The sequence below is a fragment of the Canis lupus genome, chromosome 32, assembly GCF_048164855.1.
Source record: "Canis lupus baileyi chromosome 32, mCanLup2.hap1, whole genome shotgun sequence".
NCBI lineage: Eukaryota > Metazoa > Chordata > Mammalia > Carnivora > Canidae > Canis > Canis lupus.
This window is the reverse complement of record NC_132869.1, coordinates 32,903,642-33,038,245: the sequence shown is the minus strand read 5'-3', so window position 1 is coordinate 33,038,245 and position 134,604 is coordinate 32,903,642. Positions and strand designations below refer to the sequence as shown.

Below are 134,604 nucleotides of genomic sequence, written 5' to 3'. Positions count from 1 at the left end.
AGTGTAACCACTAAACACAGCAAAAAAGGTATAATTTGCAAATTAGTTAAAGAGAAAAGTGGAATAAAGAAAAATAAGAAAACAAGAAAGAATAGAAAAAGAAACGTAGAAAATAAAAAATAACAGGTTAGAAATACATACATGCGTACCTATAAATAAATACATAAATGTATGTGTGTATGTATCAGTGTTTTAATAAATATAAATGGAATTTAAGCTTCAATTAAAAGAAAGAATTGCCAAACTAGACAAGGTAATGAATCTAGTCATAAGCTTATATTCACAAGAGGCATATTTAAAACATAAGAGCACAGAAAGTTTGAAAGTAAAAATTTGTCAAACATTAATCAATGGAAGCTATACATCTATGTTAATTTTAGTCAAAGTAGACTTTCTTTAAGACAAAAGGCATTATGAGAAACACAAGGGTCACTTCATAATGATAAAAGGTTCAATTCATCAAAAAGAATAGTCTTAATTTTTTTTAAGGATTTTATTTATTTATTCATGAGACACAGAGAGAGAGGCATCGAGACACAGGCAGAGGGAGAAGCAGGCTCCATGCAGGGAGCCTGATGCGGGACTCGATCCTGGGACCCCAGGATCAGGCCCTGGGCTAAAGGTGGCACTAAACCACTGAGCCACTTGGGCTGCCCGAATAATCTTAAATTTATACACATCTAGGGGCACCTGGCCTGGCAGCCTCAGTCGGAAGAGCATGTGACTCTTGATCTTGGGGCTGTGAATTTAAGCTCCACACTGGGTGTAGTGATTACTCGAATAAATAAACAAACTTTTAAAAACACATATACATGTAATAACTTCAAAATAGATAAAGCAAAAGGAAAAAGCAATGAAAGCAATATAAAAATGGACAAATTTCATAATACAGTCAGAGATGTTATCTTCTCTCTGTAACTGACAGATTAAGTCAACAATGAGCAAGGCTTAGGAAATTTAGGTCCATAAAGGAGAAGTAATAAACTTTCCTTTATCCTTCTGGTCATGGAGTACCTACCATGTCCCAGAAACTACACTTACCTCTTTCCAATAATCCAGAGAGAGAAAAAATGTTTCTACTTTTATTAGGAATTTTAGTCCCATTTCATAAATTAGGAGGCTGAGGCTTAGAGGGGTTAAATAATTTGGATAAGGTACTCTTCCTTAGAAACCTTAAATGTCAAATCCTGCACCCAACATAGCCTTCCTACTAGTGGACAACCTTAATCCCTCGACACTTCCTCCTTGGCTTCTTTAATTTCCCAGAGACCTCTGGTCCCACTCTTTTTGTCCCCTCCCATCACACTTCCCTCTTCCCCGTCCTGGATCCCTGGAGGGTGATTTGAATCTCTCCCTACCTAGTACTGCTACCCCTGATTCCCTTGCATCCCTATCCTCTTTCAGTTCCCCTGAAGATTTAGAGAGAGAGGGAGTACAACTGGGGGGAGGGGTAGAGGGAGAGGGAAAGAGGGAATCCCAAGCAGACTCCCACTTAGTCAGAGTGGGGACGCAGGGCTTGATCCCATGAGCCATGAGATCATGACCTGAGCCAAAATCACAAGTCAGACCTCAACCAACAGAGCCACCCAAGCACCCCTACCCTTGTCCTCTTGAACTCATCACCGTATCACACTTAGAGCCTACCTTTTCAGCTCCTGATATTGACTGGCTGGCTTGCTGAGCCTTGCAGGAGAAAGCTGCCATCTCTACAGCTTCTCCCAGTTCCTGGCTCCCATTCCTTCCATTCATTCTGGGATCTTGCTCTCTTATCTCTGCTCACCCCATATCTATAATCCCTCGCTCTCTTGGCTCCATCTCTTCAGCCCAACAACTTGTGCAAGCTTCTTCCACTCTAAAAAGGATCTTCTCTCCCATTTTCTGGTCTCACTTTGCTCCTCTCTCCATCCAAATTTCTCCAAAAAGTAACATTGTCTCTACTTCCTCATTTCCCATTCTTTCTTCCTTATCTTTTGCAGGCTGACTTCAGCCCCCATCACCCCACTGAAACTTCTCTTCCTAAAACCACCAAGAACCTATGAATTACCAAGTCTGACATATATTTTTCTGTCTTTTTATAATCTGGATTCCTCCATTTATAATCTGGGGCCTCAATATAAGTGGAGCTAAAATAATATGAATAAAATGTAACAATAAGCATCCAAATTCCATCTGTTCTTTGCAGTCTCCTGCTGAGGTGAGGTGGATAAAGAGTCACTGGGATCTCTGAAAAATCTGCCCACATATTTCTGAGAGTCCTTAGACCATAGCTCCTATGAGCTCACAAATAGCCTATTCCAGTAGGACATCAACCTCTCTTTTCCTGCCTCGATTGAGGCAAAGAGCTCTTGAGAGGCCAAAGCTGTGAGGACTACCACTGTGGAGGGTAAATGTTTCTCACTGCTTTAAAAGTTCCCAAAGCAGAACTACTTGCTGCTTGAAATCCTTATTCTGGGGTGCCTGGGTGGCTCAGTTGGTCAAGTGTCTGACTCTTGATTTAGGCTCAAGTCATGATCTCAGAGTTATGAGATTAAGCCCCACTGCAGGCTCCATGTTCAGCATGGAATCTGCTTGAGATTCTCTCTCCCTCTTCCTCTGCCCCTCCCACTGCTCATGCTCTCTCTCTCTCAAATAAATAAAAATCTTTTTTTTTTTTAAGATTTTATTTACTTATTTGAGAGCGAGAGAGAGAGCATAAGCAGGGGAGGGGCAGAGGAAGAAGCAGATACTCTGCTGAGCAGGGAGCCTGACCTGGGGCTTAATCCCAGAATCCTGGGATCACGACCTGAGCCGAAAGCAGACACTTAACTGACTGAGCTACCAAGGTGCCCTTAAATAAATAAAATCCTAAAAAAAAAAAAAAAAAAAAAAAAAAAGGAAGAAAGAAAGAGAAATCCTTACTCCATGAAAGGGAGCTAGAGGGATCCCTGGGTGGTGCAGTGGTTTGGTGCCTGCCTTTGGCCCAGGGCGCGATCCTGGAGACCCAGGATCGAGTCCCACGTCGGGCTCCCGCTGCATGGAGCCTGCTTCTCCCTCTGCCTGTGTCTCTGCCTCTCTCTCTCTCTCTCTCTCTCTCTCTCTCTCTGTGACTATCATAAATAAATAAAAATTAAAAAAATAAAGGGAAGGTATCTATTTAAAAAAAAAAAAGAAAAGAAAGGGAGCTAGATATATGCAAAACAACCTCCAAAGGCCACAGGAACCATAAGATTGAAGAAAAAGGCTGACATGTCCAGTTTGATAAGAAATATTTTATTAAGGGGACCTATGGACAGAAATGTGTCTTGGGAAACCAAAAGACAAGTATATATCCTCAACTTCACCTCTCATACGACCTGCTTTTATATGCTAGGAGCTGGGGAGTGCATGCTCTGGGACCACTAGGAGGAGAATGTTTGAAAGTAGGGCCTGTTTAGTCATGTCTCCAGAGTATATTAAGGACATGAGGGTACAGTTCAGGGTTTGGATAAACAAAAAGAAAGGATATGTTTGTGGGCTTCAAGTCATGGAGTGGCCATCATGGTGGATTTGTCCAAGATGGCATCAGTCTGGGTTGCACATCCTACATTGTTTTCATTACACTTTCCCCCTCCAAAGGACTCAGACATGAATGTAGACTTAGAAGTGAACTCAGATTCTTTATCCTCTTACTCCCCCTGCCTGCCCCAAGCTCTAAGGTGATTCCCTACCCCCCCGGGATGGGGGGTCATGTTCATAATACCTTCAGTTTTTTCCTCAGTGAAGCAGACCCTGCCTTTTGGCTCCCCAGTGGCCATTCCCCCTTGTACGGCCCTAATCACCTCTGACCTTGTTCAGATATCCACACTCCTCTGAGAACTACTTTCCATAAAGAGCCTGGCCCCATAAGGAAGGTCACCATTTGTTTCATCAGAGGAGTCCCAGTGCCCCCTGTTAGTGATTGTTTCAAGCACAGACTTCATCTCCTCCTCCTCCTCCTCCTCCTCCTCCTCCTTCTTCTTTTCTTTTTTAAGATTTTATTTATTTATTCATGAGAGACACACAGAGAGAGAGGCAGAGGGAGAAGCAGGCTCCATGCAGGGAGCCCGATATGGGCCTCGATCCCCGGTCTCCAGGATCACGCCCTGGGCTGAAGGCGGCACTAAACCGCTGAGCGACCCAGGCTGCCCAAGCACAGACTTCTTATTAAGTTTTGTCCCATTTCTGTGAGGCTGAAACACTCAAGCTCAAGTTCATGAAGTGCACTGTCTTCAAGGTAAAAGCTGATTTCATTGCTTTGAATTCATTGCCCTCTGAATTCAAGCTTCTGTTTCTCTCTGGCCTGAGTGTTCCTTATTTCACTGCCAGCTCATTAGTGCACTTAAGAGGATTTTTTTTTCTTTTATCTAGAATTTGGTGTTGTTTTCAGAAGGAAGGTTAGTTAGGGTATCTCAGGCTGGGTACTATCAGAAGTGCTCCCAGTTTCTTAGTTTATAAAATAATGTTGTACTAGATCAGTGATACCTGACTTTTTGGGAACATGCACTGTGCATGCCCAAATCTCCTCAGATTCCCTTTACCATTCTTGCGCACCCAACCCTTCACTGAACTTTGTTCAGGGATCACCCTTGGTAAGTGGAAGCCTTTTCCCCCTTAGGAGAGCTGCAAGTGCCTGGCAGTTTAGGACCTACAGAGAGCTGCAGGGCACCTGGCCCATGGCCAATAACTGACAGGAGAGTACAAAAGCCCAGCTACTTTGTCTTGAGCAGGGAAAAGCCTAGAGATATAAAGAATGCTCTTGAGTTCTCCAAGGGTCAGACTGAGTATGGGGTTTCACACAAAATTACTCTCTTCCCTGGCTTCTTCCCTTTCCCCCACCATCCTGCTTCTCCTGCTCCCTTATTGGTTTCCCCTGGGAGCATTTCTTTCTTTCCTTTTTTTTTTTTAGATTTTATTTTCTTATTCATCAGAGACACACACACACACACACAGAGAGAGAGAGAGAGAGGCAGAGACACTGGCAGAGGGAGAAGCAGGCTCCATGCAGGAAGCCTGATGCAGGACTCGATCCTGGGTCTCCAGGATCATACCCCTGGCCAAAGGCAGGCACTAAACCACTGAGCCACCCAGGGATTCCCTCAGGAATGGGAACATTTCTTTCTCTCTTTTCTTTTCTTTTCTTTTCTTTTCTTTTCTTTTCTTTTCTTTTCTTTTCTTTTCTTTTCTTTTTTTCTTTTCTTTCTTTTCTTTTCTTTCTTTCTTTCTTTCTTTCTTTCTTTCTTTCTTTCTTTCTTTCTTTTTCTTTCTTTTTTAACATTTCTTTACTAAATCACATACATATGAATTTTCATTTCAGGATTGGCTTCTGGGAGAACCTGACCTAGAGTGTGGATTCCTTTGAGAATCTGATAAGTCATGTACACTGTCCCCAGAAAAATACACTCACACACATTCAAAGTGTTGTATATACCTTTTTGTTCCCATGGACTCAAGATGAAGAACTATAGACAAAATGATCTCTGGGGTCCCTCCAGAGCTAACTTTGCCATGTCTCCCACCCCATGTGTGTTTGAGGAGTTTAGCTTTGAGTTTCTAAATTGGGGTTTCAGGGCGCCTGGCTGGCTTGGTTGGAAGAACATGCAGCTCTTGATCTTGGGGACTGTAAATCTGAACCCCACACTGGGTGTAGAGATTAGTTAAATAAATAAGTAAATAAACTTTAGTAAATAAATTGGGGCTTCCAGGAGTGTGGGACCCAATATTCTTTTTATAAATTCCTTATCAGTTTAAACTAGTTAGCACTGGGGGCTCCTGGGTGACTCAGTCAGTTAAGCCTCTGCCTTAGGCTCAGGTCACCATCCAGAGTTCAGGGATCAAGTGGAGTCCCACATCTGGCTCCCTGCTCTGAGGGGATGGCCTCTTCTCCCTCAGCCCCCCCCCCCCCCCATTCATGCTTTTTCTTTCTCTCCTTCTCTCTCAAATAAATAAATCTTAAAAAAATAAAAATAAAAAAAAATAAATAAATCTTAAAACACACACACACAACTAGCTAGCATTGGTTTCTGTTGCTCTTGACCATGAATCTTGTCAGGGACCCTGACTGCCACATGCTTCAGCAGCAGCTCCTGACGCATCATGCTGGTTTTGCTCATGCCCTCTTCTCTGCCTGGAGTACCCTTCCTCTTCCTTTTCATCCAACTGCTATATATATTTAATGTTACCTCTGACAACACCTCTTCCAGGAAGCCTTCCCTGAGATCTGTTTATGGGTCTATCTCTCCCTCTGTGGGTACATTCCTCAAAGGTAAGGACTGTGCTTCGTTCTTTTTAGTAACCTCAGCATCTAGCTCAGGACCTGCTACAAAACATTTGTAGGACACATTCGTGACTACAGGTTATCTGTGGTGGAGACAGGGCTTGATCCAGTTTTTCTGGCTTCAAAGCCTGTGTGTTTTCTACCTTAGATCCCAGGAGGCAGGGTGGGGGCAGTTTTTAAGAGTTTTTAAGTTTTTAAGAGTTCCCTTTTGCCTCAGACGTTGCTGAGGCTGTAGATGCTTCTCTGGAGGCCATAGCACAGCCTGGGGGGCCTGGTGCCTCCCTGTGCCCACACTTTATGTGCCCTCGGTTGGAAAACAGAAGTGGGCAGGATGCAACCACCTCCCTGAGGAGCCCCCTGAGGGAAGTGGTTGCATCTGCTTCTGTTCCCCAACTCCCCGGTGTGGGGCCCAGTCCGGCAGCCCTGCCGACCGTCCCTCCAACCTGCCTGGGAGCTGCGCGGTGCCCCTCCATACTTCCCCCATCTCCCCCCATCTCCCTCCCCCCCCCCCCCAGGCCGGAGCCGGGCACACCGGGCCGCGAGTGCCCCCCAGAAGTACCGCTCCTCGGGGCGGGGGTGCCTGAGGCGAGGCCGCCGCTGCTCCCCGGGGACTCGGGGTCCCCCCCCGCCCCCCCCCGCCAGGCCCGGCGCAGAGCCTCCGGCCTGGGGCGCTCAGGGCTCTGGCCTCCGCGGGGGGCCTGGCGGGGCTGCGCTGCGGGCTGGAGGGAACCGGTCGGTCCTCCGATGGGGCCTGGGCGGCGGGGGAGCCCGGGGGCGCGGCGAGGGGGCGCCCTGCCCAGCGCCCGGCTCTCGGGGCGCCCTCCCCGGGCCGCGGGGCCTTGCGCGGACGCTGCGCCCTCGGGAGGGAAGCAGGGGCGCCCTCCGCCCCGGGCCACCGGCCCTGCCCGACACGCGGAGGGGGGCTCCGGCTCGCTGCCCGCCCTCGGGGCCGGGGTCGGGGCCGGGGTCGGTCGGGGAGGCCGCCGATGCGCCGCCGGGGGGCCCCCGGGAGGACCGAGGGCGGGGCGGGGCGGGCCGGGGCGCACCTGCCTTCTCAGCGCGCGGCCCCGCACCCGGCGGCCTGGCGGGGAGCAGGTGCAGCGGCGCCGGGAGCCGCCCCCGGAGCTCGGAAAGGCGGACCCCGCGCGCCCGGTCCCGGCGGCGTCTGGGACCCCCGCGGGCGCACCCAGGCCCCGCAGCGCCCCGGCAGCCGGCGGCGTCCTCCCCAGCCCGAGGGCCGCGCCCGTGGGAGGTCACGGCAGGGGCCCCGCTCGGCGGAGGCCGGTCCCCGTGGCCGGGAGCTCGCTCCTCCCGCCTCGCTCTCGGAGCCCCGTCCCCTCCCTGCAAAGGCGCGCCCTTCGGGAGGGCAGGATGCATTTTTGAGGTGAAACTTGTAGGACGGCCAGGAGTGGAAAATATTAAAAGCCCACTGGCGCCAACAAGGTTCACTCGAGGGCCAGAAAGTCCAGAAAAGAGGAAGAACGCTCCCCGTGGTGAGGGCCCTAAGACTGGCGGGATCCACCGGGCTCCCACATCCTATATCCCAGCTGTCTCCATTTTCAGGGTTAGAGCAAGCCTCTCCGGGGCCAGAGGAAGGTCCTGGAGTGTGACCCCAAGGGGAAAGCCCCATGGGTGTATTAAGTTTGGTTTACCTCACACTCCAGAGGAGGGTGGTAGGCACAGGGTCATTAGGGCCATTGAGGGTGGAATGTCTTACTGGGAGCACATGAGGCAAGGTCCACCCAGTCCACACACAGGTTCTGAACATTCCAGATGCTGGGATGCCAAAAGAGCAGGATGTGGTCTCTTGTCCTCTAGAGACTTCACCATGGAGATGGGGCAGGCAAGAAAGCAGTGTCAGTAGAATGTGATAATCTTTCTTCTGGAAAAGTGCTCAGGGTACAGGGCTTGTAGAAGACAACAGAAGGGCAGTTAGCCCAGTGTGGGGCTATGAAGAGGGGTTCCTGGAGGAGGTGGCACCTGGCCAAGTCTTGCTATAAATAGATACTATGAGAATGTGCACAAAGCTGGTGAGGGGGGTACATGCCCTTGGGAGTCTATCTCTGGGGGGGGGGGCGGTTGGAAAAAAAGACACTTGCTGAGACATAAGCAAATGAACTCGTTCTCCCCCTACCCTCTCTCCTTTTCCATTGCCCATCACAAACACACTTGTAGTAACAATTTACACACAAACACACACACACATGCACAAGGTAGTGGAGAATGTTCTAGAATTCTTCTCATTGAGAGAGTTGTTCCTGTAAAATAGTGACTTCAGGAGGAACTTAGGGAAGAAGATGAGGCCCCTGGTGGCTGGGGATCTACAGGGATGGGGCTTCAGAGGCTGGGAGAGCCGCTCTGTTGAAAACAGAGAGAAGAGTCTGGAGGGATTGGTTTAAGGAGAATTGATGGGAGAGGAAGAGGAGGGAGCTTTAGAGTCAGCCAAATCCTCTCTGAGGTCTGGAGAGGGAAAGTGAAATGCGTAGAATTATACTGCGCTTGGGGATCAGAGCTAAGTGTGGGCATATATACACATCACAACACACCTGGTCAGGTTTGCATGCTCCCGCATGGCCACTTGCATTATAGGCACAGGGAGTTATGCACACAGCCATTCCACCGACACAGGCACTGTCCCCTGGGTTGCTGTCATTTACATTTCAAGCTGCCCTGATCCCTCATTAAGCTGAAGCAGTTGGGTCAGGCCTGCCTGCCCACTTTCCCCACCCACTCTAGCCCTCATGCATCACGAAGCCCATAGTGGGAAGTAGAGCATTCAGGAACCTGGGATCACACTGCCTGTGGGGCTGCTCTAAGTATTCCCTGGAGAGTCCATCAAGCAGACAGGAGGTTCACCCCAGAACTGCCTCGGGGCTGCCCAGGCATCAGGAGTCACAGTTGGGAAGGATGTCCCAGTGTCTCAGGACAGAGCCAGAGGCCTCACTTGACCCAGAAGTGGGACAGCAGTCCCCTAGTTTCACATCTCAGAGAGATGCTAGGGAGCCTACTGAATGTAGAGAGGGGCCGACATTTGGAACAGGAGATCTGGGTTCCACCTAGTTCTGACTCTGCCTCCATGAAAGGTCTTGGGTAAGGCCTCTCTCCTCTTTGAGATCTATGAATTTATGTTGTTGAGCCAGGTACTAGGGACACAGAGAAAAGGAAGACGCAGCCCTTACCCTTTAGGAGCTCAAGTGAGGGAAGACACAGCATTCCCAGGTGGAACAAAGAGCTTTCAACTCATGGTGGAGCTAAGCGAGGCTGAGCAGACTCAGAGGGAGAAGAGAAATGTGACGGAGTGCTTAGGGCATGTGTGTGCATGCTTCAGAAATGAGGACAAACCCTCATACTGCACTGGTAACCCTCATGGTACCACCACACCTCAAATCCCCTTTTATTTATTTTTTATTTTTTTTATAATTTTAACCTGTTTAACACTCAGTCATTTTTTTTTATTTTTTTATTTATGATAGTCACACAGAGAGAGAGAGAGAGAGGCAGAGACACAGGCAGAGGGAGAAGCAGGCTCCATGCAGCGGGAGCCCGACGTGGGATCCGAGCCCTGGGCCAAAGGCAGGCACCAAACCGCTGCGCCACCCAGGGATCCCTCAAATCCCCTTTTAGCTGTAACTACCCATCCACAGTTTCCTCCTTGAGGAAGCAGTACCATCATGGGGTTTGGCTAGGAGAGACCACTGATAGACTCAGGGTGAGCATCTGACTTAGGTACAGCCCATCCATAGGCTAGCTGGTGACTGGTGAAGGCCTTCATGGGAAAGGCTTCACCCTATAGGGGTGAGGATAGGAACTAGCTGCGTTCAGCAGCATGGTTCTGCTGAGATTTGACCTATGAAAATGCAGATGAACCCATCTGGAGTAAGAGGCAAGTGGATCTGCCACAAGGAGAGAAGCAGACACATCCAGGAGGAACACCAGGCAGCCTGAGAGGGGCCCAGCCCCAGCTCCTGACTTTGGCTATTTCTTTAAGCTTGCTTTCCTGCTTGCTTGCTTGCTTTTTTTTCTTTTCTTTCTTTCTTTTTTTTTTTTTCTTTTCTCAGAATGGTCTGTTCCCAGAAGTGCATATCAGTTAAGGAGCCCTCTCATTCCCCTGGCATCCCAGAAAGCAACTAACATAACGCTCTCCATCAACTTGTATGAGAGGCCATTGTGGAAAAATGGAAAGATCAGAAGACTGGAAATTAGGAGACCCAGCCTGGGTTCAAATTTATAAGCTTCCCCAAGATCCAGGTCTTGGCAGAAGTCTTTTTCCTTTCTTAAAGTAATCTCTATGCCCAACATGGGGCTCAAACTGACAACCCCAAGATCAAGAGTCACATGCTCAACCAAGTGAGCCGGCCAGGCACCCCAGCAGAAGTCATATACCTTGCACAATGTGCTTTTTCCTTCACCAATTATGATCAGGCTAAAATGAAAATCAATAGCAACTTTGACAGGTGAAAGCAGCAGAAAGGTAAAGGTGGCTGACACTTTCTCAGGGTTTTCTCTCTCTGTTTGATGGAGACTGATTAGTTGAGTGTAGAGGACTCAAACTCTTTGACCAAGGAGCCTCCAGGGATATATGAGAGTCATTAGAGAAGAGAGACAGTTCTGGACCTAGATTGTGGTTGACAGTCATTGCATCCTGGTGCGGTTCTCAGCAGACTCGTGTCTCAGTCCTGGGAGAGCAGAGGGGCTATAAGTAAAACCTAAAAGAGCTGTTCCATTGAAAAGTCTGTGTCTTATTCAGGCATAAATAGTCCCTGTTTTGGGATCAGATAAAAGAAGCATTCATTCCTACTATGCTACTGACTTTTGTGTAAGAAAGCCCAGGGTGCTGGCCTCAATGACTCAAAGAGCCGTACTGTTAAATATATATATATAGATAAGCGTTGTTCAAGAGAAAGGAGTCTTTTCAACAAATAGTGCTGGAACAATTAGACATTCACATACAACAAAATAATCATCATCATCATCATCATCTTGGCCTACACTTTGTACTATATACCAAAATTAAATAGAACCATAGGTAAAACCAAAAACTAAAAAACTCCTGGAGAAAACATAGGAGGAAATTTTTGTGGCTGTGGATTAGGCAAAAATTTCTTATATCTAACACCAAAAGCACAGTCCACAAAATGAAAAATTGATAAATTGGACTTTATCAAAATTAAGAACTTCAGCTCATCGAACGACACTGTTAAGAAAATGAAAAGCAAGCTACAGATCGGGCAAAAAAATTTTTCAAAATACATATCTGATAAAAGACTTCTATCCAGAGTATATATATTCAATACAGGTTTCCCCCATTATCTGAAGGTAGAGGGATCCCATAAAAATTTTCATAAGTCAAAATGGTGTAAAATGAAGAATCAATTACCATTAATTCATATGGAAAAAAGTTTGAGCCTTCCCAAACCAAAAAGTAATCTCTTTTAGGATTTTCTGGTATCTTAGGAAGCCAGGGCGGTTTGCTGCTGAGATGCTGAGTGTAGTTCCTGGGGAAGCAGCAGGGCGGCGCCAACTCTCACTGCTCCGGTGAACCCCTACAAAACAGAGCATTATTTTTGCTTTTTTGTCACTTTTTGTGAAATTGACTATTGTCTTTGGATTTCATTCGGTTAGCAAAAACAGGTACTAATGTAGGTCCTTTTGTAAAAGTGAACTGGCGTAAGGTGAACTTTTGAAAAGGGAGGGATACTATAATAAGAGAACAATTCAATTACAAAATAGGAAAATATTTGGACAGACTCTTCACCCAAGAAGATATATGCACAACAAATAAGTTTAAAAAGGATGCTCAACATCACTGGTCACCATAGAAATGCAAATTAAAACTGCAATGAAAAACAAACCTGAAACTGTGGACAAGAATGCTGAGCAACTGAGTCTCTCATATATTGCTGGTGGGAATGGAAATGATCTACTACTCACTCTGGAAAACAGTTGGGCAGTTTTTTTTGTTTTTTTTTTTTTTAAGATTAAACATATGCTTAACATTTAACCCAGCAATCTCACTCCTTAGGTATTTACCCCAAAGAAATAAGAAACATGTTTACACAAAATCTGTACACAAATATTTATAACTAAAATGTAACTGCTAACAAGTGGAAACAACCCACGTGTTCTTCAAGTGGTGAATGGATAGATTAAGCTATATATGGCCACACAATGGAACACTACTTGGCAATAAAAAGGAATGAGCGGTTGGCACATTCAACAACACGGATGATTATACTCAATGAAAGAAAGCAAGCTTAAAAAGCTCATACTAAAGGATTCCATTCATATGACATTCTCAAAAAGGCAAAACTACAGGGAAAGAGAGGGGTTGACTACAAAGGGAACCTCTGAGGTGCTTGGAAGTATTTCAAGTCTTGACAGGATGGTGGATTCCTGGTTGCTTGCATTCATCAAAACTCACAGAATTATGCATTCAAAATGGCAAATTTTACCATATGAAAATTATGCTTCAATTTTTTAAAATGCAGAGAGGGATTCAAATGTCTTCTTCCCTTTCTTTGCCTTTTTTTTTTTTTTTTTTTTTTTTGCCTTTCCGGTCACTGACCAACATTCTGTCCTCAAAGCTCTTATTCTTCTGCTGGAGAGGGAAATGCCCCAATCCAGCCTCCCTGAGTGCTTCTTGGCTTCTGGGAACAAAAGGTCAGCCCACTAAGAATGGGGTCAGGGCCCACATGTCTGTCTCTCTCCCTCTTTCCCACCCGATCTGGCTAAGCCTACTCACTACAGCCTTCCTAACCTCCATTCCCCTTGCACCCTCCTGCTCACCCTGGCTGTTGGGAGTCACAAATCTTTATGGCCCAGGTGCTGTGTGGGTGAGAAAGAGTCTGCTTGGAAAGAGGGAGGATCCTCACAGTCAACTTTCCATAGCTCTAGCCCATAAAACAGCTGCGTGTCCTGGGAACTGAAGGCCAGAGAGGACTTCTACCCAGCATCCACCTCACCTCATCCCTGAGCAAGGCCGCCCCCATCACTGCCGCAGGCTCTTTCAGACTGCCAACATCGTGGTCAGAGCTGAGGCCATACCACACACAGAGCGACCTGGGCCTTCTTGAGGGAGTCATGAAAAGAGGCCTCGGGTCACAGGAAACAAGCAACAGAGTCTGGTAGATACTCGGGTCTAGTTTTATGAACAACCAGGGCAAACACGTCATGGTGAGTGTGACAAGTCAGAGGAGGGGTATGTGAACACTCTTGAGAGATCACCCTAGTAGGATCACCCTAATCCTACACGAAGACTGTGACTCAAGATGTTTCTGAGAAATACTGGGGGCACCATGATGTCCATGTATAGAATATGAACTCACAGGTTCATTCAATAAACACCACAATGTCACTGGGTACGAGCAAACTGTAGAGGTGTGGTGAAGATGCTGTGGTGACTGTGAGCACACCATGGCAAGCTTGGTGAACATCAGGAGACATAGTGGGAATCTCCTAGTCAGTGGTGCAAATAGTGGGACATGAACATATTGTGGTAAATATGGTGAACTCTAGAGACGCTGCCTGTGAACATGAGTCTGTGACAGTGGTGAATACACCATGGGGATAGAGGGGTGACCCTGTTTTAAGCTGGGGGAGCATTCTGTGGTGACTACAGTAGGCACATTAGGTAAGGTGGAGTGCTCTACTGGACATGTTTTGGGGTATCTGCTGGATTCATAGTCCATTCTGAGGGAATCTGCTCCCACCCAAGAGCTGCGCAAAATAAGACAAGGTGCTGACAGGTTTGTTTCTCTTTCTTCCATGCCCTAAACTGGAGTTATTATGGTTGTTCGGTTTTGCTCAGCTCTTCTGGGGTGTGTTACAAGGAGGGGAGGTGTCATACATGGGTAGGTTTGTAATGGAACTAATGGAGGGTAAAGTCTCTGGGTTGATAGCTGTGAAAGTGGTCTCTTGGTATCAAGACTCAACTCCTGATATCAAAGTTAGTGGTTAGACATTTTGGGTCAACTCCTCCTGGGATAGAGTGCTTGTGTTTGTGCTTGTGTTTTCAGTAGATACACGTCATTTTTTCCCTCCCCACATCCATTCTTCCTACTTCCAATGACAGCACCACAATTTTCTTTTGGGAAAAATCAGTCCATGTGACTCCAGTGGGGCTGATCTACCCCTGGCTCCAGAAAGGAGCTTATCAGAACTTTCCATCCCATAGTTATAGGGACTGGGTCAGGAATGGGTCAAGGAGGACCTCTCCTAGAACTTTTGCTGGAACAATTGGGGAAGAGACATTTTCCTTCTGCTGGAGATTTGAGATGTGCTAAGAGGGAGCCTGGAGCTTCTGGAAGATACTACATGGAAATAGCTTCTACTTTAGGTACTACTGCTGTGTAACATACTACCCCAAATCTCAATGGCTTAAATGACCTATAGGTCAGGATTTCATGTAGGACTTTAGTGGATAATTCTGCTTTTTGTGAGTTTATTTGAGGCCATTCAGTGGTACTCATCTGGTAGAAGGGCTGGTCTGGTCTGTCTCAGGTAGCTTCACTCACATGTTTGGTGCCTTGGTGGTGAGGGATGGAAGTCTGGGCTCAGCTGGGACTACTGACCAGAACTACACCAGGCCCCTCCAGGATGGTGGTCTCAGGGTAGTTGGACTTCTCATATGGCAGCTGGCTTTCCCCAGAGCAAATGTTCCAAGAGATCCAAGAGGAAACGATGTGACCTTTTGTGACTGGCCTTAGAAGTCCACCTCATTCCTGGTTGCAAGCAAGTCATAGGCCAGCTCAGACTCAAGGGGGTGGGGGGAATTAGATTCTATCTCTTGATAGTGGAATAGCACAGTCACATTGTACATGAACATGTGCAATGGAAGCTATTTTTGTAGCCGTCTTTGGAAAATACAGACTGCTACACCATCCTTGAGAATAAAACCATCTCAGAGGAAGCTGTTGAGATATGAGAACAGCCCTAATGCTGTCTGAGTGCCTGGATCCAATTTTCCCCAGGACTACAGTTATGAGAGCCATTGGATTCCTTTTCTGCTTAAACCAATCTGAGTTTGTGCTTTTGCTGCTTGCAATGGAAACAGCTTTTGCTCTTACTGTGCCAGTTATCTATTGCATTATGACAAACTACCCCCAAACTCAGTAGTTCATTTAATAATAGTTTATTATTTCTCATGATTCTGTGGGTTGGCTGGGCCACTCCTCGGCTGATCTTATTTGAACTCATTCATGCAACTGCTGGAGTGGAAAGTTCAAGAAGGCCTCATTCACATATCTGGCTGCTGGCTGGGAGCCTCAAGTTCTCCTCCATGTAGTCTCTCATCCTCCAGTAGTATAGATTGACTTGCTTACAGGGTGGTCTCAGGACAATGTTCCAAGAGAGTGAAGGTAGCCAGGTCTCTTAAGGCCTGAATTCCAGAATTTGTACAGCATCACTTCTGTTGTATACCTTTGCTCAAAGCAAGTGACAAAGCCAGCCCAGTTCAAAGGAGTGAGTAAATAGACTCCATCTCATACTGGGAGAATTGCAGAGAATTTGTGGCCACGGTATGATAGATGGATCATGTTAGATGGGAATATCTTTAGAGTAGAGGAAGCAGGGTATGTGTGCAAAGAAGGCAGAGCCAGGGTATTCTAGGCATGTTCTCACTGAGGAGCATATAGTTGGAATTTGATTTCGATGGTGGCTCCTCTGAGCTGAAGGCCCATGACAAGATCTACACTAGATCTCTGGTTTCTAGAGGCAACTTTGAGTTAAAACCTACAGTGTCTGAGTGACTTCACCTCTCGGAGCCTCAGATTCTCCTCTATAAAATGGGTGTGTGGGATCCCTGGGTGGCGCAGCGGTTTGGCGCCTGCCTTTGGCCCAGGGCGCGATCCTGGAGACCCGGGATCGAATCCCACATCGGGCTCCCGGTGCATGGAGCCTGCTTCTCCCTCTGCCTGTGTCTCTGTGCCTCTCTCTCTCTCTGTGACTATCATAAATAAATAAAAATTAAAAAAAATAAAATAAAATAAAATAAAATAAAATGGGTGTGGTCATCCCTGCCTCACAGATCTGCTGTGAGGCTGAAGATGATGACTGTGAATGTGCTTTGTAAATTAGAGTACCAACCACATGTGACTGAACATTGTTCTAGAAGGAATAATCAGGGATGGGCCTGGGTGGTCAGAGAGGGAAAGAGGGAGGAAACTGAGATAGGGCTCTGAAAGATGGAGACATTCACACCAATGGGGAGGAAGGGCTATATTTCAAGATGGAAACCCGAGGAGTAAAACTATAAAGGCGCAGAGACGGAACAGTGACAGACTGTACACAGGACAAGGAGAACAAGGTCAGAGAGTGAGCTCCCCCACTGCCCTGGACTCTGGGCTTCTGGGCTTCCGTGTACTGGGTCAGCAACCCCTGATGGGCACTCAGAGCTGTAGTCAAGTCCTCCTGTGCCCAGGAATCATCAGTAGCCTGTCGCTACCCAGGCCTGCAAAGCCTCCTCAGGCCACAGGGGGGTGATAAGGGGACTATGGGGGGGGGGGGTCAGAGAGCATGCTAGAGGCAGAGCACCTTCTTCTGGAACCACTAGGATCATATCAGACCCTCCTCTCACCCCCACCCCCAACCCCCAGTGTTCCCAAGCTCCTTTCTCCTCAGCAGGGTGGGGACTGTGGCCATAGCCTCAGGACACAGGTGGCCTGGCTAAACTGGGCTCCAAGGCCCTTGATCCTCTGGACAGGGGTGGGAGTGATTGATGGGTTTCCAGTGTGTTCCAGGCAGGGGCTTGGAGCTGCTGCAGATTAGCCTGGCCTGCAGAAGCCCCAGATGACCACTTGTGGCTGGGGCTGACCTCTCCAAGCCAGGCCCTGACAGTCCAGATCTGTGGCCACCTCCCAAGCCCTGTCTATCCTAGGGTCCTGACTGAGGACAGCAGGCCTCTTCTTCCTCAAAAGAATTCCAGGAGGGAAAGTGGGGAAAGACTCAGATTCCCTCCAGTCTAGCCCTGCCCAGCTCATAGTTCTATCTCAATTGGGACAGGACAGGGTCCTTTGATTGGGGGCCGGGGGTACAGGAGGTGGTGAGGCAGGGAGGGAGGACATGAGCTGGAGGAACACAAATGGCAGGGTTGGAACTGAAACCAAGGGACTCTAGCTCACAGTCCCTCAGCCCTGTACCAACCATGACAACACCCACTGGCCATTTGGGGCTAGGGAAGTGGGGTCCTCAGTGTGAAGTCTGGGCTAAGCAAGGAGACCCAGGCAGGATTCATGGCCTAAAGGGTTCCACTCTCCCCAACTCTCACCACACAGGGTACTCTGGCTCCCATTACAGACAGAGAAGAGAGGGGTGCAGAAGAGAGGGAGGCTGGGGAGGCCTCTTTCATGTACCCTTGGGTTCCATAGAGCAGAGGATGTGGAAAGCAGCTAATTACCCTAACATTGACCTCAGTCCTCTGATTTACTTCCCCACCATCCTCTCCTGTATACCTTGCTCTCTTTATCTGGCCTCAGTGGTCACATCGCTTCTTTGGCCTCCCTCCTGATCTGTGGCCTGACTTCTTGCAGCTGTCAGGCCTTCCTTTCTCTCCTCTCTACAATGTTTGTTGTTAGCATCTTATCGACCTTGCCAGCAGTACTGGGGGCCTCAGAACTCGCTCTGTCCAAATTTTTGTTGCACGGTTGGGGATCCTGAAGCCCAGGGTCACTTGGATCATTGCTTGTCCAATGTCACACATCAGAATCAGCAAAAAAGCCAGCACTAGGCTTTTGTCTCCCAACTTCCTATTTTTCTCCTGTCCTTTGATCTGGCTGTTGCAGTCTAGTCTTTGTCCTCAGACTAGTAGAGCTCTTTTTAAAGAATTATTTATTTATGTGTGTGGGGGGGAGGGGGGAGCAGAAGGAGAGAGAGAGAATCTTAAGCAGAATCCATGCTGAGCATAGAGCTCTATGCAAGGCTTGATCTGACCACCCTGAGATTATGCCCTGGGCCGAACCAAGAGTCAGATGCTTAACCAACTGTGCCACCAACTGCACCAACCAGGTACCCCAGACTAGTAGAGCTCTTATGGTTTTCACTCAGTTCAGACTTTGCCTTCAAAGCCACGGCTGTAGCTACTTCACAGTTTGGCTCCAACAACAAATTGGACGAGACTGGGTCTGGCTACAGAATCTATGGGCCAAGGGGTAGGGACTAGGAGGGAGACTAGCCTCCAGGAGACAAAGCAAACCAGATCTGTGTTTTAGGCCGCTTGCGAGCTGTTGCTGATCAACATCCTTCCTCCGTACCCACTCTTTCCCTCCAGCAGCCCATGTTTAGGGTGATGCTCAGAAAAACAAAGTTTCCTAAACTCCTGCCTACACACACACACACACTCAGAGACAAAGACACAGACACACACAAGCACATATACACAGCTCTCTGGATGAGGATCACAGTCACTGCTCACTGTGAGATCCTTACCATGTGAGGCTCCTTTCTCTGAGAGCAAGAACGTGTCTCCTCCCTTGTGGCCTCCCAGCGCTCAGCCTAAAGCCTGCCATGGAATAGGAGCTTGATGAGGGTGTATGGAAAGAGTGAGCCGACATTTGGTATTGATGCTGTTGGGACCAGGCCTCCATCTCCCCATCCTGGCATGAGGCAGGAAGCCCGGCCCAGGCCTGAGGAGCCTGGCCCATGAGGTGGGTCCTAGAAGCTCTTGCTCTGGGTTCCTAGTACACCCCTTTCCATCTGCCTCCAGCTGGGACTCTAATGTAGTCCATGAAGCATCAATATCACCTGGCAGTTGTTAGAAATACAGCCTCAGGCCTCACCTCAGACATACTGAATCAGAAGCTCCGTGTGGGGCCCAGCAATCAACCCTCCAGGGGATTCTAATGCATGTGAAAGCTGTAGAACGGCTGCGAAGGCCAGCCGGCAGATTCCTGCTGGCAGGGAGGCTGCTCAAGTCTAGAAGCACACGCAGCTGCTTACGCCACCTATGGGTAAGGCTGTGCATATGCCAGTGGGCCCCACACCTGAAGTCGGACACATATACACACCTATGACGGTCCAGCAAGGTCTCAGAGAGTCTAGGTGCAGGGGCTCTGGGGTCCAGTGGCCGTAGACAGACCCCCAGATGGAAGTAGGTAGGAGCAGGGAAGAACTGTTCTCACCAGGTGATATCCTGTGTCCTCTAATTCCTTTGTTCCTTTCCCTAAGTTTCTTTGTCTGCTCCCTCAGGGGCCAGAGAAGCTGAGTAGTCATCCAGCTCAGACCAGGCCCTACCCTCAGTTGGGAGACCAGGTGACTTGTGTGCCTAAGAGAGTTTGGAGTATGTGCTAACACCAGCAAAGTTCTCTCTCTGCATGGGCAGGCCAGGGCCAGGGGAATGTAGGGATCAGCGCAAAGCTTAGGCAAGAGCACGCTACCCCCTGAGCCATGAAATGCTGCCCAGCTGTAGAATAGCCCCTGGCCCCTTCCCAAGGCTGCTCCCCGTGCCCATCCTACCTCCCCAAATGTCTCTCTGCTCTGGCCTGGGGAGCCCCAGGCAGCTGCCCACCTGGCCTTTCCCTAGGTCCTGCGGCATCTCCCCCTAAGGATCTGGAAGTGAAATCGGGGCCTCTGGGAGCTCCAGGGGATGTGGGGAGGGGATGGGGAGGCTGAGCTTCCCCATGCTCAGATCTGGTTTCGCAGCGCTTCCCCTGGCGCACTGCCACAGGCTGAGCCACCAGCCGCGCTATATAAGGCCCTGCGGCTGGACCGGAGAGCTGGAGACCTGAACCCCCAGCTGAGGAGTCCCGCTCAGGACACCGGTGAGCTCCCCTCCCATTTCCCTCAACCCCTGCCTGCATTTCACTGCCCTGTTCAGCTACTCCTGTCCTCCCCTGCATCTCCTCTCCCCCCTGCCTTTCTACTTTGAAGTTCTCTCTTTTCCCCCATTGGTCCAAAGTCCTCCCCCTCCTTCACCTGAGGTCAGGGACTCTCAGATGGTCCCAGTAGGGTCTGTACCTCTGGGTGCCTCCTTTTCTCTTGCGGTCAGCCAGTCTGCTTTGTCCGAGAGTTCTGAGGAGCGTGGGACGGGGAGCCTAACAGAGCATATGCTGAGGAAACTTCTGTGGGCTGCCAGATGGGAAATGGTTTTTCCACAAGGTGCCTCAGGCCACCTTGGCCTCCCAGACAGTTCTAGAGCCGCCTCAGACTGAATGCTGTGTAGCACTCAGCTCCCTGCTCAGAGCCCAGGAGCCTGGGGTAAGACACACAATGGGGACCCCCATGCCTCTGTTCCCTTGGCTGAGAAAAAGGTGGCGGCAGAGCAGGAAAGGGGGGCGGTAAGTTAGTATGCTTAGAGCTAGAAGATCTGCGATGTGGGATTGGTTTGTTCTTCTCTCTGGACAGCTAAGTGCTTTGGATCTTTTTTTCCCCCGGAAAGGAGGAATCTCCTCTTTCCCACCACACCCTGGACTTTGGACGTTGAGGGGAGCCACTTTTGAATCTCCAGGAACTGGTCAGATTCTGGGTTGGCCAGAGCTCTGGGGAGAGATAAAAATGAGCAGGAGCCTGGGCCACACCCCACAGATCTTTGCCCTTATCACCAAACCCACTCTCCTCTCCAGGCTCTATAGCCCCTAACCAGTTATTGGGGAGCCCTGGCTTTGCACGAGGTATCCCCTCTGCTCTCCTTCAGGGAGCTCCTGGCTGTGTAACTCCTAGCCAGGCCCCAACAAACAGGCCAGAAATGTGTTCCAGCTGCAGCCTGTGCGCATCTGGGAATGTGTTCACGGAGGCTGTGTGTCTGAAGCATCTGTGCCCTCCAGCTTGCCTGTCCTGTGAGGGGCCACTGTAGTCAGGGCTGGGCTGCACGGTGTTAATGTGTAGCCCTATTGTGCAAGAGTGTGAGCCTCACCAAAGGGTAGCAAAACATGCCCCCAAGCCCAGGTCTTGGAAGTGATAAATGAGTCACTCAGAGGCTGCTGGGAGTAAGCCCCGGCCCCTCCTCATTGGCAAGGCACCTCCTTACCCCTTGTCTCCCTTGTGCCCCATCCATCTTGAGATGGGGTCCTGGAGCCTGGATCTGAATCCATCTCTGCCTTATTTGAACTCAAATCCTGAGCCTCTGCACCTCGCAAGCTGCCCAGATTCACAACTTGGGCAGGTGTTATCTCCCACAAGACTTTATCCTTCTACCTTTGATAGGTCAAGAAATAGTTCTGTTCACGCCATGAGAGATGACACAGGAATGTGGAAGCTGATAAGCTTTGTTTCTTTGCAGGTTATTGGATCCGAGAAACTTCCTAGGGGACTGCATTCCGAGGAGAACCCAACTCTGAAGCATCCTCAGCCATCTCCTGCCATGTTTCCGAGAGGGCCTGGGGGAAAGATGGTGGGGACCAAGGCCTGGCTGTTCTTCTTCCTGGTCCTGGAAGTCACCTCTGTGTTGGGTATGGGCTAAGTATCTGCTCTCTTCCAAACCTCTACTTGCCATATTGAAGTCAGATGCGGTCTGGGACCCAACTATGGGCCTCAGCAATGTCCTTAAAACCTCAGGCTGGTTTATAGACTTATTAATCATTTATCTTTGTTTTCCCAAAGAATTTCTTATTTTTTAAAAAGATTTATTTATTTATTTATTCATGATAGTCACAGAGGAGAGAGAGGCAGAGACACAGGCAGAGGGAGAAGCAGGCTCCATGCCGGGAGCCTGACGCGGGACTCGATTCCAGGACTCCGGGATTGCGCCCTGGGCCAAAGGGAGGCGCTAAACTGCTGAGCCACCCAGGGATCCCCTGTTTTCCCAAAGAATTTGAGATAGCTCCCAATATTAACACTCACAGAATGGAATCTTTTTTTTCTTTTAAAGATTTTATTTATTTACTCATGAGAGAGAGGCAGAGACACAGGCAGAGGGAGAACCAGGCTCCCCACAGGGGGCTCGATGCAAGATTCAGTCCCAGGACTCCAGGATCATGCCCTGAGCCAAAGGCAGATGCTCAACCACTGAGCCACCCAGGGGCCCCAGAACAGAATTCTTCCTATCTTAATTTCTTTCTTTTCTTTCTTTCTTTCTTTCTTTCTTTCTTTCTTTCTTTCTTTCTTTCTTTCTTTCTTTCTTTCTTTCTTTCTTTCTTTTCTTCTTTCTTTCTTTTCTTCTTTCTTTTTCTTTCTTTTCTTCTTTCTTCTTTCTTTCTCCCTTTCCTTTCCTCTTTCCTTTCCCCTTTCCTTTCCTTTCCTTTCCTTTCCTTTCCTTTCCTTTCCTTTCCTTTCCTTTCCTTTCCTTTCCTTTCCCTCTTGGATTCTATTTATTTATTCATGAGAATACACAGAGAGGAGAGAGAGAGACACACACAGGCAGAAGGAGAAGCAGGCTCCATGCAGGGAGCCTGACCTGGGACTGATCCCAGGTCTCCAGGATCACGCCCTGGGCTGAAAGCAGTGCTAAACCGCTGAGCCACCCAGGCTGCCCCCCCCCCCCCTTTTTTAAAGATTTATTTATTTATTCATGAGATTACACAGAGAGGAGAGAAAATCTTTTAAATGAGGAGAGGGATTAGCTGTCACCCAAAGGGAGGAAAAAAGATAAGAGGGTTATCACTGCTGGGTGCTAAATTTAGCTCTGAGATTCCTGGCAGTCAAAGCAAAAGGGAATCACAAGGGATCACTGGGTTCTCAAAAGCAGGTTTGAGGTTTGGTCTGGCTTTAGTTTCATAAAAATTCTTCTAGCTTAAAGCTCAGTTTCATTTAGACCATGCAGCCAAACTTCACAGATACCAGAACCCATTCTGGTTTCCCTGTCCTCTGACCATGTCCTCTGGTGACACTGAGTTCTTGAAGGGATAGGTGGAGACCAGATGCCTGAGCATCAGTACTCCCAGCACTGCCCCATATGCTCTCTCCCATCTGCCCTTCCTCTCCTGACTTCTAACTACATACTCAAGTATGTACTCAAGCTCAAAGCCCTCTTGTAAAGCTGCATGCACTGCGGTCTTTGTGAGTGCCCATGGGGGAACAAAGGCTGTCTCACCATCTTGCCAAATCCTGTGTGCGCCCACCTCCCACCTTGCTCTTTCCACCCCGACAGCTGCTGTTTATGAAGATGATTAACATTCAGTCATCTGAGGGGAAATCAGATTAGTTTGATTAAAAGAGCTCCTATCACCCCAATTAAGCAGCATAGAGAATTCTGATTTGCCTCCTTGCAGGAGAGTTAATTGCCTTTTAAAGCTTGTCTGTTCTCTACTCTTCTCCTTCCCCTCCTGGAGCCACCAATCCAGCCTCAGATGGGGTGGGGCTGGAAGTTGCTTATGGCCCAAGGATCCTGTACCCATCTTTAGGAGTTGCTGACACTAGAGGATCCCTGGGTGGCTCAGTGGTTTAGCGCCTGGCTTCAGCTTAGGGCGTGATCCTGGAGTCCTGGGATCAAGTCCCATGCATGGAGCCTGCTTCTCCCTCTGCCTGTGTGTGTGTGTGTGTGTGTGTGTGTGTGAGATAAATAAATAAAAATCTTAAAAAAAAAAAAAGGAGTTGCTGACACTTATTCAGCAAACACCATGTGAGGCATTGTTCTAAGTGGATTTCATGAATGAGCTTATTTAATCGCCACAATCCTTTGAGGCAAGAACTATTATTATTCTTATCACTTCTTGCCCTCAGGGAGGCAGATGATGCTCACCCAGTCGGTAAGAAGAGTCCAGCCTGGGAGGAGGACCTCCAACATCTTTGCCAAGCTTGTCAACTCTCTGGAAAGTGAGTTGTGGCTGGAGCAGGGAGGGTCAGGAGAGGGGCGTCTTTATTGAGCTTGGTGTGAGAATCTTTGAAGCCAGGGCATGATGTCACGGTTTCCATGGAAACCCACTTTTACAGGGCATTTAACCTACATCTTTATCCAGGCAGATAGACCTGGGAAATAGGACAGCTTAGAATGTGAAGCTCCCTGATATGCTCAGGAATGCTATGGAGCTTGCTGGAGCCAGAGCTCGGGCTGGTGAAGACAGAGGGAGATGAGGATAGAGAGACAGCAGGGGCCAGCTCACCGCCGGCTCACCTCGAATGCCTGGCTAAGGGATTTGAAGCTGGGGAGCAGTGGGATCCAAGCCACCCAGAAAAAGCCCACCCTGTTTGCAGTGTCCAGGAGGCAGAAGGGTGGGTGGAGGGGGAACTTGGAAGTAGAGAGATGAGGCATGGAGTTACATGACCTGGTACAGCCAGGCTGCTGAGAGCTGTAATGGAGTGGCAGGAACAGAAGGTGGAAAGGCTGGAGAGATGCTGGAGAGACAGATGTGATAGGGCTGGGACCAATGGGTGTGGGTGAGAGGTATCAGGAGTGAGTCCCAGGAGTAAGGGAGGTAAGAGGGATGGAGCTTCCCTGAGGCTCCAGTGCCCCCCTGACCTGCCTCTACCTCTCAGGTCCTGGCGAGTGGACAACATGGTTCAACATCGACCACCCGGGTGGACAGGGTGACTATGAGCGGCTGGATGCCATTCACTTCTACTATGGGGACCGTGTGTGTGCTCGGCCCCTGTGGCTAGAGGCTCGGACCACCGATTGGACGCCTGCAGGCAGCACTGGCCAGGTGGTCCATGGCAGTCCCCATGAGGGCTTCTGGTGCCTCAACAGGGAGCAGCGGCCCGGCCAGAACTGCTCCAATTATACCGTGCGCTTCCTCTGCCCACCAGGTGAGCTGGACAGTCCCCAACCCCCTACCTCCCACCAGCCTCGACACAAGGAGAGGCCAGGATTGGCATCTGGCCACGGGGACTCTGGATATCACACACATACACAGGCTTCGACTCCCTCAGAATAACACTATTAGTGTCATGAGAGCATAATCTTCCCAAGAGTACTCAGTCAACTCACTTACTGAGAGTGCATGGCAAGATGGTGAAGACCACAGGCCCTGGAGTTGGGCTGCTTGCATTTGAATCCTGGGTCTACCGTCTGAACTGTGTTCCTTAGGCAAATTTCCTGAATCTCTCTGAGCCTCGGGCTTCTCGCCAATAGAACAGGGTAATATTAGTAATATTAGTAAATATTTGTAAATATGATGTCAGTTTTTATGAGGATTAAACAAGCTAATCTCCATTCATAGCATCTGGGTGCCAGACACTGTGCTAGTTATGTACACCACTCAGTCTTTATAACCCCCCTGCGAGGGATCCCTGGGTGGTGCAGCGGTTTAGCGCCTGCCTTTGGCCCAGGGCGTGATCCTGGAGACCCAGGATCGAGTCCCACGTCCGGCACCCGGTGCATGGAGCCTGCTTCTCCCTCTGCCTGTGTCTCTGCCTCTCTCTCTCTGTGTGTGTGTGACTATCATAAATAAATAAAAATTAAAAAAAAATCTATAACCCCCCTGCGAGGATTCTCCATTCTGATAAGTTACTCTAGGTTTGGAGAGGTTAGGGTACTTCTTACGATTATGCAGCTGACACCTGGAGAGCTAGGATTTGAATGCATGTCGGGGTCTGCAGAGTCCAAGAGTTCATGCTCGACATCCTTTCTCTTCATGTACAGAGCCAGCTGCAGGGTTGCCCACTTCTCAGATGGTCACCCTCCCTTCCTGTGACTCTGCCAGTTGCCACAGCCTGACCCTGCAGGCCCAGGTGGTAGTGGTGGTCATTCAGAGTGGGAACTCAGGCTGGGCCAGGTCCAAGGTCCCCATTCCTGCACACAGGCCTCAGAGCAGAGGTGAGGGGGGAGCTTGAGGTCTGAGTCACTGAGGTCCTGGACCCTGACTGGGAGAGAGCCTTTCCACAGGGACATTACGACTGTTTCCACCTGAATGCGGAGGGAAGATGGTGCTACCCCTGCACATCCCAGGACAGCATATCCAAGTCCCAGTGCTTGGCCAACAAGTCCCTCTCAGAGCCACTCCTGGCCCATATAGTACCTTTGTGCAAATAAGAGATGTAATCAGAGTCCCCATCTCTCTGAGATAAAACAGCCTCGGGGGCAGATTTTCTGACAGAGTCCGTTTGGGATACAAGTTAGACCATCTACTGATCCTGCTTTGCAGGGTCTCTGCGCCGAGACACAGAACGCATCTGGAGCCCCTGGTCTCCCTGGAGCAAGTGTTCTGCTGCTTGTGGTCACACTGGAGTCCAGACCCGAACACGCACCTGCTTGGCGGAGACAGTGTCACTGTGCAATGAGGCCTCTGAGGAGGGCCGACTGTGCATGGACCAGGCCTGTACAGGTACTACAACTCTTGTTCCTGGTACTGGGAAGGCATGCAACTGAGCTGAAGCAGCCCAGGAGTGGTCAGAGGGTCAGACTGATTCATTTATTCATGCATTCACCAACTATTAAATGAGCATCTGTTATGTGCTCTGATGGGGGATGTAGAGGATAATATGGGAGCACAGAGCAGGGTCATTTATAGCTTAGGAGAATCAAAGAAGGCTTCCTGGAGGAAGTGTCCTGGGCTAAGTCTCAAAGGAGGAGTGGGAATTAGTTATGCAGGCTGTTAAGGAAAGGTAACAAAGGCCTAAAGAGGAGAAGCATATGTGAGTCCGCAGGCTGAGATGTGCCTGAAGAAGAGCCAGAGTCCATATAAGCCCTCCTGATGTGGCCCCTTTTTCCACAGCCTGTGACCTGACCTGCCCCATGGGCCAGGTGAATGCAGACTGTGATGCCTGCATGTGCCAGGACTTCATGCTACATGGAGCTGTTTCCCTCCCCGGGGGCGCCCCAGCCTCAGGGGCCACTGTCTACCTGCTGACCAAGACGCCTAAGCCACTGACCAAGACAGACAGCAGTGGGAGGTTCCGAGTCCCTGGCTTGTGCCCTGATGGCAAAAGCATTCTGAAGATCACAAAGGCCAAGTTTGCCCCCATCATGCTCACAATGCCCAAGACTGGGCTAAAGGCAGCCACTGTCAATGCAGAGTTCATGAGGGCAGGTACGGTTCTCCAGGATAGGGCTGGACAGGAATGCTGGAGTTTTTTTTTTTTTTTTTTTTGAATGCTGGAATTTTAATTAAAGGGATCATAGTGCTAAGTGCTGGCTTCCCAGCTTCCAAATCCTTACCATGACCCACAAGGCTCTATATCACCTGGCTCCTCCATTACTTCCCTGTTCTCTTCTTCTATTACTCTCCCTTTCACCCTCACTGAGTCATTCTACTCGAGCCAGAATAGCCTCCTAGCTGTTCCTCAAACATACAAGCACCCTCCTGCCCCAGGGCCTTTGCACTTGCTATATATGCTGCTTGGAGTATTCTTCCCACAGAGTTGACATGGCTTGCTCCCTCAAATGTGTGAATTCGTCCCTGGCCACCTTTTCTAAAATAGTCAATTATAATATATTGTGAGATTTGGAGGGTATAGAGAGAAAGAGGCTGGGGGAATCCAGAAGTGGTGCAGAATGGCCAGCATATTCTGCTGAAGGCAGCAGAATGGGAGTATTGCACTATTCAAAACAGCCAGCTCTGTCCCAGTGGCAGTGCTTGGGAATCTTAGCTTGCATGAGGTCCCCTTGGCTCTCTACTGCCCCACCCAAATGCTGCTTGAGAGGCCACAGAAGCTGATTCTAGGCCTAGGGTGTGGAGTGGGTGGACTCCATTCTGGACCATTTCCCTTAGAGAGGAGCTAGGGGTGGGAGTAGGGGTAAAGTCATACAATTTTAACACATGACAAAAGAACTCATGGGAGCAAGGCTCTAGACAATCTGCACAAAGAGAAAAACCGAATCATTGTTTCTTGTGTTCTGTCCCAGAAACTCCATACATTGTGATGAACCCAGAGACAAAAGCACGGAGAGCTGGACAGAGTGTGTCCCTATGCTGTAAGGCCACAGGGAAGCCCGGTCCAGACAAGTATTTCTGGTGAGTGTCCTGCCAGTTACCTTGCCAAGTCTTTTCTTGGAAATCAGCCCTTTCTTGCATTGGGTCTGGACTTATTAATCATGACAATAACCAACAGAATAAAGTTATTAGTAAGGCCCTGGCACAGAGCCCTTAAGTTGGCATTTACAAGTGGGAGCCAGTGGGGTCGAGGCTACCCAGACAACCAGCCAGCCCTGTCATTATCCTCTTGAAGCTGGGGCCCCACAGAGCAGCTCAGGTCTCAGGGTCCTGATTTGGATATCCTTGGGACACAGAACAAGGTGCCCGGCCCTGCTTCCCCTGACATAAAGTCAGAGTCCTCGAGCACTGTGAGTCCTTTATCCTTCACAGTTATTTTATAGCCATTATCTTGTCTGATGCTCCCAACAATTCTGTGAAATCAGCTAGGGAACAACCGTCCTCATTTTATAGAGCAGGAGACAAAAGCTCAGAGAGGTGAGATGATTTGTCCAAGGATCCATAGGCAGTTAATAGTGAGGCTGGGACTCAGAGTGAAGTCCCTTGACTCCCAGGGCAGTCAGTACTCTTGGGTGAGCTGAGTCAGAGGTGGTGTTGACATCTGCAAGGCCTCATCCATCATCTGCCTCCCTGGCTACTTGCTCCTGGCACTCTCCCTGGGAATACCTGCCCTCCCACCATCCCCTCAGGCTCTGCCTCTGTATTCCTTCAGGTACCACAATGGCACACTGCTGGATCCCTCCCTGTACAAGCATGAGAGCAAGCTGGTGCTGAGGAACCTGCAACAGGACCAGGCTGGCGAGTACTTCTGCAAGGCCCAGAGTGACGCTGGGGCTGTGAAGTCCCAGGTGGCCCAGCTGACTGTAATAGGTAAGCAGCCAGCATCTTGAGTCGCCACAGGGCAGGTAAGCACCCCAGTGGACATATCTGGGCAGTGAAGCTTGGGCTTTTCTGTGCTGAGCACAGCACTATGCCCTCTAGGACACAAAGATCTCACGGTCCTGAATCCTACCCTCACAGAGCTGCCAGTCCAGAAGGAGTGAAGAGATATAAATAAGAGACAAATAAGTAAAGATAGAAAAATGCACTGAACCAGGAAATAAGATGAGACAAAGAGACCGCTCAGTGTGAGTGACCATGGGTGATTGCTTGAGGGGGCAGCTTTTCAGCTGAAGCTTAAATAGTGGGTCACAGCCTTGGCTACTCTTGGGATCACCTGCTGAATTTTTTTTTTTTTTAAGATTTCTTATTTATTTGTTCATGAGAGACAGAGAGAGAGAGAGAGAGAGAGAGGCAGAGACACAGGCAGAGGGGGAAGCAGGCTCCACGCACGGAGCCCGATGTAGGACTTGATCCCGGGACTCCAGGATCATGCTCTGGGCCGAAGGCAGGCTCTAAACCGCTGAGCCACCCAGGCGTCCCACACCTGATGAATTTTAAAAAATACTGATGACTGGGTCCTACCTCCAGAGAGTCTGATGTCATGGGTTTGGGATACGGTCTAGGTATGCACAGATTAAAATCTCTCCCAGTGGATTCTAATTTGCAGCCAGTGTTGAAAACCCCTCCTCTTGAATACCAGCCAGGGACTGTGTATATGGAAGTGAGGCATTCTAGATCGAGAGGCCAACATGAGCTAAGGTTTACGATTAGAGTTGGCTTTAAGAAGTAATCTGGAGGAGGAGAGACTCAAGGCCAAGATCAATCAGGAACCTGTACCTGCAAAGTGGGCAGGGAAGAAGGATATCTTAATAATTGGCATAGGGGCACCTGGGTAGCTCAGGTGGATGGGCCTCTGCCTTTGGCTCAGGTCATGATCCCAGAGTCCTGGGATCTAGCCCCACATCGGGCTCCCTGCTCAGCGGGGGGTTTGCTTCTCCCTCTCCCTCTGCCCCTTCCTCTTACTCATTTTCTATGTCTCTCTCCAATTAAAAAAAAATTGGCCTAAACAAAGGAGGGAGAGAGGAAAGTTTATTGGAAGAATTCTGAAATATTTCACAGACTCCAAGAACCTCAGAGCAAATAGGACACGGGGCACTGGGGCCGCTGCAGAGGAAATGTGGAGCCCCCTGTAGAGTGGTTCCCAATCCATATTCCTGGTTCTTCCACCTGTAACAGTTATTTTTAACACTGCCTAAACATTCTGAAGTTAATTTGATAGAAAAGAGCTATATATAATTTCCAAATACATGTGCACATGGCCCTAACTACAACATAAAGGAAAAATAAAATAACTCTAATTCAAAACAGTATGTATTTCAACGTGTAAATGTTTTTGGCATAACAACATCAGAAGGCTAACCAAGAGGTTGGACACTTGCACTTAAATCCAGTCACTGTGAATGTGACAGCTACAAATCCTGACGGATACGGGGTTATTATTTTGGTGGTTCACATTCCTTGGGTAATGTTGTGCAGGTATGTGGTTTTTCTGAAACAAGGAGCAATTCTTAGTATTATTCCAAGCTAAACCAAGTCCAATCTTCACTGGATTTATATGGTAATTGTGCTCTTTAAAAATCCAATGTATGAAAAAAATTCAGTGTATGGTTAAAGCCACATAAAAAATAGTAGGCTCTGATCATTTCAAACAGGTTTTCCACCAACATGAATGTCTTCTGGGATATGTCAACTTCATGCAGAGAAATTCTTAATGCAGAATAGTGCCAGACCATCGCAGGACACAGAGCAGCAATGCCCATCCTCCACTCCACCCACTACTTTTTTTTTTTTCAAACACAACCAATCTTATTTGACTGCATCTTATTTAGACAGCTTGCATGTTTCAAATTCCATTAAATCTCTGCAAAAGGGGATCCCTGAGTGGCGCAGCGGTTTAGCGCCTGCCTTTGGCCCAGGGCACGATCCTGGAGACCCGGGATCGAATCCCACGTCGGGCTCCCGGGGCATGGAGCCTGCTTCTCCCTCTGCCTTTGTCTCTGCCTCTCTCTCTCTCTGTGTGACTATCATAAATAAATAAAAATTAAAAAAAAAATTTAAATCTCTGCAAAAGGATATGGGACGATAGAAGAAAATTATGCAGCAATATCCAGTCATCAAACAGCAGTCCAATATTTGGAGGTACACGTGATATTTTATAGATACTTGAACTCACATATGACATCAATATAATTTATGGTTATGTTTTTACAAACCTGAAACCTGTAACATGATAGCATTCATTTTAGTGATGTCATGGTGCACTGAAAAGTAACTCTGATGCACTAGCAATTTGCTTTTATCTATGCTCCTGGAAAGTGATGATTTTTAGACACTGTAATAAACATACACATCTAGTCTTCTACACGTCAGCCAATACCATACCACAGTGCCAGCAGAACTCCTCATTTTATTTTATTTTATTTTTATTTTTATTTATTTTTTTTCCCTCCCCAGAACTCCTCATTTTAGTGGTAATTTAAAACACTCTCACAAACTTTCAAGACCCTTCTATTGAGAACCATGATTATAATGATATAAAATGTATAAAATGAAATTAATAATGTTCACTCCATCTCCCTCAGAAGAGTTCTGTGAGATTTGGGATCATGGATGTGCAAGCACTTTGAAAACCATAAAGCCCCACAGAGAGGTGAGGGTAAGGATACCCTCTGTGTAGGACATGAACTTACTTTTAATATTCACATCATTTCCCTCCATAGCCGCTGATGAGACTCCTTGCAATCCAACTCCTGAGAGCTACCTTATCCGGCTGCCCCATGACTGCTTCCAGAACGCCACCAACTCCTTCTACTATGACGTGGGCCATTGCCCGGTTAAGACCTGCGCAGGGCAGCAGGATAACGGGATCAGGTGCCGGGATGCTGTGGAGTACTGCTGCGGCATCTCCAAAACAGAGGAGAAAGAGATCCAGTGCAGTGGGTACACACTACCCACCAAGGTGGCCGTGGGGTGCAGTTGTCAGCGGTGCACAGAGACCCGGAGCATCGTGCGTGGCCGCGTCAGTGCTGCTGACAACGGGGAACCCATGCGCTTTGGCCACGTGTACATGGGAAGTAACCGTGTGAGCATGACTGGCTACAAGGGCACCTTCACCCTCCATGTTCCCCAGGACACAGAGAGGTTGGTGCTCACATTTGTGGACAGGATGCAGAAGTTTGTCAACACCACTAAAGTGCTGCCCTTCAACAAGAAGGGGAGTGCAGTGTTCCATGAGATCAAGATGCTTCGGAAGAAAGAGCCCATCACACTGGAGGCCACGGACACCAACATTATCCCCCTGGGGGAGGTGGCTGGAGAAGATCCTATGGCTGAACTGGAGATCCCTTCCAAGAGTTTCTACAGGCAGAATGGGGACCCCTACACAGGAAAAGTAAAGGCCAGTGTGACCTTCCTGGATCCCCGGAATATTTCCACAGCCACTGCTGCCCAGAGTGACCTGAACTTCATCAACGATGAAGGAGACACCTTCCCCCTTCGGACATATGGTATGTTCTCTGTGGACTTCAGAGATGAGGCCACCTCAGAGCCGCTTAATGTTGGCAAAGTGAAGGTCCACCTTGACTCAACCCAGGTCAAGATGCCAGAGCACGTGCCCACAATGAAACTCTGGTCACTCAACCCAGATACAGGGTTGTGGGAGGAGGAAGGTGACTTTGAATTTGAAAGCCAAAGGCGAGGCAAAAGGGAAGAGAGAACCTTTCTGGTGGGCAACATGGAGATCCGTGAAAGGAGGCTCTTTAATCTGGATGTCCCAGAAAACAGGAGGTGCTTTATCAAGGTTAGAGCCTACCGGAGTGAGAGGTTCTTGCCCAGTGAGCAGATCCAGGGGGTTGTGGTCTCTGTGATCAACCTGGAGCCCAGAACTGGCTTCTCGTCCAACCCCAGGGCCTGGGGCCGCTTTGACAGTGTCATCACAGGCCCCAATGGGGCCTGTCTGCCTGCCTTCTGTGATGACCAGTCCCCTGATGCCTATTCCGCCTATGTCTTGGCAAGCCTGGCTGGGGAAGAACTGGAAGCAGTGCAATCTTTCCCTAAATTCAACCCAAATGCAATTGGTGTCCCTCAGCCCTATCTCAATAGGCTCAAATACCGTCGGACAGATCATGAGGACCCACGAGTTAAGAAGACAGCTTTCCAGATCAGCATGGCCAAGCCAAGGCCCAACTCAGCTGAGGAAAGCAATGGGCCCATCTATGCCTTTGAGGACCTCCGGGCATGTGAGGAGGCACCACCCAGTGCAGCCCACTTCCGGTTCTATCAGATTGAGGGGGATCATTATGACTACAACACTGTCCCCTTCAACGAGGACGACCCTATGAGCTGGACTGAAGACTACCTAGCATGGTGGCCCAAGCCAATGGAGTTCAGGGCCTGCTACATCAAGGTGAAGATTGTAGGGCCTGTGGAGGTGAATGTGCGATCCCGCAACATGGGAGGCACCCACCGGAGGACAGTGGGCAAGTTGTATGGGATCCGGGATGTGAAGAGCACACGGGACAGGGACCAGCCCAATGTCTCATCTGCCTGTTTAGAGTTCAAGTGCAGTGGGATGCTCTATGACCAGGACCGTGTGGATCGCACACTGGTAAAGGTCATCCCTCAGGGCAGCTGCCATCGAGCCAGCGTAAATTCCATGCTTCACGAGTACCTGGTCAACCACCTACCACTAGCAGTCAACAATGACACCAGTGAGTACACTATGCTGGCACCCCTGGATCCACTGGGCCACAACTATGGTATCTATACTGTCACCGACCAGGACCCTCGCACAGCCAAGGAGATTGCACTTGGCCGGTGCTTTGATGGCACATCTGATGGCTCCTCCAGAGTCATGAAGAGCAACGTGGGAGTAGCCCTCACCTTTAACTGCGTAGAGAGACAGGTGGGCCGCCAGAGTGCCTTCCAGTACCTCCAGAGCCCCCCCTCCCGGCCCCCTGCCACAAGCACTGTCAGAGGAAGAGTGTCCTCAAGGAGACAGCAACGGGCTAGTAGGGGTGGCCAGCGCGGGTGAGAAGGCGTGGCCTCTCTGAGGTTTCCTGGGATTGCTCCTCAGCCTCTGAGCAACTAAGTCATATGGTACTTTTCTTCCCCCACCTCATGTGACAGCCATTGTGAGACTGATGTAAAAACTGTCACTTGGTTAATTTAAGCACATCTGTTCTGGTGCAATTTGCTTGTTTTCTTCATGCCTTTACTTACTGTCTTTACCCCATGATACCGATTGGCACCAGAGATGTCAAAATAAATCTTTTTTGTCTTGTTCTTTAAAAGAAATACAAGAAACTGACCATTGATAAAGTCAGTGGCCATCAACGAAAATGTCCTTCCTTTATTTTTGCAGGGTTTTGCTCACCTCTACCGTAATGATAATCTGATGTTAAAGACCAAATAACCAATAGAAAGCATATTTCTTGGCCTTGGTCTATGGGATGTCAGCAAGGCCTCTATCACAGTCCGCACATATAAATGGTGGTGAAATAAAGGAATAATCTACAATATTCTTACTTGAAATGTAAATAAGTTATTTCTTTGATGAATTTGGAACGCTAGTATACATCCCACATTAAGCTGTTGAACACAGGGTAATCATAGTTCCTCTGCCAAGTCTGGAAAGACCATCTCATGACTACCACTGCGATGGGCTGCTGACTATATTTGTGCATTTCCTTTTATATTTACTTTTGTTCTTGCTGGAGGCCCAGTGTACCCCAGAGCAGATGTCAATAAATGCACATTTGGTATTTGTTTTTGAGGCCCCTGTCCTGTCTCACCTATAAAGCGAGCCAGCTGCTCAGAGGGACAGAGGTGACCCTGGAAAGTGGTCACAAAGTGGCATGAGGCGCAGTCCCCTCTTCAGGACCCCTCCCATCACTCCCCCCCCCAGGGTTGAGTAATTAATTAGGCACACACTCGGGTGATCAAGTTTGTTCTCATGGATCATATTTTCCACTTGCAGAGAAGAGCAGAGATTCCTGGAGTTGTGAGTATGTTCTGGGCTCCTAAGCAAAGCTAAAAACATGTCCCTTTTTTTTTCTTTCTTTCTTTCCAATACTGGGGAGCTTATACAATGGCTTGGCTCAAGGTTGGGCAAGCTGGCCAAGTGCTCCTCCGGCAACCCCCCACAGCCTGCTGCCTGCTCCAGCTGTGCTGGCTGACCTCACTCACAAATGACGGGCTTTTTTTTCTTTTTCTTTTTTTAAATTTTATTCCAAGCTCTTCTAAAGATGCCTAGCTTTTCCAGATACCAGATCTCTGTTGTGCATAACAGCCCCTGCCCCTTGAGTAAAATAACTAGTCCAAATGGAAAGGGCTTTTGGAAAAAGTATTTGGTTTAAAATAGTAAATCAGAGGCCAGTGGATGGTGCCAGAATAATCTTGGAGGCATCTAGAGTCAGGGTGGTGGAGCATGGGGTTGGATGAGACACAGACTGCCCCTTTCCCAATCCTTCCAGAATCTGTCAGGGAAGAGGCCAAGGGGACTCGGGGAGGAGAAAGCATCATTTATAATCAAGATAGAAAGCTTTCCTCTCCTGGCTGGCCCAGTTGCGGCTCCTTTTGGCCACCTCTGGCCTGGACTAGATTTTGTGCTCTTGAATCAGCATCTGCCCAGCTCCCAAGGGTTTGGTTCATAATCAATTAGAAATTTCTCTGGCTGAGCACCCTATCCTCATGACCTCCAAGAAAATGAGTGAATGCAGGGCTGGGGCCTAGTGGGCTTGTGATCACTCCTTGACCCACTTCCAAAAACACTTTCTGGGGAGCGGCCCTCACTGACTCTTTGGGGAACTTGACTGCCCCTGCTGAGGGGTCAAGTGTTCAGCTATTGGCAGCACAGATGCTTCACAGCTTAGGGAGCCAGTGCTTCAACCTGACTACCCGGTTCCCTTCAAACTCACAAAGAGAGGGTGCTGGAAAAAGTCGGCTGATTGGGTTCTCTCACTCCATACCCTTCCCTTTCTGTTCTCCTTTGAGGGCCTGAATAAATGGACTCTAGCAGACAGTAGCTGGTACCTGATGTTTTTCTTCACTCACCAAATATTTATTGACTGCCTACTCTGTGTCAATCCATGTGTGCAACAGAGCGGCCTTTATGTGTTTATAAAATCTAGTACACACGGGGGCACCAGTCTTGGAGGGGTTGGGGTCAGAGAAGGCTTCCTGAAGGAGGTGACATCTAATATGAATGATAGCTAGGAGCTGGTTTGCTGAAGGTATGGCTGTCAGGTGTAAGGGCGCAAGGGCACAAGCAGAAACAGCTTGTAGAGGCTGGAGGGAGTGCCAGATACCTCTCTTTCAGATGAGGAAACACTATGGAGTTGAACTCATGTGACCTAATTTCTAAGCATCTTGGTTCCAAAGACAGACACGCTCCCCGCTAGCAGTGTGATTTTGGTCTGCTTCTCCTGGACCTCATTTTCCTGATCTATAAATGAAAGAGTTGATCGTATACTTAAAACTAATATGTTATATGTCCGTTCTCTCTCAAAAATGAATGAATGAATGAATGAATATTTTTTTAAATGAGGGAGTTGGTGTAGATGAGAATCTAAACCATCTCTACAGTCTTTTTCGTGAGGCTAACAGCACAATTCCCAGGATGCCTTTGCTTCACCAAACTGCTGATGATTCATCGGGTGTTCCGGGTGTTCCCTTCCTCTGTGGAGACTCTACACACTGGGTGGACAGAGCAGTCATTTTAGAAAAGCCCTGGGGTTTTGGTCTCAGCCTGCTGTACAGTGGTGGATCAGCCAGGTCCCAAGAGTGAGCTGTACAAGGATGGACCCCAGATGGCAGGCAGAAAGGCCACAGGCAGATAAAGGGGCCCCATCAGGCTGCTTCTGTTTCCAAGCATGCATGTTTTCCAGGCAGAACAGTCTCTAGAGTTTGGAGAGCGTTAGCAGCTGAAGGTGATAGAGGAAAACATCACCAAGATGTCAGGACAAGAACAGTTTTGAAAGACTAGAAGACTTAAGCCAAGTCAGAGGCGGTACAGGGACAGGTGGAGTTTCAGGCAAAGGGACAACTGGAGCTGAGGAGCTGAGGTGGAATTGTGCACTGAAGGCTTTTGGTTACAAGTAACAGGGGCGGCTGTGCCAGGAGAGCTCAGGAAGGACGGAACCCAGAACTGCAAAGCCATCAGAATCCACCCCATCACCCTCTCTGGCTTTGATTCTCTTATTCCCTCTCAGGGATTTTTGCTCTCTCAAGCTCTAACTCGCTCTTGCCCTACATGCTGTTTTTCTCAGACTGTCTTTCAGATTTTGTTTCTGTTTCTCTCCACTTTCCAGGTCCCTCTCTCTGGTCAGTCTGTTTCCCAATCTCTCTGTCTCTCTGTCTGTCTCTCTCTCTCATGGGTGGTCTCTACTCTCTTCAGAAACCCTTAGTTTCTCTTGGTAGATCAGTTTTCTCAGCTCCCCCAAGGTGAGGTGGTCATCTCAAGCCTAGATCCCTTGAAGAGAGCAACTGATTGGCCCACTTTGAATTGGGACTCCACCTCTGGTCAAACCAACTGTGGCCATTAGTGGGGGTGGGGTGGGGCATAAAGACAGAGGGGCCCATCAAGCTGCTGCTGCTTCCAAGCAAGGATGTTTTCCAGGCAGGTGGACTGGTCCTACTGTATGGTGGTGGTTGCTGGGGCGGTGTGGGACATTCTTAGAGAAAGGGGATCCTCATGAGTTGTGAAGATACCCCCAGAAGGTGAACACTTCAAGGGGATAGTGAGCAGATAGATCACTGTGAGTTTACTTCAAATTTACGGTTTTTCATTTCCAAACATCTGGGGATTTTAATTAAATATATACATAAGATCTATGTGGTACCTGTTCTTTGAAATCTGTTGAGTCTTTCTTCATGACCTAGTACTTGGTCAGTTTTAGTGGTTTCTATTGCGCTTGGGGGTGGGGGGGAGTGTCTTCTCTAATCATTGGGTGCCGAGCTCTACATAGAACCATCAACTCAAACTTGTTCATTGCTCAATTCCGTAAATAAGGAGTGTGCTGAAATCTTCCACTAGGTGGTACACTTAATTTCTGTGACTCAATTTTGGCTTTATTTATTTTGAAGTTATTTATTTTTTTAAGATTTTACTTATTTGTTTGAGAGAGAGAGGGAGCATGAGTGGGGGGAGGGGGAAAGGGAGAGGGAGAAGCAGACACCCCACTAAGCAGGGACCCCAGGAGGGGCTTATCCCAGGACCAGAGATCATGGCCTAAGAGGAAGGCAGACGCTTAACCCACTGAGCCACCCATGTGACCCTATTTTGAAGCTATTTTATTTTATTTTTTTAAAAGATTTTTATTTATTTATTCATGAGAGACACAGAGAGAGAGAGGCAGAGACACAGGCAGAGGGAGAAGCAGGCTCCATGCAGGGAGCCCGACGTGGGACTCGATCCCGGGACTCCAGGATCATGCCCTAGGCCGAAGGTAGGCACTAAACTGCTGAGCCACCCAGGGATCCCTTGAAGCTATTTTAATGGGTGCATATTAAGTATTGAATTTTTGTGCCTTCTTGCAAGTTGAATCTTTTATCATTATGTAATTATGTTCTTTGTTCCCATAAAGCTTTTTTGCCTCAAAGCCTGTTTTGTCTAATATTTTTGACTTTCTGTATCCTTTTAAAGATGTGTTTCTTATAAACAGCATTATAGCTGGATTTTTGTTCATTTTAGTATATCTAATAATCTGTCTTCTAACTGGTGAGTTTAGTAAATACATATGGTGATTATAGTTATGTTTGAACTTGTTTTTATTATCTTACTTGCTGGTTTCCTTCTAAATCACTCTTTCTCTTATTGTCAACTTTTGGATTGAGTAATATTTTTCTTACTTCACTTTTTCCCCTTATACTGATTTGGAAGTATTACACTTTTGCTATTCTTCTAATACTTTCTCTTGAATTTTTATTATACATACTGATTTTAACAAAATCAAAGTTTTTTTTTTTTAAACCTTTGTTTTTTTTTTAATTTTTTATTTATTTATGATAGTCACAGAGAGAGAGAGAGAGAGAGAGAGAGAGAGAGAAGCAGAGACATAGGCAGAGGGAGAAGCAGGCTCCATGCACTGGGAGCCTGATGTGGGATTCGATCCCGGGTCTCCAGGATCGTGCCCTGGGCCAAAGGCAGGCGCCAAACCGCTGCGCCACCCAGGGATCCCAACAAAATCAAAGTTAATTGCATTTCACCTCTTAAACTATTTTAGTTGTTTTGCCCCTCAAAATAAACACTTATAATTTTATACAATGTTTCTTTAGATTTATTTACGTGTTTGTCTCTTCAGACCTTGCTTCTAAGGTCATTTTTCTTCTTCCTGAAGTATGTATGTATTTATTTTGTTTTTTTGAGGGCGCTATACCCAGTGCAGAGCCCAACACAGGGTTTGAACTCACAACCCTGAGATCAAGACCTGACCTGAGATCAAGAGTCAGATACTTAACCAACTGAGCACGGTGCCCCAAGAATACCTTTATAAATAGTTTTAGTGAAGGTTCATTGTTGGTAGAATGATCAGATTTATTTTTTTTAAGATTTTATTTATTTATTCATGAGAGAGAGGGAGGAAGAGAGAGAGAGAGGTAGAGACACAGGCAGAGGGAGAAGCAGGCTCCATGCAGGGAGCCCGATGTGGGACTCGATCCCGGGTCTCCAGGATCAGGCCCTGGGCTGAAGGTAGCGCTAAACCGCTGAGCCATCCGGGCTGCCCTCTTAGAGAATTTTATTTTCATAAGCCCATCAATGCAACAAAAAATATTTTTCAGGGTACTTGGGTGGCTCAGGTGTTTAAGCACCTGATTCTGGATTTCAGCTCAGGTCATGATCTTAGGGTCATGAAATTAAGCCTTACATCAGCATGGAGTCTGCTTAAGATTCTCTCTCTTTCTCTTCCTTTGCCCCTTCCCCTCCTTGCATTCCTTCTCTTTAAAAAAATGTGTTTAATTCAAGAGAACTTAATACAGAGTCCTGAAGAGTATAGTGCAGTGGTTAAATGCATGGTTCTAGAACCAGACTACCTAGGTTCAAATATTGGTTCCTTTCCTTATTAGCAGTGCAATATTAGAAAGTTATTTAATCTCTGTATGTTTCTGTTTCCTCAACTATAAACTTGAGAAAAATACCTTATGGAGCTGTTATGAGGATTAGTCAAGTTATATACATGCATATAGTTACTGGCATATAGTAACCAATATATAAATGTTTCTGTCATTACTGTGTACCACACAATATGAATTTTCAGGAAGTGGAAAAGACTGAAAACTTGTTTAGATTTAACAAGGTAATGCTTCATTTTTGTGGCAGCATAGGAAATTTCAATAGTTCTACAAAAGCAGTTTTCCAGAAAATTCAATCTTATTACCTGTATTTAAGCTCCAAAATTTAACATTTTGATCTGAGTAGAAATCTTTATAAGAAAGTATCTATTCTATCTTTTTAAAAGCAGAAATAACATAATTGAATTTCTTTCCTTGATGTATCAGGAATGCAATTAACAGGGACACCTGGGTGGCTTAGTGGTTGAGCATCTATCTGCCTTTGGTGTGATCCCAGGGTCCTGGGATTGAGTCCTGCATCAGGCTCCCCCTAGGGAACCTGCTTCTCCTTCTGCCTAGATCTCTGCCTCTCCCTGTGCATCTCTCATGAATAAATAAATAAAATCTTAAAAAACAAAGAATGCAATTATGAGCACCAATTATTATGGTAGTATAATAAAATGGCAACCAGGGCTGATACGATACATAAGAAATGTGGCATACCAAATAAACTCAGACTATATACTCTTCTTGTTGAGTTCCTGCTTCCATTTTTCTGTTTCCTCCTTTTTTGTCAGGCTCTTAGAAAACCCTTTAGCTGTGGTATATTTGCCTGTTTCAAGGACCTCTCTCCTTTGCAATGTACTCACTAGTGGGATGGGGATAAGAATTAGTTTATTTATTTTTTTTGTTTTGTTTTGTTTTTAAGAATTAGTTTAATAGACTCCAAGTGAGATCCTGAAAGCCTAGGTATGAACAAAGTACATGAACTTTGATGTGCCAACTTTGCAACATCTATTTTGGTGACTCAAAAGCTTTTCTCCTCAATTCCTCATTATTGCTTAATTTACCAATTACTAATTCACTACTTTACACACAAAGCCAAGCTTGTGTGTAAATAAATATTGCTTGAAAGTAATAAATGATTACAATTGTTTCTGAAGTAGGGCGGCCCAGATGGCCCAGCGGTTTGGTGCCGCCTTCAGCCCAGGTTATGATCCTGGAGACTCGGAATCGAGTCCCACGTCGGGCTCCCTGCATGGAGCCTGCTTCTCCCTTGGCCTCTGTCTCTGCCTCTCTCTCTCTGTGTCTGTCATGAATAAATAAATAAAATATTTTTAAAAGAAATTTAAAATTATTCCTGAAGTAAATATCACTTTTGTTATCTAATATTATAGCTAATGCAAATTTATTGCAAACTGAAAAGGACTTACAAACCAAGGGTCCAGATCCTCTCTCTTTCATCTCTTTCAGTTTTTCTTTTTCTTTTTTTCCCCCCAAGTTTTTATTTAAATTATCTTTTCAGTTTTTCATTTAAAATCAAGCAAGCTCCCTACAGTGCTAAGGTATAACGGAGTAAGTGAAGTCATCAACAAGCTGGCTAGGAAGCACAACTAAAAAAGGATTTTTTAACAGTCATAAAAGGAAAGCCATAAATTATAGTACATTGCATAGTAAAAAAAAATCTTATTAAGCACTCTCGGTGTGCTATGGGTCAAAGAATAATTTATTCCTTACATTTACCCTAGGAGGTCAAGAGCACTCCAATTTGTAGTTGAAAAAACAGGCTTATAAAGTTAATTTGCCAGAAATAACCCAGCTAGATGGAATCCACATACAAGTCCTCCTACTTCTACCATCATCCCGAAATACTAAACAAGCACTGACTCCAAGCACTGTCTCCAGGATTTGGTACACCAGAAGTTCCAAAGAGATTAGTTTTAAAAACATTCCTCCCCTACTCTCACCCCCATCTACCTTATAGATTCAAAGAAGGAAACTGTGGTGAGTTACTGCCACCTGCTGACCATTTTCCTGAACATCAGGATGGAGGACTGCCCACTACTCAAGGACAAAGAGGGCCTTGTGCTCTCTGAGGTCACCACCGGCCCCCAAGGACAGCCCCAGGACGATGGTGGGCACCCAGACGCAGACCCCTTGGTCTCCCTACTATACCAAGGCTGGGCAGCGACCTCCTGAGGGAGAATATGTTGGCAATTGGAGGCAACCTAATGAAGAGACCTTAGGAAATAAAGGCACAGGTTTCTACCTCCACAGTGCAAACGCACCTCATTCATTTCTGCAAATAAGCCTTTGCATCTCCTGAGTCTAGCAATAGACTGGAATCCCACTCCAGACTATTTTTTCAAAACCTTTAGGGAAGGAGCCTACATATATTTTTAACAAACATTCGAGTCATTCCTTTTCTTTTTAAGATTTTATTTATTTATTAGACTACACAGAGAGGAGAGAGAGAGGCAGAGACATAGGCAGAGGGAGAAGCAGGCTCCATGCAGGGAGCCTGACGTGGGACTGGATCCAGGGTCTCCAGGATCACACCCTGGGCTGAGGCAGCACTAAACAACTAAGCCACCCGGGCTATCCCATTTGAGTCATTCTTAAGAGAAGGACGGATGAGGGATCACTGTCTTCATGGAATGAAGGAATTTTAGTCCCTGATGTGAGACATTTCTGGGTAGGGCATGGAGATTCTACGGACCCCTAAAATCTTACCAGATTTTGGAGAAGATATAGGCAAGGAATGAAAACAGTCATGGAGATTAGGATGTGAGTCCTGATTCTGCTGTGACCTTGGACCAGTTACTTAAACCTTCTACATCTTTATTTTCTCAGCTGCCAAGACCAAAATGCAGATAATAACAGTATCTCACTGTGTTGCTATGATAATTAGATGAGAAAGTAGATGGGAAGTCATTTTGTAAAATTCTATACAATGTTGTTTTATTTTGAGTCTCACACTACCTGTAAACATAAGCCCCCACCTTTTTTTTTTTTTTTAAATATAAATGTTGATTTCCTGTCCTATGCCTGGTAGGATCAATGTCTGCTAGTCTGAAGGATTGGTGTCCAGCCATGAAAAAGAAATGTCTTTATTCAGAAGATACAGTGATTCCCAATAGAATCATGGCTCTCTGAGAGGCTACACCAGAATCTCTGGTGAAGAGGGTGAGATTTTGATATTTATCAAAGGGAGTCCAGGTTTATAAAGCAACAACTGAGAAACAGTTTTAAAATTAGGAGACTTGGGCGCTATTTCTCTGTTTCAGACTCATTGTGTGACCTTTGTTAAGTCTTGACTTTGTGTAGGCCTGTTTCCTCATCTGAAAAATCCAGTGCTAAATTGGATGACTCACTGACTCTAACCTATAAAAATATTTTTCACAGGGATGCCTGGGTGGCTCAGTGGTTGAGCACCTGCCTTTGGCTCAGGTCATGATCCTGGGGTCCAGGATCGAATCCCACATTGGGCTCCCTGCAAAGAGCCTGCTTCTCCGTCTGCCTGTGTCTCTGCCTCTCTCTCAGTCTGTGTCTGTCATGAACAAACAAATAAATCTTTAAAAATATTTTTTTCACTTATTAATTCACAATGTCCAAAATCCTGACAGATAAAATCAAGTATAAAAGGAGTAAAAACAACAACAAAAAAGAATTTTACATGAAATGGAGACATAGATTGCTATATGCTTTCATCTATGTAGGTCATTAAAGGTAAATAACTCAGGATAAGAAGTCAGCTCCTTTAGTGAAACTATTTTAGCTGTAAAATTGCACTTGACTTTCTTTCTTTCTTTTTTTTTAACTATCATTAACCTGTCAGGAAAAAATTGAAAGTGGGTGTGATGTAGATGCTTTTTGTTCCAAATGCTGGTAAGATGTGACCATAGGATTATGTCACTCTCCAGATAGAGGATCCATTTTATCATAGAACAAGTCTCAAATGGCTCTGTGCTTCCAAATCTAGAACTTGAAGGAATGGCCTGAGAGCAACCTGACTAGAGGTTATTCATGCAGTGCCAAGTGAGAAGAGGTCTTAGCATGCCCCCGGAGCCTCGTTGCTCTTTGCCCAGACAGCAACATCCCTTAGCTATCTGGCCACACCTTGGAGCAAGAACACTGTCCCCACCTGTGAATTTCAAGTCACCTTGTACGCTTTCAGGTACGCTTGTAAAATGGAACATGCTCCTTTGTCAAACAGCCAAGTGGTTCCTAAAGAATAACCCTTTACATTTGAACTCTTTCCAAAATAGCAGTTATTTTATTTAAACTTGACAACCTTCTGTGCTCCAATACTGAATAGGAAGTCTTGGCATGTCCCCACGGTACAAGTTCCCCAATTTGAACACCACTTTAAGGCTTACACCATTAAAGAGCCTAGCACAAAGTTACTGTCCCAGTTCAGCTATGTAGGGTGCTGATCCTAATAATCCAGGTATATTCTGTCCTGGAGCATAATTTTCGGATGATGCACTGAAACTACCAAATTTATGTTGCCCATGTGATGAAACTGTCACCGGTCTGACGCCAAAGCCACATGACCCTTGTACACATCGCAGAGAAAAAGTTACATTGAGTTGTGTACAGCTCCCTCTGTGTTGTACTCTCTAGGGCAAAGTCTATAGTCTGCCAATCAGGCATCTCCTGGGAATTCCTCTGGTACACTCATCAGTTGAATTAACCATTGTATAAACTTGTAGAATTTGTGTCTCTTAACACTAACCTCTTTGTGAATTATAATTTGCCCTGAACATATGTAGTATTTTCTAAAGACACCACCCCAGGTTTCTGCCAAGCAAAAGCATTGTTGGCAAATGAGTATTTAGTCAAGTACTTACTGATTTTCTACTGTGTATTTAGCCCAAATATATATGTATAATGAAATACTTGCCTTCAAAGAGCTCAAAGTCCAGTTGGGAAGACAGGCTAAACACAAAACATCAATCTGTAATTAAAGTTAATGCTTAATTATCCTGAGAATAATATAAGCATATATTATACAACAATATAAGGATATTCCTATCATCATATATCTTTGTTTTACTTGCTTACTGTCTTATCTTTTACCATTAGAATAGAAGCTCCATGGGCAGCCCAGGTGGCTCAGCGGTTTAGTGCCACCTTCAGCCCAGGGCCTGATCCTGGAGACTCGGGATCGAGTCCCATGTCAGGCTCCCTGCATGGAGCCTGCTTCTCCCTCTGCCTGTGTCTCTGCCCCTCTCTCTCTCTGTGTCTCTCATGAATAAATAAAATCTTAAAAAAAAAAAAAAAAAGGAAGCTCCATGAGAGAATTTTTTTTAAGATTTTAAATAAAATCTTAAAAAAAATGGAAGCTCCATGAGAGATTTTTTTAAGATTTTAAATAAAATCTTTAAAAAAAAAATGGAAGCTCCATGAGAGATTTTTTTTTTTTTAAGATTTTATTTATTCATGAGAGACACAGAGAGAGAGAGGCAGAGACACAGGCAGAGGGAGAAGCAGGCTCCATGCAGGGAGCCTGATGTGGGACTCGATCCTGGGACTCCAGGATTATGCCCTGGGCTGAAGGCGGTGCTAAACTGCTGAGCCACGGCAGCTGCCCAGGAAACATTTTTTTATTCAATGCTATTTCCTCAGTGGTGCCTGGCATGTAATTGATGTTCAATATGTATTTGTTGAATGAGAAGTCAAATTCCTAGAATAGTCAGAAAAAAGGAACCCTTCAGGTAAAACTTTACTGTGCTTTTATTCAGCTTGCAATCTACAGGTTTAAAGGAGCAACTTCTTTATTTCTATAATAAGAAGGAAATTGTATATAATTGAAATAGAAAGTGGGGTGGGATGAAAGTAATTTATATTGGGTGTTAGAGTCCATGTGATCAGTTAGCTCATTACTAAAAGAGCTTTCTACTAGAATCAATGATTTTCTAACACTGTTTTAAAGCAGAATAATTCAGGATCCCTGGGTGGCTCAGTGGTTTAGTGCCTGCCTTCACCCCAGGTCGTGATCCTGGAGTCCCGGGATCAGGTCCCACATCAGGCTCCCTGTGAGGAGCTTCTGTCTCATGAGTAAATAAATAAAATCTTTTTTTTTTTTAAAAGCAGAATAATTCTATTTTCCAACAAAACACCAGTAAATGAAACAGATAAAAGCAGAGCCACTCTGACTTAGGAGTGGCATGGAGGAAGAGACAGGTGAGGTTCACCCTTTTAATCCCCTCACTCTTGCCATAGAGCTATCGTTTCTGAGGGATTCTAGCAATACAGTTTGAAAACACTGGATTGAGGGAATTTTAGAGTCTCTTCTCTCACAAAATTCTATTAATACAGGCATTTAAGGAATACCTAGACTCCCTTCTGTTCCCTGCCACTTTAAGGTAAAGTAGCAGCAGGAGTCAGCTGAGAGAAAAACAGAACACTGTGGTCTGGGCCAAGGCCAATGGCCCTTTTTCATGGCCAGTCCCAGGGAAATAGAAGCCACATTCCTCTGATCCAAGATGGATGAGGGCTAAACAACTTGTGTGTGTGGGGGGGGGGGGGGGGCCACCTGGGTGGCTCAGAGGTTGAGCTGCTGCCTTTAGCTCAGGGCGAGATCCTAGAATCCTGGGACTGCGTCCCTTATCAGGCTTTGGCAGGGAGCCTGCTTCTTCCTCTGCTTGTGTCTCTGACTCTGTGTGTTTGTCATGAATAAATAAATAAAATCTTTAAAAAATAAACAACTTGTGTGATTGGTCTAGACTTTAGCTTGCTCTTCTTTTCCTTGCCCCCCACCTCCTGCCCTTCACCTAGGCTCAGAGCTAAAGGCAACCAAATTCACCTGGTCATTTCCCTGGGCTTCGGAGTTGATTAAAATCTCATAAAGTAAATACTCAGTCTGGTGCCAACCAAGATGGAAAGAGAGTCTGGTTCATTCGTCACCATCCTCCCCTGGTACAACAGGTTGACCTGCTTTAGCTGTCTGGCGAGGAACCAGCCATGCAGACAGACGTTCAAAGGCTAACAGAACTTTTTTACCAGGGTGTAGTCACCTTAAACCCTTAAAGGAGCCGACAAAGAATCATAAAGCACCCAGGGACTTGCTACAGCTGGAACAGTTATTACCACTTGGCTTGAAAGAACAAGGAAAGAGAGCTGTCACCCAACAGCTGTAGCTTGGAGAACTAGGTAAAAATACCACTTTCACGTTACAAGTGAAAAGACTCAGAAGAGGTACCTTAGATGCGGAATCCCTGGGGGTTAGGAATGTATTGAATCTGAAGCGTGTAGCAGCAGCCAAGGGGTTGGGGCTGGGGCTGGCTAAGCCATCAGTCTCACACTTTGACCTTCCCTGCCACCAACCGAAAAAGGCCAGGAATTACTGCGACCGCCTGGGACTACAACTCCCGGCATGCATCACTCGAGCGTCCGCACCTCCCTTTTCGAGGCTAGGATAAAGGCGCTTTCGGGAAGAATTGCATGTCGGGAACTGTAGTTGTCCCAGCTGGGGCTGGACGCCTGCCGTAGCGCGCTCATTGGCGCCCAGGTCACCGCCCCCTTCCCCTCGCCGCTCGTCGGTGATTCACGCACGTACACGCAGCGCGTGCCCACGCCCCCTCCCTAGGCCTAGGACGCAGGCGCGCGCACGCTCCCCGGGCCCGGTAGGCGGAGGGGGGTGGGGGGGGAAGAGGAGGAGGAGGAGGGGGAGGGAGGGAGGGGGTTTAAGTATCTACTTTACAGAGTAGACGGCAGTCGGGTGCGAAGAGCGCGAAGGCCTGGCTGCCAGGCAGGTGAACTCTGCCCTGAGCCTGGGGCCGGCGGGACGGTCCGGAGCCAATTTAGCGCGCCCTGCGAATAGGAGTCGGGCCGCCGAGACCCGGAGGGCAGCGGGGGGCAAAGCCCCGGCCTAGGCCCCGCCGAGATGTCCGGCTGCGGCGCCTGTACTTGCGGCGCGGCGGCCGCGCGGCTCATCACCTCTTCGCTCGCCTCCGCGCAGAGAGGTAACGAAGTAGTCCCTCACCTGAGCCAGTGGCCGGCGGTGGGGATCCTGGGGAGGGCAAGAGGCCTGCCCCACCCTGCCTGTGCGACACCCCCCCCCTCCCGCTTTGCTCGTGGGATGGGGCTCTGCCAACCTCTGGGGCAGCTGTTTCTCTAATTTGAAGTAAATCCGTTGCGCTCCCCCCGCTTGCGCGCATTCTGGCCTCTTGACTTTGGGGCCGGAATGTGGCCGCTTAGCAGGAGCCCCGAAAGAGGCACGAAATGCTCCTCGCCTTCAGAAGTGTCCTCGGAGGTCCGCCGGCTGCTGCCACCTGCCCCGGCGGCGGCTGCTTCTCCGGATCCCGGCCGGCTTCCCTTCCGGCCTGTCGAGGCGCCCGGGGAAGGGCTGGGGCTCCCCGGGGGCCGCGGGGCGCCGCGCTGGCCGTCCCGGACGCAGGCCGCGCGACACCCACGCTGTCACCGTCATTGTGCGGCCGCTTGCACCGGAGCCTGAGCTGGGGTTCACAGCCCTCCCGGCGCCGGGAAGCCCTCGCGGCCCGCAGGGAAGCCGCCGGGGTGGTGCGGGAGATTCCCGCAGACACGGTTTCTGAAGTCCCTAAATGTCTCCGCAGTCGTTTGCCGGTTTTCCCAACTTGACGGTCCGAGAGAGTGTCTTCAGGGCTGGCGCTTGTTTACCTTTACTTTCTGTTTATCAGGAGCTGTGTGTGTGTCATCCCAGCCAATAGAGCCCGGAAAAGAAACCATTTTCCTCTTCCCCAAATCTATGAATATCAGACGACAGGCTAGATCCTGTTACAGGCACTTTTAGACGAATTCGTTTTATTTTGGCTTGTCAACGATCCTTGGATAGGTTTTGAAAAGCCCCCCTTTGCCTGGTTTTTATGAATGCCTTGACCGTTCACTGAAGGTTTATTTTGCGACAGTTGAGTTCACAAAGCGGGAATAAGTGAAGTAAGGTGGGCAGGAGCGTTTGTAAAGTGATACAGAAATGTAAAGGAGTGAATTTTGTTCCAAGACATTGTTAAACCTGAACAACAGATGTTCTTATTCCAGGAATTTGAGTTGAAAACGCTTTGGGTTTGACCTTTAAGTTTATTTGACATCTTTTTCTTGCGGGTCTACTGTGTGCTGGGCTCTGTTTTGGTGCTGGAGATAGAGTGGTGGACAAGTCCTCATCTGCAAGTTTAAATCTACTAAAGCAGACAATAATATAATTTCCAGAAGCGGGTAAAGTGTGTGCGTGTGTGTGTGTGTTCTCTCTGGGCAGAGAAGTCGTCTTTGACAAAGCTCCTCAACCATTCCAGTCAGTTGTATTGTTAAATGGAATCATAGGAGGCATGTGGTAATTCTTCTTTACGGAACAGTGATTTTAAAATTTAATATATCATTAGGTGAAGCAACACAAATTAACAGCTTTAGGTATTATCATATTTGTTGCTCTAAGTTTACCAGAAGTTTTCAGAAATACTGAACCATTGTCTTCGCTGGGAAGGAGTAAATGAATCCTAAAAAATAGGATGTTACCTCATATCCTTGTAGAATTTAGTATTTTTATATGACAGTGAAACATCAAATGGTTTTCACATTGATTTAAGACTTACTCAAGACTTCATTAACAAACTGTGTATTGTCTGTAATAGAAACTCTAAAAGTATACACTAGTCTGCAATATAGAGATATTTTCTTTAATGACTTTTAAAAGACTCCAGAAAGGGTTTTTTTCTTAATTTTTTAAAAATATTTTATTTATTCATGAAAGACACAGAGAGACAGGTGCAGAGACGTAGGCAGAGAGAGAAGCGGGCTCCTTGCAGGGAGCTGGATGTGGGATCTGATCCTGGGATTCCAGGATCACGCCCTGGGCTAAAGGCAGGCACTCAACTGCTGAACAACCCAGGGATCCCCAGAAAGGTTATTTTTATTTAGGATATTTCGAAAGAGGAGGAGAGGCAAAAGAGAAAGAAAATTCAGAATTGTACTTAAGCTAGAATGTACTAACTCTAGTACATTCTTCTAGAGTTAAGAATCTCAACAATATAATATAGGTAATAAAGAATGTAATCAAAATCAAAATAGTCTTATAACAAATTATAGAATGAAGTAAAAATAAAAGTAGAGATTTCAGTGCTCTCTTGAAATATAGTACTATTCTCTTATTTCCATTTGTTGTGTTAGACTTTAAAATTTTTATTTTTTATTTTTTTTATTTTTTATTTTTTATTTTTTTAGACTTTAAAATTTTTAAGCAGTAGTTTGAAAATTATTTGGTAACTTGCCATACTAGATACTGGATCTGTTTTCTTTTCCTGGTTGGCTATATGTATCTCCAATTTAATGTGTTTTTTCTCACTGTTCTCTTTGAATATGAAACCTGTACTAGGGACGCCTGGGTGGTTCAGCCGTTAAGCATCTGCTTTCAGCTCAGGGCATGATCCTGGAGTCCTGGGATCTAGTCCTGTGTCGGGCTCCTGGCATGGATCCTACTTCTCCCTCTGCCTGTGTCTGCCTCTCTCTCTCTTCTCTGTCTCTCATGAATAAATAAATGAAAAAAAAAGAAAGAAAAAGAAACCTATAGTAAAGTAGAAGTTTTAAATATTTTTTCTGCCCAAATTGCTGATACTTTTTCAATTTGTATACTAACACATGTATATGCAAAGTACATTATACACACACACACACACACACAACAATTTGCATTCTAAATATGTACATTTAGAAATGCTTGACTCCATTTACAAAATTCTGAAAATCTGAATGACAGTACTTCATCTGAATTTGGCTGTGAGAATTGTGGAACCACATGTACCTCCCTTGGTTTTTCACTACTTTCTGTCCATGTCCAGTGAAAGGGTGTCACCTCATGAGGGTGTAAGTGAAGATGTGAAGATGTTCAAACATGTTGGCACCCATAATTTTCATAATAGTTGTGTAATGTGCCTACCTTAACAGTTTTTAGCTAGATTTTAAGTTTCTCTCTTTTGTTAAATATAAATTAAATAAGGCAAAGCAAATAAATGATAGAGTATCTTTATTTCTGCAAACTATTTCTTAATAAACATTTTCTTGGCATATTCCTTTTTATTACTTATTTACTTATTTTATTTATTTATTTTTTTAAAAGATTTTATTTATTTATTTATGAGAGACACAGAGAGAGAGAGAGGCAGAGACACAGGCAGAGGGAGAAGCAGGCTCCATGCAGGGAGCCTGACATGGGACTCGATCCCAGGTCTCCAGGATCAGGCCCTGGGCTGAAGGTGGCGCTAAACCGCTGAGCCACCCGGGCTGCCCTACTTATTTATTTTTAAAGATTTTATTTATTTATTCATGAGAGACACAGAGAGAGAGAGAGAGAGGCAGAGGCACAGGCAGAGGGAGAAGCAGCCTCCATGCAGGGAGCCCGACGTGGGACTCGATCCCGGGACTCCAGGATCATGCCCTGGGCCGAAGGCAGGTGCCAAACCGCTAAACCACCCAGGGATCCCTGGCATATTCCTTTTTAGACCAGCAGACTAGCCTTAGTGAAAACTAATCAGACATTTTTAAATTTGAGGAAAACTATTATAGGACTGATGTTATTTTTCTTTATTCATATGTATTCAGGGGTTCCTGGGTGGCTTAGTCAGTTGAGTATGTGACTCTTGATTTTGGCTCAGGTCATAAACTTGGCAACCTGAGGTTGGAGGCCTGCATTGGACTCCCCACTCAGCAAGGAGTCGGCTTGAGATTCTCCTTCTATCTCTCTCTGCCCTCCAACCCCACCCCCCCACGCTCGTATGTGCATGTGCAGGCTCTCAAATCTTTAAAAAAAAATTTTTTTTAAAGCAGTATTTGGAATTCAGGAAATAATAACTTGGGCATAAAATGAAAATTTGAGACCAATAAAAGCAATAAGTATCTACTAAGTTGCTGGCTTTTTTTTTGTTGAATTTTTTTCCCCAATGTTTATTTGACATTAGAGGCCAGGTGGTTAAGCAAGCATTTAATTTGAGTTGCCATATCATCAATTGTTATACACTTAAATATTGTCACTACAAAAAGATAATAAATTAAAATTTTTTATTCTATTTCTAAAATTTAAAGATCAGTTTATCTTTTAAGCTGAATCTAAGGAATGTTTTGTTTAAGGTTAAATATAGGAAGTCAAATATTTAAAAGTTGAATAAATTACTCTCCTAGATCTTTTTTTTTTTTTAAGATTTTATTTATTTATTCATGAGAGACACACAAAGGCAGAAACATAAGCAGAGGGAGAAGCAGGCTTCCTGTAGGGAGCCCAATGTGGGACTTGATCCCGGGATCATGACCTGAGCCGAAGGCAGATGCTCAACCATTGAGCCACCCAGGTGCTCTATCCTAGTTCTTAATAGCCCTAAAATCAATGTACTTTATTCTAGTATTTCTTTTTAAAAATAACTGCTATAAAACTCAGAATATTTTATTTGTATGACAAAAGTTTTGTAAATGGTTTAGCGTTTAACTGTCTTCTCTTGTTGCTGCCAAGTATTTCGAAATACACTTTACAGAAATACTTCCCTTTTTGACTTTTATAGGGGTTCTTCACTTGAGGTTCACAGGCCTCCAAAGTGTCCAGAGAGAATTCAGAAGTTCTGTTAATTTTATCTTCATTGATCACTAATTGAAATGTAGCATTTCCTTCAGTTATAAATGTAGGCAACAACTCACAGTAGTATTATAAATATCTGTGGACTTGTTACCAAGTAAAATCAGAAATATTTTCTTAACACATTACAGTTCATATCTCAAGATATTTTTTATACTTTCCACTACTTTGAGATCATGATAGTTACTTAAAAAGCTCTTAAAGGAGCCTCTGGATGGCTCAGTTGGTTAAAGGTCTGCCTTCGCCTCAGGTCATGATCTGGAGGTCCTGGGATCCAGCCCAGCCTTGGGCTTCCTGCTCAGCGGGGAGTCTGCTTCTTCTCTCCCCAACCATGCGCACACTCTCTCTCAAATAAATAAATAAAACCTTTATTTATAAATTTTATAAATAAAAAGCTGTTAAATATTATTTAATTTTGTTTATAGAGAAGCCCATTTTATTTTATTTTGTTCTTTTTTCCAAAATAAGTGAACTCTATAATTCCTGTCACATATTTCACTGGTCTTCCTAGTTACTTCCCAGGTGGTAACTATCAAGTTTGTTCTCTATAGGGATCCCTGGGTGGCTTAGTGGTTTAGCGCCTGCCTTCGGCCCAGGGCATGATCCTGGAGTCCCAGGATCGAATCCCACATTGGGCTCCCTGCATGGAGCCTGCTTCTCCCTCTGCCTGTGTCTCTGCCTCTCTCTCTCTGTCTCTCATGAATAAATAAATAAAATCTTTAAAAAAAGAAAAAAGTTTGTTCTCTATAATTAAGAATCTGTTTCTTGATTTGTCTCTTTATCTTTTTTTTCCCTTGCTCCTTTGTTTTAGTTCTTAAATTCCACATATGAGTGAGATCACATGGTACGATCTGACTGACTTATTTCACTTAGCTTAATACTCTTTAGGTCTATGCTTGTCATTGCAAGTGGCAAGATTTCATTCTTTTTTATGGTTGCATAATGTTCATCTATCTATCTTACCTTTTCTTTGTCCATTCATCTGTCATTGGACATTTGGGCTGCTTCCATAGTTTGGTTATTGTAAATAATGCTGCAATAAATATAGGGGTGCATGTATCCCTTTGAATTAGCGTCTTTGCACTTTTTGCATAAATATCCAGTAGTATTGGGTACTGGATCATAGGGTAGCTCTATTTTTAATTTTTTGAGGAGTCTGCATACTGTTTTCCAACTGGTTGTACCAGTTTGTGTTCCCACCCAACGATGCAAGAGGGTTCTTTTTTCTCCACATCCATGCCAACACTTGTTGTTTCTTGTGTTTTTTTATTTTAGCCATTTTGACAGGTGTGAGATGATATCTCATTGTAGTTTTGATTTGTATTTCCCTGATGATGACTTATATTGAGCATCTTTTCATGTGTCTATTGGGCATCCAGATGTCTTTGGGAAAATGTTTGTTGATGTCTTCTGCCCATTTTTAAATTGGATTATTTGTTTTTTGGGTGTTGAGTTGTATCAGTTCTTTATATATTTTGGATACTGACCCTTTATTGGTATGTGATTTGTGAATATCTTCTCCTATTTAGTGGGTTGCCTTTTAGTTTTGTTGATTCCTTCACTGTGCAGAAACTTCTTGTTTTGATATAATCCCAATAGTTTATTTTTGCTTTTATTTCCCTTGCCTCAGGAGACATATTTAGAGAAATGTTGCTATGGCTGATGTCAGAGAAATTATTGCTTGTGCTCTCTTCAAGGATTTTTCTGGCTTCAGGTCTTATTTTATTTTATTTTTTTTTAAAGATTTTATTTTTTTATTTATTCATGACAGAGAGAGAGAGAGGCAGAGATACAGGCAGAGGGAGAAGCAGGCTCCATGCAGGGAGCCTGACGTGGGACTCGATCCCGGGTCTCTAGGATCAGGCCCTGGGCTGAAGGCGGCACTAAACCGCCAGGCCACTGCGGCTGCCCCAGGTCTCACATTTATTTGAATTTTGAATTACATTTTGAATTTATTTTTGTGTATGGTGAAAGAAAGTGATCCAGTTTCAATCCCTTATATGTTGCTGTCCAATTTTTTCAACACTATTTTTTTGAAGAGACTGTCTTTTTCCCATTGTGTATTCATTCCTACTTTGTTGAGGGTAAATTGACCATAAAATTGAGGATTTATTTGGGGTTTTCCATTATACTGATCTATGTGTCTATTTTTGTGTCAGTATCATACTGTTTTAATTACTGCAGCTTGTAATATAACTTTAAGTCTGGAATTGTGATACCTCCAGTTTTCTTTTTCTTTTTTAAGATTACTTTGGGTATTCAGGGTCTTTTGTGGGTCCATATAACTTTTAGGATTGTTTGTTCTAGCTCTGTGAGAAATGCTGTTGGTGTCTTAATAGGGATTGCTTTAAATCTGTAGATTGCTTTGGGTAGTATGGATGTTTTGACAGTATTCTTCCAACACATGAGCATAGAGTGTCTTTCCATCATCTTGAATTTCTTTCATCGGTGTTTTATAATTTTCAGAGTACAGGTCTTTCACCTTTTAGGTTAAGTTTATTCCTAGATATTTCATTGGTTTTGGTGCAGTTGTAAATGGGATGTTTCTTTCTATTTTATTTTATTTATTTTATTTTATTTTATTTATTTTATTTTATTTTTATTTTATTTTATTTTTTTATTGGAGTTCAATTTGCCAACATATAGCATAACACCCAGTGCTCATCCCATCAAGTGCCCCCCCTCAATGCCCATCACCTAGTCACCCCCACCCCCCACCCACCTCCCTTTCCACCACCCCTTGTTCGTTTCCCAGAATTAGGAGTCTCTCATGTTCTGTCTAAATGGGATGTTTCTTGACTTCACTTTCTGCTGCTTCATTTTTTACCATTTAGGAATGAAACAGATTTCTGTACATTGCTTTTGTATCCTGTGACTTTACTGAATTCATATCTTTGGTGCAGTCTTCAGAGTTTTCTATATTTAGTATCACATAGAGTTCTACTTCTTTACCATTTTGGATGCCTTCTATTTCTTTATGTTGTCAAATTGCTAGTGGCTAGGACTTCCAGTATTATGTTGAATAAAAGTGGTGAGATTAGACATCCTTATCTTCTTCCTGACATTAGAGATAAAGCTCTCAGTTTTTCACCCTTGAGTATGATGTTGGCAAGAAACAGATTTTTAAAATATTCTAATAAGTACTTCAAATTGGTTTCCTTTGTCATGTACTTTGTTCTGTGCATTTAAAAAGATTATTGTAAGAAGGGGTCCATCTGTAGGCTTCACAGACTCCTACAGGGGTTCATGGTACAAAAAAGGCTTAAAACTCCTGATAAGGGGACCCCTGGATGGCTCAGCCATTGAGCATTGCCTTTAGCTCGGGCGGCGTGATCCTGGGTCCAAGGATGGAGTCCCACATTGAGCTCCCCACAGGGAGCCTGCTTCTCCCTCTGCCTGTGTCTCTGCCTCTCTCTCTCATGAATAAATAAATAAATCTTAAAAAAAAAACAGCCTCCTGATTAGATGACTACAGTGATTTTTGTGAAGATTTTATAAGATTGGTAAGTGACTAATCTTTTAAACTGACCAGTACTGTGTTTTAAAAAGTGGGGTTCCCAAGGGCACCTGGCTTACTCAGTTGTTGAGCAGCCAACTCTTGCTTTTGGCTCCAGTCACAATCTCAGGGTTATAGATGGAACCCTGCATGGGATTCCATGCTCAGCGGGGAGTTAGCTTGAGATTCTGTCTCTCCCTCTGCCCCCAACCCAGCTTGTGTGCACACTTTCTCTCTCTTGCTCTTCCTCTCTAAAATAAATCTTTAAAAAAAATAAAAAATGTGTGGTCCCCAGACTAACATTAGTATATTCTGGCAGTTTATTAGAAATATGTTCTGGGGTCCCACGTCTCTCTTGAATGAATAAATAAAATATTTTTTTAAAAAATTTAATTTTTTAAAGATTTATTTATTTATTTATTCATAGAGATGCAGAGAGAGAGAGAGAGAGAGGCAGAGACATAGGCAGAGGGAGAAACAGGCTCCATGCACTGGGAGCCCGATGTGGGATTCGATCCCGGGTCTCCAGGATCGCGCCCTGGGCCAAAGGCAGGCGCCAAACCACTGCGCCACCCAGGGATCCCCTGTTATAAATCTTAATCCTTTTTTTAGTGTTGTTTTTGAATTTATATAGAGATGAGAATGTTTATTTATATCTTTCCTGAAGTTTGATCATTTTATTTTTGTATTTTGTGGAACTGGAGATGGCCTAGGGCAATAAATAGCTAAAGAAACTAGTTCTAACAGGGTACACAAATATGTTAGAAAATTGGAGTTAATAAAGTCAATTAGGGGTGCCTGGGTGGCTCAGTTGGTTAAGCAACTGCCGTTGTCTAAGGTCGTGATCACTGGGTTCTGGGATGGAGCCCCCCCAATCTGGGCTGCTCAATCAGGAGTCTGCTTCTCCTTCTGCCCTTCCCCCTGTTCATGCTTGTGCTTGCACATGTGTTCTCTCTCTCTCTCTCTCTGAAATAAATAAAATATTTTTTAAAAACTAAAAGTCACATATAACTAAGCAGTTGCTTTTGAATTGTTCAAAGGATGTTATTTTATTTTATTTTTTTAAGGGGGGGTGGGGTAGGGCAGAAAGGAGAGGGAGAGAAAGAAAATTTTAAGCAGACTCAATGCCCAGTGCAGAGCCCAGTGCAGGGCTGGATCTTACAACCCTGAGATCATGCCCTGAGCCAAAATCCAGAGTTGAATTCATAATCAGCTGAGCCAGTCCCAGGTGCCCCTGGAAGGATGTAACTTTAAACCAGTTTTTGTGTTTGGGTACAATATGTACATATGTGCATGATCTCTGAAAAGCCCTAACAGGTACAGAAATAAAAATTTTAAGCCTGAGTTGAGAATTTTTCAGGGAATAAAATGAGGGAGATAAAATCAATTTCTTAAATTTATTTAAGTATTAATTTTAACCCCTTTACCCCCTTTTTGTTATTACGTGCTAACAGCACTCTGATACACTGCTGGGAAACTTCCTTTGGCAATTCATTAGGATTCATTAATGTACGTTGTACGTTAGCTTATGCAGGGTTGTGAGTAGCTCTACCATACTCAATACTGAAATCTGTGGAATTTTATTTAACCTAAGACCACTGCTGGATTTTCTTGTGTAGGGAACACTCTTTTAAAGACCAACTTGGGAAATGCTGCCTTATAGTATGCAGTGTGACTTTTTGCCATTGACTATAATTTATTTAGGGGTTTATTTTGTATTTATATGAGAAAAACCAGTTAGCTAACAGTGATCCCATAGACCAAATCTGGCCACACCCATTTGTTTGCATATTGTTTTCATGTTACAAAGTAGTTGGAACTGAAACTACATAGCTGAGAAAGCTGAAAATATTTACTATCCTGGTCCTTTACGGAAAAAGTTTTTGCCACAGAAGTCAGTGATTAACCTGTACCCTTTTTAATAATTTTAACTTCAAATATAGTAAAAGGTTAAAATGTTTGAAGGCAGGATAGCCGTTACATAGTATTTACTGAATTACGTTTTTTTATAGGATTGAAATGTTTCATTAAAACGTGTGTTTTAATGAACATGCTTAACTTTTTTTTATTTTTTATTTTTTTAAAGATTTATTTATTTATGATAGACATAGAGAGAGAGAGGCAGAGACACAAGAGGAGGGAGAAGCAGGCCCATGCCGGGAGCCCGATGTGGGACTCCAGGATCGCGCCCTGGGCCAAAGGCAGACGCTAAACCGCTGAGCCACCCAGGGATCCCCACATGCTTAACTTTTTAAAGAATATTTGAAGTTTGTTTCCATTGTCTAGGATATTACCCCCCAAAGAGTCAAGGAGACAGATAAGAGTTTGCTTATTTTCATTGGTAGAAATACTGTAAGAATAAGAATGGGATGTAAATAGCCTTTTTCCCCTAAGGGTGAGGCAGATGTTGAACTGCTTATCTCTCACACTTTCAGAGCCACTCATTGTTATAACCTGGGTGGTCTTTCTTCACTTCCAAACAAGAGGCCCAGAAAGAAACATCTTTATGTACCTGGAATCTGTAAGAGGCCCAGGTCCGGCCTATTTTTATGGGGACTTTGCCTCTGATTGTGTCACTATTTTCTCTACCCTTTTGTTACTACTGCTGTGAAAACTGTAGCTTTTTCAGTCTCTTTATACTTAAGTAATTTTTGTTTTCAGGGAATTTATTGAAAGGATGTTAATATTTGATGTATAGACTAATAAATTTCATCATATTTCCAGGTATCTCTTGTGGCCGCATTCATATACCCGTTTTAGGAAGGCTCGGGACCTTTGAAACTCAGATTCTACGAAGAGCTCCCTTTAGAACCTTTACAGAAACACCAGCATACTTTGCATCAAAAGATGGCATAAGTAAAGATGGCTCTGGAGATGGAAATAAGGTATTTTATCTTTATTGGCATTTATATACATATTTGAGTTCCTTCAGGCAATTAAATGTAATAATAGTATTCTGTATCAGTTTATATGTTTTTTTTTTTTTTTAAGATTTTATTTATTTATTCATGAGAGACACAGAGAGAGGCAGAGAGACACAGGCAGAGGGAGAAGTAGGCTCCATGCAGGGAGCCCAATGTGGGACTCAATCCCGGGACCCCAGGATCATGTGAGCCCTGAGCTGAAGGCAGAGGCTCAACCACTGAGCCACCCAGGCATCCCTGGCTTATATGTTTTCTGTAGGAAATGTGAAATATATAAAATGATAGGAAGAAGTTTATATAATTTTACTTTGTTTTAGTTTCAACCATAAAATAGTTTTATAAGCATTGCACTTAGTCAGCAGTAGTTAAGATTTCTAACACTCCACAAAGTAATAAAGAAGCTTCGTTAAATTATCTATGCAGTCAGCACTCTGTAGATTGAATTAGGAATAGCCATAATTTCTGCTTTCACACAACCCTTTTTTTTTTTTTTTTTAAGATTTTGTTTATTTATTTAGTCATGAGAGACACACACACACAGAGAGGCAGAGACACAGGCAGAGGTAGAAGGAGGCTTCATGCAGGGAGCCCGATGCGGGACTTGATCCTGGGACTCTGGGATCACGCCCTGGGCCAAAGGACCCAGGTGCCCCAACACAAAACTCTTAACAATACATGATAGTATAAACCCCACTTCATTCTTTACTTAAAAATTTTTGGTATCTCTGTGACTTAATGTTGGACTACTCTGTAGCTAGCAAGTAGATGATTGGTGATTGTATTGGGTCAGTGAATTATTACCAGTTTCTTTTAATATGTGAATTTTACTAAGACTTGAGTTAATGTTATATGCAAGACAAAATGTTAGGTGCTTTCCTATTCACACTCGATCCTAATAGTGACTCTCTAAAGTAGGTAAAATTTTAGAGATGAGAAAAGTTAGATTCAAGAAGTTATGAGTCACTTTTTGTCATGATAGTAAGTCCTGATTCAGTTTCATTGAAATGTATTTTACCTGTAGTAACTTTTTTTCCTAGTGTTTATCGAGTCATGGAAAGAACACTTTATTACACAAACTCATACTATGTGAGGAAGGAATACATGTAAAATATATGTGTTTACTAGAACTGATTTTATTTTTGTGGTAAATAGATCTTTTGATACCAGTGATACTAGAGATGTAAATTATACTAATAATTCCATTCTAGAAATTGTAGAAATTGGGAAGCCCCGGGGTGCAGCGGTTTAGTGCCGCCTGCAGCCTAGGGCGTGATCCTGGAGACCCGGGATTGAGTCCCACGTCGGGCTCCCCGCATGGAGCCTGCTTCTCCCTCTGCCTGTGTCTCTGCCTCTCTCTCTCTCTCTCTGTCTCTCTATGAATAAATAAATAAATAATTAAAAAAAAAGAAATTAGAAAAATTGTCAGATTAATTACAACCTATCTTGCTTATATTTGTTACATTATAAAATGGTTGCCTGAAAGTAATAATTGACACTCTCTCTTTTTCTCCTTTACTAACATTAGAAATCAGCAAGTGAGGGAAGCAGTAAAAAATCAGGCTCTGGGAATTCAGGGAAAGGTGGAAACCAACTGAGGTGTCCTAAGTGTGGCGACTTGTGCACTCATGTAGAGACCTTTGTGTGTAAGTATTACTTCTTCTGTTGTTCTTTTTCTCTACCTTTTCTATAAATCATAGGCTGCATAGAAATATATATATAAAGATATATGGTCTTTCTGAACTTACATGATTCAGTCTTATGTTCACCAAATACTAAACATCCCCTGGACTGGTAATTCTTTGCACTGTGGCATAAAAAATAATATAAGAAGACTATTTCCTTCTTTATTTTGTGTGTGTTTATTTCAAATTTTGATTTTGTGAGTGTTCTTGGATGTAACAGTTGAGCTGTAGGAGAATGAAGGCTTATTTATTCTGTATTCATTAACTGTATTCTTTGAATAACTGTTGAGCATCTCATACAGCTGGAGAGGTCAGTCTTTCATATATTAAGGTATTTATCCTAAGTAACAACAGGAGGAAAGCCCTCAATTCTAGAAAGTATGATGATTATTAATGATTCAGACACTAAGAGCAGGGAGAAATCAGTAGTCCTGTTTTTGCTGTTAATGTCAGTACCTCTCCCTGGAATACAGATGCTACTGTAAATCTTTTGTTTCATGAATCAGATAACCCCCTACCTACATGATTAGAGTTAATGGTAATGATTCAAGAGTAAATTACATTGTACTTACTACATGTCAGTTACTATATAGTCAAACTGTGAAAAAGTCAGTGGTGAGATTTGGCAGAAGTTTCAGTTTCTTATGATTAGCTGGAGAAGATTCTCTCTATTCTAATCCAAATCATTGGGATTTCAGTTACAGTTTCACATTTTTCATTGATATTAATTGGCCACTGTATGAAAAAGCATTGTTATGTTGTAGCATGTTTTTACACCTTTGGAAAGACCTTTTAAAGCAGTTCCATTCTGTAGGTGGAATGTTTGAGATTCTCTTAACATTGTTGCCTGGAAAGAGGTCAAAGAGAAGAATCACTTTGAATGAATACTAATTTGGTTGCAACATAAAATGAAAATGGTAGAACTAGATAATGTAACTTCTGAATAATATTTGCTATTAACAAATTTTGTGTGAAATAATAAAATTGCTAAAAGGTCTGAGAATTGCTCAATTCATAATGGCAGTGTCATAGTAACATATTTTTTTTTTTTTGTAGAAACATATTTTAATCAAGAATTTTATCTTTTCCTCCGAGAAAGATTTCAATCTTTGTAGACTTAGAGAATAATCCTTTATAGTAGAAAAGGAAAGAAACTAATATTTAATAAACGCCAGTATATACAGTTTTATTCTCACAATCTTATTTTTGTCAGGATGTAGAATATCCTTAATTTATAAGCTAAGATTTATCAAGTTTAAATAACTCATCCATGGACACAGTGCTATGAAGATTTGCTATTTGGAAGTTCTTATCCCGTACATTTTTAGCAACTGGAATTCTTTAGGGGTAAAGTAGCTCTTGTTGAGATTACATTTATTTTTTATTTTACACAGTATTTTTTTTCTTTCGTTCTTTTTTTTTTTTTTTTTTTTAAGATTTTATTTATTCATGAGAGACACAGAGAGAGAAAGAGAGAGAGAGGCAGAGGGAGAAGTAGGCTCCATGCAGGGAGCCCAAAGTGGGACTTGATCCCGGGTCTCCAGGATCATACCCTGGGCTGAAGGCGGCACTAAACCGCTGAGCCACCTGGGCTTCCCCCACAGTATTTTCAAAACTTGCCAGGTCCTATTAATCACGAGGGTTGTTGTTCAACATATAGATTCTCTTCACAAGACATGAGATTCTGTAGATTTTGGGTGGTATTCCAGAATATATGTATGTTTAACAATAAGACGAGGTGTGGAAAACACTATTTCTATGTTATATAATCTACTCAAGGCTGAGATGGTTTCCTTTAGGAATTCTAATTGAGGAGAGGAATATGGGAGTAGAGAATGGGGACAAAAAAAGTAAAAGAGTAGTAGATACTTACATATTATTTAGTAAGCAAACATCTGTGAGACAGCCACTGCTAGGCTTAGAAAATAAACACAGATAAACATGACATTGTCCTGTCCTCTGGAATTTTACTGCATAGGAGTGATAGGACCTCAACAGTGAGACAAGGCCCTCCAGTCTTGATTTTTGCAGACCCATAATACAAGTCTCTTCAGAATGCATCTCTTTTGAATGCTGAGGATCTTCTGTGTCTGCTTACTGGAAATTCAAGAGTTTGTTGAATCTCGGGTTATTCATTTTATTTGAATCTGTTTATTTGGTTATTTGTTCATAAACATCTTTTTATGTACTTTTTGATCATTTATAGTTCTTTTATGAACAGACTGTTTAGATATTTGTCCACTTTTTTGTCATTTTAAATTGTTTTTAATTGCCTGATGAATATATGTGTGTACCCCCCCCCCCCCTTTATAAAAAAGGTAGAGGGACGTCTGGGTTGCTCAGTGGTTTAGAGCCTGCCTTCGGCCTGGGGCATAATCCTGGGGTCCTGGGGATTGAGTCCCACATCGGGCTCCCTGCATGGAGCCTGCTGCTCGCTCTGCCTGTCTCTGCCTCTCTCTCTGGGTCTCTCATGAATAAATAAATAAAATCTTAAAAAAAAAAAGGTAGAACTTTGTAAAGATATATTTCTGTAATATATCTTCATCAAACGTGTAACTTTTAAGAAGCATAACTGGTATCATTTTCATGTTTTTATAGATTTTTTTTGTTTGTTTTTGTTTTTTTTATCATAGTCACACAGAGAGAGAGAGAGGCAGAGACATAGGCAGAGGGAGAAGCAGGCTCCATGCACTGGGAGCCCGACATGGGATTCGATCCCGGGTCTCCAGGATCGCGCCCTGGGCCAAAGGCAGGCGCTAAACCGCTGCGCCACCCAGGGATCCCAGATTTTTTTTTTCTACCTCAGCAATGTTTTAGGAGATATGTATGTTAAGACATATGAGTCTAGTCCTTTCCTTTTAATGTGTACGCTTCAAGGGTTTTTAGTATATTCATTAAATTGTTCATTCCAGAACATTTTTTTCACCTCAAAGAGAAGCCCCATCCCCCTTAAGGAGTCCCTTTCCACCCCTTGTCCCTGGCATCCCTGTCCCTGGCAACCATAAACCTACTTGCTGTCTCTATGGATTTGTCTATTCTGAGTACTTCATATAAATAAAGAGAATTGTATAATATGTAGCATTTTATGTCTGGCTTCTTTCACTTAGCATGTTTTCAAGGTTCATCTGCGTTGTATTATATATCAGTATTTCATTACTTTTTATGGCTGATAGTATTCCTTGTTTATCCATTCATTATTGATGGACATTTGAATTGTTTCTGCTGTTATGAAAACCAGTTTGTGTGTGTACATGTTTTTACTTCTCTGGCATATGCTTAGGAATAGAATTGCTGGGTGAAATGGTAACTCATGTTTATTTAGCTTTTTTTTTCCTTAAGATTTTTATTTATTTGTTCATGAAAGACACAGAGTGAGACACAGAGGCAGAGACATAGGCAGAAGGAGAAGCAGGCTCCATGCAGGGAGCCCAATGTGGGTGGAATTCGATCCCAGATCCCGGGATCACGACCTGAACCGAAGACAAGTGTCCAACCACTGAGCCACCCAGGTGTTATTTAGCTTTTTAAGGAACTACCAAACTATTTACCACAGAGGCTGTGCCATTTGACAACTTGACTAGCAATGCTTAAGGGTTCTAATTTCCCCACACATTCTTTAACACTTTTTTGTTGTAACCATCATAGGGATGTTAAGTGGTATATCATTGTGATTCTGATTTACATTTCCCAATGACTAAAGGTGTTAAGCATTTTTTCATGGACTTATTGGCCATTTGTATATCTTCTTTTGAGAAAAGACTTTAACTCCTTTATCCATTTTTAAATTAGGTTGTCTTTTGTTGTTGTTGAGTTATAAAAAGTTCTTTATATATTCTGAATACTAGACCTTTATCCAGACATATGATTTAATTAATTAATTAAATTTCAGAGTTTATTTATTTATTAATGATTTTATTTATTTATTCTTGAGAGAGACACACACACACACAGAGAGGCAGAGTCACAGGCAGGGGACTTGATCCCAGGACTTCAGGATAATACCCTGAGCCGAAGGCAAACACTCAACTTCTGAGCCACCCAAGTGTCCTTGACATATTACTTAAATATTTTCTCTCATTCTGTGGGTAGTTCTTTCCTTTTAAATACTGTATAGCAGAAGCCAACAAACTTACTTAGAAAGGCCAAGTATATATTTTAGGCTTTGTGGGCTCTTGTGATTTGTGTTGCAGCTATTCTCCTGTGCTGTTAAAATGAGACCTTGTAAATGAATGAGGATCGTTGTGAAGTGTAAAACTGTAAGCTCATGGACCTTGCTATATATATTCCCATCTCACAAGTGTATTTGTCATGATTTTTATGTTCTCTTACAGTGCTTTTACTCTTGACTTTTTTGAAATAAAATACCAGGGACACCTGGATGGCTCAGTGGTTGAGTGCCTGCCTTTGGCCCAGGGTGTGATCCTGGAGTTCCAGGATTGAGTCCCACATCGGGCTCCTGCATGGAGCCTGCCTCTCTCTGCCTATGTCTCTGCCGCTCTCTCTCTCCTTGTCTCTCATAAATAAATAAAAATTAAAAGAAAAAAAAGAAAAGAAATAAAATACCATTTTTATAGGTAGCATTATGAATGCATCAGAAATCCTCAGAAATTGAAATAATATCTAAGGAATTTTTTTTCTCTTTAGAGAGCTGAGAGAGAGAGAGAGAGAGAGGGAGAATCTTAAGCAGGCTCCATGCTTAGCATGTCATGACCCTGAGATCATGACCCGAGGTGAAATCAAGAGTTGGATGCTTAACTAACTGAGCCACGCAGGCACTCCTATCTAAGATTTTTTGTTTTAAGATTCTATTTATTTATTCATGAGACACGCATACACACAGAGGCAGAAACACAGGCAGAGGGAGAAGCAGGCTCCATGCAGAGAGCCCAATGTGGGACCCGATTCCGAGACTCCAGGATCACAGCCCAGGCTGAAGGCAGGCACTAAACCACTGAGCCACCCAGGTGTCCCAAGAAATTTTTTATTATAGGGACTAATATATACTGTTCTTTAGTTTTCTCTGGCTTTTCTAAATAGTTTATTCAAACATGAATAGTCTCCCCACTTTTTAAGGTAGAACCTGTAGCTGTTTCTTATGCATATAATACTTTTTGAAGGCTTACTGTACTTAACATGTCTTATACAATAGAAGTTAAGCTTTCTGTTTGGTTTTGAGATTTTATGTTGGGCTCTGAAGAACTTTAATCAAATCTGAGAAGGTTTTTACTGAGGTAGTCTATCATTGGCATACTATACAAGCATGTTTACTGGGATTAGATTAGCATTCTGTATATAAAGAAATATACTTGTAATAATCATTTAAAGGAAAGTGGTTTAATTATCCCCTGATAATTTAACAAAATTAGATTTTGCCACTTGTCTTTAGGAGTAAAAAAATAAGCATTGCAGTGCTTGTAGTATTTTTTTTTTCTAAAATAGCATTTTTATAAATAAAATTGAATTTGGGTATATGTTGATATGTTTCATTGTGAAAATGGTATTGTGATATTCCAGTACAATGTAAGCAACTCTTCTACATAAGCAAAGAGGGATGTGATTTGTTGGTGTTGAGCCTCTTTCCCTTTGACCTAATTTCTTTAGAGAAATATTTTGTTCTTGTGTTCTCAGGCCAGATAGATAATCCTGTCATTCAGCTTGAACTAGATCAGAGGCTTCTCTCTGCCCTTTAATCCTTGCCTTGCTTACCATCAGTAACAGCCGTAAGGTGACGGTTCTTTATAAAGTTAAGGCATTGACTGTCTTTCCCATAGTTGGGGAATGCTGATAATGTGTTGAGGCTTGTGTGAATCAAAGGTGATTGGAATAGCTTGGTCTTTTTCTTTAGGTAGGCATTTGCAGGTGATCAGGACATAGAAAACATGGATGATCTCTCTTCTAGCTTAAAATTTGCTGCTAGAATTTATTCAGAATGTATTTTTGATTGATCTTGTGTTTAAGAATAGAGACATAAACATTAAATTGATTGAATTAATAGATTTATTTTTGAAATAAAATAATTTTCTTTTATTTTGAAAGAATTTTTTTAAGTTAGATTATTTTATGAAGATTTAGGTGTGCTTACTAGTACAGTTTTTTCTGGTAATCTTTGTTTTTTTTTAATATTTTATTTATTTATTCATGAGAGGCAGAGAGAGAGAGAGAGAGGCAGAGACACAGGCTCCGTGCAGGGAGCCCGACATGGGACTCAATCCCGGGTCTCCAGGATCACACCCTGGGCTGAAGGTGGTGCTAAACCTCTGAGCCACCGGGGCTGCCCTCTGGTAATCTTTGGATAGGTAGTTATAATATTCCCAAAGGAGAGAGATTCTCACTTTTGTTTTAAATTTTTTAAATTTAAATTCAATTTAATTAACATATAGTGTATTATTTGTTTCAGAGGTTGAATTCAGTGATTCATCAGTTGCATACAACACCCAGTGATCATTCCATCAAGTGTCCTCCTTAATGTCCATCACCCAGTTACCCCATCCTCCACCCCTTACCCCTCCAGTGACCCCCAATTTGTTTCCTATGGTTTAAAGTTTCTTATGGTTTGTCTCCATTTGGTCGTTTTATTTTTTCATCTCTTCCCCCATGATCCTCTGTTTTGTTTCTTAAATTCCCCATGAGTGAGATCATATGATAATTGTCTTTCTTTAGTCGACATATTTTGCTTGGCATAATATCCTCTAGATCTGTCAAGGTCATGCAAATGGCAAGATTTCGTTCTTTTTGATGGCTGAGTAATATTCCTTTGTGTGTGCGTTTGTATACCACATCTTCTTTATCCATTCAGCTGTTGACAAACATCTGGGCTCTTTACATGTTTGTAGACATTGCTGCTATAAACATTGCAGTGTATGTGCCTCTTTGGAGATTCTCATAGTTTTAAAGATTATTTTTCTTTGCTATTTTACCCATCTAGTTATATTACACAAAGGTAACACAAAAATGTATTATCCAGACCTACCAACATATAACTAATTCCTTTGTATCTTTTGCTCTGTATCTTTTTTATTTTTTTTTAAGATTTAATTTATTTATTCATGAGAGACACAACAGAGAGGCAGAGACACAGGCAGAGGGAGAAACAGGCTCCTTGCAGAGAGCCCAATGTGGGAACTTGATCCCAGAACTTTAGGACCACTCCCCGAGCCAAAGGCAGACGCCCAACCGCTGACTCACCCAGGCATCCCTCTTTTGCTCTGTATTTTAGTAATCTGTGTGAGATTGTCTTCTGTGATGCTTTATAAGGTCCCTGGTTACCATTAGTAGGGTTAGGCTTGGAGAAGATTAAGGTGTATGTCCGTATACCTACATCCTATAGCTAGCTGGGTTTTAGAAGAAGAGAGAAAAAAAGAAATCACCTTTGGTTTAACACAGGATATTTCATAGTTGATGCATTGGAATCAAGACACCCTTTTAACCCTCACTTTTATTTTTTAATTAAAAAAATTTTTTTGCCCTCACTTTTAATTGTTCCTGTGTTCTCAAAAGTTACATGATTATCTTTAAGTCAATATGAGTTGAGTGTTATTTTGTTAATTTCTTAGTGGTTTTCAGGTCAAAGAAAAAGGAATTAGTGGAGTTTTTATTTATTTATTTTTAAAAGATTTCATTTATTTATTCATGAGGACACAGAGAGAGCAGCAGAGACATAGGCAAAGGGAGAAGCAGACTCCTTGCAGGGAGCCCCATGTGGAGCTCGATCCCCAGACCGGGGATCACACCCTGAGCCAAAGGCAGATGCTCAACTGCTGAGCCACCCAGGCATCCCAAAGGTGATGTTTTAAAAATGCTCATAGCTTTAAAAAGAGCCTAAAGAAAAAATACGTATTTTTCTTTCTCTGTATATATATATGTATGTGTGTGTGTGTGTGTATATATATATATATATACACACACACATACATCTATGTATGTATATGTATTTTACATTTTTAGGGATTGAAATTTTGATTTCTCTCTTTCAGCTTCTGTGTATATTTGAATTTTTCATAAGAAAATGTTGGAAAAATAGAATAATTTACTTGTGCTTTACTTTTATTCCACAATTTTGTCATTCAAGTATTTCAGTAAAATAAATGAATAATATTTTCATAGTGGTTGTTTTTTAATGAATGGGAAATTGAAAGAACATCCGTCTTTTCTCTTAATGAAGTATATCACAAAATGAAAGAACCTAGTGGAAATGAACAAATTGTGTTTTACCGAACTCACCTATCTTTAGGTATAAATTTAAGTTGTTTGTTGTGGCTGGTGGAGTGAACTACAAGCCTACGTTTTTGTCGAGTACATAGTTTTCATTTACAGTGAGTCCTTAAGGTTAAACACTATTTAAATTATTATTTTCCACTGCTGACCTTTCTTTTCTTTTACAGCATCAACCCGTTTTGTGAAGTGTGAAAAATGTCATCATTTTTTTGTTGTGCTATCTGAAGCAGACTCAAAGAAAAGCATAATTAAAGAACCTGAATCGGCAGCAGAAGCTGTAAAATTGGCATTCCAACAGAAACCACCTCCTCCCCCCAAAAAGGTATAGGTCTTAGCTTAGTTCTTTAAGTACTTTATCTTGAAAACACTTCATTGTTCCCCTCTTCCAGTTTATATTGGATCTTAATACTATTACCTAAACAAGTATTAAAATTTTAATATGGACTACATCTAGCTAAATTCTTTTTGATATTTGATACTTGGAATTTAGGTATGGGGTCTATTGCTCCTTTCCTATGTCATGATTACTGCATTCAATAGCAATGAAATATAGTTGGATGATTATTAAAATAGTGTTAATACTAAATCTAAAATGATATCCATAAAATTGAGCGGCTATGGATTTATTTTTCTTAGTTTGGACCCCTAAATAACACCAGCTTGCAGTTTCTCCCATAAATTAAGTCTACTCTATGATAAAGCAGCCTCAGTCTAACATGGAAGCAAATGATTTTTTTCATAGCCAGTGTGCCAAGGCTATCTTGTATAGCACTATGGCTTTTCTGGTGTGGGCTCCCACCAGGAGTCTCAGGTTGTACTCCGCCATATGAAATATGGCAGAGTGTATCGCCTGCTCCGTTGGGTACTTGCATACTTAGATTATTTCTCATTCTCTGCCTCAGTGTAGCTTTTTTCTGCTGTGTTATGACACCAGTGCAGTTATCTCTACCTCCAAATGTGCTATGACAGATTTAATAATACATGGATATAATTCATGAGGAATCAATAAGATCTTTAAAAACCATGGTAAAATGCGTATGGTCAACAATTAAAGAATTTGTTGTGTAAAAACAAATAATGTAATGAAAAATACAACTATTGACCTTTTATCCTCCACTAATTTTGTAGACTTTAGACATCAGAGTTCAAAAATAGGCAACTTTATTTTTAGGAATTTGTATTAACAGTGAATTTCTATTTAGTAAAAGCCAGAATTTACCCCAGGTTCTAGGCTGTTCGCAATATCCAAGCCTCAAACAGAGCTTTAGTTTCTAACAGTAAAGTTTTTTGATCACCATCTAGATAAATGAGTAGCTTTAAAGTTAATGTCTGAGAAAAAAACTTTGTGAATATTCAAACATATAGATGCTGGTAATGGCTTTGATTATATAATACATTTTTAAAAAGGTAATTTAAAAAAAAAGGTAATTTATTTTTTTAAAGGTAATTTTATAATATGTTATCTTTGTAAAGAATATTATTCCTATGATTGAAAGAGGTATAGAAAGAATTTATTTTATTTTTTTTTTTTAAGAATTTATTTTAATGATGTACATTAATGGTGATATCTTTAGACCCATGGTGGCATATTATAGGTTTTCTAAGTGACGTTAATTAACTTTTAAAAATTAGGATTAGAATTAATGGCATTGTTTATAGAATAGAAAATGACAGAGCATTAGGAGAGTACAGTGATACTTTGTTAAGCTAAAGAACCAGTGAGTTGTGTTTTGTCCACTTAGGTTTGGAGCCTCTGAATCATTGCTACATAGGTATCATATCATTGGCATTTTGTTTTTGATGAGTCTTTGTTCAAATTTAAAACTGTAAGCAAATATGCTCAGTGTATAACTTCTTAATGTGTGTGTTTTTTAATGATTGCTCATAGTAAATTTTTCATAACTAATCATTTTTCAGATTTATAACTACCTCGACAAGTATGTTGTTGGCCAGTCATTTGCTAAGAAGGTGCTTTCGGTTGCTGTATACAATCATTATAAGAGAATATATAACAATATCCCAGCTAATCTGAGACAGCAAGCAGAGGTTGAGAAGCAGACATCATTAACACCTAGAGGTTAGTGTTTTGATAACTGATCAAAATAGAGGTTACTGTGCTTAGAAGTAATCTTTATTTGCAACTCCTTGCTCTTGTCCTGAAATGCTTTTAGCTTAGTACAGCATCTTTCAAAGTACAGGCCTCTTCCCATTAGTGGATCATGAAATCATTTTGGTAGGTTAGGTTGCCAACAGCATTTTGTAAACAAAGTTAATAGATGTAAATAGAAAATACCAGAGTACATTAACTTGTAGTTATGTATTCCTTTCATAAAACTTTTGTTTTCAGTTATATGTGCATGCATTCAGAGTCAGAGAGTAAAATGTATTTCTTATCAAGGGTCTTAGTGAAAAATGTTTGAAAGTTACTGGAGTAGAGATTGAGACATCATCTTTGAATTATAGACTTGATCACAGCTAGTTCTCTATGACTGGATCATGTGCCTTGATCAGAGATAATGTGAAGATAGATGATAACTGTCATAGAACATATCTAGCATTCTTTCCTTTTTAGGCCCCAGCTACAGAGTGTAAGGTTAAGGGCAGATTTGTATAATTCCTATTAAAGATAGATTCTTAAAAAAAAAAAAGATAGATTCTAATATACCAAACACTATATAATCAATTTACTGTAGACAATAATGTGTATTTTATTGATAGAATGATATTATTTTTAAAAAATGGAATAAAATGGAAATTTTTAAAGGTGTTTTTGTTTTTATTTTTTTTATTTTTTTATTTTATTTTTTTTTTGTTTTTAATTGGCTAGGATGCCCTGATTTCTTACTTAGGCCTGTAATCTATCATTTTATATTCTTTTAGTCATCATTTTACAATTTGAGGGATAAAGTCCAAGTAGTACTGTCTAGTCATGAAGCAAAATAGATTTTTTTCTGGTTTCTTCAGTCAGCAAATCAATAGTTAAGCCATTCTAGACATTGGGAAAGCAAATGGTTATATGGTATTAATGGCATGAGGGGTTTAAACTTTTTTGAAGACTCAAATTAATACTACCTTTTTTAAAGTACCAACTTAGTATTTGACAAACATAAATGTTAGCAACTGGATGTCCATCATTAACATGTTTGGGTTTTTTTAATATGAGGTTTTTAAACCAATACAAAATGTTAATGAACACAGGCTTTACATATATTTGGAAGAGGGCAAAAAAGTAAGATATTCCTTCTTTGTTGCTCTAAGCTAAACAAATATATTTTTTTCACATAATTTTATCCTCTTTTCTTAGAGTTAGAAATAAGAAGACGGGAGGATGAGTACAGATTTACAAGTAAGTGACCTCTCCTCACATCTCCTCTGTAACCATTCTTCCTTTTGAGATTTACCTCATTGAAGTATGTCAGCAGTAGTAATGGTAGACATGTATTTATTTATGTATTACGAAGAAAGATATTGTATGTGAACATGTTTATGTATATGATACGTGATATATTTGGAACAGTTTTTCATAGCTAGTTTATTTAGTTTGTATATGTTACCTCAGATACTTGATTTTTCTGTTGCGATATTTCTTTTCTTTCTTTTTTTTTTTTTTTAAGATTTTATTTATTCATGAGAGGCACAGAGAGAGGCAGAGACACAGGTGGAGGAAGAAGCAGGCTCCACGCAGGGAGCCCGACATGGGACTCGATCCTGAGTCTCCAGGATCAGGCCCTGGGCTGAAGGTGATGCTAAACTGCTGAGCCACCCGGGCTGCCCTCTGTTGTGATATTTCTTTTCTTTCTTTCTTTTTTTTTTTTTAAGATTATTTATTTATTTATTCATGAGAGACACAGAGAGAGAGAGGCAGAGACACAGGCAGAGGGAGAAGCAAGCTCCATGCAGGGAGCCTGACGTGGGACTTGATCCCAGGTCTCCAGGATCACACCCCAGGCTGCAGGCAGCACTAAACTGCTGTGCCACCAGGGCTGCCCTGTTGTGATATTTCTTAAAGCTCAATATAGAGAAATAAAATATATAGTTTTTCTCTATAAATATAGACCTTGTGCATGCTAACAGGAATTATATTTTTAAAAATTTGTAGCTTGCTGTTTTATATCCTTTTCTCCCCATACAATTGGAATTGCACTGCTTATATGTGACAGAAATTTTGGGGGAGGCAGATTATCTTCCAGCTTCCCTTTGCCAGACACACTTTATTTTTTATTTCTTTGATGTTTATGAAACTTGGTATAATCTTGCAAATTATGAATAAGCCCCCAACTCACTGTTTCCAGCCCTGGATGGCCCCTGTAAGCATCAGATGGTCTGATGGAGGGTGTGGAAGTACCTGATATTCCAAGAACTGTGACCATTCTGATGTTTTGCACCCATTCCTTTGGAGGTGGATATGTAGTTGCTGCAGAGATGGTAAAAGGTTCATAAAAAGATTCAAATGGCCTTTTGTTTCAGTAATTAAAATAACAAAAGAACAAATAATAAACCATTCTAAATACTTTTCACTTTTAAGTTTGGTACTTCTACATTTGCCTTTGAACCAAGATATATTTTTTTAAAAAATTATTTACTTATTTATTTAGAGAGAGAGCACAAATGACCAGAGTAGCTGGGAGAAGGAGAAAAAAGCTCAAGCAGGCTCCACACCTAGCATGGAGCTCAAGGGAGGGCTCGATCTCATGACTCTGAGATCATGACCTGAGCCAAAATCAAGAGTTGGACACTTACTTGACTGAGCCACCCAGCTGCCCCTAAACCAAGATATATTATATACCTACTATTTGAAGTATACTATATATGCAGGATGGGCCAAGAGAATTAGTTTATCAACTCTGACATGAGATCTATTACATGTAATAAAATTGTATTATTTCTAGTTACTTAAATTGTATGCAAATAATGATTATATCACATATGGTAAGATTAAATACAGTGCAGTAGAATTAGGTTATATATAAGAATGTGAGCTCTAAATAATAAACTTTAAGTCCATGTATAATTTGCTTTCTGATCCAAAGATATAATCAAATATGCTATTAATACTATATTCATAAATTTGGACAGAAAGCTAGTGAAACTATGAATTAGTAAAGGAAAGTCTATAGTGAATGTTTTGAAAGTAATGCATGTAGTGATTTAATGTAACTTAAACGTTAACAAGTAACACTAGGAACTTGGGTAAAAGCAATTTGTGATTATATATATATATTGATTGACTTAGAAAGTAATATTTTGAAAGCTTAAATAGAATTTATTTTCATGTATAGTTTCATCTTGTCCTACCTATAGTTTTAGTTTCTAAAGTTAGGGCATTAAGCCAAAATGATACATAATCAAAATATTCTTTAAAGTTGCTTTTGGAAAACACATGTCAGAGATCAACATAGTACTCTCAGGAAGACTGATGGTTTTTTTTTCCCATCACTGGAATATGTTTTTCTTCAGTTGAGCATGAGATGAAACAGTTGGCTTAATTACATTTGGGCTATGATGTAGAAATACTTAAACATTAGGAAAATGGCAAAACTGACAGCAAATTCTTTTATAACATTTATAAAACTTTGCCAGGCACAGTTCTAAGTGTTTTATATATTTTAGCTGGTTTAATCTTCCTAAAACTTGTGAGACTGAAACTATTATTTTCACCCCCATTTTATAGATAACATAACTAAAGTGCAGGAGTGCCTGGGTGGCTTAGTCAGTTGAGCACCTGCCTTTGGTTTAGGTCATGATCGCAGAGTCCTGGGATCGGGTCCCATATCTGGCCAGGGAGCCTGCTTCTCCTCTCCCTCTCCTGCCACTCCCCCTGCTTGTGCTATCTTTCTGTCAAACAAACAAACAAATAAAATAAAATAAAATAAAATCTTTAAAAAAAAAAAACTGAAGTGCAGAAATTTTAAGTAATTTTTCCAGGACCACATGGTGAATGAGCTCCATGCAACTAACCATACACTAGGTCTGCTCAATCTCAGAGAGATTATAGAGATTATAGAGAGCTGCTCATGCATTGAGAGAGATGCAGAAACTAACTGAAAGGACAGGAGAGTGATCTCAAGTTTACTTTGGAGCATATTTTTATGAAATGGAGTGACAAACATCATGTACTATTTAAATTATTCCTCTTTTTAAAATTTAAATTAAATCAGGGCACCTGAGTGGCTCATTTGGTTAAGTATCTGCCTTTGGCTCAGGTCAACATCTCAGGGTCATAAGATCTCAGAGTTTTGGGATTGAGCCCCTTGTTGGGCTCCCTGCTCAGCAGGTAGTGTTTCTCTCTTTCCCTCTGCTCCCCTCCCCCACTTGTGCACACTTTTCTCTCTCAAATAAATAAAATCTTGAAAAAAAAACTTTTAACTTAAATATCATGTGTTAAGTACATTTATTCTGTGACTCCACTATAGTTCATATGAACAGACTCCTTGCTGAGTACAAAGCTCCATGACTGGCTAAATCTCACAACTGCGAGATCATGGCATGAGCTGAAACTAAGAGTCAGGCGACTTATCGACCGAGCCACCCAGGCCCCTACAGTGCCTGTTTTTTTTTTTTTTTTTTAACAATGCCTATTTTTTTTTTTAAAGATTTATTTATTCATTCAGAGAGAGCGAGAGAGAGGCAGAGACACAGGCAGAGGGAGAAGCAGGCTCCATGCAGGAAGCCCGATGCGGGACTCGATCCCGGGTCTCCAGGATCACACCCCGGGCTGCAGGCGGCGCTAAACCGCTGCACCACCAGGGCTGCCCAACAATGCCTATTTTTGATGACTAGAATAACCATTTACTTTAACCATGACCTTAAGATATTTTGAAAGTGCCAGCCAGATGGACTAAGACCATAATAATAGTTATATCTGCTTAACATCTATCTATTGGTTTGATTAAGATAGTAGAACATTAGGAAGTAGTGATATTCAAAAAAAAAAAAAAAAAAGGAAGTAGTGATATTCTTTTTTTTTTTTTTTTTTAAGATTTAGAGTGTGCACATGCATGTATGTGAATAGGGGGAGGGGTAGAGGGAAAGAGAATCCTCAAGCAGACTCCCGGGTGAGTGCAGAGCTAGATGTGGAGCGATCCTAGGACCCTAAGATGATGACCTGATCCGAAATCAAGAGTTGGCTGCTTAACTGATTGAGCTACTCAGGTGCCCCAAAAGTACTGCTATTCTTAACCCACTCATTAGAAACAACCTAAAAATAAATCTAGAAAGCCTAAACAAGTAGGATATGAACATAAATACATTGCTCTTGAGAACCAAGAGCAATGTGGATATTTATAAATCTTGATAATTGAAAAAGACTGTTGGAATTCTTTCCTTCATCTAAGAGGGTAAGAACAAAGTTTGGCTTTTAGGCAACCAGTTGACAATCTGATAGTTCACCAGCAGTATCATTCCCATTTAGCTAAGTATTGTGTCTAAATATTGAGAGCCTATAAAATCAAAAATTCAGATAGAGCCAAGGAGTCTTACCATATTTGTTTTCTCAGACTCACAAAATAATTTTTAGATGTGAAAAGAGACTGTAGAAGTCATATGTATTGATATTTTCACTTAATAGTTAAGGAAGCAGACCCCGTAAAGTTAAATGATTCACCATGGACCTATAAGTACACAGTGACAGAGAAAGACTAGAACCCAAGTTCCTCATTTCTCTGTTTTAGTCACTGTGTTCAGTGTGTTCAATGTTTTTCCCTTTATAGTCCTGCTTCATTTGTACTGAAAAAAATCTATATACATTTGTCTGTCTTTTAAAGTGCCTCCAAATCAATTGCATTTTATTCTTATACCTTCTAACCATGTATTTGAAATTGATAGGACAGGTATTATTTGCATTTATAGGTTAAGAAACAGAAACACAAAGTTTATATGACTTGCCCAATATCATACTGCTACGTAGACATAATAAAAAGACCAAAGTTTTGTGACCTCTAGCACTCTTCTTTTCCTTATACTGCCTTCTCATAAGTGAAATAGGCATTCCTCATGCAGATTTACATAAATAAGGAGGGTGAAAAGAATCCATTTACTTTGCTTGAGGTTCCCTGAATAATCGTTGTATGTTGTACATTTGTTACTAGACAATTTGAGGTTTTTTTCCTTTTTAGGTAAGACAATGTCAAAATATTTAAGTTTTTCTAAATATGTGATTGGTCTTAGATTTAGGGTTCTATTAGGAATTTTTTCAAGTAAAATCAAATGACACTCTAATAATTTCTTTGGCATTCTTTCAGAATTGCTTCAGATTGCCGGAATCAGTCCACATGGTAATGCTTTAGGAGCATCAATGCAGCAACAGGTAAACCAACAAATGCCTCAGGAAAAACGAGGAGGTGAAGTATTGGATTCTTCCCATGATGACATAAAACTTGAAAAGAGTAATATTTTGCTGCTTGGACCAACTGGGTCAGGTAAATAACTTCCTGAAAAAAATACTCATTAAAAAAATAGAATATAAGTGATTCTGTAACCTGTGTCTTAAATTAGGGGATTCTGGGTCTTGAGAAGAAAATCTAAGGTCAATTTTAGGGATACATTATTAGTATTTCTATATAGACTTCAAGCTGAATTTGAGGAATTGATACTGCCCTTTAGGCCAATCCCTTATGTCTTTTTTGTTTGTTTGTTTTAATTTAATATTTATTATTTACTTATTTATTTTAGAGAGAGAATGTGTGTATGCACATGAGTGGGGGAAGGAACAAAGGGAGAGGGAGAGATTCCTCAAGCAGACTCCCCACTGAGTGCAGGACCTGACTTGGTCTTGATCTAGATCCTGGGGCCCTGAGATCCTGACCCAAGCCAAAATCAAGAGTCAGAAGCCCAACTGACTGAGCCACCCAGGTGCCACCAATCCCTAACATCTTAATGGGAATAATAAAAATAACATAGCATCTAAATAATAGTAAAGATGTACAAGTAATTTTTTATTATCTACTATTCGGATTTAGTTTTACATTTTTGTAGAGGAATTGTATATCAACATCTTTTTAGTAAACTTTTAGTTGCTGTTTATATTTGTAGGTAAAACTCTGCTGGCACAAACTCTAGCTAAATGCCTTGATGTCCCTTTTGCTATCTGTGACTGTACAACTTTGACTCAGGCTGGATATGTAGGTGAAGATATTGAATCTGTGATTGCCAAACTGCTTCAAGATGCCAATTATAATGTAGAAAAAGCACAACAAGGTATGTTTTCAGTATAGCTTATCTTTCCCCAGATGTAGTCTATTGGGGAAGCAGTCTAATATTAAGAAATACTATAATTCTTGTTTTGAGTCAAAGAGTAAAATTCTGTAATTGTATAATGATAGCTATGTTAAACATTTTCCAGCATACAAAAGGGCCACAAAGTTTGCTTTGTCTTCTTGTCATAAGATGTCAACTAGGGTGAAAACAGGCCAAATTACTATTCCATTGGATTCTTATGCTAACATTGTTTTTCCTGTTCTGACTCTCCTCTAGACTCCTAACCCTGGGGTAGGGTGGAAGAGGGGGCAAGGACAAGGGTAGGAGAGAACAAGATGAATCTAGAAACACATTCACTTATTGACCTACAAGATGTCATAGATTCTGCATTTCACCTTTCCCCATCTATCATATGTTCTTGTTTATGAAAAGCTTGACAGCCTGTCCAAATCCTTGATAAGAGTATAAATGGGAAAGAGCAAACATTTGCTAGTACCAGCACTGCATATATTTCCTACTTCCCCACTATACTTCTGTCTTAGCTTCCTAGAGTAAAGAACCTGAAAACATTAGTAGAGTAGATAATTAATATCAGAATTCGTTATTATACCCAAATGATTACTCTAAAAAATGAATTATAAAACATTTACACAAAATGTTGACTGAGAGAGTATATTTTATGAAATTAAACTTGTATATGTTAAGTGTGAAAGATTAAATAACCTTGCTCTCTAGCTACCTAGTCTTTTAAAACTGAGGTTATCTGTGTATATCTTTTTCATATTATAAATAGAATCCTCCTTAAATTATAGGAATTGTCTTTCTGGATGAAGTAGATAAGATTGGCAGTGTGCCAGGCATTCATCAGTTACGGGATGTAGGTGGAGAAGGCGTTCAGCAAGTAAGCAGTTGAATATTTTGTTCAAGCCCACTAAAAGGAAGGGAATACATCAACCTCCCAAATATTGTACGTTTGGTTTCACATTCAATTAGATTCTGTTTTGTTTATTTCTCCCACCCCAAACTCCACATACCATTTTTAAATAGTTCAGACCCTAAGAAAAAGCTGTTGGTGATTTTAAGTACCAAAATACTTTTCTTACGAAATTAAAAATAGTTGAAAGATTAGAAAAAATGAAATTTGATTTTTTTGTTGATTTTATTCTTTAGAGGCTCAGTTAAACATTTCTAGAAGACTCTTGAGAGTTCTGGTTCTAACTAGACATAAATGAAGTATGTACAAGTACCTTATTCTTTTCACTTAGACAATCAGATAAAATTGTGTTTCCTCTATGTAGAGTCATAATTGAAGGCTTAATGATCTATTGGCCAGCTTTTTATTGGTAACTAATTATGATATAAACTACAGGGTAAGGAAAATTGCTTTCATTTTCATTTTGACCAAGACATAGAGACGTCACACTTATTAAATGTGCTGGATAATTTTTATAAAAGCATCTCAAAAAAATAAAATGAAATAAAAGCATCTCAAAATATAGGTAGTCTCAAAGTTTAACACTAGAAATAGAATAGAATTTTAATTTATATGAAAGACAAATTAACTATATTCAAATTTTGAATGTTCCCACTGTGGTTGGCAACCATCTTACAGAGTCATAATTCTGATAGAATTATGTCTTTACCATCAAAAGCAGCCTTTTAGGTTGACTTTCCTGAGTGTATCAGGAGTCTATTCCAAATAAATTTACAAATTATTTATGTAATAGTACTTTAGATTTTCATGTTAGTTGTAGAAATGTGGGAGTTTTCTTTAATTATGCTCATTTACCATAACCACATATTATTTTCCCCTTTGAATCCCATTATCTAAAGTGTAATAAATAATACACTTATACAATGATGCTATAAATCATTTGTTCTTTATTTAGGGGTTATTAAAACTACTAGAAGGCACGATAGTTAATGTTCCAGAAAAGAATTCCCGCAAGTTACGTGGAGAAACAGTACAAGTTGATACAACAAACATCCTGTTTGTTGCATCTGGTGCTTTCAATGGCTTAGACAGAATCATCAGCAGGAGGAAAAATGAAAAGGTGAGTTTTTCTGAAGGGTAATAGGGTAGAGCACATTTGAAGTTATAGAGGATGGTTAGTCATTTTTTTTTAAGATTTTATTTATATATTCATGAGAGAGACAGAGAGAGAGAGAGGCAGAGACACAGGCAGAGGGAGAAGCAGGCACCATGCAGAGAGCCTGACGTGGGATTCGATCCCAGGTCTCCAGGATCATGCCCTGGGCTGCAGGCAGCGCTAAACCGCTGCGCCACCAGGGCTGCCCAGGGTTAGTCAGTTTCTATTTTCATGCCTGTTGACAGCCAGTTGTGGATTTTTAAAGAGTTAGGTTTCCTTAGAGCATACCAGAAATATATTCCTAGTTATATTTTTATTTTTTATTTTTTTATTTTTTATTTTTTTAAATTTTTATTTATTTATGATAGTCACAGAGAGAGAGAGAGGCAGAGACACAGGCAGAGGGAGCAGCAGGCTCCATGCACCGGGAGCCCGATGTGGGATTCAATCCCGGGTTTCCAGGATCGCGCCCTGGGCCAAAGGCAGGCGCCAAACCGCTGCGCCACCCAGGGATCCCCTAGTTATATTTTTAATTTCAGAGTAATAAATTGGAAGATTTCTAAAGGTACCTATTTATGCATTTTATTATTAAAAAAAAATTTAAGTACATTTAAAAAGACATTTTTGAAGTGTAACTTGATTATTTCAATTTTATTTTATTTTATTTTTTAATATTTATTTATTATTTATGATAGACAGAGGCAGAGACATAGGAGGAGGGAGAAGCAGGCTCAATGCCAGGAGCCTGACGTGGGACTTGATCCCGGGACTCTAGGATCGCGCCCTGGGCCAAAGGCAGGCACTAAACCACTGAGCCACCCAGGGATCCCCCTCAATTTTATATTTTTATCTGAGGAGTTCTTTTGTTATTTGAAGTATCTACATCACATCAGTAAAATTTCCATTTATGCCTTTTGTCGAGTTCACTGGAGACCAATAAATAAATAGTTTGTCTCCATTGCCTCCACCCAAGAGTCTTATCATAGATTACCTCCGACATTCACAAAACAAGGGAACCACTTTGGGGATTGGGGGAAGGGTTGTTATCCCACCTAGTTTTATAGATGTTTTCTTAAACATTTTTTTTTTTTTTTTTTTTTAAGATTTTATTCATGAGAGACACAGAGAGGCAAAGACGTAGGCAGAGGGAGAAGCAGGCTTCCCTGCAGGGAGTCTGATGTGGGACTCGATCCCAGGATCCCAGGATCATGACCTGAGTCAAAGGCAGATGCTCAACCACTGAGCCATCCAGGCGCTCCTAAACATTCTTGATTTTAACTTAAATAGCCTTGATTTTAACTGGAATTTATTTCTTCATATCTGCAAAGTACTTGTCCAGTACCTATTTGTTGATTGATTATAATAAAATGTAATGTCAGCATAGCATCAGGAAGCCCAAAACATACCAGTATTTATAACATAATATTCTACCTAAATGCATATTTCATAAATCAACTCTGCTACAATTGTTTGCTTTAAGTCTCCTTGGTTTTGCACCCACTAGTTTAAATAGTTTATTAGCAGTAAAAAAACAATACTGCTAATGGGATGGTTGCCTATGATAGTTCCTTTGCATAGCCTAGATGAGAAAACACTCTTGTATGAGCCACATAATGCTGTTATTCCTTAGTACCCGACATTACTCAGCATGGATTAGGTTAGATTTTAATTTTTCATATTAGCTAATTTGTTATTCTTACTTTTGAAATTCTGCATAAATTAGCCTAACAAATTAGAAAGAAGAAATTATTTCTTTGTGTGAGAGAGAGAGAGAGAGAAAGGGAGGGAGGGAGGGAGATAACTTTATATTTAAAATTCCGGGAGCACCTGGCTGGCAACTTTTGATCTTGGGATCATGAGTTTAAGACCCACATTGGGAGTAAGAGTTTACTTAAGTTTTGTAACCAAAGACAAAGACCATGTTCTGATACTTATAATTAGTACTTTGAAAAATAATTTGAAGCTAGTAGAAAAGGACAGTTAAAAGTAATGTCAAGAAAGAGATCAGAAGGGATCCCTGGGTGGTGCAGCGGTTTGGCGCCTGCCTTTGGCCCAGGGCGCGATCCTGGAGACCCGGGATCGAATCCCACGTTGGGCTCCCAGTGCATGGAGCCTGCTTCTCCCTCTGCCTATGTCTCTGCCTCTCTCTCTCTCTCTGTGTGTGTGACTATCATAAATAAAATAAAAATTAAAAAAAAAGAGATCAGAAACATGTAGAAAGAAGGTTTAGTCCTAGGTCATTTGAACTTCTTAAAGAAAAGTAGGGAGAAGAAAAAAAAATAGAAAAAAAAAAAGGGAAAAAAAAAACGAAAAGTAGGGAGAAATCAGGGCTCCAATCAAGTAGGGCTCCAGTTCTCATTACCTGAAAGAGGAAGTATATGAGGTCTTCAGGAGAGACACAAGTTAAAAAAGAGTTTGTCATATACATCTTTATGGAAAAGAGACAGAGATGTAAGAAAGTCTTCAGTAGTAATTTTATAGAAGATTAAATACATTAATGTGGCTATTGTTTTTATCAGCCCTTGTTGGAAAGCCAGGGGTACAATATTAAATAATACACCTGTGTAGTAACTTACCAGAACTGCTTGTTCTCCTAATAAGTACTCTTGCCTTCCCTGGTGCTCTCCCTTACCCAATCCAGTTGGCAAATCTGTGTTCATCTTTTAAGACTCAGTGAAACTTTCTTGATGACCCCCTACCGTCCATCCCTCCCCAGTATGTGCCTCTTTCTCTCCTTTCTGCTGCTACGGTTTCCTGGATAGTTGTCTTTCATTGTACCTGTGATACTCTAATTCCTTTGTGGGTTCTCACTCTAAATAAACCCTTTTAGGGTAATGGCGATCTTCAGATTTGTGTTTGCAGTGTTTTATAATAATGCTTTGTAAATATAAATTTATATAATTTATATAAATTACATTAAATAAATATATATTTTTTACTATATATGCTTATATGTATAATAAATGCTTACTAATGTTTAAAATACTGAATGGAAAGTATTTTTCTTTCTGATATACTGTTCATGTATACTGCTTAGGGAATCAGAGGAATGAATTTTTAACTTAGGCTATTTTCTCAAATACCATGAACTTCTTTCTCTTTTGGACAAAAGCTGTATGACTTATCAAAATTAAACTTTCTGACAATTGCCTGGAGTATAATTCTTTTATATTGAGTGAACCAAGACCCATACACCTTAGATACTCAGCACCCCCCCCCCTTTTTTTTAAACAATGGATGCAGGGTTTTGTTGTATTTTTTTTTAAGATTTTATTTTATTAAGTAATCTCTACATCCAGTGAGGGGCTCTTATTCACAAACCCAAGATCTAGAGTCATATGCTCTACAAAGTTAGCATTCTCATTTGATATCATTCTTAGATGTTTTTTATAGAATCAGAATTATTCTAACTTACAGGTTGATGTGTACAACCTCAAATCATGATTTTTTTTTAAATTTTTATTTATTTATGATAGTCACACAGAGAGAGAGAGAGAGAGAGGCAGAGACACAGGCAGAGGGAGAAGCAGGCTCCATGCACCGGGAGCCCGACGTGGGATTCGATCCCGGGTCTCCAGGATCGCGCCCTGGGCCAAAGGCAGGCGCCAAACCGCTGTGCCACCCAGGGATCCCTCAAATCATGATTTTTAATAGAATGCTTAGCAGTGACTTAAGATATTTGTGTGTAAAAAAAAAAGAAAAGAAAAAAGATATTTGTGTGTAATTTCCTTATAAGGCTCCTTGTTCTATAGACACTAGTACTATTTACAATGTTACAAAATTAATTATGGTTACAAAATAATTATTGTCTCCATTTTTACAGTTCATAACACATTTTAGAAACCACACTAGTGTAGAAGTCTCAGAAAAACCCTGCACCATCATTATCTGAGTTCTAAGGTACCTCCCTTCATAGTTTTTACCTGTCTACTTTTACTAGAATTAATTCTTTGAGAGTTAGTTACTAAACGATGATTTAGTTCTCCATTCTAAAGGCAGATATGCCTGAGTTCGAGTCCTGACTTCACTGCTTACAAGGAGAACTTTGTCAAGGTACTTAACCTTTCAAAGCTCATTTTCTTCATTTGTAAAATGTGAATGATAACAGAACTTTCATCTATTGCAAAGGTTACGTGAGATACGTATTTAAAGTACTACTTCAATGCAACATCATTTTATTTACATCTGTCTTTTCTTGGTAGTATCTTGGATTTGGAACACCGTCTAATCTGGGAAAAGGCAGAAGGGCTGCAGCTGCTGCAGACCTTGCCAATCGAAGTGGAGAATCAAATACTCACCAAGACATTGAAGAAAAAGATCGATTATTACGTCATGTAGAAGCAAGAGATCTCATTGAATTTGGCATGATTCCTGAGTTTGTGGGACGGTTGCCTGTGGTAGTTCCTTTGCATAGCCTAGATGAGAAAACGCTTGTACAAATACTAACTGAGCCACGTAATGCTGTTATTCCTCAGTACCAGGCCTTATTCAGCATGGATAAGGTTAGATTTTTTTTTCCTAGTTAATTTATAGATTTTTGCTATTGAAACTCTGCATAAATTATTTTAACAAAAAGTAAAAGCAATCCTGCTTATCTGGAATACCAGCCTATTCCTTACTAAATCCAGATTTAGGCATCAGGGAAGGCACATTGTGTTGTATTAGACATTTAGGAGTTGGCTTTGTTGTTTTCCTAATTATAAATTGTCACTGAGGTTGAAGCCCAAGGATATATTGAGAGAGAAATTATGCCAGCAGCCTAGTCCCAACCCCTCGGGTCAGACACACAGGATTGTTCTTTCAGCCTTAAAATTCTAAATGCTTTTGTTGCAACATACTGTGTGTACTTTCATTTACTTTTGTCTAAAGTTCTATCACCTTCCACATCTATATTTCTGTAGCCAGACATTCAATCCCACAAGCCCACACATCTGATCATATAGCATATGTTTTGGGTTTTATGAACTTAGTGTCTCTAAATATTAGTTTCCTTCTCTTCATTCCATTGCCTCTACCTCACGTCAATCTCCTTTATCATTCTTTACCTTGGCCCATGCATTTGGCTCCTAAAAGGTCTCCCTGTCTCAAGTCTTTTCTGACCACTACCACCATTATATTCCATTTTACTTCCAGAATGGATCATTTATATTATTAAACATAGTGCCCAGCAAATAGATAGTAAGTTCTTAATAAATATGTAGTGAAGGAATAAACACAAAGCTAGTTCTTTTACTCCTCTCCTTAAATCCTTCAGTGGTCCCCTTGCTTTGTTTAATGCCCCCACATTGGTGCTCCCTTAGGCACCACATGCATACACTGCTGTAAATGCTAATTTGCTGATTTGTCACCACCTAGTAGACTTAAGTTCCTTGAGGGCGAAGATGGTAATTCCTCATTCCATCAGTAGTATGTATACACATAGGGGCCAAATAAATGTTGAATAAAGTCCTAGAAAGTCCATATTAATCTAGAAAACCTCTTCAAGGACTAATGACAAACTTGTGATTCAAAATACTGTTATCCCTTAAAAAAATATTGTTATCTTCTCATAGACTAATTGACAGAAACAAGTGGTTAAAGGCAAGGCTGTAAAGTACCATGAGAGATAATTACCTTAAATTCTACATTTTCTAGAAGTAGAAATTAATAACCAAAATTACCTTAATACCAAGATCTTGTGAAGTCTGATGTTCCAAAGTATTTTGGTGGCTTTTTTTTTTGGTATGTTAAAAATCTTGTGATTTTTTAAAATTTGTGGTAATTTAGAGAGAGTTGTCTAAAGTTTTGCCTTTGTTCTTTAGGATAAGAGGTTAGTAACACTCTTTAAAATGAATAATGAGTGTTTTCTAGGAAGAAAGTGATGGTCAAAAAATGCTTTTAGTCTGAAAGGGAATAAGGTCAGTCAAGATGGAAAGATTCTGACTCCATGTTTCTAAGTATTAGTGAATCAGTGTACTTAATCTGCTTGAATTTATTTGTCTGTAAAGTTAGGGCATTAGTCCCTTTTTGTTCTACAAAGACTAGAGATGATGGTAGATAGTTAATACATCAAAGGCTGTATGGTTATATTAGGAAAATATAATCAAGTATTATCTAAGTTCTCATTTCTTTTTATATGTTTGTAGTGTGAACTGAATGTTACTGAGGATGCTTTGAAAGCTATAGCCAGATTGGCACTAGAACGAAAAACAGGTGCACGAGGTCTTCGGTCCATAATGGTAAGTTGGTGTTATTATACAAAAACTAGATTATTTTCTTGGTCTCAATTTTGCAAATATTAAGCCTCCGTGTTATTTCTTTGGACATATATCCAGAGAATTGGCCTGATATTGTTTCTTGTGATTTTTTTTGTTTTGGTCTCAGTAGATTATATTTTTATTATAAAAAAGGAACTCTAAAGTGTTTGCAACAGGGGCATCTGGGTGGCTCAGTTAAGTGTCTGACTTAATTTCAGCTCAGGTCATGATCTCAGGTTGCCTACTTAAGATCTTCTCTTTCCTGGATGCCTGGGTGGCTCAGCAGTTTAGGGCCTTGCCTTTGGCCCAGGGCGTGATCCTGGAGTCCCAGGATTAAGTCCCACATCGGGCTCCCTGCATGAACCTGCTTCTCCCTCTTCCTTTGTCTCTGCCTCTCTCTCTCTCTGTGTGTGTGTCTCATGAATAAATAAATTAATTTTTTTTTTTAAAAAAAAGGTCATAATACCATTAATGAAATAGAGAAAATCAGGATTCTGGGAAGGAGAATTTAGAAAATTTTACTCAGGCCTTTTATTTTTATTTTATTTTTTATTTTATTTAATTTTTACTCAGGCCTTTTAACTAACATCCCCAGAGCACCTGCTGAGACCCATTGAAATCCTCATTCTTGTCTGTTTGAAATTAGGTGGCAGATACCAAGATATTTTACTCTTAAATTCATTATGATAATGAACTATTCTTTTTTCCTTTCTCTTTCTCTCTCTCTCTCTTTCTTTCTTTCTGAGAGAGCGTGAGCAGAGAAGGGGAGAGGCAGAAGGAGAGGGAAAGAGAATCTTAATTAAACAGGCTCCATGCCCAGCGCACAGCCTGACTGACTCAGGGCTTGATCTCACCACCCTGAGATCATGACCTGAGCTGAAATCAAGAGTCAGACACTTGATCATCTGAGCCACCCAGGCACCCTGTGAACTCAATATTTTTTACTCCATTACAAATTCTAGAGACTCAGTCTATTTTCTGCCATCACCCACTTTTTTCTTTATAGTGTGCTCTCTTCCCTACTTTCCTGCTCTGGCTGTACAGTGGGTTACTGTTTTCCTGTCTACTCCCAAAGCAAGCACATGTTCCTATTCTCTTTTAAGGATTTCAGTTTTAGTTATTACTTCTCTTATCTCAGTAACACTTTTTGATTGGAACTACACATTTATCACAGACAGTTTGAAATTATATTCTCTAATGAAGTCCTGGACTTCAGGTGTTACTGATTAAGAACAGATTTATAAGAATGCAAACTAGAAGAGTATGTGATATAGTTAACATTTTTGAAGAAATTTTATGTACTCAACCAGTATTTTCCTTAAGATCTACTGCAGCCCCGTTGAAACACACACTTATTTGAAGTCATAGTTCAAATTAAAGAATTTGGTAGAGATGGTTTAGGATTAAATCATTATCAAAGTAAAGAATACCAATTGACCTCTTTGGTAATAGAATATGTAAAGAATTCTGAGTAACACCTGAATCCAAAAGGATAGTCTTATTATATGTGCATGGTGATCTAAGAAGGCAGAACTACAGAGAAAATAGCTTTCTCTCTGAATTTAGTTAACAGCTGCTTTAATATGAAAAATATGAAAGCTTTTTATATTGATTTTTTTCAACATTCAATTCCTGTACAAATTAGGGATTCAGTAATACTTGTTGAGTTAATGAATTTGATTGGTGGCCTATAGAACCTAAGTATTTTGTATGTAATCTGAGTTTTCCTTGTAATTCATTACTTTATATCTCTTTAGGAAAAGCTGTTACTAGAACCAATGTTTGAAGTTCCTAATTCTGATATTGTATGTGTGGAGGTTGACAAAGAAGTAGTAGAAGGGAAAAAGGAGCCAGGATATATCCGGTAAAGTATATTATAAAGCTTGAACAAATCTAAAACTTAAATTCACCTCTTTATTGCTATGGTTTATTGGTCTGTCACAAAAATTGCATAAACATTCTTCTATCCATAAGAGAGCAATAATCTCATAAATTTTCTGTAGAAAAAATGTTCTAATTTTGGTTTATAAAATAACAGCATTTTGTGAGTCTTTCAAAATGATCTTCAGAATTAGCCTGCACTTTTTCCCCCTAAGGAAGAAGTATCAAAAGAGACATAAAAGTCAGTCAAATAAAGAGATTTAAATGAACTTTGCTGCTAATTGTCATTTATGAATGACTTGTTTCATGTCGGTTGACATATCTTCCACTGCTTCGTTTATTTATACCAGGGGTCAGCAGAGTTTCTTGTAAAGAGCTAGATGAAAAAAAAAAAAAAATAAGAGCTAGATGAATATTTGAGGACCATACAGTCTGTATTGCAGCTACTCACCACTGCCCTCAGAGCACAATTGCAGCCATAGGTAATTGTAAATGAGTGAGCATGTTGGTGTTCCATTACATCTTTAGTTATGAAAACAGAGGATGGGCTTTATTTGGGCTGCAGCTGTAGTTCACTGACCCCTGATCTATTCAATGAGTATTTGTTACACAGCACTTGACATTAATGTTACATACCAGAAATTAGATTTCTGTTTTAACTAAGTCACAATGTATCTTATGTTTTATGTTTACTTATCTTCTGGGATAACTTAGGAGTTAGTTGATTGGTTAGTTATTCAGAGGCTGGGATGACTTAGGAGGTAGTTGATTGGCTATTCAGAGACATAATCTTTTATTGGTTATGTATAAAGAAATTGTGGTTTGATTGTAATTTTGGCTCATTTGAGTCAAATCAGATTTGGTTGGAAGCTATTGACTTCTTTACCATAGTTACATGCTAAATGTCAAGCCTTTGAGTTGAAATAATAGATTCATACTTTTTTGGTGGAGAAATGGATTTCTTTTTAAGATTTTATTTATTCGAGAGAGAGAGAGAGAGAGAGAGAGAGGCAGAGACATAGGCAGACTGGGAAGCAGGCTCCATGCAAGGATCCTGCTGCAGGGCTCCATCTTAGGACTCTAGGATCACACCCTGAGCCGAAGGCAGAGGCTCAACCACTGAGCCACCCAGGCATCCTGAGAAATGGATTTTTTAAGACTTGGCAGTTGAAGCCTTGTCAATTTATTTCAGTAATAAATCTCTTAGGGAATATATTGGGAAAATTACAACTCTTGGTTATGTGGTCTCAGTGTTTCCCATATTTCACCACTAAGCAATTTGATTATTAAAAGCGCTCACAAAAAAAAATAAAATAAAAAAAAATAAAAGCGCTCACAATATTTCCTTGTTTGTGTGTTTTTTCTAATTATGTGGATTAATTTATTATTTTGAGTCTAGAAATCATGTTTACCCCTAATTTTCATTAAAAAACAAAACAAAACAACTGCTGTTTATTATAGGGCTCCAACAAAAGAATCATCTGAAGAAGAGTATGACTCTGGAGTTGAAGAAGAAGGATGGCCTCGCCAAGCAGATGCAGCAAACAGCTAAACTGTCAGACTTCTGTCTTGTATATAAAACTTTCCTTCTTTTGTTTAGGATCATAACTGTCTCTACAGTCTGACATTAAAAGCATTGCATCTATCTTGGATAGCATACATGGTCAGAAGCCTTTAGGATAAAAATCAGATCATGTATATTATGTAACATCACATTGATTTATACAGAGGACGTTATGTGGACTTTAATGATACAGTGTTCAGAGATAAAATGTACATTATTTTGGTTCAGTTTTTTAAAAATATGCTTTAACAAAATACTTAGGAGTTCCTTTAAGCAATGCAGGTGTTGCAATAACTGTGGATTTTACAATAATGTTACTCTACAAATGGGAAAATAAATTCTTTAAAATTAAAGATTGGGATACCATTTTTTAGTTTAACCTTTTTTCTACCCATTTCTGTTACCTGAAAATATTGGAATTTTATTCATCTTAAAAATTGGAACAGGTAGTCTCCAAGTATTTAAAAATTTCATGGAAAAAGTACCCTGAAGAACCATATTTTGCTGATTTATTTAGCTATGTTCTTAGTCTTATCTGCTAATGCATGATACCAACATCCCAATTGGTACTATAGAAAAGGCCATCCCCTTGCTGACTTGTCTTGATTTATTTTCCATCTTTAATCCATTTCAGTATGATGAATGTGCAGATGGAATTGAAATCTGACTTCAATCTTCAGGAAAAGACCATCTAATTCTAAAAGTAACATGCAGCATCAATCATAGTAATAGTCATGTGCTAAACTATTCTAATATTATCCACTTAGCTTAAAGTGCTCAGCTAATTCTGTTTTGTTTAGTTTTTTTGGTGCTAGGTATGTGTCTCATTCCCATTGAAGAAAATCTGTGCTTTGCTATCAACAGAAATGAATGTGTTCACACTAAAATATACGTTATTAACTCCATTATATAACAAAACTAAACAGTGGGAGAAATTTGGAGGGGCTTAATAATGAAAGTTATTTCATTTGATTCTATAAATATCAAAATATTTGGGTACCTTTTAAGCTTAATGATGATATAAATTTCCATACTATTCATTCAGTTCAAACTCATTTGAAATTGTTATATTTAAAAAAAAAATGTTACATTTAAGTATTTGTTTTCCTTATTTGGTTTATAGATGCTTGAATTTTCCTGTTACCCCCTTTTTCTTAGGAAAAGAACTTTAAGCTATTAGCAAATTCTAAATCCTATTGGTGAAAAATTGGGCTTTCTATGATAAGAGATGTGACATATGTATTTATGGCTGGGTAGGACCAGAAATGCACTTTTGCAGAGTCTTTAAGCTTGGTTGCTATAAAATGGAACAGAAACAGGTATTCTTCTTAGTCTTTATTAATGGTTAAAGTTCTTCTCAGGAAGTCTTTCATATTATAACTGTTCATTATCTTTCTTTTATAGTATCATTTCCCTTTTTGTAGAGTGAAAATTGGAGTAGCTACTAAATATATTAAGGTTAATCCTCCAGAAATGGACTGGGAGACATTTTAGTCACAACAACTTACATTTGGTTTTGGAAGTTGTTAACAAAGCATAATTGATGTTTTTAAATCAAACAAACTGAGTATAACTACGATTTGTATCTTGAAACTTATGTTTTGGCATTTGAATAAAACAGAAGTACTAAATGAAAGTCAGTGTGGTAGTATGTCCATATGCAGTACCATTTTTAAAAGGACACAGATATCACGAGCTGCTTTATTCTAGTGACTGGTTAATCCTTGGCACTTTCATATCCTTCTAATAAATTCTCCTAGTTGTAGATTCCACAAAGTTCTGTTATTAAAATTTATGTTAAATATTTATTGAAAACCTGCACTAAAAAAACAAAAAACAAAAAAAACCCTGCACTTAGGGATCCCTGGGTGGTGCAGCGGTTTGGCGCCTGCCTTTGGCCCAGGGCGCGATCCTGGAGACCCCGGATCGAATCCCACGTCAGGCTCCCGGTGCATGAGCCTGCTTCTCCCTCTGCCTGTGTCTCTGCCTCTCTCTCTCTCTCTGTGTGACTATCATAAATAAATAAAATTAAAAAAAAAAAAAGAAAAGAAAACCTGCACTTAAATGTCCTGCATGGGCCCCACACTAGATAAATAAGACCAAGTTTTTCAAGAGTATTACTAGTCTATGAGGAGAAGCAAACAAATATCTGTGCATCACAATAATGGAAGTGAGATAGGTACCAGATGGGGTGACACAAAAAGTAGGTGGCCCAGATGGATGTGGAAGATCAAGTAGGAATTTGCCAGAAAGAAATAATGAAAATTAAATCAAAATCTTGACAAATGTAAACAATAGAATATCTTGTATGCCATGTTAAGTTGTAATTTTATGCAGAAAATAGTAGGGTATTGTTAAAAGGGTATTAATCAGGAGAACTGTTCATTAGATGTGTATTTTAGATTGTTGGGAAGGGAAGGCTCTGAGGAAAATGGAGGGAAACATGACTAGAGGCCTCATTGTGGACACTCCTCCAGCACTTGCCCCTCTGTCTCTTACCTGGTTGCCTTCCTCCTGTTTTTCAAATCAGTTTTCATCATAAACAAAACTTGGAATTCACATCTACTCGCACACAGTAAACTAAAAAAGTGGGTCGTCCTGTTTCAGGTTCCCGTTCAGAGTTTGATTTTGGGCCAGGTGAGAAGCTATTGGAAAGTTTTGCACAGAGAAATGACATAATCTGACTTAAGTTTTGAAAGACTATTCAGGTTATAGTTTAAGCAAACAGACTACAGAGGAGCAAGGATTGAATCAGATACCCTCAGCCCTTCTTAATTTTTTTGAAAGAAGATAATGGATTGAACTAAAGTGATAGTGGAAGAGCAGATGGGTAGGTATTTTTGGATATCTGAAAAAAAAAAGTATTCCATGTCCTTCAATGGGGAAACTCAGTATTATAAAGATGTCTATTAACTATATTAATTTATGAATTTAATATTGCAATAAAATACCAATAAGTTTCTTTTTTTTTTTTTAACTTAACAAAGATTTATTCATGAGACCTAGGCAGAGGGAGAAGCAGGCTCCCCTGCACGGAGCCTGACTGGGGACTCAATCAAGACCTTGGGATCAGGACCTGAGCTGAAGGCAGACGCTCAACCGCTGAGCCATACCTGGTATTAGCCAGGCACTGCGATACCAAAAAGTTTTTAAATTGAAAGTAGGCATGGACGCCTGGGTGGCATAGTTGGCTAAGCATCTGCCTTCAGCTCAAGTCATGATCCCAGGTCCTGCGATCCATCCTGGCACTGGGCTCCCTTCTCAGTGGAGAGACCGCTTCTCCCTCTCCCTTGCCACCCGCCCCCCCCCCACCACCACCACCATGTGCACTCTCTCTCGCTGTCTCAAATCTTTTTTTAAAAAGTGATGCAAGTAAAATATGGAATATTATTTAAAATTTAAGAAATATTACAGGTCCCTTGGGAAGTGGGGTCAGGCATTGATCGGTTCTCATGGTATATGATGTAGTTTTGGAATGCTGGTAAGTTCCAGACCCACTGGCCAAGAAAGAATTCCTGAGACATTCTGGGTGCAAAAAGATGATTTTATTAAAAGCATGGGGACAGGACCTGTGGGCAGAAAGAGCTGCCGCACTGGGGTTGTGAGGAATGGCAGATCATACTTGGGAGTTGGGGGAGGTAAGTAGAAAGGGAAGTGTCAAAAACTTTGCTATGCTAAAAAAGACTCTCCGGATACTGGAGGCCTGGCTATTGTTGAGCTAAGGTGGTTTTTCCCTCTAGCAAAGCATTAACATTAAGACAGCGGGAGTTTCCTGGAGGGATGTTATATTCCGCTTGCCTAAATTATTTGTCAACGGGCTTCATGTTATAAGGAAATTTTATTTTATTTACATTCCCTTCTACCTTTGTTTCCCACTTCACTATGGAGGGGAAAGTGATGTTAGGGCTCCAGGACATTGAGTCTATGGGGTTTTGAAAGTTAGGTTATTGAGAAGATACTTTTTCTTTGTAAATCACTAAGACATTTGTTCACTGAGGGATGCCTCTGTGGCTCGTTCGGTTAAGTGTCTGCCTTCTGCTCAGGTCATGATCCCAAGTTCTGAGATGAGCCACGCATTGAGCTCCCTGCTCGGTGGGGAGCTTGCTTCTCCCTCTCCTGCCTGCTCCTCCCTCTGCTTGTACTCTGTCAAATAAATAAAACCTAAAAAAAAAAAAAAAAAAAAAAGACATTTTAAACTGATGGAAACTCAAGGCTTGCAGGACTGTGATCTCTCTTAATCCCTTAGTTTTAGGGCAGTCAGGAGTGCCTGAGGAATGTCCCATATCCCACCTGGGAGTGGGGCGGAGGGCGGTTTGTGGGGTGTCAGCTTGTGCTTTGTCCTCAGCTTGCTTTCTGCTGTACTCTGACCCAAGGAGTCATCCATTATTGCATCGAGTCATGTGATGCTGCAGCAATTGAACATCCAAAGGGGGGTGGGGGTGGGAGGAGAACCTCAAACTAAGTTTCACACCTTACACAAAAATAAACTCAAAATGGATCACAGACTTAAATGTAAACCTACAAAATTTTTAGAAAAAGCACAGGAGAAAATTCTCAGGATGTAGAGCTAAGAGTTCTTGATCTGACTCCAAAAGCATGATTCATAAAGGAAACACCAATAAGCTGGGCTTCGTTAAAATTAAGAACTTTGGGGATCCCTGGGTGGCTCAGCGGTTTAGCGCCTGCCTTTGACCCGGGGCATGATCCTGGGGTCAGAATCCCAAAATGCTATGTACTGTATGATTGCATTTATATAACATTCTTGAAAGGACTAAGTTATATAGAGGAGAACAGGTTAGCTGTTGCCAGAGCTTAAGGAAAGGAAGTGGGTGTGGCTATAAAGTAACCTGGAAGCAATGAAATGGAAACATTCTGTATCTTGACTATATTAATGTCAATGTCTGGATTGTAATATTGTACTACACTTTTGTAAGCTATTTCCATTGGGAGAAACTGGATGAAGAGTACACAGAATCTCCCTGGATTATTTATTAATATATGTATATTTTAAAAGATTTAAAAAAATATTTTATTTCTTTATTCATAAGAGAGACACAGAGAGAGGCAGAGGGAGAAGCAGGCATGCAGGGAGCCCGACGTGGGACTCGATCCCGGGACTCCAGGATCGCAACCAGAGCCACCCAGGCGTCCCTATTTCTTACAACTGCACAGGAATCTACAATTATCTCAAAATAGTTCAATTTTAAATATCTAATCATGTGTCAAGGCCTCTCCTTTCCCTCCAGCTTAAAACCCTCCAGTGGTTTCCCATTGTTTTTAAGATACGAGCTCCTGGAATGCTAGGAGATACTCTCTCAGTCTCCCTCCAGGCTTTCTGTGCTCCATCTGACCTGTAGAAAAAAAGGCAAAATGAAACGTAGATCAAATTAAATTTCCTTACACCTTGCAGCTCAGTGACAAATACTTCTGACAGCCAGCAGAGTCGGGCATTCCTCCAGGAACTCCCAATTGTCTTAAAGTCAACGCTTTGCTGGAGGCAAAAATGCAACCTTAGCTTGACCACAGCCAGACCTTCAGGATCATGGAAGTCTTCTTTCACATAGGAAAATCCTTTTGGAAATTTCCTTTGTTTCTACCCCCACCGTGACATAGAAGTATATAACCAATTCCCGTGCAGCTCTTTCTGCCCATAGGTCCTGCCCCCAGGCTTCAATGAATCCACCTTTTATGCGCTGAAAACGTCTCGAGGATTCTTTCTTGGCGGTTAGCTGCGGGACCCCAGCATCCCATCACCTCCGCACTGGTCATCTTTCAGTTCCCGGACTAGACCTACTATCAAGAGTTTTTGCAAATGCTGTTCCCATCCGAACTGTGCTCCGCTCGCTTCTAGTTAACTCCCCACTTATCCTTCAGGCCTCCGAAGGCTTCAATCCTTGGGGCAGCCTCCCCTAACTTCTCTGACTACGTCAAAATCTCCCATACGCTCCTCCTGCCCAGGGTTTTCCTCTTTGGGAGTACTTCCATTCGCCGCGGCACCTCGCCATTTGTTCGCTCGATTACGTGATTGATGTGTTTTCTTTCCCAGATACGTAGTTTCACCAGGGAGACCCTATCTGTCCGTCACAACGTTCGCAAAGCAGCTGGCGCCGCAGCCAGGACGCTCAGGAGGAGCAGGGCTTGGAACTGGAACCGAAAGGACGCCCACGAAGGCGCCGGGCACGCCTTGGCGTCGCGCGAGTACTACGTCACTTCCGCCCCGGAAGACCCTCTTTCTAGGGGAACCGCTCCAATTCCTGTCACTTCTCAGACTCCCTCCGTCGCGGATATGGCTCTGCCGCCCTTCTTCGCCCCGGGCCGCCCAGGCCCGCCGCCTCCGCAGCCGCCGCCTCCCGCTCCCTTCGGCTGCCCGCCACCGCCGCTGCCCTCCCCGGCTTTCCCGCCGCCTCTTCCCCAGCGGCCCGGCCCCTTTCCGGGGGCCTCCGCCCCCTTCCTCCAGCCCCCGCTGGCTCTGCAGCCCCGGGGCCCCGGGGAAGCCTCTCGCGGCGGCGGCGGCGGCGGCGGCAGCGGCGGCGGCGGCGGCGTCTTCTACCCGGTGCCGCCGCCGCCGCTGCCGCCGCCGCCGCCCCAGTGCCGGCCCTTCCCGGGGACCGACGCTGGCGAGCGGCCGCGGCCGCCGCCGCCAGGCCCGGGGCCGCCCTGGAACCCGCACTGGCCTGAGGCGCCGCCGCCGTCTGACGTGCTCGGGGACGCGGCCTTGCAGCGCCTGCGCGACCGGCAGTGGCTAGAGGCGGTGTTCGGGACCCCGCGGCGGGCGGGCTGCCCGGTGCCTCCGCGCGCGCCCGCCGGGCCCAGCCTGGGCGAGGTGCGCGCGCGGCTGCGCGGGGCTCTGCGCCTGGTGCGGCGGCTGCGCGACCTGGGCCAGGCTCTGCGCGAGGCCGAGGCGGATGGCGCGGCCTGGGTGCTGCTGCACGCCCAGGCCGCGCCGCTGCGCGCCGAACTGGCCGAGAGACTCCAGCTGCTGACCCAGGCCGCCTATGTGGGCGAGGCGCGGCGGAGGCTGGAGAGGGTCCGGCGCCGCCGGCTGCGGCTTCGCGAGAGGGCCCGGGAACGCGATGCCGAGCGGGAGGCCGAGGCCGCGCGAGCCGCGGAGCGCGAGCAGGAGATTGACCTCTGGAGGGTCAAGTGCGTGCAGGAGGTGGAGGAGAAGAAGCGGGTAAGAGCAGCAGATGCGCAGGGGCCAGGGGTAGTGAGGTTTTGCGCTGTCGTTTCCCAGGGTTAAGCCTCTTTTTCCTCGTCCGTAAAATAAAAAGTCTTTCCGATCTCATATCTCCATATTGATTGCGTGTTGATGATGCAAATAGTACAAAACACAAATGCTCTTAAGTGCACCGCGAGTCTTGTAAACACAAGATCCAGGATTACACGGTGGCGTTGCAGAATGACAGACGTCCTGTCTCCTGCTGCAACGTCCTGTCCGCTTACTAACATTTAAGGCAAACAAGAATCTGGGTCCTTGTTTCTTCTGTTGGCCCGGCAGATTTTATTTTATTTATTTATTTATTTTAAAAGATTCATTCATTCATTCGTTCGTTCATCCATTCATTCATTCATTCATGAGAGAGGCAGAGACACAGGCAGAGGGAGAAGCAGGCTCCATGCAGGGAGCCTGGCCGGGGACTTGATCCCGGGTCTCCAGGATCAGGCCCTGGGCGGAAGGCAGCGCTAAACCTCGGCGGATTTTAATACAAACTATAGAGTGCCTTGTGCTAGTTGGTTTATGAGGGCCTTAGTGAGGAGTGCCCCAGGATTCCTTTGTTGAGAAATTTTACTCATTTTTTTAATTGTTACTACTTAAAAAAATGTATTTATTCGACAGAGAGAAAGCACAAGTAAGCAGAGTGGCAGGCTGAGGTAGAGGGAGAAGCAGGCTCTCTGCTGAGCAGAAAGTGGGTGGGAGGCTCCATCCCTGTCCCTGGAATCATGACCTGAGGTGAAAGTCATGATTATGGTGAACCATAACCAACTGAGCCACCCAGAAGCCCTTTTGGAAAATTTAAACCACAGATCCCCAGGTTAACAGTGGTGTTTGGGGGGCACTTGCTGCATATTAGGTGCTGTGCTCAAGACCTTGCATATACCAGATCTTTAATCCTTTTAACAACCCTAAACCGTATTCTCACCACTTTACAGATTAGGAAATTGAGGCACAGAGAAGCTAAGTTTCGGACAATCACACAAGTGGTTTGTAGTAGTTTTACTCCTGATTTGAGCCCATATTGGCTGATTCCGAAGCCTGTTGATCTTAACCTCTTAAGTAGGGGCCAGGGTGAAAATGGAAATTGGTCAGGCAGTTGTTTAAGGCATTCTCATTACTCCTGAGGGCCTCTGAGTCCCCCCCCCCTTCACAACCAGCTTGTGTTTCCTCCCTCCTCTTCCTCCTTGTGTCTGTTATTGCCCTAAAATCTTTTTTTATTTTATTCTTTTATTCATGAGAGAGGCAGAGACTCAGGCAGATGGAGAAGCAGGCTCCATGCAGGGAGCCCAGTGTGGGACTCGATCCTAGGATTCCGGATCACGCCCTAAGGCAAAGGCAGACGCCCAACCGCTGAGCCACCCAGGCCATCCCCCTAGAATCTTAAAAGGAAAAAAAAAAAAAGATGTATTGATTTTTTTTTTCTTTTAAAGATTTTATTTATTTATTCATAGAGATGCAGAGAGAGAGAGGCAGAGACACAGGCAGAGGGAGAAGCAGGCTCCATGCAGAGAGCCTGACGTGGGACTCGATCCCGGGACTCCAGTATCATGCCCTGGGCTGCAGGCGGCGCTAAACCGCTGCGCCACCGGGGTTGCCCAGATGTATTAATTTTTGTGGGAAAGAGAGAGCACAAGCCCAAACAAGGGGGAGGGCAGAGGGAGAGAGAGAATCTCAAGCAGGCTCCATCCCCAGCATGGTGCCACACGTGGGGCTTGATCTCACAACATTGAGATCATGACCAGAGCAGAAACCAACAGTCAGTCACTTAACTGACTGAGCCACCCAGGTGCCCCAGCCCTAGAATGTGATATAATTCCTGTCCCCATTTGAAATGTGATGGCAAGGAATATCGTGCTTTAAAGGAGAATAGTTGGAGGCAACACCATGATCTAAGGGAGTTTGCATCAGTTCATTTAATAAGGACCCATTATTTGCCAGACCTGATGCTGGTGATAGGGATGAATAGGATATAATGCTTTCCTTGAGGGGCTTAGAGCCTCATGGGGACCATGTCTATACAGCATGGTTATGTGTTAGAGTTTCAAGTGCTGTAGGAACCCAGAGGAGGAATATCCAGTCCATTGCAGGTTGGTGTAAGGGAAGGCTTTGTGGATGATATAATGACATCTGAACTGTCTTGAAGGACATGTCAAAGCCAAGTGAAAGCAACAGGTGCAGTTCTGGGCCGAAGAAGGAAGGAGTATGGTGTGGTCTTAATGGTGGGATTATAGGCACTTATTGGATAGATAGAAAGAGAGCTTTAGGTAAAAGGATCTTCCTTACCACCCACAGTAAGGGGATTGGAGACCAGATCCTGTGAGTGGTGGTTTAAGGAACCAGAGTCATTTTGTCTACATGTGAACCAACTTAAGAAGAACATTCAGGATAGGATCTTAGTGTTTGAAAGGCTGTCATGGCAAAAGATCTAGGCACCTAACAACACTGGAGTCCGAGCTATGTGTGTTGGGTGTCACTGACAAATTTCGTAGAGTTCTGGGCCCTTCCAACCCCATTTCTTCTCTCCTCATCTCAATCTTTGGGTCTAGGAGTCTACATTTTTAATAAGAGAGCCCCAACTTAAAGTTAGATGCAGATGTTCATTGGACTATGCTTGAAGAAACTCCAAGGAAGGAACAAAGGTCAGCATCCATGTGGAAACTTCAGAGAAGATACTCCCTGGCTGGACCAGTGTGGGAGAGGAGTTGTGTACAGCCCAGGAACTTGGAATGGAGATCCAGTAGAAACTCAACCCCAGGACAGTCTGATCTTCTGAAATCTCACTGCTGGGCAGCTGTTCTCTGCTTTAAGACTGTTCCTAGGGCAGCCCGGGTGGCTCAGCAGTTTAGCGCCGCCTTCAGCCCAGGACATGATCCTAGAGACCCGGGATAGAGTCCCACGTCAGGCTCCCTGCATGGAGCCTGCTTCTCCCTCTGCTAGTGTCTCTGCCTCTCTCTCTCTCTCTCTCTCTCTCTCTCATCAATAAAATCTTAAAAAAAAAAAAAAAGGGATCCCTGGGTGGCGCAGCGGTTTGGCGCCTGCCTTTGGCCCAGGGCGCGATCCTGGAGACCCGGGATCGAGTCCGACGTCGGGCTTCCGGTGCATGGAGCCTGCTTCTCCCTCTGCCTGTGTCTCTGCCTCTCTCTCTCTCACTGTGTGCCTATCATAAATATAAAAAAAAAAAAAAAAAAGTATTCCTAATTCTAGGTCTGTCTCATGGACTCGGTCTTTTCCAGGAACAGGAACTGAAAGCTGCAGCTGATGGTGTCTTATCTGAAGTGAGGAAAAAGCAGGCAGATACCAAAAGAATGGTGGACATTCTTCGGGCCTTGGAGAAATTGAGGAAACTCAGGAAAGAGGCAGCAGCAAGGAAAGGTAACCATGGCTTTGCATTTCTACTTGTATTTATTCCTCTATTGCCTTGTTCCTTCCCTTGCTTTACCCTAGTGTCCACCCTCCCTCAAAATTTTTGAAGAAAAAAAAGTTTGATTATATTTAATTTTTACCCAGTAGAATAACAGCTTGTCAGCACCACCTCAGAACTTTTGAAGCAGAAGCCTGACTTTGTTTACTCCTTTTTGACAAGGTTGAAAAGAGAGGCAGGTGTGGGAACCCACTATACTGCCTTTCCCTTGACTCATCATTCCCACAGCAAGTGTTCTGGCCACGCTTTTGTGAGTGAGTTTGGTGTGGCTCGTCACTTTTGCCCATGTACAAAGGCAAAGGCTATCCTTTCTTTATTAGGTGCTTCAGAAGATGTTGAAAACTTGGCATGCCCTTCTGATATGTTTCAAACCTGAAACATTGATATTTAAAAAGGTGTGAGTGGTTGGACAGGGCAGGGAGTGCCTTGCAAACTGCATGGGTGTCCACTTCTGTACTTTGGGATCAGAAAACCTGAGTCCTCTCCTCTTGCCTCTAGGGGGAGCACTAGTTTTGGAGAAGCTCCCTAGTTGTGCTTTCAACATTTGCCTGTCTTGATCTTTGCTCTTGCAAGTCTTTTTGTGTGGAGGGCCCTCAGTTCCATCTTTTCCGTTTTAAGCTCTCACTATCCTTCAAAACTAAATACAGATGCAACATCCTCCATCCTCCATCCTTCCCTGATCTGGATTGAGGTGACCTCCTTCTTACTTGCACCGGTTTGGACTACAAGCTGCCTTATTTAGCCGACTATAGGTCATTGATACCAACCAGGGATATTTGAGACTACACAAATTAGCAAGTACTGTGATAGCAAATGACTTCCCCTGTGTGGTTTAAAATATAAATGAAACCTGTGAATCAGACCCTTAATAAAGTTCCATTGGGATATGACCATTGTGTATTCAACCCAGCTCACTCACTAGCTAAGTGATTAGCTTCTGCATGCCAGGCTTCAGAATAGCTAGTTCAAATTGAGGCTTCAGAAGAATATGACCCCATAGTGCATTCATGAGTCAAAGGGGAGTTTGCATCTACTAGGTCTACCCTTATCTCTTCCTTGGGGAATGAAAACCTGAGGGCTGTTATTTAATATTCTTCTACTCCATGTCCTCTGTGAGGAGAGTATTTAGTAAACTTTTGCCAAGTGAATTTCGTAGCATAATTTCTCACTATTTGTCTTCTTTATTTTGGTCCAAAAGAAGGAGGAAATTTCGGAGGAATTGTGATCTATAAAAATAAGCAGCCTCTTTGGAGTTAATGGTCTTGAATATAAAATGATTTGGTAACTAGCAGCTAGTTGCATCATATATTTAAAACTTTTCTCTCAAGGTGTGTACACCTTCAGCTAAGGGCTGAGAGAATGAGGCCAGATATGTAAGCAGGGCCACATTGCAGTACCTTAGGGGCCAGACTAGACTTCTTACCTATGCTTAAAACTGAGCGGAACCATCGAAAGATTTTAAGCAAAAAGTGAAATGGCAGCAGTAATCAGTGCTGGTCCAGGAGAGAAAGGAGGGAGCTCTAGGAGGGAGGGAGAAAAGGAGAGACACTGAGAAGGCTATTCAGTAGTCTGGGCACGGATAATATAGGAGTGTGAACTAAGGGTCAGGTGGTGACTTGGAGAAAAGTAAATGAACTTAAGAAATACAAATAAAGGAGAGGGGGAATGTGTAAGTAAATAACTTGGGGAACAGACTTGGGGTTGACGAGTTCAGTTTGGGTTGTGTTGAGTTTGAGGTGCCTGTGGTACGTCTTGGATAAGAGGTCATCGGCATGTAGCCATAAATAGACATGACTTTAAGGAGGTTGTATAGTGTGAGTTGAGGGCCAAAATGACAAAATCCTAGGGAATGTCAAAATCCAGATGCATAAAGGGGTGGCCACAAGAGAGGTCAGAGAGATAGAAGGAGAAAGTAGGTCCCCTACCTCCTTCTGGAAAGTCCCAAATGCTCAGAGAGATTGTGTAATCTTGCTTGGGGAGGTTACCTAAATGTCTCTTTGCCTTAGTTTCCTCATCTGTAAGACAGGAATAATGATAGTACCTAAAAATTGAGAAATATCTGTGGGAATTAGTACCCAATAGATCATCAGTGAGCTATGCTAGGTGCAATTCACAGCAGAATGGTATGAGTAGAAGCCAGACTAGACTACAATAAAGAGGGAATAGGAGATAAGAAAACCAAACAGTGAGTTCAATTTATGAGAAGTTTGCCTGTGAAGACAGGAGAGAACTGATCAGTATCTGGCAATGCGGAAGGGCAAAGTGGTAATCTTAGGGTCATGGGAAAAATTTAAACATGTTTCATTGCTAAGCAAAGGAATGAGTATAGGGAGAGTATCATAGAGAAGCAGGAAGGATAGTTGATGGCTCAAGGTCCTGCAGGAGGTAGAGAGACTGATTGTAGGTGGAGGGATTAACTTAAGTGTAGAAGGATCCATCTTCCACTGGAATGAAAATGAAGGAGACAAGGATGGGTAGTCACACAGATGAGCAAAATCAGGGGGTTGAAAGTTAAGAGATTTCCTGGCTACTAGCCTGTTTTCTCTGAGATGGGTTAGATTGTTTGCTCAGAGCCAGTAGAGAAGGAAGGCTTTAGGACAGCAGTAAAGGCTTGAAATAACTGCTGTGAAGAATGAGTATGAGCCGGGATCCCTGGGTGGCGTAGCGGTTTGGTGCCTGCCTTTGGCCCAGGGCGCGATCCTGGAGACCCGGGATCGAATCCCACATCAGGCTCCCGGTGCATGGAGCCTGCTTCTCCCTCTGCCTGTGTCTCTGCCTCTCTCTCTCTCTCTCTCTCTCTCTCTGTGACTATAATAAATAAATAAATAAATAAATAAATAAATAAATAAATAAATAAAAAAGAATGAGTATGAGCCAACTAGAGACCTGTGGGAGTATGGTTGTAGGGAGAGGTGCTCTGGGCTCAGCTGATGTAGTTCTATACTGACACTACATCACATAATCAAATTATTTCTTCCAGGAGTGCTCTACAACTGGCAGGTGAGTGCAGAACACAGGGCTGTTAGGGTTTTTTGCTTTATGAGTGACCCTAAGTTTTGGTGAGGATGAGTAAAAGAGGGGATAGATTTGGATACATTTAGTTGGAGGTTCTGGTGAAGCCAACCATTTCCAGGGAAGAGATAAGTGCACTGGGAGACTAGAAAGTCCTAGTCAGAGAAGAGAATTGTGCTTAAGACTTTAGAGGTAGCAGGGTTTTTCTTATCATGCCCAGGTACAAGGACTGGACAGGGGGCAGCCCCAGTGATGCAGCGGTTTGGCGCCGCCTGCAGCCCAGGGCATGATCCTGGAGACCCGGGATCGAGTCTCATGTTGGGCTCCCTGCATGGAGCCTGCTTCTCTCTCTGCCTCTCTCTCTCTCTCTCTCTCTGTGTCGCTCATGAATAAATAGATGGAATCTTTAAAAAAAAAAAAAAAAAAGACTGGACAGAGCTCAAAGGTGGCTGGCTGGCTGAAGGGAAAAGGAGAAGGCATTAGTTATGTAGAAGCTGCAGGAACTGGAGGAGTGAATGGTAGAGGTGGAGGGAACCAAACCATGTATCAGTATGTGGGCTCAAGAGAAAGACTGGATGAGGATTGCTGTTCCCGAGGGAATGTGTCATGATCAGAAGTGATAGATGAAAGTTTGAGGGAGGTATGGATTCATGGTACAGGTCCAGCAGCCTGAGATAGGCTACTATTCCTCATGGGGTCTGTGGGCACTTTGGAGCTGATGGAGTGTTTGTGTTTCACCATACTGGTAGATTTTAGTACTCTGGCTCTTTACAGAAGTTGGCCAATTCCTGGTTTAGGTAAAGAAATGAAACAATCATGGAATTGTTACAAAACAATGTAGTGACAGCTTGAGCTCAGTGCTTAAGAATTTTGTGGTTTTTTTGGAAAGTAGCTGGCAACTTAGTAGAAGAGGGATTTGAATCATAGGGTTTCCATAGTTGGGAATGAGTGATTGTAAACCTGTTCAAGCAAAGCAGTCATGAGAAAATGACCTAGAGAAATGTTAGCTTTGGAGGTGAGGATAAGAAAGTTGGTTCCACAACCACTTAGTGGCAATGGTTGAAGGAGAAAAGAATCAAACCTCCAAAGGCCTTGATCAGCTCTTTTAGGAAGCAGTTTACTATTACATTTAGTTAATCCTGGAAGCGCCCCTAAACATTACTTCTCTTGAGAATTTATCTTACAGAAATAATCTATAGAAGGAAAAAAGCAACATGCCTAAGAGTAACATTTCACTTGTGCACAAAAATAGAACACCTAAATAAAATACCCATAGTCAACTATGATGCCATTATCACTAACAAAATTAGTAATAATTCTTTGATATCACCTACTAACTAGTCTGTAATCAAATTTTCCCATTTGTGGAACTAGTTATGTTGCCTATCCTATTAGCTGACTAACTATCCCAGGCTTCCCAGGATGCTGGATTTTCAATGCTAAAACTGGGCAAACTGAAATACTTGGTCACCTTATACCAAGCAGCAGACTGTGAGGGCAGTGTGATTAGTTATGTATATTTCTTCTTCATTATCCAAGTGTGTTTTCTCAGAACTTCAGATTCCATCAGTGGGAGAATTGTTTATTAGTTGGTTCTGAGAGCCTGTGCTGTGGGGATATCACAGTGAAGAAATATAAGATAATTCCTCTCTTTAGTGAGCTTACTGCCCAACCAAAACCATTAGAAATAAAATTAGGTTAAGTGGTATGAGAGAGAGAGAGAGAGAGAGAGGGAGGGAGAGGAGGGAAGTCAGGGTGGGGTCAGATTAATTGGAGACCCAAGATCAAATTGAGCCTTGAGGGCAGCCCCAGTGGCACAGCGGTTTGGCGCCGCCTGCATCCTGGGGTGTGATCCTGGAGACCTGGGATCGAGTCCCACATCGGGCTCCCTGCATGGAGCCTGCTTCTCCCTCTCCCTCTGCCTGTGTCTCTGCCTCTCTCTCTCTCTGTGTCTATGAATAAATAAATAAAATCTTAAAAAAAAAAAAAAAAAAAAAACCTGAGCCTTGATGATTGGTTAGAATGTACAAATTCGAAGCAAATTTATAATGAAGTAGTACTTTGAATCTGCTCATTAGAACACAGATTTTGAGATAAAAAGTTGCATCTAAAATGCCTTTGGAAAATAAAATAAAATAAAATAAAATAAAATAAAATAAAATAAAATAAAATAAAATGCCTTTGGATCTCTGCCTAGGCGTCTGTCCTCCAGCTTCAGCAGATGAGACTTTTGAACATCATCTTCAACGACTAAGAAAACTCATTAAAAAACGTTCTGAATTATATGAAGCTGAAGAGAGAGCCCTCAGAGTTATGTTGGAAGGAGAACAAGAGGAAGAGAGGAAAAGAGAATTAGAAAAGAAACAGAGGAAAGAAAAAGAGAAAATTTTACTTCAGAAGCGTGAAATTGAGTCCAAGTTATTTGGGGATCCAGGTAAGTTTCTCTGTAAATCAGAGGAGAAAAAGAAAATACTCGATTGGCAGCTCTTTTTCCTCATGGATGGTCTCAACCTAAACTAAGAGGTGGTAGGCAGCAAATGGCATTTTCAAGACTTGAAATTCTAAACTGTGTACTGGAAATCACGGGTAAAGATGAAATATTTGATCACATTGTTTTACTGTCATAGAGGCTCAGTCAGCTTGCATTGAGAAATATACTCTAGATATGAAGCATGATGATGTAGTAACATGCCTTTTCTTTTTCAGATGAGTTCCCACTCGCTCACCTCTTGCAACCCTTCCGACAGTATTACCTCCAAGCTGAGCACTCCCTGCCAGCACTCATCCAAATAAGGTCAGAGTGGGACTCTCTGTGTCATCTTCCCCTTAGGTAGCAAGAAGCATTCCAGGTGCTTGTGTTGTTGAGGTCTATTGCTATATCTTTTTTTTTTTTTAATTTCTTATGAGTTTATTTAAAGTTTCTAAGTTCTCAGGATGCCACACATACCTTTAGCCCTCAGTCCTTGAGAAGTAGATGTCTCTGTTTTAACAGGTGAAGAAACTGAAACTCAGGTTGTGATTTGCCCAACAAGTATTGTCTCATGATATAGCTGTTGTGTTGGCTTAAAGCACTGACTTCCTTTTCCTAATTGTCTTCTGCTGCTAAATAAACCAAGGGCAGGAAACCCTTCCTGCCACTTGCCTGTGGAGACTGTTTAAGTCCCATACCAGCTTGTCAGTTCTCACAGGTCAAAGCCAGGAGAACTAGGAACGAGGAGTCTCACCTCAATATGCAGTTACTAATGAGCTGGGTCAAGTTTTCAGCTCTCTGGGTCTCACTTTCCTCACCTATAAAATGCAAATGGTGGACTAGAATGTGGCCTTTAAACTTCAGCAGTAGGACTCTTCCCAAAGGCAGTCTTCTGAGAAATCTATTTGTGAAAATAGTTTGAATGAATGGGTTCTGTGAGCAGTTCAAATCTCTTATTAACTGGAAGCACTTTGTTGTTTTCTAGATTGCCCAGAACATTTGCTTGAGGCCTAGGGGTTTTTAAAGCTTAATTTGAAAATCACTGAACTAAGTGATCTCTCAGGTTCCTTCCAAAACTGTAAGGATGCTTGTAGTATACCAAGTTTGTGTTCTGGGAAAAGTATATTTCTGGCTAATATGCAAGTTTTAGCTTTTAAATATAAGTACAGTGGATTCTCATTATTCGTAATAGCTATGTTCTATAAAGCTGCAGGTACTGAATTAGAGAATATCGGATTGCTAGCCCTCAAGGAAAAACAGGGTTGGGTTCCTGTGAGCCTGGGCCCATACCATTTTCATTAACGATCAATACATAATACTGTTTTATGTGGATTTCTTTTTAAAAACACCTTATTTAATATATATTGATTCATTAACATTGAACTCCTAGTGAACAGCATTGTAATGCCTGCATCAACATAGCTTCTCGCACATACATGTATTCTCTGTAAGGCATACTCCAGCCTTCTCATGCTAGCCAGCACTACAACAGTATACCTGGGGGCCATTTAAATATAAAAGCACAAATATGTGAAAAACTTGGCACTAAATAGACTGCAGAAAGGACACTTGTTTATAGTATGAGGCTGAAAACAAGAAGACAGTGTCATCTTATTCAGTTAACCTCAGTTGGGAATGTACCTGTCAGGGACTCAGACTTTTCACTGCCCTATGCATGTTGGCAAGTGACATGAAAGCGCCACAAGTACTGACTGTGGGGTCACAAATGAATTTTTGTGAATAGGCAAATTTGCAAATATGGAACCTGCAAATAATGAGGATCAACTGTATATTCATTATTTGGTTATCCATAAGAGTTCTTGGCAGTTTTTGTCCTTTATATGTACATTTAAGAACTATGGTCTTTTGCATACTGCTTAGAAGTCAAGTTCTTTAGTGTACTAGTACATACAGTCATTTGAAAGCTAAGTCCTGAAATAGAATATTTAGTTGCTGAACATCTTGCTTGGAATAGAACAGAAATAAACAGTTGTTCTACATTGTTCTTATTAAGGCATGATTGGGATCAGTACCTGGTGCCATCTGATCATCCCAAAGGCAACTCCGTTCCCCAAGGATGGGTCCTTCCCCCGCTCCCCAGCAACGACATCTGGGCAACGGCCATTAAGCTGCATTAGTAAAGATGCTCCAGGAGTGTGGTCCGGCCAAGCCTCTTTCCAGCTCTAAATACTAGTGATGCCACCATCTTCTTGTGCTGTAGACTAAACCACAACCTCTAAACTCCATGTGGCATTGCCCTACCCAGAAGTTAACGTTTTCCTTGCATGGTCTGTCCTGGCCAGAGGTGCCTCTTGAATCAGGAGATTAATATGGTTCTTCAGGAAAGGACCTAGGTGAACTGGGGTTATTACCACAGGCAGTGGCCGTGGTTCACCAAATTTGCCTCTGTTTTGAAGGGGCTTGGTGCAGAGTGACTTGTTAATTTACTCTTAACTGCCTTGGTGGTGATGGGTAAGTACACTCCATACACTCAACACAAGTATGCACTGGGTAGACTTAGCAGCCCTTCCCCCAGTACTGAGTGTGAAGGCAGGCTTGATGCAAAACGTCCATACCCTTACTACCTAGAGAACCCTCTGACTTCTAGGAGGAAAGGTCAGAGATGCCTTATCTTTGGTTTTGTGAATCCCACTTTTGGTGCAGCTTAAGAAGCTGCAGGCTGAGCTGCCAGAAAAGCTCATGGCCTATCTGGTAGTCCTGTGGTTAACTTGAGAAAGCTGTACCCATATTGGATCGTGTTTTAATGGATAATGACTATATCTTCCCATGTTAGAAGGATCATAACAAAAACACCTGTTTTTTACGTTCCTAGAGGCCCAGTTGTTCAGAATCACCAATGATAGAAATCTGTTTCCCTATGGGTGTGGGACCTTAACCTCACTCAGTCACATTGGTAGGTGCCGGGATAGCTGTGGAATTTTCTTAGGAACTTAAGCTCCCCAAAACACCCATGTAGTTAAAACTGGGAGGAAAGCAGATAAAAATGAAATTGAATTTATTTTTTTATATTAATAAATGCTGTTGTGCCTGGAAATGATTGATCATATAACATGTCAGGAGTTTGTTTTGTTTTGTTTTGCTTTTTGTCACCTATTGTGTTATTTATATTTCCAAAAAGCTAAATAAATATCATTTTTATTTTTTAGCTTGAGCCTTTGCCCCCAAATTTGTTGCTTACCAAATCACTACACACACTTTCACATTGATGAAACACATTTTCACTTCAAAAATACAAATTTGTCAAATTGACATTTGCTGTATAGGGAAGTGAGTGAACCTCAAGCACCACACTCTTCTGGAATCCAACTCTAGATAAGCAGGGAAGGACACCAGCTTTGGGGATGATTCATGTGGCAGGAAGCTCTGGGCAGCAAGATGCTAACACCTTTGTTCTTTTTCTGTTTAATCTGTACTGTTAACCCTTAAATGCATAATTATAAATTTAACAGAGAGGATATGAGGACTAGCACTCCAAAGTGTATCTAAGCTCATAAACCTTAAAATCTAATGTGATTAGCCTCACATAACCCCATAGGCCTGGGTGTCCTTTTGTTATAAATCTCTAGCATTTGCTCTCTGATGAGATGGCAGGAAGAGTAGAAATAAAAGATGAATTGTGTGATGTGTTTAGTGTCCAGACAGCCTGTCACTAACATATCTGCATTGGTGGGAGCATGAGTGAAGCAGGGATTCAAGAAAACTCAGCAGAACCCAAGGGAAAGGCATTTAACCTCAGGTTGAAAACACCATTCCCTCTTTCTTCAATCCGCTTCTGCAAAGTTTAGTAAAGTAGACATTATTCTTGTTTGGTTTTGTTTTGTTTTTCCTAGTTTATTGCCTTGTGTGATGGGTGGCGGCAACAGCCACTGGTGATTTATGGGTTTAGAAAGAAAGACCTAATGTCTTTTTGTTTGTTTTTTAAGACTTTATTTATTCGTGAGAGACACAGAAAGGCAGAGACATAGGCAGAGGGAAAAGCAGTCTCCCTGTGGGGAACCCACTGGGGGACTCCATCTCAGGACCCCAGGATCATAACCTGAGCCAAAGGCAGATACTCAACCACTGAGCCACCCAGGTACCCAGACCTAATGTCTTTAATGAATTATACTGCTGAGAATATGGATGGTGTCATTGTAATCTTTAACCACAGTCTCTTTAATTTATTGTGGAAAATTTCAAACATCCCAAAGTAAATAGTCATAATTTTTTTCATGTACCCTGGTGGTACCCTGGCTTCAAATAATTGTCAATTCATGTCCAATCTTGTTTCATCTGTATCCCCACCACTCTGGATTATTTTGAAACAAATCCAAGACATCATAAGTGTTTAGTATGTAGCTCTAAAAGATACTTTTTTTTTTTTAAGATTTATTTATTTATTCATTCAGAGAGAGCGAGAGAGAGGCAGAGACACAGGCAGAGGGAGAAGCAGGCTCCACGCAGGAAGCCCGATGTGGGACTCGATCCCGGGTCCCCAGTATCACACCCCGGGCTGCAGGCGGCGCTAAACTGCTACACCACCAGAGCTACCCTAAAAGATACTTTAAAAATTTAATAGTGCCATTATTGCCCTGGAAGAAATGAATGACTCCTTAATATCAAGATTTCTTTATTTCATAAATGTTTTCCACTTTGTTCAAATTAAGATCTAGATGCAATCCATACATTGTTACTTATGTATGTCTCTTAACTTTCTGATAATCTGTAGGCCATTCTCACTTCTGTGTACTCTTGTACTCTGTCTCTCCCTTGCAGTTTATTACTTGAAGAAATTGGGTCATTTTTTTCCTGAAGAGTTTCCAGTCTGGATTTTACTAATTGCATCCTCGTGATAGCGTGTTCCTCATTCCTCTGTTTTCATATTTCCTATAATCTGGTGGTTAGAGCTGTACTGTCCAGTAGGGTAGACACGAATGGCTATGGGGCACTTGAAATTGAAAGTTTCAATTGAGATGTACAATTATATATACAGATCACATTTCTACTGGACAGTTCTGACCAAGAGCACACCCATTTCTTGACCACATACAGATTTGAATTATCTGACGAGTATTTCATAGACCTGGTGTGTACTCCATTCAGGACTAATGTCTAGTTGTCTCTTTTTGTGATCTTAACAGCCATTGATAATCAAGGTCTAAATTCATTCATTTGGGGTTGCAAAAGTGATAGTTTCTTTTTTTAAAAAGATTTAATTTATTTATTCATGAGAAACCAAGAGAGAGGCAGGCTCCCCGTGGGGAGCCCTATGTGGGGCTTGATCCGGGGTTCCAGAATCACTCACTCCCTGAGCCGAAGGCAAATGCTCAACCACTGTGCCGCCCAGGCATCCCACAAAAGTGATAGTTTCATTCTGCCATTCTTTCTTTAGTTATTAGCTGGAATATTTGTAAAAAGAGAAATATCCAAGGCAGGTAGCACTGCTGTGTTGTCTTTATTTTATTTTTAGAGTTTTTATTCTTATTTTATGCACCTCCTTCTGTTTTATGGATAAGAAAACTGATACTCAGAGAAGTTAATGACTTGCTCAAAGTCACACAATGAATCCGTTTCGGAGTCAGGATTCTCATCAACCATTTGGTTACCCTAGGGTACAATTTGTACAGGAAAGGCAAATATGTATTTCCTTTATTTGCTAGTTTTCAAAGTAATGAGCTGGTCCCCTAGCATTCTCCAAAGGTGACCAGTGAATTTTAGGTATCATTATGAACTCAGTTCTAAACATATTTGTCTTCCAACTGATTGTTAATATTTTCTTCATCAATTGCCTCTTCTCTGGCCGGTGGGAGCCTCTTTAACTAAGTTCCTGAATTCCCACTCAATTCCAGTATTCCATTCCAAGTTTGTCATGCACGTTTCCTATCCCAAACCTGGAAGCAGTCATTTCTCCAGTGACCCCTGGTTCCTGGTCAGTGGTAAACATATTTATCCGCCACATTCTGCATAACATGGGTGGTCAGTTCTTGTTAGTTGGTTTTTATGCTTTTCAGTCAGAATTAGGAACTATGGTTCTGTTGAGCCAACAGACCTTTTCTCAATCATGTCTTTTTTATACCTATGTTCTTTTCATGTTGAACATAGATTGGAAATAGAGAAATAAACTCATACAAAGATTAACCAGAAATGTGTTGATTCATCATGTCCTGTATGCAAGAATATTGTCTTATTTCCCAGTAGAAGAGACCCTGGATTTGTAAAATATTCTAACAAAAAACATTTAAGATATTCATGGAAGATTAGAAAAGGAAATAAAGAGATTAATTATATGTTAAGTACTAAGTGTTCAGCACAAGTGGCTGAGTTGATGACGTCAAAGAATTTGCTACAAGCCAACAAACTTAATCACTCTAAGCCCATTCATGTTCCTGTGTCCATGTGACTTGTGCAAGGGTGTATCAAGAAGCTTTGCTGGGATTATACCATCTGTTGTAGCAATTCACTTCTACATGTTTTGTCCACAGAGAAGCTATCCTGGGAATCACAAGGTAAGTACAAAGTATGTCTTGTTCCATTCAAATAATAATACAAAATATATAGAAGGAATATGAGTGCTATGAATTATTAGCAGTGATATAGAGACTAGAGATTACATGAGGCATTTCCAACTAAATTTTTGTTTTTCATTGTTTCCAACCAATAACTATGCTTGTATAACTAACTTTTTAATTTAAGTTTATTATTTATTTGAGTAATCACTACACCAATGTGGGGCTCAAACTCATGACCCCAAGATCAACAAGAGTCACATGCTCTTCTGACTGAGCCAGCCAGGCATCCTTGACTATTAACTTTTGAGTGTGCTCATACAGTAGTTCCTGAATTAGCATGTCTGGCTATCTATGAAGAACCTGTTTCTAGTCTCGGTTCCATTTGCCTTTTGGAATCAACTTTTGAGTTTCTCATAGTCTCTGAAATAAGAATAGAAGTCTCTGAGGTAGTTGGTGCTAGAGTGCATAACTCTGCAGAGCAGTAGGCATCTCTCAACTTTATTAACTCATGCTTGCCAGAATATGGATACCAGGACTTGAACTGTGTTCTTGGGAATTGTTTTATCATTTGCCGGAAATGATATTAAATGCTAGAGACCTAAAAAAGCACAAAAACACAGGGCTCCTGCCCTCCTGGAGTTAGAATCTAGAGTAGAGAAGCTTATTATACAGATAACTAGTCAGTTATAATTGTGATATGTGCTACAAAGAAAAAGTGGTTAGTCATGATTTATATTTTCCATTGTTCAAATATTTATTAAATGCTTGTTAAGGCTCAGATTAATTAAGATTAACTCAGATTAAGTACAAGGGCTATAATGGTGAGCAAAATACCAAATACTCCGTAATATAGGTTTTGAAGGGGATAGATTAATATCCAGTTAATCCAACAATTGTAAAAAAATGTGCTGAATGCTTTGAAGGAAAGGTCTAGGCACCCCCCCTTTTTTTTTTTCAAATTGAGGTGGTTTTTTTTTTTTAAGATTTTATTTATTTATTCATGAGAGACACAGAAAGAGAGGCAGAGGGAGAAGCAGTCTCCCCGCAAGGAGCCCAACACAGGACTTGATCTGGATCCTGGGATCATGCCCTGAGCCAAAGGCAGATGCTCAACCACTCAAATTGAGTTCTACAATGCATTTAGATGAAATAGAAAATAACTATATATTATATAGTAAGGGTAAGAATTGTTACTCAGTTTACATATGTCTATGCTAGGTTACAAAGTCAAATGTATTTCATACTATGAGTCACAATGAAAAAAAAAGTCTTAAAAGCCAGCTTGCTGGGTAGATCTATCCAAGTTTAGGGGTGGATCAGGAAAAGCTTTTTTGAGGAAATGATGTTTCAGCTGAGCTGTGAAGAATGAACAGCTATTAACTAGTGCAGAAGAGACAAGGAAAAAGAAGGTAGCTAGAATTTGGGATAGCATATACAAAGGCCCTGTGTTGGGTCAAAAGACCAAGGTAATTGAAGACTAGCATGGCTAGAGTTAAGACAGGAGAGGAGAGAGTAGGAGCCAGACAGGGCAAGACTTTGGAAGCCCTAGTGAGGAGTTTGATTTTTATTCTGAGAGCAGCTGGGAATCATTGGAGGCTTTTAAGCAGGGGGACTGCCTTGGTTTGCTGTTTTGAAATGATCACTTTTGTTGCAGTGTGTGAAACAGAATTGTAATATTAGGACATCAGAGGATATGTGGACACCAGCCATCCAAGTGAGAGATAATGGGGGCTTGGACTCCCGTGTTAGCAGTGAAGGGAGCTTGAAATGACTGTATTCCAGAGATTTAAGAGAGAAAACGAGGTAGGGATTTGAGATAGGTGATGGTGAAGAAGAAAGTGTCGGGCAGGAGTCCTCAGTTTTGTATACCTTAGACATTCCTTGAAACAAGGAATCCAGGGGGAGGAGGAACAGTTTCGGGGAGGGGAAAATCAGGAGTTCACTTGGGATATGTAGACTCTGAGACACTCTTGAGACATCTCGAAGGAGATGCCTTGTAGGCAGTTGTGTTTATGAGTTTAATCTCAGAGAAGAACTGGAGAATTCAATGTGTGAGTCATTGGCACATAGATTATTGATGCTGTGGACAAGGATGAAGTCATTTAGAGACTAGTGAAGCTTTTTAAAAAATAATACTAATGTCAGTGCCTGGGCTCCACGTAGACCAGTTACCACAACCTTGCCCCTTGCCCTGCCTCTCACCTAGGCTCTGATGCAGCCAAACCGCCATAGACCCACCGAGAAGTCCTGGATAATGCAGCCTGCGGAAGCAGGCACAGACTGGCTTTGCCAGTATCCCCACTCCCATACCCTCAGCCCAAGCCTTCAGACTCCTTCAGAGCTTTCTTAACTGTCTACTGAGTGGAGTTGATATTCAGTATTCAGGGCTCTCCCCAGCTCCATCCCAGTCTACCCCTTGTCTTACTGCAGGCTACTTCCCAGCATAATCTACTTGGGTCATGCCGCTTGTCTCTCCCTCACTCTGCCCTGTCTCTGCTCCCTGGCTCAACCTGGAGTTACAGGCTCTACCTTTTTCCTGCTCACAGGCCATTTGTTCCCTTACCCTCAGGGTCCAGGTGAGGGTCCCATCCTTCCCGAAGCTTCCCCAACCCCCCATAAGGACTAGAATACTTTCTTTCCTTTGAAGAATTTCAGCACTTGATGATCTGTACTTCTCATTTTCTGTATAGCAGAGGTAATTGTCATTTTAGAGTATGTTCGAATTAGATCATGTCTTGCACTGTAGCTCTTGTTATTCTAAAGAGAGGTGTTTCCAGAATCCTCACTCTTAAATTACTCCAGAAACAAGTGTAGAGCTGAGTAAAGAGTATCTATTAGGTTATGGATGCTCGGTCAGAGGTGAGGGAGGAGGACGATGGCCCTGTACCTGCTCAGCTGACAAGCAGTTCACATGTGAGTCTCAAACTGTGGCCCTTCCCCATAGCTGAGAATTCTAATGATAGCTGAAAATGTGAATGAGAAATCTGAAAATGCCAAAACTTGTGAACTTCCCTATGTCCCCTGTAACTTCCTATGCCTCAGAGGCCCCTTTTTGGAACAGGTTGATGGGACAGATAACTTACTGATCACACTAGGACTTGTCTGATCCTGTAGCATAAAGAGTTACTCCCAGTATGCTGGGAAGCTGTCTCTTGGCATGGGGTGGAGAAGCCTTTTGAGTCTTACATACAGTAAGACCCAGACAAGAGTGGGCAGACAGTGGAGATGAGGGAATTAAAGGATTTGCCATCTGGCCTCATTTGACCTCTCTGCTCTCAGATTACTTACTCTGCCTCTTCTCATGATGTTATCCTGTGGGCATGGGGATGACCCCGGTGAACCCTCGGGGCTTTGCAACATCCCAGTAGGGATGACGTTGTATTAACCCAGAGATGCTCCCGAATGCAGGCTCCCTGATAAACCCTGATTGTTTGCAGAATGCTAGACTGTGGTCAGAATCTTTATTTAATCTGGTTTAAAATACATTAACAAATGAAATCCCTGGTTGTTGTGGCTATTATTAAACTAACAGATACATACTTAGATCTTAGCCAAAAGGCTCAGAAGCTATGTGTGAATTAATTTTTAATTCTTAGATTTCAGCTTTAGTAGTAGATGCTGTTGACTAATACTAATAGATTCTCACCAACAGTGCAGGAGCGTTCCAGATGTTCCACATCCTCATCAACATGATATCATCAGGCTTTTTAAAATTTTAACCATTTGTGTGTGTCTGTTGGAATCTCATTGTTTTGTTTTGCATTTTCCCAGTGGCTAATGAGGTTAAACAACTTTGAGGTTTATTTGGATATCCTTTTTCATGAAGTGCCTGTTAAGGTCTCTTGCCTGTTTTTGTACTAGGTCTTTTTCTTATTGCTTTGTAGTTCTTTGTATATATTGGGTATGGATCCTTTGTCAGATATATATGCTGCAAATATCTTCTCCCACTCTGGTTTGTGTTTTTTGTATGTTTGTTTTGTTTTGTTGTTTTTGTTTTTGTTTTTTTAATTTATTTATTTATGATAGTCACAGAGAGAGAGAGAGAGAGAGGCAGAGACACAGGCAGAGGGAGAAGCAGGCTCCATGCACCGGGAGCCTGATGTGGGATTCGATCCGGGGTCTCCAGGATCGTGCCCTGGGCCAAAGGCAGGTGCCAAACCACTGTGCCACACAGGGATCCCTGTTTGTTTTGTTTTGTTTTGTTTCATTGTTGTTTTACTCCTTAATGATATCTTCTGATGAATGGAAGCTCCTTAATGTAACCCAATTTGTCGTGTTTTCCTTTATGGTTAGTCTTTCCTGCAAGCTGCCTAAGAAATGTTTACCATGAATATATTTTTCATGTTAGTACCACACTATTTTAATTCCTGTATCTTTAAAGTAAGTGTTAATTATCTGATAGTATAAATCTTCCAGTTGTGTTGCTTCTTCAAGATTGTCTTGGCTTTTCTTGATCCTTTGCATTTTATTTAAATTTTAGAGTTAGTTTGCCAATTTATCCCCCAAAATGTAATGGAATTTTGATCCATGGTATCTATAAATCAATTCAGGGGAAAATTGATATCTTTACAATATTGAATCTTAACAACTCATGAACATGGCATATTCCTCCATTAAATATCATATTTTATAGTTTTCTGTAGAGAGGCTTCACACATCTTAGGTGGAGTCCTAGGTGATTTATGGATAATATGAAATAGCATCTTGTTTAAAATTTCATTCTCTAACGACATTTTTAAAAGACAACATTTACATAGCTTGTTGTTTGTATATAGAAATATAGTTGATTCTCATATATTGACCTTGTAGCCAATGACCTTGTTAAATCCACTTACTGAGAGTTTTATTCATAGATTCTTTTGGATTTTCTACGTATAATTATGTCATCTACAAGTAATGATAGTTTTATTTCTTTCCAATCCTTATTCTTTTATATTTTTCCCTCTCTTTTTGCATAGGCTAGTATCTCCTGTGCAGTGTTTAACAGAAGAGCTGATAGGGACATCCTTGTCTCAGTTCCAATCTTAGAGATATCTTTCAGTATTTCACTATTAAGTGGGATGTTTGCTTTAGATATTTTAGTGATATTCTTGTTTAAGTTAATGGAATTCCTTTCTCTTCCTAAGCTGCTAAATGGGCTTGTTTTTTCATAAAATCATGAATGGGTATTGATTTTATGAAGTGCTTTTTCTGCATCTACAAAATAGATCATCATATAATTTTTCATTTTTATTCTACTGACATTTATCTTTATTCCTACTGATTGATTTCGGAATGTTAAGCCAGTCTCTCATTCCTGAAATAAACTCAACCCTCAACCTAGCAGTATTGTATTTTTCTATCCATAATTTTTGGTGAGATTTTTGCAGCTATGTTCATAAGAGATTGGCATTTAATTTTGTCAGATTTGGTATCAAGGTGATGAAATCAAAATGCGTCAGGAAGTATTTCTTTTCTGGAAGAGTTTGTGTTAATTTGATATTTTTTCCCCTTATGTGTTCGAATGAAAACTGTTGATGACACACTTTAGAACTAGTGTTGTAGGCCACATTTTGGGAAACAATGGTCTAGAACAAAACTTAAAACATGAAATAATCATTCCTGTCAGTTTGAATGCTGTCATTTTTATTTCCTCCCTATGCAGCACCAGCCACTTTACCTTTTCTTTCCTTGCTGTGTGGGGCTCAGCTAAAGTCAGCACACAGGAGAGTGGTGAGGCCATTTGAGACCAAGCCTGGTCCTCAGGACTACGCTCTCCCTGCCACCAGGCGGCCTGCCCCAGCCCTGCTCAGCCACATCCACACTCCTCTGATAGAATGAATGCCCTCGATGGCGTCCCCTTCAAGGTGCCCAATGGCTTTGTGACAGGCACAGAGCCCCTTCCTGGGCTAGAGTTCAGCATCCCAGCTTGCAGGGAGCTTCTGCTGGGCTCTATGGTAAGTATATCTCTCTGTCCATCTATTTCTTGTTCCTGGGTCTGTAGATGTGATGCTGAGACTCATGGGCCTTGTTCCTTGATTTTAAAAGGCAGCCAGGCCAGAGCGCCTGGGGTAACTCAGTTGGTTAAGCAACTGACTCTTGACCTCAGCTCAGGTCTTGATCTCAGGGTCTTGATCTCAGGGCTATGAGTTCAAGACCCTTGTTGCACTCCACACCCAGTATGGAGCCTACATACATACATGTGTACATACATATATAAATGGCCAACAAGTCCATTGCTGGTATATTCTAGAAAGTTAGACATGACCCAAGGGGAAAAGTTGTTTCATGAAGAAGGCTGGTGCCCTTGTGATGGGGATTATTTAGTAGGTCTTATTTTAAGCTGAGAATAACCGGAAGCTGCCTATAGGAAGTGACTGAGAGACTTTGCAGGGATACTCCAATTCCTCTCTTCCCTGTCAGTCTGCTGCCATGTCTAAAATTCTACCATTTAGAACCATTCTTGGGAACTAAGACACTATCTTCAGAATCCTCTGTTAAAATGCAGACTGTTACATGGGAACCATTAGAAGGGATTACTGTTCCATTGACCCAAAGCACATCTGCCCTGGAGGCACCCTGGAAACGCCCCATGCCCCACAGCTCACACACTGGGATACGCACCCAGTGTCTGCACTGGTACCACATACCTTCAAGATACACATAATTATTTAACTTCTGGGAGAGTCCAGCTTACCTGAAGGTTTTAGGGAAACCTATTGCATTCGTATTCTAACAGATATTTCATGAGATAGAATGCAAAATTCACATGGATTATTTATTTATTTTAAAGATTTTATTTTATTTTATTCATGAGAGACACACAGAGAGAGGCAGAGACATAGGCAGAGGGAGAAGCAGGCTCCATGTAGGGAGCCTGATGTGGGACTTGATCCTAGGACCCGGGATCATGCCCTGAGCCAAAGGCAGACAGACGCTCAACTGCTGGGCCATCCAGGCATCTCATTCACATGGATTTTTAAAAATGAAAGAACAGAATTGCAAAAAAACTATGGAACTGGTGCCGGGCCACTCAGACTCTTATGTGGTCATTCTCTACAGTCTTCAGGGTACTTTGTAAAAAAAATTCTAGGAGGATCTAGGGTGGCCCTCACTCATTTTGCACATGAGAAACCTGAAGTCCAGAAAAGGGAAATGATTCATTCATAGTTAGGGGTCATGGCAAGATTAAAACCCAGGTCTTAACTCCAAATTGTTTTGTATTAGCTGAGAGCAGGTTTGGAACATGAGAACTGTACAGGTAATGCTCCAAGGCAGAAAAGCAGGTTGCAGGAAGTGAGGTGCCCAAAGTACAATCTATGAAGGAAGGAGCTTGGGTGACTTGGGAGCACATAAGCAGGAGACTCAGTGCAGTTTTGTTTTATCTGTAGAACTTTGGACCAAGATCTCCAGAAGGGAAATATGCTTTGTAAAACCTGGAGCATGATGTCTGGGGGCCCATGACAGAGGCAGGAGGCAGGAGCTCTCACTTTTCCCAGGCAGCCTGCGTTGTGGGCTCTTGCCCTGGCAGTAGAACTTGTGTCATGGGAAGAGGAATTCATTTCACTAAACTCAAATGGAGATGGATTATCACAGCTTTTCCCTCCCTGCTGAGCTCAGCCCAAGCTGGGAAGAAGCTATCCTGAAAGTTACTTCTCTTAGAAGCAGAATTTGGGCACCTTTCTGCCAAGTCTACATCTGGTATCCTAGCCCAGGTGCTGACCCCAGCTCTGCTCCCTACCCAGCGAGGGTATCTGTACTCTCTTGGGCCTATTTCCATTCCTGGGCTCCCATTTCTTTTACTGCTGGGCCAATCTAACAAACAGAGAAGCATGGGATTTCAAGTATGATTTACAGCCTCTCCCAGTAAGTCCTCTGGAGTTATCAGGCTATATTCCCAGTGTTGGAACTTGGAATACATTTTCCCATAACAACAATGTTATAGGTAGTGGTTAGATTGCCAGGCAAACCTACAGTTCTCTAAAGGGAAAAGTAATAATCAGAGCTACCATTATTGAGCACCTGCTGTGCACTAGGCCTGTGCTTAGGTGCTTTTTGTACAGTCATTCTTCTCTCTCATATTTATGATAACCCTTTTAGCAGGTATGTGTCCCTACCCCATGGCACGGGAAACCAAAGCTCCTACCCAACTGATGTACTTGTGATTGACACAACCAGGATTCCAACACATGTCTGTCAGACTCCAAAGCCCATGTCCACCCCATCCACCCTACTGCCTTCACCCTTTCTTCTGTACTTAAAGCTTTGGCAAGTCTGTGTTGTTTCATCGTTTTCGTTTATTTTTTAAGATTTTATTTATTTATTCATGAGAGGCACAGAGAGAGAGAGAGAGAGAGAGAGAGAGAGGCAGAGACATGTGCAGAGGGAGAAGCAGGCTCCACGCAGGGAGCCCGACCTGGGACTCCATCCCGGGTCTCCAGGATCACACCCCGGGCTGAAGGCAGCGTTAACCGCTGAGCCACCGGGGCTGCCCATAGTTTTCCTTTAATTAGCGTTAATTGCCCTAACAAAAAATATTTTTAGAGAAAAAATACATTCACATTATTTAAAAATGAAAAAAACAAAACCCACCATGAAATCATATATAGCAGGGTTTGATAAACATTTTCTGTAAAAGGCCAGATAGTAAAAACTGGTGATTACTCAACTCTGTTGCTGTAGGGAAAAAGCAGCCATAGTTCTGGAAAGAAGTGAGTAGGTAGGTTTGTGTTCCAATAACACTTTATCTACAAAGGCAAGGGGATTGGGCAGTGTGGCCCAAGGGCAGCTTGAAGGCTTTGGGAGAGTGAACAGCCTCCTCCTGATTCCTTCCTATCTACCCAGTTCCTCAGCTCCACCCCCGCACTGGAGATATGTTTCTCATATTCTGTGTATACTTCCAGGGGGATTCTTATGTGTATACAGACATGCAAGTACAGCCATTTCTTCCTTTTTTACACCAAAGGTAGCATTTTATATACACTGTTTTTCTTAACTTTTTTACCTAATATATTTTTAAATCTTTCCATATGGGTACACAGAAAGCTTCTTTGGTTTTATTTTTCATTGTGTAGCATTCATGGCATTACATGGATATATTATACTTTATTGAACAAGTGCCCTCTTGATGGACACTTGGGTCCTTCCCAGTTTTTTGCCATGACAAACAATGCTGCAGGGAATGACTATGTGCAAATCCCTTCTTGAATTTGTTTTAAGTATTTTTCCAAATTGCCCTCTGTAGGGATCATACTGATGTATATCCCAGCCAGCACTCTACAAGAGGCCTGTACCTCCCACACTCTCCAATAGAGTATCCTCAGACTTTGGATCTTTGCTGAGGGGTAGGCGGATGATATCTCAGTTTTGATTTGCCTTTCTCTTATCATAGGTGAAGCTGAGCAACTATTTGTGTGTTTGTTTATTTTTTATTTTAGATTTTTTTAAAATTTATTTACTCATGAGAGACACACAGAGAGAGACAGAGACATAGGCAGAGGGAGAAGCAGGCTAGGCTCCCTATGGGGAACCTGATGCAGGACTTGATCCTAGGACCTTGGGATCACGACCTGAGATGAAGGCAATCAACCACTCAGCTACCCAGGTGCCGCTCTTCACCCATCCGTTTATTCTGCACATACTTACAAATGTCCCCTCTGGGCCAGGCCTGCCTGGCCCCTTAGGATGCAGAGGGGACTAAGACACAGCTCAGTCAAGGAGACACCCTGGAACCGCCAAATTATGTTCCTCTCCCCAACTGAGGATCGTGTCAGGACAGGAGGGAACAGTGTCTGTGATCTAAGTGTCTGAGTATCTGTCTTTCTGCCTCTCCTGCCCCTCACAAATACTACTTCCCCCAGCCTCACTCTTCTTTCATTGGCCATTACCAAGCACAAAGATTGCTTCTTTTTTTTTTTATTTTACATTTTTTAATGGAGTTTTGTATTTCTGGTTCTTATTTTTAAAGGTAGGCAACAGGAATACTTTATTTCTGACTCATTTATAAATTTTCAAATTAGATTATTTTTTAAAAGATTTTATTTATTGACTTGACACAGAGAGAGAGCACAAAAGCAGGGGGAGCGGCAGACAGAGAGAGAGGGAGAAGCAGGCTCCTGGCTGAGCAGAGAGCCTAATGACCGGCTCCATCCCAGGACCCTGGGATCATGACCTGAGCCAAAGGCAGACGCTCAAACACTGAGCCACCCAGGCGCCCCTAAAGTTAGATTATTTATGTGAGCTCCAGGCTGCCTTTTTTTAGGTGGTCTGATACACAGTAAAGAAAGCACTACTGTCACACGGACAGAGAAATCCCAGCTTAAGCCACTCGACACCAATCTGACCTCCAGCAAATTAAAGTTTCCCAGCCTCATTTTCATGATCTGAGATAACACCAGAACGTACTAAGTAGAGTTTAACAGAGATGAGTGATTTTTTACATTTCCTGGCCCTCAAAGTAACCTCTGATGGCATCAAACGGGAAGGGGCAGGTATTACTCCATAGAGAGGTTTGTGTGCCTCGGTGGGCATCCAAGGCTGGGTGCTCGCTGGCAAATAAATGGTGCTGGGCTGTCTCTTAAGAAGACTTAGAAAGTTTCTTTGCTAAGAACAAGTTTTATTGGAGGCATTTTTTAAAGCTGCCATTGTTCAATTACATGCTGAATGGCAAAGAGACTTAGATATTGGATTTCAATACATCTCATTCTATTAACCTATTCCTCATTATGTCCCTCAGGCAGAGTTTACCATTCGATTGTTATCGATATCCATCCCCCTCCCCCCAGTGCTAGCTAAAACTGGGGCAGAGGGTGGGTGGTGATGGTTACCTGGGGTGCAGAATCGGGGGAAGCTGCCCAGGCCTGGCAAGTTTTTGGCTGAACAGGTTCCCCGGAAGCAGGGGGGTCAGGGCTGCGCCCCCCTGGCCCCGGTTTGGGCCGCAGAGCCTCACGTCGACGCCTCTCCCTGCAGCACGATTTCAGCCTGGAGAGGAAGGCGCTCTTCTGGGTGGAGGCTGTCCTCCGGGGACCCTGCCCGGTCCAGTGCGACGCCCCGGGAACGGCGTCAGCCCCTCCCGCCTGGCTCTTGCTGGTCAGCCCGGACCTGGTGCCCGCACCTGCCGCAGACACAGGCCCCGAGGCCGGGCCCCCGGCGCGGCTGGACGAGGAGGACGACGGCCAGGAGGAGGAGGACGAGGACGAGCACGAGGACGAGGAGGAGGACCAGGGCGAGGAGGAGGAGCAGGGCGAGGACCGCGACCAGGAGGAAGCCGCCTCTGCCGAGGAGGAGGAGCCGGGGCCCCGCAGCCCCCCGCCCGGCTCCCCCGCGAGCCCCGGCCCCGGCCCCGCCCGCTACTCGCTGGACGTGCTGCGCGGCGTGAGGTCGGAGCTGGCCGGGGCGCGGCGGCGGCTCTCCGAGGGCAGGTTGGCCGCCCGGCCCCGCGCGCTCCTGCACCGCCTCCGCCAGCGCGCGCTGAGCCTCTGCCCCGCGCCCGCGCCCGCGCCCCCGCCCGCGCCCGCGCCCCCCAGCGCCCCGGCGCCGCCCCGGCGGCCCTCCACGGCCGGAGCCGTGCCCCCGCTGCGGAGCCACAAGCCCACGGTCGCGGTAAGGCCCCCGCAGGCAGTCCGGGTTCCCAGCCCACCTTCCCTCCGGCGGGCTTTACCTGTTCTCCTCCGGCCCCGTACGCGCTGCCCTTCCTGGGGTCCTTGGCCTAGAATATTCCCTCTTTTCCGCTCTGTTTTTGCTTCTATTAGGGCACATGTCACAGTAATTGTAATTATCCAGTACCTGGCTGTGTCTTCCCATGCGATAGGAATTCTTTTAGGAAAGGGATTAGATGGCCTTCATTTTTTGTTTCCAGGGCACCCGGCAGCAGACTGGCCCCTAGGGGGTGCTCAGTGACCGCTCGTTGAATTAATGAACGTGACTCCAATCCAGGTTGTCCCCCACTGAGTAAGGCTTCCTGAAGGATGGGTGACCTGGAGGCTCAATCCGGGGATACGCAGGGAGCAGTTATCTCCTGCTCCGCACTGAGTTAGTTGAAAGAGACAAGTCAAAACCTCGGGACAAGGAGAGTTGGCCCCGGGGGTGTGCACCAGACAGCATGTATAGTGAGAGGGATCAGGTGTTGAGAGAGAGGAGGTGACAGTTTCTGCAGACCGGGAAGGTTTCAGGACAGAGATGTGCATGTGGAAGAACCAGGAGCAGAGCTGAATTTCAAGTGAAACCAGTGAAAACTCCTCACTTTGCCACCCCTGAGGCCTTCTATCTAATTTTATATTCACGGTGGTGTGCCTTTTTTTAAGAGGTTCAAATTCTGTAAGTACCGAACTCCATAAAATCTGGATCTGGAGCAGATGGAGTGGGTCAAGACTGATAGCCAAAGGTGACAGTCGGGCACAGCTCTCTACCCCCTAGCTGCCCTACAATCAGGCCAGGAGTTACAACAGAATAAGGCCCAGGTAAAATTTAAATCCAAAAGACAAACTAGAGGTCTGGCTCTTCTTGCTCACTGGGGTGTGACCTTTGGCAAGTCACTGAACTGATCTGAGCTATCCCCTCTCTATCTGTACCTCGGGCCACTTCACCTCACACAGCTGTTCAGTGCAAACACAGAGAAGAGGCTCTGTGAACTGGACAGGTCACACCATGTCAAGGACCAGACGTTAATGCCAGGATGGCTCTTCCCTGGTCCAGATTAAACTGAACTCTAGCAACAACCCTGTGCAGGGAATGGGGCCAATGTTATGCAGAGGAGAAAGTTGAGGCAGAGGACAGTTAAAAGTCATTTTTAGGGTCACAAGGGTAGATTCAGATCCTAAGATATTGGGGGTCAAAAGCAGACCCTGGGGTAAGGTCATGGCAGAAAAACCCCTGAGAAGATAAGGAGGGGTGGACAGTTCACGTCACACATATGCACTCTGCCCCAGGAGCCAGGACAGCAGCTGGGCTTTCCTCGGGGAAAAGAGGACAGGGCTGGTCTATTCAGGGTTGGCAGGTAGGTACTTCTTTATGAGGATGATGCCAGGCAAACTGATTGAAATGCCTTCGAGCCACCTTCCTTGCTCTAGTGTCTGTGTGGGTCTCCCCAGCACATAGCTATGCCCAGTCCCTACCCTGCTCTGTGCCCTGCCAAGCCCTAGCCCAGCCAAACTGAAGGAGGAAGATCTATCCCTGCCCCACTCACTAAGGCGTAGGGTAAAGAACGCTGAATTAGATTCTGAGTAGGGCTCAGGTCCCCAATGTGTGTTGCTTCCCCAGTCATTAACTTCTCTGAAGCTCAATTTCCATGTCTGTAAAATGGGATAATAGGATGAACCTATCATATTTCTCTTGTGGAAAAATGTCCTGCCCAGCCAGATGTCACTTCCAGTGGTAACTGACACATCCAGCCTGTCTGTATTTCAGTCCCTCAGCCCGTACACCTGCCTGCCACCTCTTGGTGGGGTGCCTCAGCGTCCTAGTGCCTGCAGATCACACCCTGCTTCTGCTGACCTGCTGTCTGCCCTGAGCCAGGAGGAGCAGGACCTCATTGGGCCAGTGGTTGCCCTAGGGTATCCTCTGCATAGGGCCATTGGGGCTCTGCAGAAGACAGGGCGGCAGAGCCTGAGCCAGGTAGGTGAATGAGGGGCCCTAGACTGGGGGGCTGGGGGGCTGGAGTCAGGCAAGTAGGCAAGTAGTTTTTGTCTTTAACTTGAAACAGTTTTGTTTCCTTCTTTTAGAAGCAGAACCTAAGCCTGGCATTAATTGCTGAGAGTTGTGAGCAAGTTTCTAGATCCTAATGCTATTTTCTCCATAAAGGCTTATCAGGAATCCCCATGCTCACTTGGAAAGTTTTAATATTCTACTCCTGTCCTAGTCTCTCCCCAAAGCACAGGGAGCTGGAACTTTGAGCAGCCAGTAATCTCTCCAGAGACACCAAATAGAACTTTCTGTAATGAAAGAGCTGTTTTATATCTGGGTTGTGCACTAGCCTTATGTGGCTACTTGAAATATGGCTAATATGACCAAGAAACTGAATTTTTTATTTTACTTAATTGAAATTATAATAGCCACTGTGGCTGGCTGCTAGCTACTATGTGGGATGGCACAGCTCTAAGCACTTCCCTCAATGAACAGTTTATCCATATTCATATCCATCTTTTCCTCTTTTGACCTACCCATCCATCCAGTCTAGTCATCAGTACTCACTGGGCACTTCCTAGGTGTTTAGATGCAGCTAGGAGCTATGGGGGAACCTCTTCTTAGTGGAAGGGGCTACAAAGAATTTATGGCCATTCTTAATCGAGCACAAGGAAGGTCCAGTGATCACCAAAGGCTTCGTGGAGGTGCCACATCTTGGGCTGGGCTTCAAGGATGAATAAACTCTGGATTTTAAGGAAGGAGAAGGGATGATATTCCAAGCAGGAGGAACAGTGTGAGCAAAGGAGTGGAAATAGCAAGGAAGGGTTTGGGAGGCCCTGATCCAACCTGTCTTGCTGGAGTAGAGGGTACATGATGCAGAACTGGTAGGAAATAAGACAGGGAAGGGAAATCAAGAGCAGATTGAGGGTATTTTGAGGGCTGGGCTGAGACGTTTATAAATAACCCACTAACAAAAGGAAGGAATGGAAGGATTATGAATAGCAGCAGGAGGTCACACTGCATGCCATTACCTAAACCTCCCTTCCCGTGCCTGAAGATTACATCCTGCTTCACATTGTTTTCTGAACATGTGGGCTCTTTTGGTTGGAAGCTGAGCTGCAGGTATCAAAAGGTCCCAGGACAGTTAGCACTATCCTTTCTTCTGTCTCTGCCCCATCACCATCAGAGGCCTTGGATACTCTATAATCGCTGGTCACTGCCATATGTTGGGTCCCTGAGGTCCAGAGCTGCCTCTTCCTGGATAAGGCAGTGACAAAAGAGGGACTTTCACAATGGAGCTGAGGCAGGATGTGCTGCTGCCAGATTGAGGAGGTGGGCAAATGTACCTGCTTCTGCTCAGTCCTGGAGGAGAACTTCCAACATGATGACCCCTGTGTGGCTAACATGGGGCTGCTGACATTTACTGAACACCTTTGTGCCAGTCCCTCAGTCTGAGAGTATCCAATTAGGTCTTCTCCATTCTGCAAGGTTGTCACCACTGTGCCCACTTTGCACATGAGGAAACTGAGGCCAGGGAGGTACATATAACCAATCAGTGGAAGAGTCAGGGTTGAGGCCAGACTGGTTTGACTCTCAATCTTTGTGGCGTGGTACTTTTCCTCATTTTCTGTGTGAGAACCTTACAGGGAAACAAAATCTCAGGCCGATCTGAGATTTAAGAGTAGGTCTAAAGTTGTCCTCACCTTCAGCTGCTGCTGAAAGCCAGGACCCTGGCCAAGAAGCTGGCCAGGAGGATTGTGAAGGGCCACGCCCACTGTGAGGGCTCTGACATGCCCCGCAGTCCCATGAGCTCATATGACAAGGCCAAGGCCTCAGGCTATCACTGAGGGGGGAGGGGGGATCTGAAGGTTGGAACCAGCACGGAGCCCTGGCTCTCTGTGGGTGATTGGAAGAATCCCACTGCATCAGGAACGTAGTGTTTCCAGATATGCACTGACCACCTGCCTGGCTAGCCGGATCTCTGGGTGGCCTTCTTCCATGGTGGTCAGTCGGAGCCAAGCTCTGAGGCGCGGGCCTGAAGGGCCATTGGATGACTTCATCTGTCTTCCCCCAACCAAGTTACTATTTCTCTGTATTCTATGAAGTTCCACCATTAACTGAGCAACTCCTTTGGGTTCAGAGATTCCTTCCCCATTAAAGAATATATGCTATAGGGCAGCCTGGGTGGCTCAGCGGTTTAGCGCCACCTTCAGCCCAGGGCATGACCCTGGAGACCCAGGATTTGGTCCCACAGAGCCTGCTTCTCCCTCTGCGCCTCTCTCTCTCTCTCTTTCTCATGAATGGATAAAATAAAAATAAAATCTTAAAAAAAAAAAAAAAAGAATATATGCTATAGTAAACCTTTCTGGCCAGGAATTAATGGCAGATGGTCCAGGAAGGCGAGCATCAGGTGACAGAGACAGAGCATTTAGAAGAGCCAGGGAGAAAGGAGGAGATACAAAATACAAGCTTTGTCCATCATTCCTTCTTTCCTTCCACAAGAATTGATATGCCCACTGGCTGCCTACAGGACAGCATGGGTGGCATGTATGAGCATCCACAGGCCAGGCCCAGACTTGGTATGGGATTCCAGGCACCTCGGGGTCCCTCTTGAACCTCACTTTCCCTCTTTACAGAATGGAGCAAGAATATGTGTTTATAACCAATGATTGCCAAGGGCCCATTTGGGGAGTGAAAGTCATCCTTACCCACCCTGGGGCCTGAGACAGACCTGTTGGCTTCTACAGTCTCCAAGGCCCAAAAGTTGGCTAAGCAGCAGAATCTGTAGATCCGCAGGACCTACTCTGGAGGATCCCAATCAGTGGATCTGGAGTGTGCCCAAGGGCCTATCATGTTAAGGATCTGAAGGTGGTTCTGATACACAGCCTGCCATGGGGTGTACTGGTATGAATTGAGGTCAGCTATCCCTTGAGTCAGTGGTTCTCAGCCTTGACTACACATTAGAATTATCTGGAGAGCTAGAAAAATCCCAGTGCCCAGACTGCCTCCCAGACCAATTATATCAGAGCCTCTGGAGGCAAGCATCAGTGGTTTATGGGTAGTTGTGTTAAAGCTCCTCCCAGGTAGCTGCAGTTAGCACCAAGGCCAAGAACCTTGTTGTGGATGAACCAAGAGGCCAAGGGAGCATCCAGCATCTGCTCTTGACTTGCTCATGTTTTTAACCTTTGGAAATCCTGTCTACTTTCCAGGCAGCCCAGAGCCCCTCCTCTAGCACTGGGCTGCTGATGGACAAAGCTGAAAGGTCAGGTGATCTAGGCCCTAGTCCTGGATCCCTGGGCAAGCTACCCACCCTGCTTGGACCTGTTTCTTCAACTGCACAGGGAGGGCTTGGCTCGGTGGTTTACAAAACATGCTCTGAGCAAGGTATAGATATCCTGAGGTCGGAGCACTGGACTCCTGGCTCCCCTGCTCCTACTCCCAGTTCTCCCAGAGCAGCTCAACTCTCCCATTATGGTTGCAGGCTCTTGATGCTTGGACAGCTCAGAGGCCAAAACAGTTTTTAAACCATTTATCTGTATGATCCATGCTTTCTGCCCAGCCCTGAAGGTCTGCAGAAACCCTACCTGTTTCTTCTCCACTTATCCCCATAATTTTTATGGCCTGGAGCCTTCATTTGACATTGACTCTTTATAAACCTTGCTTTGATTTGCCTGGCGCTCAGGATTTCCCGTATTTGGTTCATCTCCCTCACTAAGTTTTGAGCTTGAAAGTAGTTCTTAATTCATTTTATAAACACAGCATAACTTTATTGAACTCCTTCTGCCTGCCACGCTGGGTGCTGCCACAGTAGTGAACAACTGATAGAACTCTTCCCTCGTGGAGCAAAAAGTTAAATGAGAATGCTGAGAAAGATAGTAGAACAACTAGAGCTGTATGCGCTGTGATGAGGGAAGCACAGGTCCTGTGGGAGCAGCAGGCAAGGCACTCAGTGGAGACTGAGGGCAGAGGCCCCCCAGGGAAGAGGAGCAAGGCTGGCCTTGGCTAAGCGGAGGGATGCAGAGGCCTGGGGATGCCGAGGGAGGAGCGAGCAGAAGCCCCCCCCCCCCCCGGGGGAGGGTGGGGGCAGGATTTTGGGCCCTGGTAGGAGCCCATACTTCATCCTGAGGGCAAAAGCAGCTCCTGGTGACTAAGCAGGGAGTGACTTGAACAGGTCCTCAGCCCTGTGGTCTCTTCCTCTGTCCTGCTCCCCTTGCCAGCACTGGGGCTCCTGTGGTCCTGGATGGCAGAGATGTATGTGTCTGGAACAGGGTGGGTGGCACAGGTATGGATGCTGAAGAGGATGCTTTGCACAGGTGGGTGCTCACTAGGGAGGGGGAACATAGTGCAATGGGTGGTAGGTGAGGCACCTATACCTCCGGTCAGTCACACTCCCCAGTTAGGTTCTGGGAATACCTTAGCTCACCCTGACAGCACTTTTCCTGGATTACAGCCCCCCATTGGGGACTGTTGGTAAGAACCTGCTGCCCACCCATCCCCAGGTCTACGGACGGGGCCTCTGTCCCTCCTCTGTTGGCTCACAGGGTCCTGAGGCCATTTTGTGTGTGGTAGGTTGACTTACCAGCCCGGTGTGAGCTCAGGCCTCCCTGAGGTCCCCAGGGTGCCTCCTCTACCCCCTCTATTGCCCCTGCCACTGCTCTTACCACCCCCTTGTACCTTCTTCTGGCCCAGTTTCTCAGCTACCTTAGTGCCTGCGACCGGCTGCTGCGGCAAGGCTATGAGGAGGGGCTGGTGGAGGAGGCCATGGAAATGTTCCAGTTCTCTGAGAGCCAGGTCAGCAGGGCCACCTGCCTGGGCCTCGGGGAAGGGGCGGCAGGGATGGGGTTGCACACACAAGCCTAGTGTGCGGGGGCACACCAGTGCCAGAGCCGGAGCCTGGGGCTCATCAGGAGATAGCCTGCTTGCTCAGCCCTGGGGAGGAGACAGCCCAAGGAGGTGAAGCATGGGGGAGAGGAGGGAAACGGGAGGCAGAGCTTTCTTGTTATTTAGCTGAATCAACACAACAAGTATTATCAAATGCCCACTCTGTCAGACAGACAGAGGGGACCTGTGCACAGCACGAAGACATAAACTCAGCTCGGGGAGTTTGCTGCCTGGAAACCCAGAATGCAGGCAAATGTGGGCCCAGTGGAACATTCTGAGTGCCCAGTGTGCATGGCCTGGCCCCAATGGGCTGCTGGCCCAGGCTCTGCCGAGCACCTCTCCACAGAGGCTGAGGCAAGGACAGAGGGCTGGGAGAGGTGCCAAGGAGGAGGAAGGGAGGAGAAGCAGGGACTCTTCAAGCACTGGGGCAAGAGGAGAAAGGAAGGCAGAGGCTGTGCTGTGTGAAACTTCAGCAGGGTTTGGGGCTTGGGCAGAGACCCCAGGCTGTACATCCTCTGGGCACCAGGATGCAGCCTCCTTCTTTCTGCCCCAGTGCCCAAGCACAGGCGGTCAGCCAGCAATGAGCTGGAGTGAGGGAGTAAAGCCAGGATGGAGCCAGTGGCCAGGCCTCTCTCCTTGGCACAGGAAGGGATGTGTAGGCCCATGTCACCCTGAGGTGTAGGAAAAATGCAAGTGCTGCCCAGGATCAGAATCAGGCTTACCTGGCCTGGGGAGTCCCTAGCTTCCTGGGAATAGATACAGTGGGTACCAGGGAAGTGGCTCCCCAGGGAGGTGGCTATCCTGGCAGAGTCCCCAGCATTCTCTGCTTCCCCTTCCTCAGGCAGGGGAGTTCCTGCGCCTCTGGGAACAGTTCAGCGACATGGGCTTCCAGCAGGACCGGATCAAGGAAGTGCTGCTGGTCCACGGCAATCGCAGTGAGCAAGCCCTGGAGGAGCTGGTAGCCTGTGCCCAGTGATGGCTGGTGCATTCCACAATGCCTGTGCATCCCCGTCCCGCACCAGACCTGGAAATCCATTCTAACTGTATTATTAAGACTACGCAAGAGGGGTGCCCAGCTGGCTCAGTTGGAGGAGGAGCATGTGGCTCTTGAACTCAGGGTTGTGAATTTGAGCCCCACGTTGGGTGTAGAGATTACTTTAAAAAATAATAAACTTAAAAAGATTATATAAGAGTAACAGTGATGCATGCTCTTTATAAAAATGCAAATAATCCCAAAGGTAGAGGTAAATACTGTAGGGGAGGCAAAACTTTACCCATTTTTGGTTTTCAGCTGGGGCACCTCAAGGAAAAGACAGATTAAGAAGAGTAAAACTGATTAATGCATGTAGCACACATCGTGTGGGAGAAACCTCAATGAAAAGCAACTCAAAGCAGCAGTTAGAACTCTGGCTTATATAGCATCTTCAACAAAGAGCAGTGGATATGTAGAGAAATGACAGAATAAAGGAAACCAGTTTCGGGCTTCCAGGGATGGCACGCTGTTGGGTGAGCAGGGTGGTGTAAATATGAGGAAGCAGCAAACTGAGTAGGTTTGTTTGCAGATTCCCCTGGAGCTTGTCTGGGCTGATAAGAATCTGTCTCCAGAAAAGGAGAATTTATACCTGTAGGCAAAAAGTGGGGCTAGGGTGGAGGGAGCTTTTTTTTCTGCATTTGTTGCTTCTTAATTACCTTCTACTTAAAATAATTTTTATGTCAAAGAGACATATTTTGGGGTGACATTCTGGTCTCTTTCAGTACTAAAACAATCGGCTGAAAGAGTTGAAAGTGGTTGCCTCTGGGGAAGAGCAGATGGAGAGCATGGACAAGGAACTGTGTTTTTTCCTACAAGCCTTGTAAAACTACCTGTCTTTAAACTATACACACACACAAAAAAAAATAAAAATAAAAAAATAAACTATACACAGTAGTAACTGTGATTTTAAGAATATTAAAACAAATAAATGGTGGGCAGTTCTTTTCAGTCCTGTGGGCTCCTGGACTTAATGTGGAAAGAACATCTAACTGTGGTTCAGAAAGCCTAATTTCTTATTTTGTTTCTGCCGCTGACTGGCTCAAGGCCTCTTTGGGCCTCATTTTCCCCAGGAAAAGTGAAGAGACTGAACCTGGCTGCTATCTGTAGGAATCCTTGAAGACTTTGTTAAAGAGTCCCAAGACCTACTCCTGGGTGATCTGATTTAGAAAGTCCAGCTTGGCAGCCTCAGAGAGCTCTTTTTGGTTTTGGTTTTGTGTTTGGTGGGCAGCAAAGCAAGGTTTATTGAGTGATAGCAAAGTGATAGTACAAAGCTCCCAAGGAGGGAGGGGACCAGAGAGGGTTTCCCCTGTTTTGTTTTTATAAGAAGCTCTCTGGGGGGAATTTTTAAAAAGATCTATCTATCTATCTATCTATCTATCTATCTGCAGGGGGCGGGGGGAGTTGGGGTGGAGAGAACACAGAAGTAGAGGGAGAGAGAAGCAGACTCCCCGCCTAGCAGGGAACCCAGGCTCAATCCCGGGACTCTGGGATCGTTGACCCGAGCGGAAGGCAGACACTCAACCGACTAAGCCACCCCTCTCTGGGGACTTTTATTTTTATTTATTTATTTTTCTGGGGATTTTTTAAAATCTGTTGTTTTTTAAAACTTTCTTTTGTTGTTGTTGACCTCCTTCACCCACTTCTCCCAGCCACCAACTGTTCTTTGTATCTATCGGCTTGGGTTTTTGGGTTTTTTTGTTTTTGTTTTTCAGATTCCACATAATAAGAGAAGTCATATGGTATTTTTCTTTCCCTGTCTTTTTTTTTTTTTTTTAAAGATTTTATTTATTTATTTATTCATGAGAGACACACAGAGAGAGGCAGAGACATAGGCAGAGGGAGAAGCAGGCTCCATGCGCATCCCCAATGTGGGACTCAATCCCAGGACCCCGGGATCATGACCCGAGCCAAAGGCAGATGCTCAACCATGGAGCCACCCAGGCGTCCCTCTCTGTCTGACTTCTCTCACTTAGCATAATACCCTTGAGGTCCATCCATGTTGTCTCAAATGTCAAGATTTCTTGCCTTTTATGGCTGGATAATAGTCCATTGTGTATATATATACCCCAGTTTCTTTATTCATTTATCCATTTATGGACAGTTAGGTTGTTTCCATGTCTTGGCTTGTAGATATTGCTGCAATGAACATGGGGGTGCATCTATCATTTTGAGTTAGTGTTTTTGTTTTCTTTGAATAAACACCCAGAATTGCTAGAGCATATGGTAGGTCAATTTTTAATTTTTTGAAGAACCTCCCCTCTGTTTTCCATAGTGGCTGCACCAATTTACCCTACCACCAACGGTGCACGAGGGTTCCCTTTCTCCACATCCTTGATTCATGAACACTTGTTATCTCTTGTCTTTTTGATGATAGCCATTCTGACAGGTGTGAGGTGATAGCTCCTTGGGGTTTTGATTTGCATTTCCCTGATAATTAATGCTGTTGAGCATATTTTCATGTACCTGTCGACCATCTGCATGTCTTCTTTGAAAAAATGTCTATTCAAGGGCAGCTGGGTGGCTCATTCAGTTAAGCCTTTGCCTTTGGCTCAGGTGATCTTGGGATCCTGGGATTGAGCCCCATAAAGTACTC

General features: G+C 43.2%; 4 protein-coding genes and 1 long non-coding RNA gene across 8 annotated transcripts; 4 read left to right on the top strand and 1 right to left on the bottom strand.

Moving 5' to 3' along the window:
* The first annotated feature begins 19,864 nt into the window (after window positions 1-19,864).
* CILP (cartilage intermediate layer protein) lies at window positions 19,865-34,479 on the top strand. Of its 3 annotated transcripts, XM_072809160.1 has the most exons (9): window positions 19,865-20,022; window positions 21,480-21,648; window positions 23,858-23,950; window positions 24,611-24,880; window positions 26,218-26,397; window positions 26,788-27,102; window positions 27,918-28,026; window positions 28,718-28,875; window positions 31,668-34,479. In XM_072809160.1, exons 2-9 carry the CDS (start codon window positions 21,561-21,563, stop codon window positions 33,977-33,979), a joined length of 3,525 nt encoding a protein of 1,174 aa, XP_072665261.1. In that variant the 5' UTR covers window positions 19,865-20,022; window positions 21,480-21,560; the 3' UTR covers window positions 33,980-34,479. The 3 variants fall into 3 exon arrangements, with proteins under 3 accessions (XP_072665261.1, XP_072665263.1, XP_072665262.1); XM_072809162.1 differs by lacking the exons at window positions 23,858-23,950; window positions 24,611-24,880; XM_072809161.1 differs by lacking the exons at window positions 19,865-20,022; window positions 21,480-21,648; window positions 23,858-23,950 and adding an exon at window positions 24,055-24,346.
* A 13,194-nt stretch (window positions 34,480-47,673) lies between these two features.
* On the top strand, window positions 47,674-91,506 carry CLPX (caseinolytic mitochondrial matrix peptidase chaperone subunit X). The gene is made up of 14 exons (XM_072809163.1): window positions 47,674-47,966; window positions 58,809-58,969; window positions 60,534-60,651; window positions 69,072-69,226; window positions 70,822-70,981; window positions 72,209-72,250; window positions 77,145-77,321; window positions 77,935-78,099; window positions 78,912-79,000; window positions 79,989-80,153; window positions 84,392-84,691; window positions 86,315-86,407; window positions 88,183-88,289; window positions 89,768-91,506. Exons 1-14 carry the CDS (start codon window positions 47,888-47,890, stop codon window positions 89,856-89,858), a joined length of 1,902 nt encoding a protein of 633 aa, XP_072665264.1. The 5' UTR covers window positions 47,674-47,887; the 3' UTR covers window positions 89,859-91,506.
* LOC140623122 (uncharacterized) lies at window positions 88,331-96,366 on the bottom strand. 2 transcript variants are annotated; one of them, XR_012022792.1, is made up of 3 exons: window positions 95,272-96,282; window positions 92,370-94,031; window positions 88,331-88,682 (listed from the first exon to the last, which is right to left on the bottom strand). It is a non-coding gene; the product is annotated as an uncharacterized lncRNA (long non-coding RNA). The 2 variants fall into 2 exon arrangements; XR_012022791.1 differs by lacking the exon at window positions 92,370-94,031 and having other exon boundaries at window positions 95,272-96,366.
* PDCD7 (programmed cell death 7) lies at window positions 96,085-109,155 on the top strand. Its single transcript, XM_072809164.1, has 5 exons — window positions 96,085-97,044; window positions 100,320-100,458; window positions 105,717-105,953; window positions 106,226-106,313; window positions 108,004-109,155. The coding sequence occupies exons 1-5, from the start codon at window positions 96,157-96,159 to the stop codon at window positions 108,125-108,127; spliced, it is 1,476 nt and encodes a 491-aa protein (XP_072665265.1). The 5' UTR covers window positions 96,085-96,156; the 3' UTR covers window positions 108,128-109,155.
* Window positions 109,156-112,171: 3,016 nt separating this feature from the next.
* UBAP1L (ubiquitin associated protein 1 like) lies at window positions 112,172-132,174 on the top strand. The gene is made up of 6 exons (XM_072809165.1): window positions 112,172-112,495; window positions 118,143-118,434; window positions 123,446-124,078; window positions 125,882-126,088; window positions 130,787-130,888; window positions 131,820-132,174. Exons 2-6 carry the CDS (start codon window positions 118,315-118,317, stop codon window positions 131,952-131,954), a joined length of 1,197 nt encoding a protein of 398 aa, XP_072665266.1. The 5' UTR covers window positions 112,172-112,495; window positions 118,143-118,314; the 3' UTR covers window positions 131,955-132,174.
* The last annotated feature ends 2,430 nt before the right edge of the window (window positions 132,175-134,604 follow it).

Bases quoted from the DNA above. Each gene is read 5' to 3' on its own strand.
- PDCD7 (XM_072809164.1), top strand. From the start codon at position 96,157: ATGGCTCTGCCGCCCTTCTTCGCCCCGGGCCGCCCAGGCCCGCCGCCT. The intron at 100,459-105,716 runs GTAACCATGGCT...ATCTCTGCCTAG, and splicing joins AGAGGCAGCAGCAAGGAAAG to GCGTCTGTCCTCCAGCTTCA. The intron at 106,314-108,003 runs GTCAGAGTGGGA...GTTCTTATTAAG, and splicing joins CCAGCACTCATCCAAATAAG to GCATGATTGGGATCAGTACC.
- CILP (XM_072809160.1), top strand. From the start codon at position 21,561: ATGTTTCCGAGAGGGCCTGGGGGAAAGATGGTGGGGACCAAGGCCTGG. The intron at 21,649-23,857 runs GTATGGGCTAAG...TCTTGCCCTCAG, and splicing joins GGAAGTCACCTCTGTGTTGG to GGAGGCAGATGATGCTCACC. The intron at 24,881-26,217 runs GTGAGCTGGACA...CCTGCTTTGCAG, and splicing joins GCGCTTCCTCTGCCCACCAG to GGTCTCTGCGCCGAGACACA.
- UBAP1L (XM_072809165.1), top strand. From the start codon at position 118,315: ATGAATGCCCTCGATGGCGTCCCCTTCAAGGTGCCCAATGGCTTTGTG. The intron at 118,435-123,445 runs GTAAGTATATCT...CTCTCCCTGCAG, and splicing joins AGCTTCTGCTGGGCTCTATG to CACGATTTCAGCCTGGAGAG. The intron at 124,079-125,881 runs GTAAGGCCCCCG...TCTGTATTTCAG, and splicing joins GCCACAAGCCCACGGTCGCG to TCCCTCAGCCCGTACACCTG.
- CLPX (XM_072809163.1), top strand. From the start codon at position 47,888: ATGTCCGGCTGCGGCGCCTGTACTTGCGGCGCGGCGGCCGCGCGGCTC. The intron at 60,652-69,071 runs GTAAGTATTACT...TTTCTTTTACAG, and splicing joins TCATGTAGAGACCTTTGTGT to CATCAACCCGTTTTGTGAAG. The intron at 70,982-72,208 runs GTTAGTGTTTTG...CTCTTTTCTTAG, and splicing joins GACATCATTAACACCTAGAG to AGTTAGAAATAAGAAGACGG.